The sequence below is a fragment of the Callospermophilus lateralis genome, chromosome 7 (assembly GCF_048772815.1).
Source record: "Callospermophilus lateralis isolate mCalLat2 chromosome 7, mCalLat2.hap1, whole genome shotgun sequence".
Classification (NCBI taxonomy): domain Eukaryota; kingdom Metazoa; phylum Chordata; class Mammalia; order Rodentia; family Sciuridae; genus Callospermophilus; species Callospermophilus lateralis.
This window is the reverse complement of record NC_135311.1, coordinates 80,875,554-80,993,000: the sequence shown is the minus strand read 5'-3', so window position 1 is coordinate 80,993,000 and position 117,447 is coordinate 80,875,554. Positions and strand designations below refer to the sequence as shown.

The 117,447-nt window shown below is 34.4% G+C and overlaps 3 protein-coding genes and 2 non-coding genes across 13 annotated transcripts; 2 read left to right on the top strand and 3 right to left on the bottom strand.

Annotated features, from left to right (window-relative positions):
• Positions 1 to 1,523: 1,523 nt before the first annotated feature.
• On the top strand, positions 1,524 to 45,755 carry Nexn (nexilin F-actin binding protein). Of its 4 annotated transcripts, none has more exons than XM_076863688.2 (15): positions 1,524 to 1,699; positions 16,901 to 16,948; positions 20,198 to 20,273; positions 21,153 to 21,344; positions 21,879 to 21,957; positions 22,049 to 22,197; positions 27,572 to 27,613; positions 28,770 to 28,967; positions 29,051 to 29,227; positions 32,411 to 32,599; positions 36,782 to 36,979; positions 39,705 to 39,926; positions 43,992 to 44,177; positions 44,412 to 44,769; positions 44,855 to 45,755. In XM_076863688.2, exons 3-15 carry the CDS (start codon positions 20,247 to 20,249, stop codon positions 44,866 to 44,868), a joined length of 2,031 nt encoding a protein of 676 aa, XP_076719803.2. In that variant the 5' UTR covers positions 1,524 to 1,699; positions 16,901 to 16,948; positions 20,198 to 20,246; the 3' UTR covers positions 44,869 to 45,755. The 4 variants fall into 4 exon arrangements, with proteins under 4 accessions (XP_076719803.2, XP_076719804.2, XP_076719802.2 ...); XM_076863689.2 differs by lacking the exon at positions 16,901 to 16,948 and adding an exon at positions 5,814 to 5,915; XM_076863687.2 differs by lacking the exon at positions 16,901 to 16,948.
• Positions 4,482 to 4,554, bottom strand: Trnaa-ugc (transfer RNA alanine (anticodon UGC)). Its single transcript has one exon. It is a non-coding gene; the product is annotated as a tRNA-Ala (tRNA).
• LOC143405348 (small nucleolar RNA SNORA42/SNORA80 family) lies at positions 15,825 to 15,957 on the bottom strand. Its single transcript, XR_013092057.1, has one exon. It is a non-coding gene; the product is annotated as a small nucleolar RNA SNORA42/SNORA80 family (small nucleolar RNA).
• A 4,816-nt stretch (positions 45,756 to 50,571) lies between the features above and the next one.
• Positions 50,572 to 77,693, bottom strand: Fubp1 (far upstream element binding protein 1). 4 transcript variants are annotated; one of them, XM_076863679.2, is made up of 21 exons: positions 77,436 to 77,693; positions 72,341 to 72,431; positions 71,512 to 71,574; positions 70,698 to 70,736; positions 70,186 to 70,225; positions 69,607 to 69,659; positions 69,440 to 69,511; positions 69,263 to 69,320; positions 67,245 to 67,407; positions 67,035 to 67,133; positions 66,825 to 66,926; positions 66,473 to 66,575; positions 66,213 to 66,313; positions 65,730 to 65,871; positions 64,716 to 64,876; positions 62,575 to 62,726; positions 62,410 to 62,489; positions 59,225 to 59,353; positions 56,763 to 56,837; positions 51,062 to 51,207; positions 50,572 to 50,657 (listed from the first exon to the last, which is right to left on the bottom strand). In XM_076863679.2, the coding sequence occupies exons 1-21, from the start codon at positions 77,553 to 77,555 to the stop codon at positions 50,649 to 50,651; spliced, it is 1,998 nt and encodes a 665-aa protein (XP_076719794.1). In that variant the 5' UTR covers positions 77,556 to 77,693; the 3' UTR covers positions 50,572 to 50,648. The 4 variants fall into 4 exon arrangements, with proteins under 4 accessions (XP_076719794.1, XP_076719795.1, XP_076719796.1 ...); XM_076863680.2 differs by having other exon boundaries at positions 69,607 to 69,656; XM_076863681.2 differs by lacking the exon at positions 71,512 to 71,574 and having other exon boundaries at positions 77,436 to 77,692.
• Positions 77,694 to 77,705: 12 nt separating this feature from the next.
• Positions 77,706 to 115,940, top strand: Dnajb4 (DnaJ heat shock protein family (Hsp40) member B4). Of its 3 annotated transcripts, none has more exons than XM_076863685.2 (4): positions 77,706 to 77,847; positions 102,098 to 102,339; positions 110,057 to 110,625; positions 111,984 to 115,940. In XM_076863685.2, exons 2-4 carry the CDS (start codon positions 102,129 to 102,131, stop codon positions 112,215 to 112,217), a joined length of 1,014 nt encoding a protein of 337 aa, XP_076719800.1. In that variant the 5' UTR covers positions 77,706 to 77,847; positions 102,098 to 102,128; the 3' UTR covers positions 112,218 to 115,940. The 3 variants fall into 3 exon arrangements, with proteins under 3 accessions (XP_076719800.1, XP_076719801.1, XP_076719799.1); XM_076863686.2 differs by lacking the exon at positions 77,706 to 77,847 and adding an exon at positions 78,241 to 78,254; XM_076863684.2 differs by lacking the exon at positions 77,706 to 77,847 and having other exon boundaries at positions 101,530 to 102,339.
• Positions 115,941 to 117,447: the final 1,507 nt, after the last annotated feature.

Here is a 117,447-nt window from a genome sequence, read left to right as displayed (position 1 = left end):
GAAATGAATTGCATTCTGCCATCATTTATAACAAATTAGAATAAATAAATAATAAAGAAAAAAAAGAAAGAATTTTTATCCTGATAAATAGTGTGGGAATGGGGATGGGAAACAGATATATTTATGAGCAAAAGGTCTTTTGACATCCCTGAAATATGACCTGAGTACTGCTAGGAACCTGAAGTTGCAAGTAGTTACTTTTGTTCTTGGTGTATCTGTCTGGATATCAGTTTGATTTTTTTTTTTTTTAATTTAAAATGCAGTAATCCCCCCCCCACCAAAAAATGCCTCTTCTGGATGTATATTTCACAATCTAATATGATGTTGTCTGATGGATTTAATTCACAGGCTAGTGATCCAAGCTGAAAAAAAATGGGGGATGGCTAATACTTACAGATGCCTTTATGAACGTTTAGGAAAACCAGAGATGATTTGCCTTCAGTTAAGGAAGAGTGAAAATTACTACAAAACACACATACAAAAATTAATTATATTCTTCTTCCTTCTCCAACTTTTTTTAATCAACTTATTGGAGTTAAAAACCAGAGCTCAAGAAAAAGAGAACAATAAACTGATGAAGTGTTCTGGGGTTGTCCAACCAGGCTCTCGGTAACAGAGGAAAAGCTGATCAAAAGTCAATTTTAGGGCTGAGGCTATAGCTCCATTGCTCAGTTGGTGAAGTGCTTGCCTTGCATGCACAAGGCCCTGGGTTCAATCCCCAGCACCACAAATAACAACAACAACAATAATAATAATATAATAGCTTCCCTATTTGATTAGAAATGAAAACAGGTTGCTTAGTGTGGTGCGCATGCCTGTAACCCCAGCGGCTCAGGAGGCTGAAGGATCATGAATTCAAAGCCAGCCTCAGCAACTTGGCCAGACACTTAGCAACTCAGGGAGACCCTGTCTCTAAATAAAATACAAAAAAGGGCTGGGGATGTGATGTGGCTCAGTGGCTAAGAGCCCCTGGGTTCAATCCCTGATACCAAAAAAAAAGTAGGTAGAAAAATGAGAAGTGGGCTGGGGATGTGGCTCAAGCGGTAGCGCGCTCACCTGGCATGCTTGCGGCCTGGGTTCGATCCTCAGCACCACATACAAACAAAGATGTTGTGTCCGCCGAAAACTAAAAAAATAAATAACTATTAAAAAAAAAAAAAAAGAAAAATGAGAAGTGGGTCTCGGGCAAACAGGTTGTAAGGAAGCAGTCTGGGGATGATCATTCTAGCATCATTCCTTTCCCATGGGACAGGCAGCCTCACTTCTCTGGGCCCTGCTGTAGGTGGAGGCAGGCCCAAGGCTGGGGATCAGTTCAGGCACTCATGGCCGGGCAACAGGCAAGTTCTGGCGGAAAGTTGGCAGCCACCGCCCGCTCGCTCGCCTTTCTCCAGGACTCTCCACCCTTCTCTGGGTGATACGGTGGGGGTGGGGGGGTGGGGGAACTGGCCTTGTGTTTTGGAACAGCTGCAGCCGGCGCTGGGCCCGTCTGGAATGCGGGAACAGGCTGCGCACCAGGACTTTTATGGAAACTTGCTGCTGGGGACGGCGGCGGCGGTGGCGGCAGCCAGAGGGCTCCCAGCGACTGGAGCAGCAGTGGCTGCGGTCAGAACTCCCAGACCCCTACCCACACCCAAGCTCCGGACGCGCACAATCTCTCCGCACTCAAAGAGGACCTAAGCTTGTCACCAGTTCCTGAAGGGTAAGAGGGTTTGGGGTAACGTGGAATGGGGGTGGCGAAGACCGAGGTGTCGGGTCCCCTGGCGCTTGTGGAAGCAGCGGCAGCAAAGAGGCGCTCCGGACGCCCAGGCTCCTGGCCGGCTCGGCTGCAGCACTGGAGCGCACCGGGTTCCATCCAGCTGTAAGTAGGCTTCGGTTTCCGGCCAGAAGGCTGCGACCCTCGGGGCTGCGTCCTGTGGGCTCGGGTTGGCCTCACCATCTCGGTGTTCCTGCCTCTGGCTTCTGATTGCGACTCCCTGCTCCCCTCCCTTGCTTCTTCTCTGCCTTGCCTTATCGGTCGTGTTTTGGATGCTTTCCTGTACTACTGCAGGAAAAGAGTGTGTGCCTGTCCCCTTGCTTGTCCCTTTGGGGTCCGAGAGGGTAAAGTTCACTGCGATCCCCCGCCACGCGCCCCAGCGGTCTACGTCTCCACCAGCAGTGCCATTATTTAAGAATCATTCCTGATCGGCCCTATGGAGGCTGGGAATGAAATATGTGATTTAACAGCCTATCATCTCCAAAACTGTTTTTTTGTTGTTGCTGGGGGATGGTGTGTTTTTTTTTTGTTTTGTTTTGTTTTTGTTTTTGTTTTTGTTTTTTTTTTAAAGTCTCCCCGACGTGGGATGCCGGAGATAGAGCAAATAGAGCTCAAAGTTGAAGAGAAGAATGTGGTAACCTCTTGAGAAGTCCCTTGTCTATATATGCATTTGATAACGCCAACTGGTCTTTGTAAACTGGAAACGTTCTATAAATACTAAAGATTTATTATTATTGGCATTTGCAAGAAAAGTAATCAAATTGAGTGTTTAGTTGGTTATTGCAATGACTTCAAGATATTTATTTTATATTTATTAAAGGCTACAACGTGAACAAAGAGTTGGGAGAGAGAGATAACACGGTAAAAATAGCATGAGGATATGTCCTAATAAAATGTCTGTCCTTGAGAAAGAGGCAGGTGGAGAAAAGAAGTAAACCATAGAAAGAAGTTAGTTATCTGACCAAAGCGATGATAACATCATTCATCAGCTAAATTTTGTTAATGAGTTCATATAATACGGGCCCACTGGTCTTCGAGTCATAACATAAGTATGTGGTGGATAGTGTGATTAAATAATTTTGAGTATTTATACCAACTTAGTCACACATTATTGAGTGGACCGCATAATTTGCACCCCTAAAATCCTTTTATGGGTTAAATTGTTGCCATAAGGAAACTTGAAACATAGATATCTGAAGTTCTTTTGAGTTTTAGGAGTATTGCTAAGGGGAAAAAAATGTGTAATCAAATGAAGGAAAGGGTTTTTAGAGGAAGGTATATTTTGTATAAATTAACTTTGATTATTGATATAACTGGTTTAAGCTTCTTCTTCCTCACAGCTATTAGCACCTATTTCTGAAGGTATTTTATATTTTGGTGATGCTTCCATGAATAATTTTTTGAAATAGTGTGCAGTTCTTTATTCTACCTGCCAACAACTCATTTAAAGAGCCCTAAGCAAAAACCACAACAAAATTATTTTAAATCCAGTTTTCCTTTTTATGGTTACTGATGAAATCCAGCTTTAATTGGCAATTTTCACTTTCAAATTCATTTTCAATTAAAATAGTGAGTAGCAATTTTTCCTGCTCACTTTAAAATGAGAATCTGTGCTATTTTTGAAAATTTGACATGTAAGGCAGATCATTGTCAAAATGTATGTCATCTTGAGATGACTATATTTAGCACCAACAAAGGAATGCATTATCTAGGTTTTTGAACAGTATTTTTCCCCTAAAATTTCACTTGAAGTATTTAGGTTAAGGTTTTACTCATGAATAAAATGAAAACTAAATATTTATGTTTGGAAGAGAATTGGGGATTGAGATTGCTTACGACCAAAGTAGCATGGAATAATATACTTTGTTCATTAAAAAAATTAAACTGTTATTTTGAAAAGCCCTAGAATAAAAAAAAAAATATTCAAATATACTTGAGAGGGGCCTAGCATGTGCGAAGCACTGGGTTCGATTCTCAGCACCATACAAATAAATACAATAAAGGTCCATCAACAACTAAAAAAAAAATTTTAATAAAAATAAACATGAGAATTGTATATAGGAGATGGGCAGTTGTCTAAAAGTTTTTGCAGAAAAGAGATCTTTTAGCATATTTTATAATTTTGTACACCACACACAAAAAATCATACACACAAAAAAATCTTGGTAGTTTATAATTCAGAGGGAGAATGACTTACAAACATTTCTTAACAATTTCACGTATTTCTTTTCTTATTTATCCAATCTATAGTTCATATCACCTGTGAAGTTTCTTTCATGCTCTCTCTTCTGATTTTCTAATTGCATAGTTACATATTACACATATTTGAAATTGTTATATTTTATTCTTTTACATAAATATTCAATGTATAGTTTGACTTAATTTATGGTCCTGTATGAGTATGCTGTGGATTGAACCCAGGGCTTGTGCATGCTAAGCAAATGCTCCAACACTTGTAGTATATTTTGTACATTTTAGCTGGTAGGCAGATTTCATATATATATACATATACATATATATACATACATACATATACATATATATACATATATATGTATACATACATATATATACATATATATGTATACATACATATATATACATATATATGTATACATACATATATATACATATATATGTATACATACATATATATACACACACACACACACACATCACACACACACATATATATAAAGTTGTAGATGATCACAATATCTTTATTTTTATGTGGTGCTGGGGATTGAACCCAGGGTCTCACGCATGCAAGGCAGGTGCTCTACCACTGAGCTACAGCCCCAGCCCTAGGGTAGGCAGATTTTAACCCAGAAATTTACCTTAACTCATAGTTATTACTTGTGTTATAAAGGTAATACAACTATATTATACTTATGGTTAAAAATTATGCATAACATGGGGCTGGGATTGTGGCTCAGCGGAAAAGCGCTCACTTAACACGGGCGGGACCTGGGTTCGATTCTCAGCACCACATTAAAAAAATAAAGGCATTGTGTTGTGTTCCTCTACAAAGAAAAAAAAAAGATTAATATTCTCTCTCTCTCTCTCTCTCTCTCTCTCTCCCCTAAAAATAATTATGCAGAACATAAAAAGGTGTTCTCATAATCTGACACTTCTGTTGTTAGTATTTTCTAATCTTTTCTGCTTGCAAAGGATTTTTTTCCGCTTGAATTGTCATATCTCAATGAAAGCATCTTAGAAAGCATCTGATGTAGTAGCTTCCATCTAGTAAGTGCTCAACAGTTCAACAGATTCTTTATTCCTCCTTTTTTTTTTTTCCTCCAGACATCTCTTCCTCTTTGTTCTCAAATTAGAAGATAAGTAAATTGGGTGGGACTCCATAGGTAGGTTTTGAGGTTGGTGAGATTTGCTCCCGCCTTCCTCTCTGTGCTCCTTTCCTATCCTTTCTTCCTCTTTGATTCTGTCTTTCTTTTTCTGATCAAATTGGGTCTCCCCTTTGTCCCTTTCCATTTTCTCACTGTGTTCCATTCATTTAGATAATGGAACCACAAATTGAAAATCAAAAGAAACTTCTAAGCCATAGAAATGCCTAAATATTGGTACTTTTTACATTAAAATATGGATTTACATTCTGTCTTGAAAAACTGGAAAATCTGGGCAAAATTGGGGCAACATTTCTACATAGTAGCAACACTTTGGAACCAAGCAGTGGTTGCCCTAGACAGGGTATACATTCTCCATTTGATGTAGTCTCCATGATCCCCTCTTGTTTTACAACTAATCATACTCATTTATGTTACCTTCAGTTGCATTACATAGCATTTATATTACCTGACCCTAGACACTTGAATATGCAGTTCCCTGATCTGGTATGTATTAAGCAAAGTCTGAAGGAAGGATGATATGATAGAAAGTCTGCTGGGCTTAGAACTGGGTGCTTGTACCTTACATGTTTTTGTGACTCCTAGAGCTTGCCATAAATAGAAGTTAAGTACTTATTTACTATTCTTCTGCCTCCTTACCCCATGATTTGTTTGGAGCCAGAGGTCTAGGTCTTCTAATTCCCAGCTATGTTTTTCAGTGAAAGACCATCTTCCACTTTGTAGAGAGGCTGAAGAGGCCCAGACTCCTCCAGCAGTTATCACCATCATTTGCTTGGAAAGACAACTTCCTGAAGCCCCAGGTTACTGATTGTTTGTCTATGATATTTAGAATAACCCGCCCCCTTTTATCTTCTACTATTATTTAGTTAGCTATCATGAGCCTTCCTTTTGTAGATGTCAATCATATCTTATTTGGGCTGTTTTAGATCCACAGTTTTTCTGTTATTTGTCATTCATCAAATATAAATTGAGCTTGTACTTGATATTGTGTGAAACACTAAGGATATTGAGGGGATTGAGCAATTCTTATCTTTCAGGGCTCATGGTATGGTGAATATACTTTGAAAAGTATCATATATAGTTTTATGAAGGCAAAATATTATATATAATTATTAGAGAAGAATGTCAAAGCAGGTTGAAAGTAAGATTCTTGGTTTTCAGTGAAGAATTGTGTATTGGTAGGAAGGAAAATTCTCACTATTTCAATAGGTAAAATTAGATCTTATTTCATATTTTTAAGTTGTGATGAAGTTTATGATGGGTTTTCTAATTTTTTTTTAGTTGCTGATAGACCTTTATTTTATTTATTTATATGTGGTGCTGAGAATCAAACTCAGCGCCTCACACACGTCACACAAGTGAGCTACCTCTGAGTCACAGCCCCACCCCCTATGATGGATTTTGTAGCTTAATTTTTAAAGAATAAAGTTGTTGGGGATGGGGATGTGGCTCAAGTGGTAGCGCGCTCGCCTGGCATGCGTGCTGCCCGGGTTCGATTCTCAGCACCACGTACAAACAAAGATGTTGTGTCTGCTGATAACTAAAAAATAAATATTAAAAAAAAAAGAATAAAGTTGCAACTTTGTTAATTAGATACAGTGAAGTTATATTTATGTTTCTTGCACAAGTAAAACATGATAAAAAATTAGGATTGCATTTTATGAAGCTATAAACAATTTGTTGTTTATTCCAAAGACTGTAAGAATTAGGTTTTAACATTTACTTGAAGTACATAGTTAAGTGTTTGAATTAAACCTTTCTTAAAAGTTGAGATGAAGAATTTGCTTGAGTTCAATGGAATACAGATTTAATGTGCAAAAGAACTGAACAGACACTTCACAGAAGAAGAAATACGAATGGTCAACAAATATATGAAAAATGTTCAAAAATCACTAGCAATTACAGAAATGCAAATTAAAACTACACTGAGATTTTATCTCTTTCCAGTCAGAATGGCAATTATCAAGAAGACAGATAACAATCAATGTTGGCAAGGATGTGGGGAGAAAGGTACATTCATACATTGCCTGTAGGACTAAAAATTGGTGAAACCACTGGGAAAAGCAGTTTGCGGATTCCTCAGAAAACTTGAAATGGAACCATCATTTGATCCAGTTATCCCACTCCTCAGTTTATACCCAAAGGACTTAAAATCAGCATACTATAGTGCTGCAGCCATATCAATGTTCATAGCAGCTCAATTCACAATAGCTAATCTATGGATCCAACATAGGTGCCCTTTAACAGATAAATGGATAAAGAATATATAAGAATGAAATTGGGCTGTGGTTGTGACTCAGCAGTAGAGTGCTGGCCTAGCACGTGCAAGGGCCTGGGTTCGATCCTCAACACCACATAAAAATAAACAAATAAAGATATTGAGTCCAACTACAACTAAAAAATAATTTTTAAAAAAAGAAGAAGAATGAAATTATGGTATTTGCCAGTAAATGGATGGAACTGGAGGTTATTATGCTAAGTGAAATAAGCCAATCCCCAAAATCAAAGACTGAATGTTCTCTCTGATATGTGGATGGTGACTCAAAATAGGTGAGGAGAGGGGCATTGGAGGTTCACCAGATTGGACAGGGGGGAGTAGGGGGAATGGTGAGGGGATGGGAAGGGGAAAGGCAGTAGAATGAATTGGACATAACTTTCCTATGTTCATATATGAATACATGACCAAAGTAACTACATATCATGTACAATCACAAAAATGGGAAGTTATATTCCATGATATATGGTATGTCAAAATACGTTTTACTGCCAGGCGTGATGATGCATGCCTGTAATCCCAGCTGCTCAGGGAGGCTGAGGCAGGAGGATCACGTGTTCAAAGCCAGCCTCAGCAAAACAAGGCACTAAGCAACTCAGTGAGACCTTGTTTTTAAATAAAATACTAAATAGGGATGGAGATGTGGCTCGGTTCTTGAGTGCCCCTGAGTTCAATTCCCAGTGCCAAAAACAACAATAACAAAAATTCTATTGTCATGTATAACTAAAAAGAACAAATAAAAAATATATTTCAAATTTTTTAAAATGCAGATTTAAAACAGTCACTGTCTTGACAATTCTATTCTCCTTGGAAAAGGAGATAATAATACAGTGAAACAGCTATTTTAAATAATAGAGAGCTATGATTTCAAATTCTTTTGATTCTTGCATTATTTGCTGTTCTTGAAATATTTCAATTGCATATCTAAAAAGTGAAGGGAAATTAATAAAAATTATGAAAATTAGAAGTTAAACATAAATGTAAAGAAATTCTATAACTGAATCATTAACATGCATATTTTAAGAAAAATTTGTTATGGGTGGCAGTGCTCAGTGGTAAAATATGTACTTAGTATGAATGTGGCCTTGGGTTCAATCCCCAGTAGCCTCCCCAAAATATGTTATACTTACTGTTACATTCTACTATTAGACTTATTCTCTCATGGCTTGACTTCATATCTTAATATCTTACCTGGAAATTATTTTATTCTAGAAACATTTTATCAAGCAATTAAGTCATTTTTAAAAACTTCTCAAAGCTTATTTTTCATAAGTACAATGAAAATTGATACCAACATTAATATTGCCATTGAGCATGTTATTTACATATGTGTAATGTTTCATGTACTTAAAATAGGTAATAATGTTGAATGACAGAGTGACTAAGTTAAGAAACCTGGAATCTAGTTCCTTGTTCCACTACTTAGCAGCTTGTAACCTTGGATAAGTCGTTAAATATCTTTCTGCCTCTCATTTCTTTATATGGTAAATGAAGAGGTTGAATTGTTGAACTAGATGATTTGTAAGGTTCTTAGAAAATGAGTTCTAAAATTCCATGATTCTTAATCTATGCACAATCAGACCCAAAATTTAATTTTGCAAGGGAAGGTACTGGAAATTGAATCCAGGGGATCTTTACCACTGAGCTACATTCTGGGCCCATTTTTTATTTTGAGATATGGTTTTACTAAGTTGCTCAGGGCCTCACTAAATTGCTGAGGCTGGTCTTGAACTTGTGATCCTCCTGCCTCAATCTCCCAAGTCTCTGGGATGATAGGTGCAAGCCACCATGTCTGGCCTCAAATATAATTTTGGCAGGCAGTAAACCTGTTCAAAACTGAGTTCATTTTCTGACTTAAACATACTTTTAAATTTAATCTCAGTGGTAACCCATTTGGCTTCAACTAGAAATCTTGTTTTTTTAGGGGGTTTCTTTTGTGGGTTTTTTTTTTTTTTAATTGCTTTTTTGATACTAGAGATTGAATCCAGAGACACACTGGCACTAAGCTACACTCTCAGCGCCCTCCCCCCCCCCATTTTTTTCTAATTTCTTTAATTTTGAGAGAGGGTCTCACTAAGTTGCTAAGGTTTTCTAATTTCTTTAATTTTGAGAGAGGTCTCACTAAGTTGCCTCAGCCTCCCCAGTCACTGGTAGTACAGGTTACAGGTGTATAACCGAATAACAAACCCAGAGGAGTTAAACCACTAAGCCACATCCCAAGCCCCTTCCCCTTCACCTTTTTTTTTTTTTTTTTTTTTTTTTTTTGGATCTTGAACTTGTATCCTTCTGTCTCAGCCTCCCAAGTCCCTGAGATTATAAGCATGCACCATGACACCCATGGTTGAATGACAGAGTGACTAAGTTAAGAAACCTGGAATCTGGGTTCATTCTTTTTTTTTAGTTGCAGATGGATACAATACCTTTATTTTTTTATGGGGTGCTGAGGATCGAATTCAGTGTTTCACAACGTGTGAAGTGAGCACTCTACCACTGATCTATAACCTCAGTCCTTGGGTTCATTCTTGGCAGTAGTTATCTCCTCACTTCTATCCCTTCAAATCAAATTGATCAAAGTTCTTTCTATAGTGTCCCCACTACAACGTAAGTTTCACAAAGGGACTTTGTCTTTTTGTTCACTTTCATATCCCTAGAGCCTAGGATAGTTGCCTGGCATATAGTAGGAGATTAATAAATTTGTTAATATGGGTCACCATGTCCTTTCAATTCCACTCCTAAAATGTCTATTCTGACTTTTCATTCCTAATGCTACTATCATAATTCAGTTCCTCGCCTTCTCTTGCCAAGATCATTGTATTTGCTCTCCTCTTACTAGCCTTTCCCTATTTTACTCCATTCTCTGAGCTGCTAGAACAGTCTTTTATTTTTTACCCTCCTAGAATACATACAGATTAAGTCATGCTCCTGCTTAAAAAATCTTTGTTGCAGGCTGGTCTAGCATGTGTGAGGCACTGGGTTTGATTCTCATCACTGCATATAAATAAATGAATGAAATAAAGGTCAATCAACATCTTAAAAATATTTTTAAGAAATCTTTGCACCCATTGCCTATAGTATCAAGTCTAAAGTTTTTATTATTATGGCATTCAGCAATCTTTCTAGCCAGTGCCCAGCCTATATTTCACATTTAGCTATAGTCATTGGACAATTCATAGCTCCACAAACTTGCAAATTCTCAAGCATTAGTAGTTTTGTTAATATTGGGTCTTCTGTTTATGTGTCTTACTTCTTTTTCTACTTTGTGAAATCCTACTTATTCTTTAACTCATGTCATCATCTCTTTGAAACCTTTTTAACTGAACCCATTCCTTAACCACACTGTACTCTTTTCCGTGTTTCTATAGCTCTGTAATAATATTGCTATTATAGCACCTAAGACTTTGTATTATAACAATCAGTTGTGGTCCACTCTATTTTTCTCACCAAAGATACTTGATTTATAATAAGGGTTTATCTTTTATTCATTTTTATTCATAAGGACATAATGTTTGGCACATGGTAGATTCTTCTCAGAAAGATACTATCTTATAAATAAAGATCTAATCTGTCAAATTTGAAAAAAATTGCAACTCTTTTGATAATCACATACAGCCTATATTAGTATTGCAATATTTCCTATAAACTCTGGTGAATATTTTACCTTCATTTAACATGAATATTTAATATGCTAGACTAGCTTACTAAATCCATTTATCATCCCATCTTTTATCATCCTTAACTGTGACCAAACTCTTATTGATGAAACACATTCAACCTTACCTTTTGGTTAGTGTTTAATTATATTTCTGTCTTTCTTTTATGTGTGTGCAGACATTAATCTTATTATTTTTTTTTCTTTTTTGGAACTCAACTGCTAAGTCACATCCCCAGCCCTATTTTGTATTTTATTAGAGACAGGGTCTCACTGAGCTGCTTAGTGCCTCGCTGTTGCTGAGGCTAGCTTTGAACTCTCGATCCTCCTATCTCAGCTGCTGGGATTACAAAGGTGTGCGCCACCATGATTGGCTTAATTTTATTCTTTTTTAAAATATTTTTTAGTTGTAGATAGACACAATATCTTTATTTATTTTTATGTGGTGCTGAGGATTGAACCCAGTGCCTCATCTGTGCAAGGCGGGCACTCTACCACTGAGCTATAGCCCTAGCCCTGAGCTACAGTCCCAGCCCAATTTTATTCTTGATGACAATTCATCTACTCTGCCTGAGCTTTCATTTAGAAAGTGCAGTGGGACTGAATTGTTATGTTGCTGCTGCCCCTTTAAGGTGGCCAACAACATTGCATGTGCCTACTCAGACAGAAGAAAAATTATTTAACACTAGCTTCAAAAAAAACCTATGAGATTTCAGATATAAAATCTTTTGGCTTCTTATACTGAGTTTAAGAAATTGTTAAACTGATTTTCACTTTGCATTCTAAAATACTGTGAGTAAATATATAGTGTAACCACTTCCTTTCTAGCATGACAAACTTGATCTGATAGGATGTTCTTGTCTGTAATTCAGCAGATCTCAAATGTTCTTTTAGAACTCTTGGGAGTTCACCTGAGTGTGGTAGGGCATGCTTGTAATCCCAGCTACTCAATGACTTGGGAGGCTAAAACAGGAAGACCACAAGTTCAAAGCCAGCCTCAGCAATTTACCAAGACCCTGAGATAGGGCTATGGCTCAATGGTACAGCATTTGCCTAACACACTGAGGCCCTGGATTCAATCCCTAGTACCTCCAAAAATAAATAAAATAATGATGATGATGATGATGATGATGTCATTACTTATCAAAGCCCTAAGCAGCTTAGTGAGACCTTGTCTCAAACCAAAAACATAAAAAGGGCTGAGGATGTAGTTCAGTAGTAAAAATGTTTCTGGGTTCAATCTTCAGAACCAAACAAAACCCTGGGAGTCCCCTGGACCCTTTAAGAATCAATGAAGTCCTTCCTTCTCCAAATATATATCTGTATGATATTATGTTTTCTTTGTAGATTTAATTCAAAACAATATATTGCAATAGTTTGAATGTAGAAGCAGATAAAGCCAGAATTAAAGAGACTTATTAAAATGTAAAACAGTGCCGCTCTCTCTGATTAATTTTTTTTGGAAAATATAGTTGTTTTTCATAAAATCTTTTCATGTTTATAACAATGAGGTTTGCTATTTTTATATTTTTAGGATAAAAGTCTATTATTTTATTTTTATATAATAGCAATGAGCAATCCAAAAATAAAAATTTTAAATGATACTACTATTGTTATTTTAAAGTTTCTAATACATTACATATCTACAAAAATAATTCATATAAGTAAAATTTGTCTAGGATCCTCAGTAATAGGCCCACACCTTAGCCCTGCACCCCCAAAATTTGAAGCCCCCTCTTGTAATTCGTAGCTTTTCTTTAAGAAGGCACATTTTTTTTAACATCACACAGTTTATTTTTCTATGTGTTTATAAACTTTCACATTATCTAATTAAACATTTTATAAACTAAAAGTGTAATAAGTCTTATTATACTTTTGTAATTATATTTTATCTCATCTAGACTTTGACCTCTATGGGAACAGGTATTTTACCCTATTCATCATTATATTATGTAGTACTGTATCTAGAAGACAGAAAGATGGTCAAAATGTATCTTTTGTGGTATCAGGCATTAACAGGGGCACTCTCCACTGAGCTACATCCCCAATCCTTTTTATTTTTTGTCTAAGTTTCCCAGGCCTCAAACTTGCAATCCTTCTACCTCATCTTCCCAAGTAGCAGAAATTACAGGTGTGTGCCACAGTGGCTAGAAATAAATGTTTCTCAAATTAATATTTATCCATTTTAACTAATTTAATCTCTTCTCATTTATTATTTTTTTAATATTTATTTTTCAGTTGTAGTTGGACACAATACCTTCATTTTACTTATTTATTTATTTTTATGTGTTCTGAGGATCCAACCCAGGGCCTCACACTTGTTAGGCGACTGCTCTACCACTGAGCCACAACCTCAGCCCTCATTTATTCTTAATTCTATCATACTTACCTGCTTTAGATTGATGAAATAATAGGCAAACTAACTAGTGTATGTGACATATAGGAGTTCAATGTTAGTTTTCCAACCTTCTCTTTTATACAGTGTAGACAGCAACTCTAGGCATTTTTTTTTTGTACCAGGGATTGAATCCTGGAACACTTCACCACTGAGCCACATCCCTGACTCTTTTTTTGTATTTTATTTAGAGATAGTGTCTTGCTGAGCTGCTTAGAACCTCACCAAGTTGCTGAGGATGCCTTTGAACTTGCAATCCTTCTAATCTTTTAAAAAATGTATTGTAGATCCTTACATTTTACTTATATGTGTAAGTTTTCACTACTTTATTAATGACTTCATCAGATAATAACTTGTCATCTGGGTAAGTATGGAGGGGGTATGGGGATTTCACCTAGCTGCAATTTACTACTGACCTACATCCCCAACCCTTTTTAAAATTTTTTAGACAGAGTCCCACTAAGTTGCTTAGGGTCTTGCTAAGTTCCTGAGTCATACCTATAACTTCACCTCCTATGTCAGTCTCCTGAGCTGCTGAAATTACAGACAAATGCCACTGCACCTGGCTTCAACTTTAAGTAAATGGTTACACTAAAGTCATTTCAAGAGAAAATGGAAGGCACTGGTGGGGACATAATTCTGAATGGATAGGAGGATGTACCTCATATTATAGCCTAGGATGTAGTAGGAACAGCTAGAATATAAAGCATGATTTAAGGCATCTTTAAAAATATATTGCGCTGAAATAAGTTGCATAAAACAAATGAAACATTTTGTATTGCTTAAGACAGTGGAGAAAGCTGATTATTGTTGAAGCTTGGTGATGGATATATGGGTGTTTATTAGAGTAGTCTCTTTAATTTTGCATGTCTGAAAATTTCCATAATAAAAAGGAAAAGAAAGTAGATTTGGCTGATACATCTAAGATGTTGAATATTATAATTTTTTAAAATGTATATACTAGGACTGGGGATTTAGCTCAGTGGTAGAGGCTTGTCTAGCTTGTATAAGGCCTGGGGTTCAATTCCCAGCACCTAAAACACACACACACACACACACACACACACACACACCAGATAAACCTAAAATCCTAAGTACAGATAGAAGTCTTTTAGATACTAAAGAGAGAGTTTGTGAAAATTCATGACAATGATTGAAACTGCATATGCCATTTATTTTGATTTTTTTCATAATATACATTTTACCAATATAATTATGACCATTTACATTGTTTTTTTTTTTTTTTTTTTTTTTGGAGGGGGGATGCTGGAGATTGAACTCAAGGGACTCAACCCCTGAGCCACATCCCCAGTCCTATTTCGTGTTTTATTTAGAGACAGGGTCTCCCTGAGTTGCTTAGTGCATCACTTTTTCTGAGGCTGGCTTGGAACTCAATATTCTCCTGCCTTAGCAGCCTCAGGCACTGGGATTCCAGGCTTGTGTCATCGCACCGAGCAACATTTTTGACATCTATTATGTTCAAGGTACAGTCCCTAGTTGACTGATCTAAGAGAGGGAGACTGTTTTGGGAGAGTTCTGAGTGATAGTGTCTGTCTGGAAGAGAAAGCATTATGAAGTGATATGTAGAAAGACTAGTAGGGGACAGAAAGCCAGGGGAAAAAGATGAACTGTGCTCACAAGTGATATGATTATCTGTGTATGTAGAAAATCTGATGGAATCTACAAAAAAAAATAACACAAATAAGCGAACTACTTTCGTAGGGTTTCAGTATATAATATCACAATACAAAAATTGTAGTTCTATATATTAGCAACAATCACCATTGAAATTTTTTAAAAAGCATTTATTGTAGTACAGTGGTTTCAATGTGGTTTGTCAAAAGAATGTTCTTGTGTTAGAGGCTTGGTCCTCAGTGATGTGGTAGAGGTGATGTATTGGGGCCAATTGGGAGGTCCTTAGGTCATTGGGAGTATGCCCTAAAAAAAAATAAATAAAAAAAAAAAGGATTAGTAGTTCTCATGGGACCCTGAGTTATTTTTGGCAGAGTAGGTTATTTAAAAGCCTAAACCTGATCCTTGAATTGCTCATTGGCTTCCTGTCTTGTGATGTTATCTCTCACTCTTATATGTGCTTCTGCCATGATACCATCTACTATTAGGACCTCACCAGAGTCAGAACCAGTGGGGCCACCAGATCTTAGACTTTCAGCCTCCACAACTATAAGCTAAATAAGTTTCTTTTTTAATACCCAGCTTTAGATATTTTGTCACAGTGATTAAAAATGGACTAATACAAGTAGCATCAACCAATATTAGTTTATGGAGAAATTTGACAGAAAGATGTGGAAGACCTGCACATTGAAAAGTACAAATCTGTCTATAGATTGAATGCAATCTCAATAAAAATCCTAGCAGTTACTTTTTTTCTCCACTGTGCAATACACTTCAGTTCCAGCAGCCTATAGACACAGAGGCCAAGCAATGGTTTGGGGTCACAGTTGGCTCTAGCATAGGACACTATAAGAGGCCCAAGGGGATGGGCCTCCTAGCAAGATATTTTGTGGACATTGACCAACTGATTCTATGGTTTATGTAGAGAGGGGAAAGATCCAAAATAATCAACACAATCTTTTTTTTTTTTTTTTTGTGTGTGTGTGTGTGTGTGATACTGGGATTGAACCCAAGGACACTTTGCCCCTGAGCCACATGTTCTGTCCTTATTTAGATTTTTTTTTTTTTTGAGACAGGATCTCACTAATTTGCTGAGATTGGCCTTGAACTTGCAATCTTCCTGCCTCCACCTCCCAAATCTTCAGATTATAGGCATGTATGACAGCATCCAGCTCTAACATAGTCTTTAAGGAGAACAACAAAGCTATAGGACTGATATCACTGAACTTAAAGATATACAGTAGTCTCTTCTTATCTGCAAGGGATATGCTCCAAGACCCCAGCAGATCTCTGAGACCACAGATAGTACTGAACCTTATACACAGTATGGTTTTTCCTTTACATATGTATCTGTGATATAGCTTAATTTATGTTAGACACTATAAGAGGCTAACAATGATAACAAATAATAAACTGAATGATGATAATAATATACTGTAAAAAAAGTTATGTGAATTGGGTCTCTTTCAAATTCGCTTATTGTTCTCTACTTCCCTTCTTGTGATGATGTGAGATATGATGCCTACATGGTGAGATGAAATGAGGTGAATAATGTAGGCATTGTGATGCAGCATTGGGCTACTACACAAGGGTAACTTGAACACAAGCACTGAGATACTGCAATAGTCGATGTGATAATCCAGACAGCTACTGAGTGACTAACAAATGGTAGTGTAATGTATATATACTGTGGATATGCTGGACAAAAGAATGATTCATATCTTGAGCAGAATGCAGTAGGACAGCTCAAGATTTCATCATGCTACTCAGAATGACATACAATTTAAAACTTATAAGTTATTCATTTCTGGAATTTTCCATTTAATATGTTCAGATGGTGGTTGACTATGGATAACTGAAACTGTGGAAGGTGAAACAGCAGGTAAGGGGGAAATGTTGAATATAAAGCCACAGTAACCAAGACAGTATAGCATTGATGAAACAATATACAAATAGATCTTTGGACAGAATAAAATTTTCAGAAATAGACCCACATAAATATATATGACTTATCTTTGACAAAGGAGAAAAAGCAATACAGTGGAGAAAAGACTGTCTTTTCCATAAATGGTGCTGGAACAACTGGATATCCACATGCAAAAAAAAAAAAAAAAAGAATCTGGCCACAGACCTTGTATCCTTCATAAAACTTAACTCAAAATAGATGTAAAACACAGAACTATAAAACCCCTAGAAGAAGGTGGGTGTGATAGCACATATCTATAATCCCAACGGCTTGGGAGGCTGAGGCAGGAGGATTGCAAGTTCAAAGCCAGCCTCAGCAAAAGTGAGGTGCTAAGCAACTCAGTGAGACCCTGTCTCTAAATAAAACACAAAATAGGACTGGGGATGTGGCCCAGTGGTAAGTGTCACTGAGTTCAATCCTCGGTACCAAAAAAAAAAAAAAAACAGCCCTAGAAGATAATTACATAGGCAAGTCTAGATGACCTCCAGTTTGGTATTGTCTTTTTAGATATAATACCAAAGGTACAATCTGTGAAAGAAAGAACCAATAAGCTGGACTTCTGTAAAATTTAAAATTTCTACTATGTGAAGAATGAATCATCAGAGAGAGAGAAGTAATAGCTTAATATTGCATCATAATGTATACATTATTCACCTCACTTCATCTCATCATGTAACTATTGTATAGACTGGGAGAAAATATTTGCAAAAGATATATCAGAGAAAAGACTGTTATCCAAAGTATACAAAGAACTCTTCAGACTCAACAATAAGAACACAGCCTGACTTTAAAAAAATCAGCCAAAAACCTTACGGAGACCCACTAAAGAAAATACACAAATTGCAAATAAGGATATGAAAAGATGCTTAACACACATGTCATCAGAAAGATGCCAACTAAAATGACAATGAGATACCATTCTGCACTATTAGAATGGTTGAAATCCAGAACACTTAGAACCTGAAGCATGAGTAAGGATGTAGGGCAACATGAATTTTCATTTTATTTATTTTTGCCAAAATTTGGAAGCAACTAAAATGCTGTTCAGTAGAAAGATGGATAAAATGGTACATCCAGACAAGAATATAGAGCACCTGCTTAACACATAAGACATTGCATTTGATCCTCATAAAAATAAATAAATAAAATAAAGTTATTATGTCCATCTACAACTAAAAATAATAAAAAAAGAACTATCAAGTCATGAAAATTGTAGTGGAAACTTAAATGCATATTACTCAGTGATAGAAATCAATATGAGGGCTGGGGTTGTGGCTCAGCAGTAGAGTGCTCACCTCGCACATGCGAGACCCTGGGTTCGATCCTCAGCACCACATAAAAATAAATAAGTGAAATAAAGGTATTGTGTCCAACTACAACTAAAAAACAAATATTAAAAAAAAAGAAATCAATATGAGGGGAGAAGGATGTAGCTCAATGGTAGTGCACTTGCCTAGCATGTGTGAGGCCCTGAGTTAAATCACAGGGCTACAAGGGAAAAAAACGGTTTTGGAATGTGAGACACTGTGGGTTTGACCTCCAGCACCACAATCTCTTCCACCACTCCAAAAAAAGAAGAAAAAGAAAAAGCAGCAGCAGCAGATGTCAAACTGTAAAATACAATAGTTTTAACTATATGATATTCTGGAAAAGGCAAAACTAAAGAGACTGTAAAAACAGCAGAGGTTGCTATGGGGAAGAGGGAGTATGTGTGGGTAGAGCACAGAGGATTATCAGAACAATGAAACTATTTGGTATGCTACTATAAGGGTGGATACATGCCAAACCATAAGATATACACCAGGAGTGAACCATAATATAAACAGTGAACTCTGGTGTCAATATAGTTTAACAAATGGGAGATAGGGAGGCTGTCCATGTGTGGGGATAGGTATATTTGGGGAATATTTGTAATTTGCATTCAATTTTGCTATGAATCTAAGCTGCTCTAAAAAATAAAGCCTATCAAAAAATAAAATAGCCAGATATGGTGGTGAGCATCTGTAGTCCCACCTACTTAGAAAGCTGTGGCCAGTCACTTGAGCCTAGGAGTTTGAGACCAGCCTGGACATCATAGGGAGACCCTGTCTATAAATAAATAAATAAATAAATAAATAAATAAAATCTGCTGGGATTACAAGTGGGCACCATCACACCCAGCAGTTTTATGTCATACATATATTTTATATATATATATATATAATATATGTATATATTATATATATATATATATAAATTAAATATTGCTGGACACACATAAACTATGATTATTATGTTCATTTAAAGTAGAATATACAGAACAAGATAGAGAAACCATGTTGCCTTTTTTTTTTTTGTATCTCTAGTCCTAACATAGACCTAGCACCAAGCAGATTCAAGGAAAGCTTCCTGAACCTAGTATGCAGGCCTCTCTGTAATCCAGTTACTCAGAAGGCTGATGCAGGAGAATCACTTAAGCCCAGGAGTTCGAGATCAGCCTGGACAGCATAGTAAGACCTCATCTCAAAAAAAAAAAAAAAAAAAAAAAGATAACAATTATTTTTAAAGCAAAATCCAAAGTCCAATTAAGAGATAAACTTTACATATAAAAACATAAATAGGTTGAAAGTAAAATAGAAAATTATGCACAATGCAAACTGTAAAGCTGAAAAAGTTGGTGTGGTTATTTTAATATCAGTTAAATTCAACACAAGGAAGAGGGAAATTTGATACTAAAGGATCAATTCTAAAAGAAGATATTGCAATCATAATGGGTACATGTTTCAAAGAACCTGAAATTACATGAAACAAGAATGGTGTAATTAAAAGGAATAATAAAAAATTCTTTATATTGAAGAATATATCTACATGACCAGTCATCTTAATCGATTTAATATTTATAGAATAATACACTAAATAATTATAGACTACAAATTTTTCAAGCGTGCTTGATATGTTCACCAAGCTATTTTAGGACATTAACTTTCTGGGATTTTTTTTAATACCATACACCTTGTATTTTACATACCCTGATTCTTGAGAAAAGATGTTGAAGGTTATCACAACGCAGTACTAGCATGCATTTTTTTGAGGGGAACATTATATGCTATTTCTACTTATAAAAATACATAACACATTAAAAATAAAATTATTAAAATTCTTGTACAATATTCAAATGTTTTACAGGTGCAAAAATATACAAAGCTGTATCAGCGCAAAACCAAACTGAGCAAACATGAATGATATTTCCCAAAAGGCCGAGGTAAGTCTCAAAAATTAAAAAATAAAAAGATGGAAAACAGCAAGAATATGACACATGATTTAAGTTTTAAACTTTAAAGCTTGAACTTCTGCCTTTTTTTTCATTTTCATCTAATTTACTGAAATTAGTCTTGGTAACTTTTAAGCAAGAGATGTCAAATCTGATTTTTTTTTTCTGGTACTGGGGCTTGAACCCAGGGGTACTTACACACTGAACCATATCCCAGCCCCTTTCTTTTTTTCTTTTTTTAAATATTTTTTAGTTGTTTATAGACCTTTATTTTATTTACTTACTTATATGTGGTGCTGAGAATCAAACCCAGTGCCTCACACATCGAGGCAAGCGCTCTGCTGCTGAGCTACAACTCCAGCCCCCTAGCCCTTTTTTTATATTTTATTTAGAGACAGGATCTCACTGAGTTGCTGATGCTGGCTTTGAATCCATGATCCTCCTACCTCAGCCTCCTGAGCACCACCCCGCTGGGCCAATCTGAATTTTTATTAATGGAATAGGATAATAAAATACAGGTTGCTTCTCATTTGGCTTTAGTATTTGATATTTATATTTTACTGACCTTCAGCTTATGTAGATCGGTATGTACAAAATGGAGCTTCTTTACTAAGGCAGTTTATATGGATAGAATTTACATTAATGAATATTTATATTAATAAAATGTATCTCATATTTTCTATAATTTCATTTTTATACATAAGTTGTAGATAGTATCTAATCAGGTTATGATAATGCAAAGAAGGTTTTAAAACTCATTTCTATTTTCTGCTTCAATAAGTATTTTTTATATTGCTTATTCTTATCTTTACCTAATTTCTTCCTATCTTGTTTTTTAAACTTTCTTCTCTTTATTTTCTTCTAACGAAGATTCTGCTTTCTTCGTCTAAACCTGTCCCAAAATCCTATGTGCCAAAACTTGGCAAGGGTGATGTAAAGGATAAGTTTGAAGCCATGCAGAAAGCCAGGGAAGAAAGAAATCAAAGGAGATCTAGAGACGAAAAGCAAAGAAGAAAAGAACAATATATTAGAGAGAGAGAATGGAACAGGAGAAAGCAGGAGGTTACTTTATTTTATTTTATTTTATTCTATGCAAATATTAATTTTCATCTTTTTAATTTACATTTTATTTATTATTCATAGTTACATTTCATATTGATTATAATTAAAATACTTTAATATGTTTGTAAGCTAATTTAAACTCTACATAGACAGTAGTCTCTCCTTATCTGCAGGTTTGCTTTCCACTGTTTCAGTTATCTAAAGTCAACCAGCCTGAAAATATTAAATGGAAAATTCCAGAAAAAATAATTCTTAATTTTTAAATAAATTTTATTAATTATATTGTTAGAATTGTTCAACTTTATAATTACTGTCAATTTCTTACTATTCCTAACTTATAAATTAAACTTTATCATAGGTGTGTAAATACAGTAAAAACCACAGTATGTGTATATATATGGCACTCAGTACTATCTGCAGTTTCAGGAATCCATTGGGAGTCTTAAAAGGTATCTCCTGCAGATGAGGGAGGACTACTATAATATGATTTAGTCTAATTTAAACATGTTTATCTTAATTTATTTTACCATCTAGATTAAAGAGATGCTTGCTTCTGATGATGAGGAAGAGGTAACTTCTAAAGTGGAAAAGGCTTATGTCCCAAAGCTAACAGGTAAGAAACTTGAGGGGTAAATGGTAAAAGAAATTACAAAAGAAAGAAACATAACAAAGTATTAATTTTTTTAAAAAAAATGTATTCTTAGGGACTGTTAAAGGTAAATTTGCTGAAATGGAGAAACAAAGACAAGAGGAACAAAGGAAGAGAATGGAGGAGGAACGAAAACGCAGAATTGAACAGGATATGTTAGAAAAGAGGAAAATACAGCGTGAATTAGCAAAAAGAGCTGAGCAGGTATACACTAAATATTAAGTTGGTATTTTCTTCTGAAACTACTGTATAAAGAAAGACTAATCAGTATGTTGCCTAATTAAAACATTTTAATATAATATAAGCCTAATAATAGCAGCTAACCTAAAAATAATATCTTAAGTAAAATATTGAATATCAGATGCCTAGAAGGATACAGGTAAAATGCGCTTTTCTTTTTCTTTTCTTTTCTTTTTTTTTTTTTTTTTAGTACTAGGGATTTAATTCAGGCTCTCACATATTCCAAACAAGCACTACATCCCCAACCCTAGAATGTGCCATTTTAAGATGAAACATTGAGATGATTTTTGTTGTATGATCTTATGATTCTGTCCATGTTCCTTACATGGTCCACATTTCTAATTTTTCTTGACACACTGGAGGATTTTACAAAGATGTAAGACAATTTCACACATAACCTGTTTACATCGGGTGTGCGCTCACACACACAGATACACACAAATGCTGGATTTTTAATAGCAAAACATTTAAAAAAAAAATTAGGGCTGGAATTGTGGCTCAGCGGTGGAGTGCTCACCTAGCACGTGTGGGGCCCTGGGTTCGATTCTCAGCACCACATAAAAATAAATAAACAAAGATATTGTGTCCAACTACAACTAAAAAATAAATATTAAAAAAATATATTTTTTTAGTTGTCAACGGACCTTTATTTTAGTCATTTATATGTGGTGCTGAGAATCAACCCAGTGCCTCACACATGCTAGGAAAGCGCTCTGCCACTGATCCACAACTCTACCCACCAACAGCAAAAATTTTAAATGCTGGGTTTTAAATTTTTTTAGATGTTTTAATGGACCTTATTTTATTTATTTATATGTGGTGCTGAGAATCGAACCCAGTACCTCATATATGCTAGGCAAGCACTCTACTACCACTGAGCCACAACCTCAGCCCCTAAATGCTGTTTTTTAAAAGCAATTGTTTAAGTACCTTAAATCTATTTGAAATGCTTCCTTCTGTTTCTACTAACTTTCTCAAAAGTATAATGAAAGTAAAACATGCCAAACTTGCATATCAAAGAAATTTATTTACTCTGATTTTGCAAATAACCACTTCTATGGCAAAAATAGCCACAGAATGGTAAATGATGACATATGCTAGGTAAGCTATGAAAAAGAATGGTAGCCAGATATGGTGGCCATGCCTGAAATCCCAGTGATTCAGGAGGCTGAGACAGAAGGATTGAAGTTCAAAGCCAGTCTCAGCAAAAGCAGGGTACCAAGTAACTCAGTGAGACTCTGTCCCTAAATAAAATACAAAAGATGGCTGGAGATGTGGCCCAGTGGCCAAGTGCCCCCTGAGTTTAATCCCCAGTTCAAAAAAAAAAAAAAAAGGGAATTTCCTATATTTTATTACTTTGTACCTCCTTTTCTGAAGAAAGAATGTTATATGCTTTACTACTGCCCCTTCTAGTAAATAAAAATTATCATTCATTTTATAATGAAATGTTATAAGGAAATAAAATTATAACATGAGAATTATTATAAATATATAATATAGATATATAATATTATAAGCATATATAAATATATATCTTTAATATATTAACAGTATCATAAATTATAAAATAAAAGAATAAAAATATAATAAATATATAATTCAAATATATGGTATTTGGCAGAAAGTAGTATGTACATGGGCTCTTCTTTTATATTATTTTACAGCATTGATTGTTTGATTGTTTTATACTCTTTCTGGCTCACTTTCAAGTTCAGGAATGGAATATTTAGACAGTAGTTTTTCAAAAACTGTTTTTTGAAAATACTTTCTTTGAAAACATTACAAATACTTGCTACGTGGATAGGGTGTCAGAGTTTTTTTGTTTGTTTGTTTTTGTTTTTGTTTTTGTTTTTGTTTGTGGTGCTGGGGATTGAACCCAGAGCCTTGTGCATGCAAGGCAAGCACTCTACCAAGTGAACTATATCCCCAGCCCAAGAGAATCTTGGTTAATAAAATTTTGACCTATTAAGTTAAGGACATGTAGGTGGTACAAATTATTAATAGTAAAAATCTTGTAAATATGTAAGTCTAATTTAAAAACCTAAGTACATTTCCACTCAAATCTGATATAATTTAATGTATCTTTCAATATAAGAAGTACAAGATTGTACAGATAATCAAAAAGAGTCTTAATGTTTGTTTACAAAGTCCACTTGTATAAATTCATATGCAAGAATGCTGTAAAAGGAGCCTAGTGTGGTAGTGCACACCTATAATTTCAGCTACTTGGGGAGGCTGAGGCAATAGGATTCTAAGTTGGAAGACAGGATAGGCAATTTAGCAAAACCTTGTCTCAAAGTAAAATTTTAAAAAAGTGTTAGGAATATAACTAACAGGCAGAATGCTCCTGGGTTCAATCCCCAGTAACACCAGAATTGGGATGAGAGATGCTATAAAAGAGATTCCAGAGTTTGGGAGGTGGCTGATTGAGTGACAGCCAAGATAATTTTCTGAGATTCTAGGATATTTTAAAGAATTAAAAATGAATGTGCCTTGCGTATTGTTAGAAATGAAGACTGACAGAATTTGAGGGAAATCTTGATTTGGGATTATCTGGTTTTCTATAATGATACATTGATGGATAAAATTAAAGTCTGTTGATTTAGATAAAGAACAGTTTTGGTTGAAGTAGGGTATCTTCAAAAGAAAGGAGAGAAAAAAGGAAGGTGATTTGAGAAGAAAGGAGTTTGCTTTCAAAGCAAAATAAATAGGAAGCAGCTTTTTAATGGTGGCTTCTGAAAGTCAACACCATAATTGAACATCAGAAAATCTGTTCTCTGTGAATATACCAACAACTTATGGTAATGGTTTGAAATGCACAAATTAAAAGAAATCTCCAAATAATAACCTAAGAAAGATCTGGGAAGATTGTAGAATAGACCAAATTTGGGATTAAGAAATTTAGCATTTCTTGGAACTGGGGCTGTAGCTCTGTGGCAGAGTGCTTGCGTAGCATATGTGAGGCACTGGGTTCGATCCTTAGTACCACATAAAAATAAACAAATAAAATAAAGACATGTTGTCCACTTACAGCTACCAAAAGAAAAAAAAAGAAATTTAGCATTTCTCTTTCCTATAATCTCAATATTTGGCTTCTTACCATATCTTCTGAATCTTTTTATTGAGAGATTAACATGATTTTTTAAATCATGTTGACTAACATGATCAATATTCTTTTGAAGACAAGTTATTTTTAAATTATTTATTATAGATTTATTAAAACTTTTCTTATATTTTTTAGTATATTTCTCTCATATGTGGAAGCTGGAAAGGAAGAAGGAAAAGAAAGATGGGGGTGGACCTCATAAATATCAAAGGGAGATCAGTAGAGGAAAGGGACCAAGGGTTGGGAGATAGGGAAGTAGAGGGACAGTCTTGGGGAGTGATATTAGTCCAATTATATTGTTATATTGTGTGCATGTACAAATATTTAACAATAAATCCCATCAGTATGTAAACTATAATGCACCAGTAAAATATGGAAAAATATTTTTTCTTAATATAACAAACATTCAATAAAATGTTCACTCTTATTTAGGACATCAGTGTAACAAGTAATTCTGTAACAAGCAAATTATTCTGAACAAAATATTTTTGTAGTGTATAAGATTATTCTGAATAACCCATTTCAATTACTAAAGTATAAAAACAGACTTTCAAAAAATGAACCATTTGGGTGCTGGGGATATAGCTCCATTGGTAGAGTGCTTGCCTCACATGCAATAGGCCCTGGGTTCCATCTCCAGCACCAAAAAAAAAAAAAAAAAAAAAAAAAAAAAAAAAAAAAAGAACCATTTGTTCAGAATAATTTAGTAACTTAGTTTTTAAGAAATTGGGTATCCAAATAAAATCTCTTTACTCCTTGATAGAGAATATTGAAAAGGAAAGTCAGGTGAGAGAACAGGTATTTAACGTTTCCACCTGTCCAGTTTCTAATGTAAGCCAGAATATAATAAAAATTCCCTTAAATTGCATGAGGAACAACCACTGTCAAACTTTCATTGTTTTTTTTTTAAATATATTTTTTAAGGTATAGATGGACACAATACCTTTATTTATTTATTTATTTTTTAAGATTTTTTTTCTAGTTGTTGATGAACCTTTATTTCATTTATTTGTATGTGGTGCTAAGAATCGAACCCAGTACCTCATATATGCCAGGAAAGTGCTCTACCACTGAGTTACAACCTCAGCCCCTTATTTATTTTTATGTGGTGCAGAGGATCAAACCCAGCGCTTCACACTTGCTAAGCAAGGGGTTACAACTCTCGACCACTCCCATTGGTTTTACAATAAAATTAAAGCAATAAACAATTTGAATTTTTACTATTGGTTTTGATTTTCCTATTGCTTGTATTTCCTTTTCCTGAGATCTCAAACATTACATTATTTAAATCAACCTTCTCCTTTCAATTTTCAGTTTGCCAAGGTACATTAGTCTGTCCCTCAAACTAATCTAATTATGTTTTTAAAAGAGTAATAATCAATTGAGCTTCCACTCGTGTGTGTGTGTGTGTTTGTGTGTGTGTGTGTGTGTGTATGTGTGTGTTTGTAGTACTAGGAATTGACTCATGGGTGCTTTGCCCCTGAGCTACGTCTTCAGCACTTTTTATTTTTTTGAGACAGGGTTTGCTAAATTGCTGAGGCTAGCGTCAAACTTTCAACCTCCTATCTCAGCCTCTTGAGTTGCTGGGATTATAGGTGTGAACCATCAGGCTCAGCGAGCTCCTACTTTTTAAATGAAGGCATTTCCTACTTAGATCTGGTCAAAATATATAGAAAACTTGATGGCCAGAATTGCTTTCCCTTCTAAACTAGCCTACATGGTTTTACCATACTTTATTGTTGTGACAGTTGTGTTTTTGCCATTTGTTTATGTTGTAAAATATAATCATGACAATTTTTTGATTGCTAATGATAGGTTTTTTTTTTTCCTTTTGCTGGGGCAGGAACAGAGAATGGAGTAGTTTTTCTGTGTATGTCAGTTTAAATTGTTAATTAAATTGATAACTGCTGGTTGTAAACTCAAAGCCAGGTCAAAAGAGTTTGGTCCATTATTCAATTTCCAGATTTACAAAGGTAGGCTTAACTTAATTTTTTCTTAATATGCTGTTCCTTGATATTTATATAAGTTTCAAGATGCAAAAGCCAGTATAAGGTTTAATCTCCATTCGAAAGGACATTTGGCTAATTTGGAGCAATATAAAAAATATTTCAAAAGTTATAAATTTGAAAAATTACCATAAACCACAATTAAATTACTTTTCAGTTTTATATTTAAAGGAAACAAGCAGAAATCCAATGTAATGTAATGATATGAAATTCTCATTCAATATAGATTGAGGACATAAACAATACGGGAACTGAAACAACATCAGAGGTAAACGGACATTTCCTTTAATGAAACATTCAACTTCAATTATCTTATTCACAAATTTTCTTGTAATCTAAGAAAATATGAAAAGGACTTTGTATTTAACTCTTTATTATAAACACAAAAGAAGAATGTTTTATGAAAGCAAGTTCATACTTTTGCACTTTCAAACACTATAGTGTTTTTTAAGAAAGGTATGTTTTTGCTCTCATAGTTAGAAGGACAAGTCTCAGTTTCAGTATTGGATACTCTGCCAAGACTATATATTTCTTGAACTGCTACTAACAGTTGAGATTGTTGAAAGCTAACACTGTAAAAGGTAGTTTTGTTTTAATTATTTGTCTTCTTTCCTCAGAGTTCCTGATAGTTTGTGTTTCAGTTTTCATTTGCGAGTACAGAGTGCAGTGTGTATTACCATGTATCAACAAGCACAAAAATTTTAATAATTCCTTTTTATCTAACAAAGAAAGTTAAAAATCAATCAAACAATCTGATGGTGTGCCTAAAACCACAGCCACATGAATTGGAAAAATTTTACTTTAGGGACATGCGTTATATTTTATAACTCTTCTCTATTTTTCTAAAAAGAGGGAATAATAGATTATATAGTGGAACTAATTAAAATCAATTTCAAAAAAATTTTAATAGGATTAAATACTAAAGTATATTAAAAATACTTAATAAATCACTTGTATATCTTGTAGGGTTTTTTCCCTCATTAAATACTAATTATATTAAGTATTTTAAAAACTTGCATGGTGAGGAAAAATTATATAATTTTGTGTGTGTTTAGACTGAATCTATACACCATCAAATTGATTTAAAGTGCACTCACATGTTCATTATCTTTTTGTGGGATTAGTGCATGGAGAGCTAAATTCAGGCAGTGTCACTACAGTTTTATCTGATTACCTATTTAACTCTATCTTCTAGCAAATAGAATGCTTCTCAACCTTGTCAGCAATGGATTTCAATAAGATTAACTCACAATGCACAGTGAATATTGAGAAACATTTAATAATAACTAGTAAAAATAATTTTTTGTTCTTTATAGTAACACTGATGGCAATGTAATGAAATTCACCAATGATGGAGGTAAAGTCCCCAAAACCCTGAATTTTTATTATGAAGTTTTATGCTAATTATCTATCTTATAAAATAGGAAGGAGACGATTCACTACTTATAACAGTGGTACCTGTCAAATCATACAAAACAGCTGGAAAAATAAAAAAGAATTTTGAGGATCTAGAAAAAGAAGAGGAGGAGGAAGAAAGGATTAAGTGTGAAGAAGATAAAAGAATAAGACATGAAGAACAACGACGATCTCTCAAGGAAGCAAAATGTCTTTCATTCCTCATGGTAATTTTATTATTTTAAGGAACATATCAAAATAGTTAAGTTGGCAGCATCCCATTTTGTAACTAACAGGTGTGTTTTCATAGGATGATGAAATGGAAAGTGAGGCAAAAAAAGAATCACTTTTTCCTGGAAAATTGAAGCTAACTTTTGAAGAATTGGAGCGACAACGACAAGAAACCAGAAAAAAGCAAGCTGAAGAGGAAGCAAGACAACGTTTAGAAGAGGAGAAGCGTGCTTTTGAAGAAGCAAGGCGGCAAATGGTAAATATATATACTTAAACCTTACGTTTAGTATTAGAGAAACTAACTAGCTTTAGATTAGGTTCATTACCACAAATTCAAGATTTTCTATATCAAAGGACATGGCTGGATGCAATGGTACATTCCTGTAATTCCAGCAACTTGGGAAGCTGAGACAGGAGGATCACTAGTTTGAAACCAGCCTCAGCAATTTAGCAAGACCCTGCCTCAAAATAAAAGGAGTTGGGGATATAGCTCAGTGAGAAAACACTCCTGTATTCAATCCCCGAAAAAAGAAAACAGTGCTAGGTCCGGTGGCACATGCCTGTAATCCCAGGGGTTTGGAAGGCTGAGGCAGGATGATCTCAAGTTCAAAGCCAGTCTCAGCAACTGGTAAGGCACTAAGCAACTCAATGAGACCCTGTCTCTAAATATAATACAAATTTATGGAGCTGTGGCTCAGTGATCAAGTGCCCCTGAGTTAAATCCCTGGTACAAAAAAAAAAAAAAAAAAAGAAAGAAAACAGGGTCTGATTTTGAGACTGTATACATATCCTATATATAAAATTCATCTGTATTGTTTTCAAGTTTTCACCTGGTGGCATTTTATCCAATACACATATATAGAAACGTGCAAAATACTCAATGAACCTAATTTCTCTCTATCTCTTGGTTCAGCCTGCAATGTATTAATGGCCTGGTTGCAGGACATTTTCAGGTCTAATTATAAAGGTACATTTGGTTTCAGTCCAGCTTTTCAAATATTTGAACTTATTGAAATAACATTTTACTAAGGAATATGCAGTTTGTAGGGTTTGAGAATGTGTGTATATGATATAGTGATTAAGAGCATGGATTTTGGAGCCAGACTGCCTGGATTTAGATCTCAACTGCTTATAACTCTGTAAACATGGCCATGTTATTAAACTCTCCATGTCTTACCCATATTCATTGGTAAAATGGCAAAAATGATAATGCTTCTTTTTTTTTCTTGGACTAGAGATTGAATAAAGGTGCTTTACCACCAAACAACATTCCCAGTTCTTTTTATTTTGAGACAGGGTTTCACTAAGTTTGTTAAAGTTGGGCTCAAACTTGTGATCCTCCTGCCTCAGCCTCCCAACTCGTGTGGATCACAGGCATGGGTCACTATGCCCAGCTGTGCTTCCTTCTTAAATTATTAAATGAGTAAATATCTAGAAAGCACCTAAAATAGGATTTGGCATATACTAGGTGTTTTTAAAATGTTAACTATTATTATTATGGTATTAGTAGATCTATCAGTAAAAATAAAATTAAAATAAAAAAACACAAATTTCAAATCTAATTTTAAGAATTTGAAAATGGAAGCTGGGTACAGTGGTGCACCTCTGTATTCCCAGCTGCACAGGAGGCTGTGGCAGAAGGATCGCAAGTTCAAAACCAGCCTCAGCAAAAACAAGGCACCAAGCAACTCGGTGAGACCCTGTCTCTAAATAAAATACAAAAGAGGGCTGGGGATGTGGCTCAGTGGTTGAGTGCCCCGGAGTTCAGTCCTCGGTATCCACACTCACCCCCCAAAAAGAATTTTAAAATGGAACATCTATAATTTTTAAAGTGACCACAAACTTTCTTCTTCTTTTTTTTTGACCACATCTTTCTTGATCAGCTTTTATTAACGATATCTAAATATTACATTGCAAAAATTTTTATTTCGTAGACATTTGAAAATGTTTCTACTTTGGGGGCAATTCTAGTTACATAATACTTATATAATTTAGACATCATTGATAGACATCTTAACAAAGAAATAGAAATGGCTAATTAACTGTATAATAAATAACAATATTAAATTAGTAAATTAAAATCATGAAACTTGAATCTTCTTTTTTTCTTTCTTTATTTATTTGGGGTACTTGAGGTTGAGCTCAGGGGCACTTGACCATTGAGCCACATCCCAGCCCTATTTTGTATTTTATTTAGAGACAGGGTCTCACTGAGTTGCTTAGCGTCTCGCTGTGGCTGGGGCTGGCTTTGAACTTGTGATCCTCCTGCCTCAGCCTCCTGAGCCACTGGGATTACAGGTGTGTGCCGCTACACCCGGCATGAAACTTGAATTTTATATAAAATAGTTCCAAATAATAATCTTTAACCTGACAAGTATATGGAAAAGTTCCATAGTTTATAGTAAAAAAAAATCCATAAAAATTACAAAATGTGTACTTTAAACCGGGCTCGGTGGTGCCTGCCTGCAATCCAGCAATTCAGGAGGCAGAAGCAGGAGGATGGCAAGTTCAAAGCCAGCCTCAAAAAATTATTGAGGTTTGGCTGGGGATGTGGTTCAAGTGGTAGTGTGCTCGCCTGGCATACATGAGGCACTGGGCTCGATCCTCAACACCACATAAAAATAAAATGAAGATATTGTGTCCACCTACAACTAAAAATAAATATTAAAAAAATATTGAGGCAATAAAGTAACTTATCCAGACCCTATCTTAAAATAAAATATAAAAGGACTGGGTATGTAGGTCAATGGTTAAGTGCCCCTGAGTTCAATCCCCAGTATAAACAAAACAAAACAAAAAAACTCTGTTAAGTTATATTTGCACCTCAATGTAAGTACATAAACACACATCGTATGCTTGCAATGGGAGAGTTAATATTCAGGGTGACCCTTTCAAACATTTTTAAATATTCCGTTTTATTTATTTAAAAATTTGATTTGAGAGGCTGTAGCTCAGTGGCAGAGCACTTGCCTAGCACATGTGAGGCACTGGCCACTGAGCACCACATAAGAAGAAATAAAATACAGGTATGTCCATCTACAACTACAAAAAAAAAAAAAATTTAAAAGACTTGATTTTTGATTTTTTTTTTTTTTTTTTTTTTTTTTTTTAGTTTTAGGTGGACATACTATCTTTATATTTATGTGGTGGTGAGGCTCAAACCCGTTCCTCACGCATGCTAGGCGGGCACTCTACCACTGAGCCACAACCCCAGCCCCTAAAAAGATTTGATTTGATTGGGAAGTTTTTTTCAACTTGAGTACATCTTTATTTGGAATTTCTCCAAATTGAAGATTTTATCATATAAGACATTAAAAAGTGTATTAAGGGCATAGAAACACTACTGTGCAAAAAAGCTAATTCTGTGCTTTTTGATTGATAATTCATTGCTATTTTTAATGAACCTTAATTCTTAGTAATGAATCGTTTCTTTGCTTAGGTAAATGAAGATGAGGAAAACCAAGACACAGAAAAAAAATTTCAGGTATACCGTCCTGGTAAACTCAAACTCAGTTTTGAAGAAATGGAAAGGCAAAGGAGAGAAGATGAAAAAAGGAAAGCAGAAGAAGAAGCCCGAAGGAGAATAGAGGAAGAAAAGAAGGCATTTGCTGAAGCACGAAGAAGCATGGTAAGACGGAACCTAATTGGAAAATGCCATTAGCATTCAGCTTTTAGAGCATGTTAAACAGAAATCATCAGACTTTGGGGAATATCCTGTTTTTTTCTGGAATTGGTGCCAAGAATAGAAATGGCAAATATGTTTTTTTTTTTTTCTTTAGTTGTCAATGGGCCTTTATTTTACTTATTTATATGTGGTGCTGAAACTCAAACCCACTGCCTCACATGTTAGGCAAGAGCTCTACCACTGAGCTACAACCCCAGTCCTGGCAAATAGGTTTTAGAGTCTTTCATGAAATAATATCAATCAATTGAAGTTATTTACTTGAATTTACTTTTGAGAAGGTTCTGTTTAATTACCATGCCTAGTGTAAGGGACTGAAAAGTACCTTCCTTCTATGGGAAGTTACGTTTTCCAGAGCTGGGTGTCTAAGGAAGAAGCAGGGAGTCTCCTCCCTACCCTTCCTTCTCCTTTCTCTCCATTCCCTCCTCCTGTCTTTTTCCATACTACCTCTATCCCTCCTTCATTCATTTTTTCATTTTAGTTTTCCTCTTATCCAATATATATTAAATGACTGTAATCATTTTAATCAGTTATGTAACTTTTCCAAATTGCTCACCCATCACTTGGGATACTGTGACCTAACTTAACTGTCACAAAATTGGTATTTTTCAATTGTAAAATTATATGGTTATATGACAAATATTTTCAAACAATTTGACACATGACTACACCCCCTTCTTGAAATATTTTAGTTGGCTTTAGTGATGTAATAACTTGGTTTTGTTTCTCCAGTTGAGTTTCAAGCATATTTGTCTAGGTGTCCATTTGGTGTAATCACCCACCCAGATGCTCAAATCAGAAATTGAAAGACTAAAAACATTTTATATCTTTTCATGCCTGAAATCCAGTCAGTCACTAAGTCTCATTTATTCTATCTTCTCAATTACTCTAAAATCTGTTAGCTTTCCCTTTGCAATTACTATAATTTGGGTTATTGTTATTCCTTGCTTAGGACCAATTCCTTATTTACTTTCTTTCTTACCTTTAATCAAATCTTTCCTATAATGCTAGGAGCAGTGTTTTTCTTTTTCTCTTCCCTGTCCTTGTTGTCCTCCTTCTCCTGCTCCCCTTCTTCTTCTTTTGCAGTGCTGGCTGAACGAAGGGTCTTGTGCCTCCTAGGCAAGTCATCTACCACTGAGTTACACCCCTTAATCCATGGAGTGATCTTTTTATTTTTAAAAAATTTTTTAAATTGTTGATAGATCTTTATTTATTTATGTGTAGTGCTGAGAATCGAACCCAGTGCCTCACACATGCCAGGCAAGTGCGCTACTACTGAGCCCCAGCCCCAGGCCCAATGGCATAATCCTTCTGTTAAAAAAAAAAGCCAAACATGCTGGTGCTGATTTGTAATCCCAGTTACTCAGGAGGCTGAAGCAGAAGGATCAAAAGATCACAATTTAGGGAGACCCTGTCACTAAATCAAAAATAAGGGCTATAGTTCATTCAGCAGTAAAATACCCATGGGTTCAATTGCAGTACTTGGGTACTTTTGCTTAAAATTTTTCTACTTCCCAAAGCCAAAATCCCAAAACTTTAAATATGAATTTATTTATAATCTTGTTCTTATATATATTTCTCCAGTTTCATTTCTTAATCTATCTTAATCTTCCATCTTTGATCTAGTTATACTAAATTTAATTCATTTCTTCCAAGTGAGAACCACTAGGCTTTCACAAATACTGTCTGAAACATGTCCCTTTCTCTTTTCCCTATGCTCTGCTATTTCCTATTTATAACCTTCCATTGCCTTTAAGAAGCCTTTCCTGATAATAAACACTTTCTATGTATTCCTATGGCAATTAATACTCCCCTAAAATAGCACTAATACGTATTATTATATATGGCTGTATCTCTCAGTGAGGATGAGACTATCCATCAGACATGTGGCACAGCGCCTAGCATAACAGACTTTCAATAAATGGATTTTTGTTTTGTTTTGGTACTGGGGATTGAACCCAGGGATACTTTGCCACTGAACTGCATTTTGAGACAAGGTCTCACTAAATGGCTTCAGGACTTGCTAAGCTGCTGAGGCTGGCCTTGAATTCACAATCCTCCTGCCTCAACCTCCCAAATTGCTGGGATTATAAGCATGTATTACTGTGCCTGACCCAATAAATGTTTTAAATATCAGTGATATTGAAATGATCTTGTGTGCATCAGATAATCCCTAATTAACAAATGGTTTCTACATAGAGAACACACATGGTAAAAGCACTTAATTTTTGGATAATAAGCAGGTTGAGACGTAGTAGTGAAGTATGAAGATCAGTAGACCTAGTCAAGGAGGTGTGTTTTTTTTAGGCCTAAACTGTCTTTTAACCATGATTTACTAATAGAAAAAGTTCAGGGAAGGAAAAAAGGCATGAAACCAAAACAAAGTTTCCTAGAGACATTTTGAATTGAGAGAGACAAGTTTCTTCATTAGTGTTTCTTATTTAGGATCAAATGTTGTAATTGCATGCTATGATTCAGTTCGTTCATACATTGGATTTTGAAACCATTTAAACATTGTTTGAGAGTTGGATTAGTTCTGTGGTAAAGTTTGGGTTTTATAAAGCCTTGATAAAATTTAGATCAAATAAATGAGCCTCTCTCATTCTCTTATGTCTATTTTTATTAGTGCATTATAATTGTACATAACAGTGGGATTTGTTATAATAAATTCATACAAGCACACAATAAAACAGTATGATTTGATAAATTTCATTTTCCAGTACCTCTCCTTTCCTTCTCTTCCCTCCCCAATTCCCTTCTTCTACTGGTCTCCCTTCTATTTTTTCTTAATTTATTCTAATTAGTTATACATTCTTTGACTATTTCAATCACAGAGACAGAGTTCAGAACAGTGGTGTATGTATATGCCATTAGGTGACAGAAAAACACACTTAGATAATACTTTTTCATGGTAAAATATATTCCAAGTTAACAAAAGCAAACTTTCTATTTGCAATTTAGAATTGCCTTATATAGGGAATGATAATGTAAGAATAAAACTACCATGATGTTAGTTAGATTCACAGCTGTTTCCAAACTTTATTTAGTCCTCATGACACCTATATGAAAGTTGTCACAGATAATGAAACTCAGAGAGGATAGATTCTTGCCCAAGGTCACAGCTAAATGGCAGGTATTTATTTAAACTACTAATTTAATTAATTATCCCGGTAAATTCATGAAATTACAAAAAGGGTAGTGTAAGTTATTTATAATCTTATTAGAAATTTTTTGAAGTTTGAATTCCAGCTTTATCACTTTGTATTTATTATAACTTTGCATAAGTTACTTTTCAGTGCCTCCGTTTCTTCATCTGTAAAATGAAGATATTAATAATAGCTTTTATAAGGTTGCAGTGTTAAATAAATAAGTCATCACATGTAAAGTGCCTAACTGGCAGCTCTAAGTATTAACTATTATTATTTCTTTAAAGTTAACCTGGCAGTAAATAAGTCAATACAATAAAATTATAGCATTAAGAGTTTTCTCCCCTGATTATGAGGAGCTCATGATGGGTTGGTTAACTAATTCACTCAGAGAAGACTATAAATGAAATTTTCTATTTGATTCATTCTAGTACTGGGGACTGAAGCCATGGATGCTTTTCACCTAGCATACATGAGGCAATGGGTTCAAACCTCAGAACCACATAAAAATGAAATAAAGATATTGTGTCCACCTACATATAAAAAATAACTATTTTTAAAAGTGTCATATTACTAATATCAAATCCAAATTTCTCATAGTATAAATAAAGGAAAATTACTGTGTTCACTGGAAGGGAGAATAGAAGGTTATCAGTTTAGTTTCTTCATAACCACAAAATACCTGTCTTTAATTTTCTAAATATTTCTCCCTTGTTTATTGTGTTAAACTTTTTTGAAGAGAATTTATGATCTCCTGTTTTTTTTCCTTCTTGTTGTTATTGTAGATGGACACACTACCTTTATTTTATTTATTTGTGTGTGCTAGGCAAGTGCTACAACCCCAGCCCCAATCTCCTTTTTTTTTTTTTTTCAAGTTCAATGTGAAACCTTTCTATTCAAGTAATCCCAATTTCTATAAGAAATATTCCCTTTTTAGCCTATATAATTCTGGCAAATTTAATAAAGGAATTATTTCAAATAGGTAGTAGATGATGACTCCTCAGAAATATATAAAACATTCTCTCAAGAATCTCTTACACCGGGAAAACTGGAAATAAATTTTGAGGAATTATTAAAACAAAAAATGGAAGAAGAAAAACGGCGAACAGAGGAGGAACGGAAGCATAAACTAGAAATGGAGAAACAGGAATTTGAACAACTGAGACAAGAAATGGGAGAGGTAAGATTTTAAGAAACATCTATATACTATTTATACTTAGGTATATTACTTATATTACCTTATAGGAAGTAACCTTATATTATTCACATAAAGGATACTCAATGTGGTACAGGCTTCAGCAGTTATATGTACTTTTGGTCTGCTGTAACTCCCTCCTTGCTAGTTTAAATGTATATTTATATCTATCTATATGATACAGTGATGAAGAGAAGCACTATAGTTCCTTAAGTAACAAATTTTCCTACATGGCTCAAAATTATCTGGGTACACCATGATTGTGAACTGTTGTTCTAAAATACTATATTTAATATATTATTTTATTTTTCCTGGAAATAAATAGCATACTAATAAATTTAATAGAAAAACTACAGGACCATGGATACTATTAGGGCCATCAGTTTCACTAAGTGTATTTTTATTTTTTGATGCTGGGCATTGAATTGAGGAGCTCATACAAAACATATTCTCTTTGACTGAGATACATCCCCAGCCCTACTGGCAAGTATTTGAATCATTTTGTTTTACTAAATTATTCTAAAATGGAACTGTGATGATGTTAAATATGTTAGTATGGTCTTTCTAGTGTTGAAATTAAATTTTTAGTGAGGTACCAGGGATTGAACGCAGGGGCACTCAACCACTGAGCCACATCCCCAGCCCTATTTTGTATTTTATTCACTGAGTTGCTTAGCACCTCACTGTTGCTGAGGCTGGTTTGAACTCTTGATCCTCCTGCCTCAGCCTCCTGAGCCACTAGGATTACTGCTGTGTACCACAGCTCCTAATTTTAAAAATATATGTATATATTACACACAGGGCCAGTTTTATGGGATGCAACTTGTGTACTCACAGGATCCCATGTTCCAAATACTTCATATGATTCAATGCTCTAAGATTGCCATATTGAAAAATCTTAATTTTTATCTTTGAATTTGTGTTGATTGGATAATGAAATGTGTGCTAGGACATTGGCACTTTGGCTTACCCATGCTTCCTGCTGTCTCCCTATCACACTGGAATGGGCTCTCAGAAGCCTCCTTCCCAAGCTTTGTCTAACCTTCCCCATGCCTGGCTACTGTCATACTCAGTGTGGGTGGGTCAGGTTGCTCAGGTGGCAGAAGGCAAGAGAAGAGAGGGCCCCTGGATGTGTCAGGCCATGTTTGAATAGGGGTAAGGTGAGCATTGACTCTCGCAGTCTTTGATTGGCAATGCCATGGCATGATTGGCAGGTGACTTAGTGGCATCCTCTTATCAACTTCTGATCCAAGAACTGAATCTCTACACAGAGGTTGTAGTCTCCTGGAAGTTGCCTGTTTGTCACAGGATGGGGCAGTAGGTTTTGAGAAGCTTTACTCCTCTGCTTTGGCTGTGGCTCAGCAAATTATATAGCTGGCTCTGAGAATATAAATACCATATAAATAGAAATTATGATTAAAATACCATGAATATGATGTAGGAAATTCTTTCCCTCAGCCTCTCACTTCTCCCAAAACTTAGTAGCAATTATTTAATGAAGAAAGCTGAAAATAGTCTAGGAGAACTTAGTATTTAATGGAGCTATAGTTATTATTAATACATGGAAAATTAATGGTCAGACATTCTAATGCTATCAAATTTACTATACCCTATTATGTCCAGGAGTTTTGTTATTTGTTTTTGCAATGTTGGGAATGGGATTGTCCCAGGATTTGCACAAGCTAGGCAAGTGTTCTACATTCCCAGCCCTTTGTTTTAGACAGGGTCTCACTATAAATTGCTTAGGCTGGCCTCAAATTTGTGATCCTCCTGCCTCATCCTCTGGAGTTACTGGGATTATAGGCATGTGCCACTACGTCTGGCACTCTGGACTTTTAAGAAAATCATGCCCAGTGGGGTAAGCAAGTAGGCAAAAAGCCTAAACCAAATTCATAGCTGATTTCTAGCCCAATGCTGTTTCAGTTCTATTTTTTGCCTTCCCCTAAACAATCTTCTTATAATTCCTAGTAAAAATTAATCTTGCCATGCATATGTTAGTTTTAGCAGGTTAATGTGGAATGTTACAGGCGTTTAGTTATATTCCCTGACAAATATATTTTACATGGAATAAAGTGTCTTCTAAATATATAGTGCCACTTTAAGTAAATTTGGACATTGTGTTGAAGAAACAGCTAATTTAAGTTTTATTTTTGATTTCAAATAAGAAATTATGCAAACTAGAGGTCCCCTATCTTGTCTGAAGTTTTCCTTTCTTTGGCCAGTTATCATCTGAAAACATTAAATTCCAGAAATAAGCAATTCACAAGTTTTAAACTCTGCAACATTCTATATAGTGTAATATAATCTGTCACTGACCCACTCCATCCTGCCTGGAACAGGAATCATCCCATTGTCCAGCAATCCTTGTGATATGATTTGTAGTCTCCTCTAATATCAGATTGACTATCACATGACAGCAGTGCTTGCTTACATAATAATGGGTCCAAAACAAGAGTAGTGATGATGGCAATTTGGATATGCCAGAGAAGCTGTAAATAGCTTCCTTTAAGTGAAAAAGTAAAAGTTTTTGACTTATAAGAAAAAGATTTGTTTGCTGAAATTGCTAATAAGAAAAAACCCATACATATGATTCAGTACTATTTGTGGCTTCAGGTATCTCCTGGGCATCTTGGTACATATCCTTGCAGATACATGGGGGAACAACTATAATTTGCTGGTATTCAACATATAAAATTTATTTTTTCTGAAGGAAGAAGAAGAAAATGAAACCTTTGGAATGAGCAGAGAATATGAAGAATTAATCAAATTAAAAAGAAATGGTTCTATTCAAGCTAAAAACCTAAAAAGCAAGTTTGAAAAAATTGGGCAGTTGTCTGAAAAAGAAATACAGAAAAAAATAGAAGAAGAACGAGCAAGGAGGAGAGCAATTGACCTTGAAATTAAAGAGCGAGAAGCAGAAAACTTCCACGAGGTATGTACTTTTATATTTAACGGTTATGGTACATAATGATAATGAAAATTTAACAGATACAACACTGCTTTTGAAGTAAGTTTTAGTACTTAAAAAAAGGACTTACAACTAACCACTGACATATATAATTGGAAACAAAATAGCAAAAGCACATTAAGATCTAGCATTGTTTCAGAATGGCCTTTCTCAGTATTAAAACCTATAGAGATCAACTTGTTTAATCTAAGCAAAAGTGGTTTAAAAAATATTGGTGTGTTTTAGTTCAATTAGTATAACCCAGTTTATTCAAGTTAAACCCCAGAGATTATTCATATTAACATTCATGTTTTATAGATGAAGCTATAAAGCCATATGATATGATCAAAACCACAGCATAATTCAGTGGAAGAGCCTTAATTAGAATTCTGAGGACATGACATTGAGGTATCTTCATACATAAAATAAGGAGTCAATCACTGACCTGTAATGTCCCTTCCTATTTCAGACTCTTCCATAGTGTGCATTAAAATAGAATCTAGATTTTTTTCCTGCCAGAATTCTGATATTTAAAATATATGCCTAAAAATACATTTTCAAATATTCAAGTAGCAAACAGGTATGGGAAGTTGGGAGGGTCTTTAGAAGAGACTTAAGGATGGAATGAAATTATGTGTTAATTACTGAAACAATTATCAAGGCAAGCATAGAATGAAGACAATGAAGATGCAAGCACAGGTGAGATGAACATGTATTTTTTCTTAACTGGGGATTGAGCCCAGGGGTGCTATACTCTAAACTACATTCTCAACTCTATTATTTTCAGTGTCTTGCCAAAATTGTTGAGTGTGGTCTCAAACTTGTAATCCTTCTGCCTCAGCCTTGGATTGCTGGGATTACAGGTGTGCATCACTGTACCTGGCCCATGTAGATGCCATGTGAGCTGGGCATGATGGCCAAGCAGGAGGTGGCTGAGGCAGGAGGATCCTAAGTTCAAAGCCAGCCTCAACAACTTAGGCAGGACAATTTAGCAAAACTGTCTCAAAGAATAAGGGCTAGGGATGTGATTCAAAACCACCAAAAGGATTTTTAAAACATGGAGTTCTTTTAGCTACATAATGTTGAAATTAAAGGTGGGCTTGGATATAGGCATTAAAAATAAGTGCCCGATGTTTCAGGATCTGCTGTAGACACTGGTACTACCTTAGTGACTAAACTTGTCATTTCATGTATCGCTTAGAGACAGAGGTGAAGATGGCAAACAATTACTGAATGCTGGCAAATAAAAGCTTGAGGTTAATGAAGTAGGGGTAAGGGAAATAAATTTGTAACCACCACTTCTAATGTGGGACCCTGAGTTGTTTTGGGGAAAGTGTGCAAGCCAAATGAGATATGACTGTGCTTTAATAGGTTTTATATTTAGCGTTATGGGATCAAATTGGAAGGATTGATGTCTAGGAGAGGCTTAAGAGCGCTGAGCAAACATTCACACTGAATGTAAAGGTTGCATAAAAGTTGCAGATAAGGACACTCCAGATTGAGGAAACAATGACTCAACAGAGGCTATAAATAAAATTTGGGGAGTGGAAAATAGGGCTATAATACAAGGTTCATAGAATAATGGGACACAGGTTACAAACCTGTAAAAGCAGATTATGGGTAGTGTAAACACCTTTTTAAACTTACATCAACTATTTTCTGGGAAATGTTAATAGACAAATTTTTAGGACAGTAAGAAAGACTGTTTATGAAAGAATTCTGAGATCATGATGGATGAACTGGAAAATATGTACAAAGGCAATAAGTTTGGGCCAGGGGAGAAAAGTAGATCAAACTTGTAACAAAACTATTGCTTCTAGGGAAGGTGGTTGCTGAGGAGCCTAATATTACACTGATTACCAATAAAACCAGACATTGCTAGAGAAATTAGTTCTGATGAGGCAAGATGAATAAATTGTTTTGAATAAGGTAAAGGCAGTCTGAAAAACTGGTCCTAAACTTAGGTAAATGGGAAGGTCTAATGTACTGTTAACTTTGCTGAAGGGAGTAGATTAAAGCCATTTGAAAATAACAGTATGAAGTGAATCTATCACAGAAGATAAAGTCAAATCAACATGTACTTGCTTCCTGAAGTTGCTAGCAATAAAACCTGAGCAATCCTGTCTATCCCTACAAAATATGCAGGCAAAATAAAAATATGTAGGTGACTTCTTGTTTTATTGATATTATTGGATCTTCAATGTGAGATTAGGACAGGATGGAATTCAATACATCAGGATGTTCTGAATGGCGTTTCCTGCAAGACATGGAAGTCCCTCCAATCATACTTTTCTGAATCAAAGACCATTGAGGTAGCCTTTAAAAAATCTACTAGCATAATTTTGGTAGAGTGAAATTAAAAGCGAGGACCCTTGTTATAGCAGTCCCTTTTCCAAACCTGATCATTTGACTAGTTTCTCTCCTTTAGAAAATGTTCAACATCTTTCAAAGTCTCATTCATGTGTACTTCCCCAAAGAATTCCATTCCAGCTCCTGTAGCAAGCACTTCATCTGTATCATGAACTCATTTGGTATTTAAACAAATTGAACACCTACCTTATGCCTTATCTGACTTCATAATTAAAGTATTCCAAGGCAAATGGATTGCTTAACTGTGCTGAAGGTGTCAGTGCCCTATAAATAATGTACCTAGATAAGCATTCATTCCATTCAACAGGATACAGGTTTTTCCCAGAAACCTGAACCTTGCTTTTCAGGGATCCAAGAAAAGATGACATTGTATTTAAGTGAATGTTCATTCACTTTCTCCCAGTTAGCTTATGAGAAATTTTTACTTGTTCAAACTTATAGAAAACCCTGTTGATAACATACTTTTTAACCTAATAATAAAAAACTGCTCAATTTTCTTTTACTTCCTACTCCCCCCATTAGAACAAGGTTGCAACACCTTAAACTGATATAAAACCAAGACTTTCATATATCTGTCTTCACAAACTCTTTAGCTGGCTATGGGTACCCTGAAGCAACTACCTACAGTATTATTAAATGGTTTTCAGATAGACCCACAAATGCCTAGAAATAAAGAGTCAACTACTATAATACTTTAGAAAGTATGGATTAACTGAACCCCACTCTAAGACCACCCTCAAGATACATCACTATCAAATTGGCCCTTTCCTAGACTCATACTGATACTGCTCTTAAATCACTAATTATACCCATTTCTTTCAACACTTAGCCTTACACAGATGAACTACACATTTGACCATAATCCCTTCTTTATGCTACATGTTCTGTAGTTTAACAGTTGTCTTCCCATTTCTACTTGTAACACCTTTCTCTGCCATTTGACCAGGATTTGGATAGAATTCATCTCTAGGATACAGGCCCAAGATGGGTAAAGAAGGAAAAATCAAACAAGAAATAACAAATTATATTCTTTGTTATAGGGTGGGAAAGGAAGTTTTACTAATCGTGAAAGGTGTAGTACTATATTCTGACCTTTTTTGTATTATTCAGTAACATCAAAAACAAGCCAGAGTTGGTTGGGCAAAATAGGCCGGCATTCCAATGATATTGTGTGATCTTTATACTGGGAGAACAGGATCATAATTAAGAATGCCTTGCTGGGCATGGTGGTGAATACCTGTAAACCCAGTGGCTTGGGAGGGTGAGGCATGAGGATAGCAAGTTTGAGGCCAGTCTCAGCAACTTAGTGACACCCAAACTCAAAAAATAAAAAGGAGTGGGGGGAGTATAGCTCAGTGGTAAAGCACCCCTAGGCTCAACCTCCAGTACCAGTTTTTTTTAATTACAGGGCACTAAAACAATCCTGTCTAGGAGAGCACATGCATACTAATGATGTGAATCACTTTGTGCCTATACACAACACAACTATTAACCCTTCAGTTCTTATTTTAAATTTTTGGACTTAGACACAATACTTTTGTTTTGTTTATTCATTTTTATGTGGTGCTAAAGATCCAACCCACTGCCTCACGTGCTAGGCAGGTGCTCTACCACTGAGCCAAAACCCCAGCTTGTTTTTAGAAAACAAGCAATTGTTACTCTTGGCCCATTTTCTTGAAGGAAGAAGATGTTGATATAAAGCCTGCAAAAAAAAGTGAAGCTCCATTCACTCATAAAGTGAATATGAAAGCAAGATTTGAACAAATGGCTAAAGCAAGGGAAGAAGAAGAACAAAGAAGAATTGAAGAACAAAAGTTTCGACGAATGCAGTTTGAACAAAAAGAAATTGATGCAGCACTACAAAAGGTACTAGGCTTACACATTTGTTTAAAAAAAATTTCTAAGGATGCTTTTAAATACCATAATTTTATGAAGAGGAATTTAAAGAATGTTTTAATAGCTTTCAAGTAATTGGAATATTGTGTACTTAATAATAAGTGTACATTATTTACTTTTACCTTCAAAATTCTATTACTATACCGCTGCTTTGAAAATACTGATATTATAAATGCCATCCTGAATGCATTTATTTTAAAACAGAAGAGAGAAGAGGAGGAAGAGGAGGAGGGTAGCATCATGAATGGCTCCACGATTGAAGACGAAGAGCAAACCAGATCAGGAGCTCCGTGGTTCAAGAAGCCTCTGAAAAACACCTCAGTTGTAGATAGTGAGCCAGTCAGATTTACTGTTAAAGTAACAGGAGAACCCAAACCAGAAATCACATGGTGGTTTGAAGGAGAAATACTGCAGGATGGGGAAGACTATCAATATATTGAAAGAGGAGAAACTTACTGCCTTTACTTACCAGAAACTTTCCCAGAGGATGGAGGAGAGTATATGTGTAAAGCAGTCAACAATAAAGGCTCTGCAGCTAGTACCTGTATTCTTACCATTGAAAGTAAGAATTAATCATCTTTTAATCTTTTTATTCTATTAAAAGTTTTTTCCTATTAAAAAATTATTTTTCTTTTTCTCTTTTTTAGCTGATGACTACTAGGGTACCTTCTCAACTTGGAACTTTCTTTATCTACAACTTTCTTTCTTCCTACTTTCTGTGGCAGTGCCAAAAAGGATACCAGAAGTACCACTCTGTTGACTCCTTAATTCCTTTTCATAAGTCTTCAAAACACAAACTCTTATTACAAAATATTGTTTTTCAATTGAATATCAGATTTATCAACATATTCTACAATATGTATTTTAGCAGTCAATAAAATATATTATGAGTGGGAAATTGATTCAATTATTCTATCAGAACCTAATTACAAGGGTGGTAGTGTATTTCCCATATTCATAGCAGTTATGTTTTTAAAAAAGTAAACATTATTTTGCATGAAAGAATTATCTTTTGTGAGCTTTTATACCTAAAATTAGTCTGAAGTAGATTGAGACAACTAATTAGGAATCAATTTGAGTTAGTTTGTTTTCTTAGAGGAACAGAATTCTGAATGTTGTAGTTTTAGAGTCTTTCTGAAATAGAGAGGGAATAAGATCATTCTTTTCATGAAATAGGGAGAACATGCAGAAAAACAAAAGTTAAGTAAGAATTCATGGAAAACAGACACCAGACAAAACCTAATAAGAAACCACTATCTATACATTGTTCTGAGTGTTAGGTATACTTAAATATATTTTTCAAATGCATGTAATATATAACCAAACCACTAAAGCAAATTTTATTATGATCTTGTCTGAACAAATTATGTTTTAATTAGAAAACATTTTCAACATAACTGAAGTTTTCAAGCTTTAAGAGGACTGAGTAGAAAGCCTTTGATCAAAAATACTAGTCTATTTGTAAATAACTAGTTATGTTCTGTCATCAAGTTGTTTTTATATTTTCATTTTCTGGAAGACAGATTTATTTTACAATGTAAACCCATAATAAAGTAACTTGTATTAAAGAAAAAAAGTCTTTCCTTGGTTTAAAAATTCCTACAAGCAGATGTTTACCCTTATCATTAGAATTCTTAACCCACAATAATCCTTTAAAGACAGTCAAGACAAATTCTTTTTCCTGAGTATTAAATGCATAAAAGACACAAAGTACTCTCTTATAATTCAAAGTACATTTATTTATTTTATTGAGGAGACCAAAATGAATACAAAATTACAGCAAGCATACGTCCTTTTACATACAGTGTCATTAAAGCAAACTCTAAACCACAGTTTGTAAAGTATTCAATTTACCTCAAGTCCAAGCTGCATCTCCCTAAGACACTGTTCCCATCACAGTAGCCATTTTAAGCCAATCTTCTTTTTACACACGGGTAGTTTCTGTAGAGAACACTTTTCTCAGGACGAAAATGCATCGAGCATGCATAAGAAAAAATATATATATATATATATTCGCAAATACATTTAAGAGTTTTCTTTAGGGGTATTACTGAAGAAAATAAAACTCTGGGATTTATTTGCTTTTTAAAAGCACCAATTTAAAAATCCCTCAAAAGTTTTATTGTGGTAAGAAAAATCAAGTGACTGTTCAAATAAAACGCAAGGTTATTTTCAGAGTCAAATTATATTTAACTAGGTATTGTTAAAAAGCATTTTTAAATGAGGCAGAATTTGCAGAAAAAAAAGGTAAAACATCCTCATTGATTAGTAAACTCTACTACATTATTCTAGACAACAGATTACTTTTTAGGTAGAAGATTCTACTGGCAGAGCATCCAAACAAATACTGTTACTTAATAATATACTCCTATTTCTTTCTAAGTTACTCTGCTACACCTAACCAAACCTGCCATTGTGAATAAACTACAAAGATATTTGTTTAAGGATACGTTTTACAATGTTAATAAACAACTAGTATCAAATCACTAGTCTTAGTATTAAACCATTTTCATTAGTTAAAAAACTATACTTATTTCTAAACAAAACAAAAAAAAACAAAAAACATCAAACTATAGAATTCTAAGTATCACCACACTAAGATGTTTTAAAAACACATTGTCAAGTTTTTGCTCAAGTGCTAATCAAATCAATCAGTTAAATTTCAATCTAAACATTTTTTTTCCCCTACCACCACTAAAATCCATTATCATTTCAAACCATCTGGCTCACCTTTTCTGCTTTCCCTTTATTTCAAAATTATGGAAAGGTTAGCGCCATTTTTAAAAAATGCTTATTTTATCAAGAAGGCTTATGAATTAAAAAATTCTCATGAGATAGCAACAATGCCACAATATCTATTAGCATTCATCTATATTTTCTTTTATAAAAATGCAAACTACAACTAACCAAAACTTGATAGGCTCTTAAAGTCAAGAGCCCCTTTATATTATCAAATTTTAACATAACTAGCATTGACTATCAAACACACATAAGCATAAATGTGGTGCAGTAACTTAAGAAATTTAACAGTTCATGGAACATTTAAGATCAAGTGAATAGCACTTTAAAATGAAAAGTGATCAAAAGCAGGTACATTACACCCTATACCATATTATGTATGGGAATACATTTCATATTTCTCAATTATGATTTGCCAATTTTACCTTCTACATTGAGCCCTTCTATGGTCCATGCTCATCGGCTCACCAATGGCATACACTCAAAGGATTCCTCTTTATGGGTAACTATCTCAGGACCTGATTTTATGAGCTATGATTTGGTGCTTGCAGCATCTTCAGCACTGTGTGTGAAAATGAAGGCAGTATTTTTGAATATTTTTCTTTGATGTAGAGATAAGCAGGAGTTTTAAAAGGATCAGCACATTTTAGAAATTGAATAAACAAAACTGGTATGATGCTGCTTTAATACAATCATCTTAACTCAAAATTATGTACCAGTTAAAATCATCTATAAGAACACACAAACACTTAAAACTGGCAAAAATAAAATAAATGCAGCGTCAGTTATTAAAATATTATAAGTCAGAAAAATATTGGTTGCTACACAGATTATGAAAGGTTATTTGCTATACAGTTAACATTTCACTGATGCACATGCCTTTTATCAAAACATACTGCCAGTATTTCATATTTTTTTCTTTTCAGCATTTATGTTATGAAAACAGAATTGTCTAAGAAAAAAAATGATAATAAAAACTGTTCCATAATGTTCTTACTGAATTATTATAGTTCAAGAATAAGAAAAAAGAAAATAAAGAAACCATAGCTTTGGAGGGCAAAGAAAATGTCGTGTCAATCATAAACAGACTGTGAAGGCTGTTGAAGTTTCTGACCAACCGATTTCCTAAATTTTGAAAACTATGCAACTGTCCTTTCTTAACTGCAACAATTTTATATTTGGGGGAAAAATGCAAAAGATTTGCATGTAGATCAGTTATAGCAGCAATCTACATTATTTTCGTTTTAATAAAAAATTAAAATGAAAAACATAACCCAGAAATGTACAGTTGCTTGAACAACTTAATAGACTTTCCACTAAAATGGTAGCATAACAAAATACATTTTGGGGTAGCAGCAGCAGATTGCTTTTGAGTACACAACCACAAAAACCTCACAGGGACAACATTAATGTACTGAAATATTTATTTATATATGTCCTTAGGTTGTGCTTACCTGTGCTTTTTGCAGCAGAACCTAAGGTGGAAGGTCTGGGAAGGCACTGTGAAGTATAAATAATTGCACTGTTTGCAATTAATAAAGATTTTAAACCTTAAATGAATCAAAATCAACAGCCTCCAATTTGTGAGTAATGATACTGAATCCAACTGAACTATTTCTTCAGTTTTAATTAATAAATGCACCACTTTCCTAAAAGATCATCTACACAACAGAATCATGCAAAATACTCAAATTTTCATGTCAATACCCTAATCTTAAAAGATAACAGATAACTAACTCCTTAACTATTAAACTTCAAACTAGTACTACACATCCATATCTAAATAAGGGTAAGGGAAATCACTCTAGGTTATATAAAACAATCAAAAACATTTCAAAATATCTAAAATGAACTGTACTGCTATTTTCCCCTACAGGTAATCTCAACATTTTGTTCTTGCACATCTTCCTTTACAGTATATTCAAAGCAACAAATGGTGCTCCCCACCAATGACAGAAAATATATTTATGGTGTTAAAAGTGCTACATTGCTTATTATTTGCAAGCTGAAAACCACTTCTGTCTTACACATTTCAAGTTTTTCATATTTAATATACGATATGCATATATTTTAAACAAAAAACAATATTTTAGGAGCACCAATAATACTGTTCAGTTTTGTTAATGATCAAGTTTTCTTTAGCTATAGCTAAAGCATATCAAAAATACTTACCCATTAAGCTCACTTAGAAAAAAAAAAAAAACAGAACTATGTATTATTCTATGTTAAGCAATTATAGTTTTCCAAGATATTAGCACTGTATTCCAACATAATATTCACACAAAATATAGCATTTGCATTATGTGGAACATTGACAAAAAGATACTGTTGCAGTTCATCAATTTGTCATTCTGATGTACTTACAGTGCAATGCTCCTTGAAGGAACACAATCAAGGATGATACACAGCACAGTCCTCCTCACCCCTACAGAGCTAGTTCTATACTGGCTGGATCAAACCTGCACTTCAACAGACAATGGCAAGACAGACTGTATTTGCATGTAGTCTATAAATATGCAAAGAGCCAACAAATATGCAAAGAGTAAAACAATGGATTTCAACAAAATATCAGAACTTCAGCATGAGTGTTAAAGAGTAATAAAATGATTTCAAGTACATAAAAAAATTAAGTTGATTCAATGATTGGACTTGTGCATTTACAAAACAAAGCTTATCTATACTGCAAAAATAAAAAAAGAGAAAAAAGAAAAAAACTTGAACGTTTCCATACCCCAATTATGTTTCAATGGCAGATGCAATGTAGCTATACTTTTTGCATACTATTCGCTTTTCTACCCTAAATTTAGAAAGAAACACACTAATATTATATACATCCAAAGAGTTACTTTACATGAAAAAAAAAGTCATTATACTACTCAAATTCACTATCTGAAAACTGTTTAAAATTAGTTATGCTGAAACAGTCTTGGAAATCAAGTAAATATCAAATTAAGAACAGAAAGGTTAACTGTTATAGCAGCAGTACAGGTCTGAAACAGTGGTCATGTATAAAAGGAAATTTTACTGTTAATGCAATGGAAGTATGCCAAAAGATCATTGTACACACATGCAGTTTTTAATCAAACAGAAGGGAAAAAAAATGAAGATATCAGGATTACTTGTGCTGAAATAGCCAAATACAATAAATGGAAAAGTCTCCAATCTACCACTATACTGCAACGGGGAAAAAACATGCCAGTGTTTAAAAACTCAATAATCCACGGGGAAAGCTTACATATTTGTGTATATGTATCTTATCATTGCTAAGAAATTACGAATTCTTTAAATACCCACATATCCAACTTACCGACACAGGAGGTTTCATATCATTTATTGTAAAGCACAAAACAGGCATTTTTAAAAGTGAAAGTATACATTGAAAAAGTACATTTATATCACAAAGCATTGACCACATAATAGTTGCAAATACATTTGCTGGAATGTGTACATCTACACTAAACACTAAAAACAAACCAATTTTCATTTCTACACAGAAATATTAACCTCCTATCAGTAGTGATAGATATTTTGTACATTTTCAAAAAAAAAAAAAGAAAAAAAAAAGAAAAAAAAAGGGAAAAAAAAAACTACTTTAAACCAAAAACAAAATTAAGATCTTCATCAAGTCGTCTGCATCCATATATTTAACAAAGGTTTTTTTCCCCCACACAATGAAGCAAATACTGTATTGTCCACTTCTTATTATTGGCCCTGTGCAGAAGAGATACATAAGAAATACACAAAAAGTTAAAGAAAATCCTTTAAATGGAGCTAATTCAGGAGTGAATCCTTTAAGAAAGAAAAATTGGTTAATATAAATGGTGGTGGCTTCTTGCATGATTTGCAAATCCCTGGGGGGAAGAAAATTTATTTTTAAATCAAAGGCATTGTAAAAATATTCAGCACTCAGATGCCAGAAAGCATTATTTAAAATCAAAAACAAGAAACCCCCAAAACAAAACAAAAAACCAAATACACAACATTTCAGTTATAGTCTGCCAGATGAAAATAAAAAAGATAAACAATCCCAAACAGACAAAACAGTAAACATGCAGAAAACATGATTGGAAAGGGGGGGGGGGGGATCAACAAATTAGTATATTTATTTATTATACCTGAGGTGCTGGAGGATGCTGTGGCATTCCCTGGGGACTTGTCTGGGCATAATAAGCTGCTTGTTGTCTATAGTACTCAGCCCAGGCCGCACTATAATCTGGTTGACCACCTGGTGGAGCCCCAGTAGGAGCAGGAACTGCTTGACCTTCAAGAAAACAGAACAACTTTGTTGCTGCAACCATAATTAAAAGCCCAAAACAATCTCATTTCTAATAAAAACAATACCTTGCTTCTTGTAATATTCCTCCCAAGCCTTTGAATAATCTTGTGTCTGCCCTTGTTGACCTAAAAAAAACCCCCTATATTTTAATATAAATTATATCCACTGTAAGTACAGGTTATAATGACAAAGCAGAGGGTCAGAATTCTGCCTGTTTATCTTAAATATTCACTAATGTTGAAACTATCCTGAAAAAAACACACCCCCCCTCGTTTCTTAGTCTTATGTTAATCATGGATTTTTAGAAGGCATCACTATTAATTAAAAACAAATACTTTCCAAAATGCACATAGCCTTAAGTAAAGGTAAAAATTCACGCATAATACTTGAATCAATTCCAGAGTTAAACTGCTACTGTTCTGAATAAGTTTCAAAAGTACTTCAAGTTAAGTAGTCTGTAAACCTTTGGATGGTGCCCTGTAGTGATGGCAAACAGGGTAAAAGAAGAGAGAAAATTCTCTATTTTTTTGGTTGTTTATCTATTTGGATTCATCTGTTATACAACTGGTCTTGAAATTCAAGCCCTCAACAGAGAATTACAAAAAATATTTATAAAGAACACTTAAAGGCCATGACAGACTCAATGTTTAAATTACAACAAAATATTATTAAAAATAACTTGGCAAATAACACAAAAAATTAGATCAACGAAACACAATACTCATGAGGAGCAGATCTTTCTTTAGGCAAGATGACTTTTCTGAATTATAAGATTAAAGAGACACTGAATGGGCTCTGAAAATATAAAATTATAAAAGGTTTTCTGAATAAATATATTGTACATGTTAAGGACACTGCTGAGTATATTTGGAAGAAAAATTATCTGCAACTTACTTTGTAATTGTCCATGTACAAAAAACATTAAATACAAAGGGATATGAATCACTTTTTTAAAATGGTGAAACTGGGTATGTGCTGTACCCCCCCGCAATTTTCAAAACAGAAAATACAGCTGGGCAGTGGTGTGTGCCTGTAATCCCAGCTACTTGGGAGGCTGAGGCAGGAGGATCACAGGAGGTCAGCCTGGGAAACTTAGCAAGGTCCTGTCAGAAAACAAAGGGCTGGGGATATAGCTCAGTAGTGGAAAACCTGCTTAGCATCTAGGCCACACACACACACACACACACACACACACGCACGCACGCACGCACGCACGCACGCAGCAAGGAGACATGTTTTCTTGCAGCTCCTCCACATGAACACTTGGTTCTATTACATAATTACATAGAAAAAATACTGGAGCATTATATAGGAAGCTATTTTTATGTTTGCTGGATGTTTCCAAAAAGGCAACTTTATGTAGTTTAAGAAAGTAGTAGCCACCATTATAAAATTGTAACAGAATTAAAAAGCCACTGAATGAATAAAATTTTAAGTTATAACCATTAACCTTAAAAATGAATAAAAAACCCCTTCCTTTGGGCAACAGAGAAAAATTTACTACAAAAAAATTCTCACATTTCTTTTTCTTCCATAAATAACTTTTTCCAAAAGTGAGTTTAACATTTTGAGGTTTATAAGGAGACAATTCAAACAAGTTTCAATATTTGCAAAACAAATACCAGGTAGTAAAGTAAAGGCAATAAAAACACATCTCTTTCATCCTTGGAAACAAACCTTGTTAAGAGAGCAATAATTCCCACTTACAAGTTTACAAAATGAACAAAACTTCATTGTAAGATATGCTTAGGCTAAAGGATATGTAACAAGAGGCTGGCTTGCTTGTTTATTTATTTATGGTGCTGGGGATTGAACCCAGGGCCTTAGTGCATGTGAGGCAAGCACTTTACCAACTGAGCTATATCCCCAGTTCATAACAAGATGTTAAACAGACATGTGAAGAAAAAACTCATTAGACTCAAATATTCCCTGAAACCTCCCAAACCCAAGTATCTGATGAAAAACTAGAAGTAAGGTGTTAGACTCAAAGAAAAATATTTGTTAAGTTGTCAACATTTTACATTTCAATCTGAAAAATACATTAAAAAAAAAAAAAAAAACTATTTGGGCTGGGGTTGTGGCTCAGTGGTAGAGTACTTGCCTAGCACATGTGAGGCATTGCTTTTGATCCTCAGCACCACGTAAAAAGAAAGAAAATAAAAGGTATTATGTCCATCTACAACTAAAAGGAAAGAAAAACTCATTTCACCTTTCCCGCCCAAAGGCCAAATGTTACTCATTTTGCAAAGTTAAGAAGGACAAAGAACTCTTAAGACTTGGCTCTCTACCTCCAGTACTTCCGTTTCTTTCTATGGGTAACAACTTTCTACAATAGTCTAAGATACACCCTTCCTTGAACAGTGTGTAGCACTCAATTATTTCTCCATGTATCCTCCCACAATTCCTCTTGCTCCTTCTTCAGGCTTATGATACCAGATGGCTAGTGTTCTGAGTCCATCATATCAGTGCTTAACATCAGAAGGGCTTTTCTATTTTTTAAAAAAATATTTATTTAGTTGTAGATGAACACACAGTATATTTATTTTTATTTGGTGCTGAGAATTGAATTTAATGCCTCAAACATACGAGACAAGCACTTTGCCACTGAGCTATAGCCTCAGCCCCAGAAGGGCCTTTCTTAAGTCAAACTTTTCCCAAAATGACTTCACTTACCCTGCTCCAAAACAGAAATTATCTCTCTAGTTTGAAACCTTATTTGTTCTCTTATGGAGTTTTTGCTAATTAGTTAAACCTTTTAACTCGAGTTTCTTTGGGGGAAAAAACTCCAATGTCATAGCCTGCCTAGTTTGGTAAAGAGTACTAGATGGGAAATCAAGGGAACTAGGAAATCTGAAGTCTTGGAAAATCTAGACCAACTGAAGGGTTAACAAGGAAGTGGGTTGTGAGTAAAGATTTTTATCTCCCAATATTATCATTCCTTTTCCTCCTGCCATTTATGATACTTGATGACTGAACTATATTTAAAGTCTTATTTTTGGATACCCTAAAAAGAGCTTGAGGATTATACCTAGAAGAAATCAGAGTAGTTAAGCAAAGGTCATTTACAAAAAAAAACTGTTATAGGAAAAAAATTAATTGACATCCCTATCATATAAGAGAACATGTTCATTAAACGCGACTAAATTATCTAGTCTTAATTTCTTTAAAAAGCACATTAAATGGGCGAAGTGTTACACACAGTGGCTTGGGAGGCTGAGTTTAAGGTTGGCCTGAGCAACTCAGAGAGGCCCTAAGTAACTCAGTGTAACCTTGTCTCTAAATAAGACATATGGCTCAGTGACTTAAGTGCCTGTGGTTCAATCCTGGGTACAAAAAAAAAAAGGTGGGGTGACACACATGAAGGGGCTGGGGGATGTGGCTCAGTATTATAGACCAACCTGGATTCAATCTCTAACACCACCCAAAACAATTACATGAGAGGCAAATGCCCAACCAGTCTATATAATCCAACATAATATCTATAGAACGATGATTTAAAAAAAAGGCTGGCAGGGAAATAGTAGTAAATGAAAAATTACAACAAAGGCAAGTTAAAATGCCTACACTTTTATAGTAATAATCAGAAATCAAGGTACTCACTTTGGGCATGTAAAATATAAAACAACTCAACAGAAAACTTTTTAGTGGTTGTGTTGCCAAGAAGCAGTAGGATATAATAAAGCACAGAAGCCAAACCAAAGAAGCCAGTAGTTACCAAGTCATTAAAAGGTCTTTGTTTTTACCCACTTGGTAACAATATAGGAACATGTCTGGCATGGTGTGAAAAAAGAAGTTTGAACTAATGTACTTTAACCTCAACATGCTTAATTCTTTAAAATGGTAAAGTTATTAAATTAAATTTAAGGTGGATAATAGGTCCACCTGGCAACCACTGTGTTGCCAGGGCATGATTATTCACAGCATGTCCATTCACATAATAAATTATGTGGTCACACTAAGAAGAGTATATTATTTAGGATTAAAGTTAAACAACTTCTTAATGCAGTTGCTATAGATGTGTCTAAGCTAAGCTAGGTCACAAAAACAAAATTAATAAATCTGAGAAATCCTTAGGAATGACACAAAGCATGACACTCTTTTCAAGGTCATTCTAACTGGAAAAATTCATCTTCCTTAAACAGCAATCAGCCAAGCCTGGTGGCCTACATCTTTAATCCCAATGACTTTGGGGCTGAAGCAAACAGAGGACTGTAAATTTGAGGTTAATTGTGAGACCTTGCCTCAAAAACAAAAAAATTTTCAAAAGGGCTGGATAGGTAGCTCAATGGTAGAGGGCTTGCCTAGCCAGCATAAGGGCCTACTTTCAATCCCTAGTACCACAAAACCAAACCAAACAATTAACCAAGAATTAGCTTTGCAGAAATCTTTAGAAAACACTGAAATTTATACTTAAAACCACAAGTAGACTATCTTACAACAAATTCTACCTTTTTCTGTGCCAGTGAAGGATGGGCAAATTTATCTGTTTAGCTTTCATTTGTGACTTTCATTTTTGGTAACTGACTGTGGTAATGCTATGTTACTTTAAAAGAATTATAAGCCACAGCATCTGAAAAACAAGAGTCTAGAAGTATAGTACCAGGTTTTAAATGGTCCCTAAAAACATAAAATTTGTGAAACAGGTTTGGGACTCAAGACCTTGTGAAGTAAAATTCAGATTCTATCTCAATCTGTACAAGTGAACTGTTAGTGAAGAGAAAGCTCTTTTGCTTTGCATGGCAGTTTGAAATGATATATTTGAAAAATCATTTGACTAACAATCGTATCCTTTTAGATCAGGTCTCCTAGCTCCTATGCTCTAAATGCACTCTCAATATGTACCACTATGCTAGGCACATGGCTTTATGTAAGCTATAGTTACTGAAGGAAAAAGCTTTTTTCTAGGTGACTTATTTTCCCTTTTTCATACATACCAATGTTATTTAAGTAATTCCCTTCTCTGTAGGTTACTTCTTCCCTGGTTTACTGTTTATTGGGTGGTGGTGCTAGGATCAAACCTAGGACCTTGTACATGCTAAGCAAGTATTCTTCCCTGAGCTATAGCCTCAGACCTTACTTGCTATCTTGCAGCGAAAATGATAGCACACACAACCAACTTCTGCTTGGTGCTCAGAAACATAACTTCATATCATTTATGCTAGTTATAAAGGTTAACTGGCCTTTGACAAAAGTTCAGCAATATTCAAAGTCATATATGCCAGTGACAAAACTTCTAGTTACAAATAAAACTGATTAACAAATGCATTTTCTTGTTAATAACTACAGATTTTAAGATCTATTTCTATTTTTATTTTTTTTGTGTGGTGCTGGGGATTGAACTCATGATTCTGCATGTTAGGCAAGTGCTCTACCACTATGCTGCAAACCCAGACCAAATTTAAGAATTATTTGTACTGGCTGAAGATCCAGTTATTTTATAATGTAATTTTGGTAATTATTCCCCTCAATATTACAATAATTAACGAATCAAAACTATAAGGACACACACACACACATATATTTAAATATACACAACATACCCATTTTCTTGTAGTACTCTTCCCAAGCCTTGGTATAATCAACCTGTCCAGCTGGAGCTGGATTTTGCTGATCTCCTTGTTAAAGAAAAACAAACAACAACAAAAGAGTAAGATTAAAAGTTTTTAAAGGCTATTTTGAGCCTTTCCTTCTGCTTCTTGGAGTGTAGGAATTGGCAGTGAACTATGATGGAGCAGTGAGGTAGAAGGGAGTTGCTGTGTGGTAGTGGCGTCGTCCCTGCTAATATCAAAGACAGAAGATGATGGGGCTGGGGATATAGCCCAGTTGGTAGGAGTGCTGGCCTTGCGAGGACAAAGCCCTGCATTTTAATCACCACACACACAAGCGCGCAAACACACACATATACAATAGAAGATGATACAAGATTGAAATGTTGGACAGATAACACTGGTTATTATATATATATATATATATGCAAACTGATGTCAAATAAGAAAATACATCAAGGATACCTGATTCTCACCATATAGGAAAAAAAATTTTTTTTTTTTAAAAGTTGTAGATGGACAGCATGCCTTTACTTGTTTAGTTTTTTATGCAGGGTTAAGGATCGAACCCAGTGCCTCACACATGCTGGTATGAGAGCAGGGAGTATCACAGATTCAACTCAGGGGCACTCATAGATTAAATTTAGGTGCTTTGCCACTGAGCTACAGCCCAAGCCCTTTCCATTTTTAAATATGAAAAGGGAAAACACTTTAAAGAACTATTCCTAGTTGTTTTTCTTTCTTTGGGGTGGGAGGGATATTAGGGTTTAAACCCAGGATGTACCACTGAACTGAGCTACACTCCCTAGCCCTAGACAAGGTATTACTGCCTAGGCTGGCCTCCAGCCTCAACTTCCCAAGTAGCTGAGATTATAGGCGTGTACCACCATGCCCAAATATTTCCTAGTTTTGTCTGCCAAAAAAAGCTAGATGTAATGACACCTCAGTAGCAATATGCGTACTCAATTTGGTTTCTAAATGTCATCCTTCATTAAAGGGAAATCATGCCAGGCATGGTGCTGTGTTGCCTATAATCCCAAAGACTCCAGAGGTCAAGGCAGGAGGATTCTAAGCTCCAGGACAGCCTCTTCAATTTTAGTGAAACCCTGTCTCAAAGAATTAAAAAAGAAGGTCTGGGGAGGTGACTGAGTGATAAAGACTGCCCCTGAGCTTAACCTATGATACCCTCTGCCCTCCACCAAAGGAAATCAGGAATCTTTGTAGAAATGGCTAGAGCCTGAAAACATAAAATAAACATCTTATTGTGCCAGAAAATAAGAAAGTGTTTAAAGAATTATAGGCACTTCAAAAGGATACAGAAGCCACCTTGAAGATACTACTGACTGGCCCAATTTAGGACAATCTGATTATTAAAATAACAAAAAATGATTTAAAAAAATACAAAAGGAACCCATATCAATATAAAGAACTAAATAGGATAAAAAGGGAAAGCTCTTTATGGTAAAATACCAACTAATAAATGTACAAGTATAAAATCAAAATTATCATCACCATGCTAGTATTAAAAGCAGACATTATTAATGAAGGCTGTTTGATAGAAGTTTGACAAAGAACAGTATAATCTCAATATAATGCCCCATAAAATACTAATTAATTTTAGAGAAAAATGGTAATATCATGGCCCAAAAACCTAACACACATCAATCAATATGACCAAATGGTCAAGCTTACTGTCACCAGATATGGAAGATTTAAACATTTTGATTCCTGTTCAAAGTGTAAACATTACTGCATCGTTCCTTGAGTTTTCTTGTCAAGTAAGCATTACCTTATGGTCAACAGAAAAGATTGAATAGGCCAGGCATAGTGGTGCAAGAATCCCAGTTACTTGAGAAGCTGAGGCAGGAGGACCGCTGGAGCCCAGGTTTTCAAGACCTGCCTAGGCAATACAGCGAGAATCCAACTCAAAAAAGAAAAGGTCAAAGGGACCTAGATTGGCAATCTTTTAACAAAACACAAATCTGCACTCTATTTTAACAGAGGGAAAAAAAATTTAAAAAGAACAAGGAACAATTTCAGATTGGGGAGAGTATGTTATATTACCAAATGGGATCCTGCATCAGGAGAGAAAGTATTGGGACAATTGGTGAAATCTAAAAAAGGCAGCACATTGGGATAGTAATGATATATTAACGTTGGGAGACTAATTTTCAGGGCTCTATAACGAAATGACGACAATAAACATGGACACATATATGAGAGGGTAATGAAGTAGGTGGGGATAAAACAACAACAACTTGGCTATCTATGTGTTCCTGATTTTGTTCTTATGAAAAGTTTCATATTATTTCAAAGTAACTTATTTAAGAATGCAAAATCTATAGCACTGAAGTTATGTTAGAAACTTAAGGTATTTTATAGTGATACACTTCATATATAATTTTGAATGTTTTGGCTTTTATATACAAAATAAATCGCTTAGTTACCATAGTTACCTTGTCCATTAGTCTGGGTTGTAGTTGGTGCACCTGCAGGAGCTGCAGGTGGTGGCTGTGCTTGCTGTTGGTAATAGTGAGCATAATAAGCAGCCCAAGCTGCTGAATTTGGATCCGTTCCTGCCTTAGCTAGAATAAACACAAGGTTCAAGGTTTATATCCAAAGTCCATCATCTCTTTACTCTCTCACATAGATGCAGCTTTCTGACAAATAAACCCCCCAATAAACAATAAAGAGTAAATGGAAACTTTCAAATTTACTAATATTTTGGTTAGCTTCTATTATAGAAAATTGAGACTCAATGATTGACTTTCAAGGTTACAAAATTACTTGAGCAGCAGAACTGAGACATGAACTTGGATCCAATGCTTCAAACCCAATGCTTTATCTAAAACTATCTTGTGCCCTTGTTCTTCTAAACCAGTTTAGCTCAAATGCAACAGTTCTATGTGGAAAATGATTAAAGGAAAAAACATTTCTAGGGGCAATTTGTATAAGAAGAAAGCAATTATTTTAGAACTATGACTCATGTCTTGCCCTGTTTTCCAGGAGGAAATAAAAATCTTAGAGTAACCACATTTCATTTCACAGGAGGTGTCATAAACTTGAAGTTACTGCCCTAATGGAAATGTATTCATTCTCTAGAATCTTTAGGATGATCAAAGCTTTTAAGTACAGCACAACATTCAACAACATGTTTGATGATACAAATCTAGCTATCTTTCTTATTCTAGCCCCATATCTCTCTTTTGTCAATACCTCTCTAATACCCAAGTTCTAGCCACAAAAAATTGCTTGTACTTTTCTAAAGTCACCATGATTGGGTCTTTTGTCCTAAGTCTCCTCTGTACTTGGCTCATCTTCATTCACACCTCTCATAAATCAACTGATATGTGATGTGAAGTCTGAAACCTTTTGGTCAGCCAACAGAAGTCCTCTTATTGGTTCTGTGCTTTGTAATAAATTAAAAATGTTATATGAATACTTTTTATTATTTTATATCTATAATAATATATTTCCTTAGCCAAAGTCTATATCCATAAGTAATCTGTTCAGCCTTTATTCCAAAGCAGCAGCAATTCTCAATTGTGGAACTTGAGAAAAAAGGGGCAGTATTTCTAGAAAAAGAAAATTATACTGTATTAGTCACCCCCCAAATCTTTCCCAAGTGCTCAATGTACCACTTTGATATGTCAATACTGTAATTATCTGCATGTCTACTAATAAATATAAATATTTTACTTGATACAATATCTGGATAGAGAAATTAAGATAGAACAAACTTTTTTTTTTTCTGAGCTGGGTTCTTGTTCAGTTGCCCAGGTTAGTCTCGAACTCCTGGGTTCCAGGGGTTCAAGTGATCCTCCCACCTCGGCGCCAGGCAGATAAAACAAACTTTAACAAGCAACACTTGTACTTCTTCATGTGTAAACCATAAAAAGAAAACCAGTCTCACAGTTACTGTATCTAATATGTACTGAAAACTAACTATTCATTCAACATAACATCCATTCATTTATCATCATTTTGTAGGTAAGAAAACGGGTTTAGAGGGGTTCAAAAGCTTCTTCAATGTCCCACAATCATTAAGTTTCAGAACTAGTACTGTTCTAGATTTGTTTAATTCTGTAATCCAAGTTCTCGACCACTACACAAATGTTGACAGATCATTTTACAGAATACTGACAGTAAAATATTACAGAACTATAAGTCCAATAAAAGCAACATCTAATCCAGAGACTCATGAACTAATAAACCAATAAACCTAAGGTCAGCCAACTGACTGGCTGTCACCTTTTAGCTAAATGGGTTACTTATGTACCAAAAGAAATGTTGGAAGCCATATTCACTGATTAGGGCTTATAGTATATTTATAGTAGACTTCATTACTACTCCATGTGGGAAACTGAGACAATGATACAAAGATCATTTTTCACTCCTATCATTTTTTTTAAATCATGCTACTCACCCAAAACAGTGCTCATAGGTATAATCCTGAAGCGCAGTGACAAAACATATAAATGTGCCCCTTAATCTGCTCAAACTCTTGACTTGTTCCTTGGTAACCACACCATTCCAAATAGGTTCCAAAGAAAATGCTTTTAATTTTTAAAAGATGGACTACTGACTGTTCTAGAGCAAATAATTTTTTTATGCTACACCTGTATGTACCCTGTAAATCCTCCAATCACAGTGTTGCTTACACTGGGAGTACATTCTTTAGCTTTGGGACATTTATGCAAACTCAACTAGAAGTGAATTTGTTCCTTAAGTGAGGTAGAAACTGTGGTTTTGGTGACTGTCATGTCATCAGATTCCACAGAGCAAACTTCCTATAAAATGAAGGTATTTTATAACATGGGAGCACATTTAAATACAAAAATACTTAACCAAATTTAATTAAAATTTCATTTTAATAAATTGTGTTAATTTTTTCTTTCAATAAATATACATTGTGCATAAAGAAATCCATAATTCAGGATACATTCTCTTAAACTACTCCAGTGGAAAATGTTCAAAAAGTAGGTAGAGCAGTTAAAAAAAAATCATTTATAAATGACATGTGGTTTTGAAGAATGCCTATTTGCCCAATATGAAATGCAAACTATATGGTATGGAAAAATCAAGAGACTAGAATGCATATTAAAAAAAAAAAATCCAGATCTGAATGAGAAAATAAGTATAATTAAAGTTCCAGCATGCAATTATTAAGTATGAACCTGATTTTTACTAATATGTTAAGTTATCCTATCATGAATACTAACACAGACAGCTCATGTAAGCTTATTTGAGAACTGGGAAGTGAAAGCTCAAGTATTTAACACTTTATTAGACCCTTAAATAATCTTATAAACAGGAATTAAAAAAAATTTTTTGTGGACAAATTACAATTAACACACCATAAACATTTGATACACTGGTATCTAAAATCAAAACCACTGTATTTCTTTCTGTGTAGCTTTTGGCTGTTAGCACTCTCATCAATTTAGAATTAGGGAAAGCCCAAAAAGTTTCATGACAGCGGAAATCATTTCAGTCTTATACACTGTGGTAGAAGCAATGCCTAATATTCTGCAAAGAGTGAACACAATGCATGCAAATGTGAAGTCAAACAGAAAACTTAAGAATGTAACAAGGGATAGTAGACAGATACAGATAACACAAAAATAATGTTTTCCTTTACCTGGATCAGGAGGAGCCTGTTGCTGCCAATGTGGATATGCATTTCCCCACCCCTGAGGAGCATATGGGGCTGGAGGACCACTGAAAAGAAAATCAATATAAAAATACAACTTACCAAAACTTAAAATCTTTTATGAAAAAGTCCAAAACCAAATGTAGTACTTACTGAGGAGCTGGGCCAGGTGGTCCAGGATTATAAGGTGCAGGGTTGTACGGTCCCATTGGAGTTCCAGGCCCTGGAGGCCCAGGAGGCCCATGGGGGCCTGGGACACCATGGGGCCCATGGGGTACAGGGGGCCCTAAAGGATTTACTGGGCCCTGCAAAATAAAACCAAGATAACACAAAACATTCAGAAAAAGAGTGATGGTCAAAATAACACAAAGGCCAAATAATCTTACAGTTCTGTCCTCTTATATATATACCAGTAACAAATTTTAGTTTTATTCCTTTCTTCATTCTTATTGCAAAATATTTGTACTTGTCATATCGAGACATAACTCACAAAAATAGCACTAACAAACGAATTCAAGAACTGATATAGTTTCTAATCAATTCTTTTCAGACAGTTCTGTATCTCCATTGCAACTTGATTTACCATATTAATCACAAACACTTCTCAGATAATTATTCCCATTTTTTCTGCATTTACTCTATCTTTACTCCCCTAAATCAACAACCATCTTGATGAGATATATGCCCAAATGTTTAAATTCTATAATGTGAATAAAATTACATATGAAGTTTACTAATTCTCTCTCAAACTAATATCTGCCACATAACCTTTTTATTTCTGTACCTGGAATCCCATTTAGAACAACAATTCAATTCTTTTTTCCTTCTTAAATATCATTTCTAAATAGCAGGAAAATTCCACTTACAATTAATAAATCAGAATTTTTATATCCATATTGTGCCAGATAATAATTAATGTTTAGCCAATTTCTTTCCCTTTAAAAATTTTTTTTTAGATGCTGACGGACCTTTATTTATATGTGGTGCTGAGAATTGAACCCAGTCCCTTACACATGATAGGCAAGCACTCTACTACCGAACCACAATCCAGCCCACTTATTTCTTTTTTTGACAAGTCAACTTGGAAAGACATTTGATTTTAATGCCTAAAACCCTCCTTTCTCAGTTAACCCTAACTCATCATGGGCTGGGGTTGTAGCTCAGTGGTAGAGGGCTTGCCCAGCATGTGTGAGGCCCTGGGTTCGATCCCCAGCACAAAATGAAATAAACAAAATAAAGGTATTATTATCCGGCTACAACTAAAATATAAAAACAAAAAACAAGTCATGAGACATTTGGACATGTATTAATTTAATTTGGTTAACTTTCTCACTAAGAAACAGGGAAACAGTTTCATGACCTTTTAAGCCCCTTATTAACTTGCCTCTAATTTCCATCATCCCTCAAATCAATTAATATTTAACAGAACGAAAAAAGAAAACATTTTACAGGGCAAAGTTCTAGGCATTTTTAAGTGAAACATACATTCTCATTTTTAATCTCTTCATGTCTATGAACTAGGTACTGTTATCTTCATTTTATAGGAGGAAACTGAGGCACAGAATAACTTCTTCAGGCCACACAGTTAATGTGTCACGGGATTTTTAAACCACGTAGTCAGACTCAAGTCATAATCAGTTTTATAACTTAAAAAAAATTTAAAAACTAATTATACAAAAATGGTTCTCTAAGTGTGCATTTCTCCATGAATCCAACAGAAATCTTGACCCATGCTTGCTAGGTTAGTAAAATAAAAAATTATAATGTGCTATTCATTTTCTGCTTTGGCATTAAACCTCTGTTATTACTGAGTCCAGAACTATTTTCTTCATTTTTAGAGCGAATACACTTATCCGTACCATAGAACTTGTTAAAAAATACAAATAGTCTTCATTCTAAAACCTGTATGATTGCAATCCAATCCAAAAGCCAGAATTTATACTCTTGTGTTATGAAGTGGGAGATCCACTGAATTCATCTTTTTTGTCTCACCAGGCATGGGTATATACTTAGGAACTTTATAAACACTGAATTTTCATTACGAACTCCCTTCAGCTATGTTTCACAACTTTTCACCAAAACTAACACTGTGTCTACAGCTAATACATCTCTTAACTGAGTACACTCAACTGTAAGGTGGTTGTAAGCACCTTTAACTGTATATTTTATTAATTATTTCCATTGCCAGACGCCTTCTATTAAGAAACCTATACTTTAGATTAGAAATGGTACACTTTCTTATGATGCATCTGAATTAATGCTTTACATAAATTAGAAATTTAAAGCATACTCACACCAATCTTTTCTTCTATGAGTTGCCGAGCATAGTCTATTTGCTGTGGAGTGCCACGAATTGTAAATAATTTCATATTAGGGTCTGCATTAGGTGGAGGATTTCTCTGAAGTTCTATTCTTGCACCAGACTGTTGGCTTATGCTTTTTATGGTCTCACCTCCTAAAATCAAAAGATATTAATTTTAGGTTCAAAGGATATAAGACATACTATTCAAAACAAAATGGTCACTATTAAATAGCCTTAAAAATTTGGGGGGCACTACCCTGACAATATTCTAGTAGGATTTTCATTTATTCTACATTTCAATTACATGAAGCATTTCATGTTTTAAAACTGTATTAAAGTTCACTTAAAATTACACACTCTTTAATGTATATTATAACTTACCAATGCAAAAAACTAACACATTTCTAAACATAAAACTTTTTAAAAAATTATTATTTATTAGTTATGGGTGAACACAATATCTTTATTTTACATTTACGTGGTGCTGAGGATCAAACCCAGTAGCTCATGCATGTTAGGCTAGAGCTCTATCTCTGAGCCACAATCCCAGCCCCACATAAAACTTTTTAACAATATGTGATTCAGGAAAAAACAAAGTAAACTAAGAAAGAAACCCACCCAAACCACTTTTTTTTTGTGGAAAAAAAAAATTGGGGGGTGGTGGTGCCAGGGATTGAACCTAAGACCTTATGCACGTGAGGCAAGCACTCTACTAAGAGAGTTTGGGCTATATCCCCAAACCACTCTGAGTCAAGTTCCTTACACCAATAAGTTTCTGGTCCCCCTATCTCTAGGAGCCAATTAATATCAAATCCCACTCTTTTTCTGTAAGTATACATAAAATACTTCATTTATTATTACATTAATATAAACACATTTTATTGAAATTTTATTAAAAATTTAGCCAAAGAGAAAAATTATTGCTACCTGTTTACAAAAGCATCAGAAATACTATCCAGAAAAACTAAGTTATGTGTTAAATATTAAAAAAATTTTAATACATTGCCTTTTCCTATTATTAATCCAGTCTTCCCAGTTGGCACAATGAAATTAAATTCCTGTAGTCCACCAGGTGGTCCCATGTTCCAGTTGCCTTGACCTCTACCTCTTCCTCGACCACCAGGCCCAGGTCCACCAGGATTACCAGCCTAAGGAGGGAAAAGACAAGTCAGCATAGAAATGAACATTTTTTTTTCTATGACAAAATTATTTTCCCCAATGCTCTATTATCAAACCAGAAATTTAGAGACAAGTTCAGAAATAATTTGACAAAAATAATAACTTCTATTTTTTTTTTATACTGGGTGAGTAAGGGAGGATACTTATTCTGCTCCAAGAGGTTACTCCCTTAAAGCAGTTTACACTTTTCTAGTAATTACAATAGAGTAATATCAAGTGGACTATAAAACAAATATAAGGGGCACTTTCAGATATAAAGGAAAATACTTCTCCAATGCAAACAAACTGAAATATTAACTTTCTATCAAACCTGAACACTTCGAAGAAGGTCTGTAATAATTTCTGCAGCATGTTGACATCGGTCTGGAGGTCCTGTTATTTGTGCTATTCTATCAGGTGTTGTTCCATCATCTTTGAAACAAATTGAAATTAAACATTAAATGCGTGTCAAAACTAGCTGTTCCTTGCATGCACAAGGCCCTGGGTTCAATCCCCAGCACCACCAAAAAAACCCAAATCCCCCCAAACTAGCTGTTACCAATACTTAAAAGATTAAATATATGTACTCACCTGGCTTAAACTGAATTCGAACACCAGCATCATTCTGTATTTTTTTGATCATTTCTCCATTTCTTCCTATTACAATGCCAACAGCAAATCTTGGAATCGGAACCTTATGCAAAGAAAACAAAGTATATATATATAAAAAGAAATTTCCCCAGAATTAATCTACATCAAATCACAACAGGATATATATCAAATATATATCCAGTACAGTAATAAGATACAGAACACAGTCTGGTAAAGTATAAAGTAAAAAAGGGATAAAATGTTAAAGAAGGCTATCTAACCCCAAACAGGAAAAACACTACTATATTTATAGATTACCATACAACCATTTCTGATTGGTTTCTTTACTTACATCAATCCCTTCATTTCCTCCTATTCTTGACCCGTACTCATTTCGAACTTCTCTGAAACCACCTTGATCACGAATTAATTCTAACACCATTTCCTTGGCTTGCTAAAGTAGAAAAACATAGATGACTTAAAAAGCTGGTCTTAAAACATTTTAATTCTTCATGTGTCTAAACCCATCCAACCCCTTAATAAAGGATAAAGTGAAGTTTACTTGAACTTTGTATGGGTCGCCTGTAATCCTAAGAGGTTTATCAGCACCAGTGTTCTGAGGCCCATCTTGAATCATAACCATTTTAACTCCAGCCCGTTCCTATTAAAATAATAAAAATTCTATGAGTCAATAAAAGGGGAAAGGAAAAGGGAAAAAAAAACTAGCTTCAAAATAGTTTAAAAGCTTTAACATTTTACAATATAATCATACCTGAAGTTGTTTAATAGTTTCTCCTCCCTTTCCAATAACTAATCCTGCCTTGCTAGCTGGAATCATGATTTCTTGAACCGCATTTCCTGGTCCATCACCATGATGAAATCCGGGAGCTGGTCTTCCTTTTTCAACAATCTGATCTAGTAACCGTTTTGCTGATCTGTTAAATTCATATAAAATAATGATGTTTAGCATACCCAAGCTTACCCAAAAAGAGACATCATATATCAAGTAATCCTATTCTAATAGATGCTTCAAGTTACTTACTATACTTTTAATTATAAAATGCCCAAGAGCCAAGATTGAGACTTGGCAATAAAACTTAGATTCTTTGTTTACTTCCTTCACCTGGGTAAGACTATACTACTGAGCTACATCCCTAACTGGCCATTTTGTTTCATTAAGGTACCCAGTCTGGCCTTGAATTTGCAACCAGTGTTTTCTGTCTCAGCATGGCTGGAATTACAGATGGGTCACCACTATGTAATAAATTTCTAGATACATGACTTATTTTTGAGAATAGTCCAAAAGTTTAAGAAGTGCTCAAATTCTAAAGTTATCTCAGAATTTAGCTGATTCCTCAAAAAATTATTTAATTTCCTTTGGTGCTGGGGATTAAACCAATGGCCTAAGGCATATTAAAGCAGAAGCTCTAAACTGAGATACATCCCAGCCCATTTATACTTTAAAATCACAATTCTGCTCACTTAATCTGACTTTACTTCATTAAATCCATAAAAATAGCATATATCAAATAAATAACATCATTTCTTAGGTGCTATAAAGAAAATCAAAGCAGGACAAAGAGAATGTAAGCATGTGTACATGTACATACAAAACAGATAAAGGAGGCCTCAAGAATGAAGACATGTTGGGGTTGGGGCTGTGGCTCTGGCTCAGTGGCAGAGCACTTGCCTAGAATCTGTAAGAATTACACATTCGATTCTCAGCACCACTTATCAATAAATAAAATAAAGGTCCACTGACCAAAAAAAAAAAAAAAAGAATGAAGACATAACTTAGAAAAGGAACTGAAAATGTTGGAAAATATAAAACTCATGGCATATAAACTCATTTATCACATGTAATTTAAAAGACTAAATGAAGTCATCTATTGAGTATGCATTGATATATTTTTTAGGGCATTTCCATGTTTTACAACCTAGAAGACAAAGCAGAACCACTAAGAAAAATCAGATAAGTTGGTGCCTCAAAAATCAAATAAATCTAGTATTTCAAGGAGGTTCACTGTGTCAAATACTGCTGATAGGCTTAAGGATGTGGTGGCACACTGTAATGCTGGAAAAAGAAATTTCAGCAGAATGGTTGGAATGATGAATGAGTTCAAGAGAAAATGAAAATGAGTAAATGATAACCTAAGCATAGCAACTCTTAAGGGACTTTGCTAGTCAGATAAATATAATGTGAAGCTTCAAAGATGTTTTTGTTAAGATGGATAGACTTTCAACCTGTTATTAGAAATTACCTTAAAAAAGGAAAAAACTACTGATGCAGGAGAAAGTCAGTCGAACTATAAGAATAAGCAAGCAAGATCTGTATCTGAGTACTGTGCATATGGAGTAGAAATGAAGACTGTTAAAGTTTTAGTGGCAAAATGAGGTAGAAAACTTCCTAACATTTTGTTTCTATGTTCTTGCTAAATGAACTTTGGTGGGAAAGAAGGGGTTCGATGTTGAAATGGGCAGTGGATCTACTTGAGATGAGCTTGATGGTTATGAGTTTTATGTAACATCAGTCAGTGTGGTTGTATGTATTTTTCTCCAGGCCCCAAAGTAGAGACTGCAGTAGATACAAAATTGGTTTTAGTCATTTTCTGTGTTCCATGGCTCAGAGAGTGAACCCTAATCAAGAAAGACATGAGGTATAAATTTTGAAAGGTTAAACTTTAGGGAAGGGGAGAGGAAGACAATGGTGTTGAAGCAGTTTAAGAGCAAGGACAAAGTTCAGAGTCTTCATGTTATTACTCTAAGTAGACTTAAGATTTTCATACTTACTGGACAGATTCAGGTGTTCCAGTTAACATACAAGACCTTTCTGGAAGGCCACCACTGTCTACAAATAAAATAAAATTTTAGGTCAAGAAAATACTAACAAGTTACATCATTATAACTAGCAGCTTAAAAATAATACACATTTTCTAGCCACTTTGAAAATACCAAGAAAATAATTACCAGGAGCTATCTGTATTTTGCATCCAGATTCCTGCTGTATGCGTGAGATCTGTTCACCTCCTCTCCCAATTACTAGTTAAAAAAAAAAAAAAAAAAAAAAAAAATTATTTGCCGAAAGAATACAAAGTATGCTTTTTGTTTTCAAAACTTAAATATAAGTTACTTACTAAATCCAACCATTCCATCTGGAACTTTGTATTCTTCTGTCATTACAGATCTGCTAAGAAATAAGAGTAACTAAAAATTTCCTTCAAGAAAAGATAATGTTTATATATAAAAGGTAATCTAAATTTTAGTCTAATGCTTCCTAATGGCTTAAACTAAGGTTCCAAGCACATAATTTTGGCAAAATATGGTCTTATTCTTTGTGTAGTATAGTTAAATTAAGAATCTTAAATAAGGTGATACCTATTAAATGAGGAAAAGATGGTGAACTGAATAGTCTAAAGGCATGAATGGCAAAGGAGTTAAGATGAAGTTCAGGAAATGTCATCTTAATCATTTTAATTCACCTTAGCTCTTCTAAAATGTAATCTATTCCACCTGTTTTGCCAAATCTCAAGTGGATCTCTCTCAAAACAACAAACAAAAGACCCCATCCCTTTGTGTCATCTTCCCAATAGAAGGAAATGAACTACATATGCAAAAAAATATATTGACATATATTCACTAAACATTAACTTATGTTTGTACATATAGTTAAATTCACACTTGCAAAGTACTTTAAAAAAAGCTTTTGACTATACCTTTGTTGCTGATGCATTGGTGGTAACTGTGTTCCAAAAGCTATCAAAAAATTAAATAAAAATTCAAAATTTACTTTTACTTATATATTTAACAACAATCAAATCAGACATTCTAAACTTCCCCTGATGCAAGAACATTCTGGAGAGAATACAATTTTATGTAGATGATTTCAATCAACATTGACAATTGATGAGAAAGACAGTGAAAGGGCAAATATATTAACAAAAAGCACAAAACTTTCCTTATCCAAGTGATACAAGCATAGATTAAAAAATAGAACAGTTAAATAACATTTATAATAGCCTAGAAATCAATCTTTATATATGCCTGGCCATAAGGACTGCTAAAAGGAATAAAATATAAATAAAGGAAAGGCATATATTTACAAGGGAATTCAGGGTTCACATTCTAAAAGACCAATCAAATTTCAAAAATACTCACTAAAAATAGAAATAAGCCCTTAATATTAAAATTAATGTACTTTTAAAACCCAGCTTAAATTAATACTTACAGTCATTCTGAGGAGCAACTTTCTTAGCATCTGGTTGATCTGAAAAATTAAGAGTCTTTCAATTTTTGCCAGTAAGGACAAAGCTCCTCCCGCCAAAGAGTAAATAGTTATAAACATTTATTAAAAATCTGGTAGAATGGTTTATTACTTGAACCAAAATTGCCAAACCTCAACTTACTCCCAATAATCTAACAAAAAAACTAGTCTTTCATTATCCTTGCGTTTAAAAAATGCACAGACATTATAAAAAAACCTTTCATTATATCAAATCATTGACCTTAATGTGTTAAGACACTTTAGAATGATATATAAGACAAAGTATCTTGATTACTAGCAAAATATCACATGCTATTGGCTAATGATGCTTCCACTGTAGGTACTGAAAACCAGGTGGGGGGAGGGTGGGCTAATGTAAAAATCTGATATATCCAAAGTTGAGTGTATTTGACAGTGACCACAAAACTAGATTCAAAAAGGAAAAGAAAAAAAATCACATTACAAGGCAATCTCAATCTAAACTGTTCTATTATCTGTAAACATTTCACTGTGTAAAACTTCAGAATTCAAAGCAACTACATGACTATCTTTAAATGAATTACAGATGAATACAATGCATACCTTACAACAAACAACCTACAGCTGATTGAATTATCTTCTCCGCCCCCTTCAAATTTAAATGATTAAACATAAAATAAAGATTGTTGTGAAGCAAAAATTCAGACACAATCCAAAAGAAAGTTTGTGTCCATTTAAGAATCCACTGGTTTATTTCACGTTTACATACTAAACACAGGTAATAAATAAAAATTCCTGCCTTTAAAAGGAGAGGGCATTCCCTCCCAGTGTGTTGTACTGCTCGGACTTGTCCAAGAGCCATCTACACATAAAATAAAAAGAATACATTACATACAACATCTGAAGCATCATTAGCTCATTTTTTTTAAATATTAAAAACCTCACTACAAATATGAAAGACACTTCAATAAGAGGAAACCAAGTACTTCTGATCAAAGCTACAAATACATTCTATAGGCTCGTTCAGAATCCTCCTTTAAAAAAAAGGGCCAAAGAAAGTGTACCAAAATTTATAATCAAACCTAAAACAAAAAATGCACAGATTTCTAAGTTCAGAAAACTTCAACTATTATTTTTTTTAAATAGAAAACTATAAATCCACTGATTTAATCCACATTTAAAATTAAACCTGAAACACAAAATAACATAAAAGTGTTATAACCTACAACAAGCACACCAGGGTAGCAAACTACAGAAACCTTAATCTGTAAAATGAAATCTGAAATAGTAAAATGATGAAAATACAGCATATAAAAATTCATTCACATAAGAAAAAACAGTAAAGTGTTTCCTAAACTATTTATAGTTTTGTTTCCAGTATTAATGAGAAGTCTGTGCAAACTGTCAATCTGGCACAATGCTAAGAGGGAAAAATCAACTTGTTTTCTACTAAGACAAAACTTTCTAGTTGAATCAAATTTTACCTACCTTGTCTAGGTCTCCCTTTCCCCACTTTACTTTTGAGGCTAATATAAACCTTACAATTTTAGGAATCATAACAAATATTGAAAATAATTTCAACTAAATGCTTTCTGAAACAATTAAAATTACTTATGGCTATAACTTACCTCCATCTTCTAAAGGTCTTTTTTGTCCCCCATAACCATAGTCATTTGAATTTAATGATGTACCAGCATCACCCCCAATTTTTGCTGCAATCTTAAAAAACAAAAACACACCATTACCAAGGATAGCAACACAAACTACTATAAATTATTCAGCGCACAAAAGCAAAGTCACTTGATACAATGGCAAACTAAAACCATAGTTCAAATTTATCAATATTATTAATACTTCACAGAGTTAACAACCAATCATGGTCTGAAATGAAGCTTCCAATACATCCATATAAGAATTAACAAAGTAGCTGAAATCAGCCATCGTTAAGGAAAAAGACTAGTTTTGAAGAAAATCTGGATCCTAATGCTATCTTTCCATAGTTTTTCCCCATGGCTTTTAAAGATGTTTGTGATCACAGAGCATGTGACCACTTCTAGGACTGTAGTACTATGGTGCTTAATTAAATGGTTAGGAGACACATGTGGTTACTGAGTACTTAAATTGTGGTCAGTCCAAACCGGCATGCTCTGTAAGTGTAAAATATGCACTTGGATACTGAAAAACTGCAATTAATGGAAGAACATAAAACATTTGAAAAGTTTATATTAAACACACATTGAAAGGGTAATATTTTGTGTATGTTGGGTCAAACAAAATACAGAGCTTGCATTATATTTCCACCAGACAATGTTATTCTAAGAATAAATGCTGGAGCCTAGGGAGCTCTAGTCTAAGAAAATCTTAGCTAGAAAATGATAATTCTGTTTAAAAGGCTTTCCTCATGATGGTGCACTCCCAGTGGCCCAGGAGGCTAAGGCAGAAGGATCCCAGGTTCAAAGCCAGCCCCAGCAACTTAGACCTTAAGCAACTTAGCCAGACCTTGTCTCAAAATAAAAAATGGCTCAGGGCGTGCCTTAGTTGTTAAGTACCCCTGGGCTCAATCTCTCAAAAAAGCCATTCTCTTAAATAAGTGTTAATTTTAAGAGTGGGGCAACCAGTCCGATGTGTGCCTGTAATCCCAGCTACTTGAGAGGCTGAGGTAGGAGAATCTCAATTCAAGGCATCTTAATGAGATCCTGTCTCAAAATAAAAGGGCTGGGGTACAGTGCATGTCCAGCATGTACAAGGCCTTAGGTTTAATCCCCAGTATCCTCTGCCACCCACAAAGAGTGGGAAAGTCAGTGCATTCCTGTAATTGCTGTTACTCAGAAGGCCGAGGCAGGAGGATTACAAATCTGGGGCCAGTCTAGGCAATTTAGCAAGATCCTATCTTAACAACAACAAAACAGCTGGGAATTTGGCTCAGTGGTAGAACAGTAAGTGGTGTGGAGCACACAATTTTATTTGACTAAACCAACTCCATATAAGAAATACCAGCTTGAAGTCACAAACAGGGCACAGCCAATGGGCATTTATTGCATTCTTCTACGAAAAGAAAAATGGAACTATTATTACTGGCAAAGGTCAAACTCCACAATACTCTGTATTATACTCATCATTAAAGATGTGTGATGGACTTATGAGGGTTTATTATACCATTTTAACTTTTTGTCTGAAATCATCCATGTTTAAAAAAAAAAAAAAAAAACTGTTAGTGACTGAAATTCCCAAGAGATCCTGATGTGGGATTAAAAGAACTAATCCAACTGCTTCTACATTTATGTATAATCAGGACACTGGAGAGGCTGAGTATATTCAAGGATATTGGTGTCTTAAATCAAATATGAATCACTTAAAGCCAGTATGTGTCGTATTCCACATAATAACTATTTCCCAGGTTTCCTAGATTTACCTTTTCCTTATCCATAAATGCAAATACCTACAACACAGGGCATATTATTAAAATGCATGATATAAAAGGCACATAATTTGATTTCCCTGATTCTAAAGCTTTGATGAATGCAAACTTCCTTATCCATTTTTCATTTTTTGCCCCTAAGAACCCTACTTTCATCTTTGGGCATACAATTTAATCTTATTTCCTTCCTCAAAGTTTCCCTAATCATACTTGAACTCCTTCAGTCTCAAAACATTTAGCACTTTGAGAATTTAAACAGTAAATGGCATTTACAAAGCTCTGAATTTGCAAAGCAACACGCCTTGAACTTTAAGGAACTTCCACAGAAAGAATACTTACTTGTACATAATTTACTAAACATTTCTAATCATGGAATGGTTCTACAACTATGCATATGAAAATGAAAGATGATACTTAGTTCGCTTAAAGAACCAGTAATATCTCAAAAACAGAGTAAATACAAAGACATTAAAGATTTTAGTATAAATATTAAGAGATTTGATCAAATATATTTTCAAAGTTATTACAAAGAGGGCTAATTTAAAAGATAGAATCCCTAAAAACCAACTAACTTCCTGATATACTCAATTCTATACATTAAGTGTGGGAACTTCTTACTTTGAAAATATACAAAAATAATCCAAGCATACAATAAGCAGTAGTGTAAAGGGGAACAGTGAGAGGAAGGAGGGTAGGGAAAGTGGAAACATAGGGATTGAAATGCAACAAATTATATTCCATGCATAGGTGAATATCAAAATGAACTCCACTATCATATATAGCTATAATGCATTAATAATAACATTGAATAATCCAAACTTTCTATTTGGACCCTACTCTACTCTGCTTTCATACATATATGTATGTTTTAAGCATTTCCACCTTCTTCACTGGCCATCGCTAAAATCCAAGAATTTTGAAGTCGATAGGAAACTCAATAGATTAGTATTTAGTTTTTTTTAAATTGTTGACAGACCTTTATTCTGTTTATGTGGTGCTGAGGATCAAACCGAGTGCCTCACACTTGCTAGGCAAGTGCTCTACCACTGAGCCCCAATTTTAGTTTTTTAAAAAAGCCAATTCTCAGAAGATAACTATCTAAATGCCAACTTTCAGTCCACTACATGCCTCTTATGTTTTTGGGTGGAGACATGGAACTGATCTTATTTCTTTCTAAAACTGTCATTTACCACATTTGCATATAATGAAATGGTAAGTCTCTACACCTACCTTGTGGCAAGATGGCAAAAATCAAATTAATCAACAAGATATGTTTAGCTCTGAGTTTAGTATGTAGCATAGCCTCAACAAATTGCTAGTTATCATGACAAATCAGCATACATATGATTCAAATTTAAGGCAGGGTCCACAAATATTTGATTTAAAAAATGCATTTGGGTCAAATATAGTTGCATTCTACTTGTGAAAAATGTGCCTGGAGACCAACAAGATATGCACCTTCTGTAGACCTAGGATCTGATATAGCTAATAACATGCATTTTTAAAGAATATATTATTGTCAAAACAAAATTTGATCACAACACTTTTAATTCATTGATTTAATTCAGAAAGTATTGAGTACCAACTATTGGCAAGGTCTTATGGGAGTTCATGGTCATAAACCTGAAATGTCAGATATGATGGACACCTGCAGTATTATACCACCATTTGCTTATTACCACAATCAACCTTGTTAGTAACCCAAAGTCTATCATATCTGATCCATCTGTATTTTTCTCACCTCTTTCCATCTTCCTTGCTCCACTCAATACTATGTTCCAATAACTTCACTCTTGGGTTCTGGCCATTCCCAAAATCCTTATACCTTTGCACAATGATGCTTTTTCTTTAATGGCCAAATTCATTCTCCAATGCCTTGAACAACCCCTTATCCTGTATTCCTTTACAGTTCCTGACTCACAGCAGAAATGCTTTATGAGAACAAGCTGATGAATTAAGTGTCCATATTTTGTCTGCAGGCGTATAAACGAAAATATTAAATGCAGAAATTCTGTTACTTGCCTTTGGTTCTCTGACTATATCACAGATTCTAAAAAGTGAGAGAATCCAATTCATACCTTAAAATAATTTCCAGTCTCTGGCTGAGGATATAGCTCAGTGGTAGGGACTTTGCCCAGGCATGTGAGGTTCCATCCCCAGCACCAAGTGCAAAAAAACAAAAACAAAAAACCCCTACGTCTATGAATAGTGTGGCACAAAATACTAGTTTTAATAAAGACTGCTAAGTCTTCCAACCCAATCTTATTTAAAACTTGCTTTCAGTGTTTCTGTTTGGTACATAAATGTTTCAACTGCTTTTTAAAAAAATACTCTGTAGTTTAAAAAGTTAACGAAGTGAACTCCTAACCATCAAAACTGGTTTCCACTTACCGTTCGCCTGACACTGGTCTAAAATGCCTAGCACCCAGTACATATTCCGACCTTAGTTTAGAGACTACACCGCACCAATATCACATATTTTAAAGCATAAGCGCATCAGGGGACATCTAAAAAGAACATTCAAGTTAAGTAATCTTCCAGGTTCCGGGAGCACATAAACCATTTTTTAAAATGGCTTTAGCCTGGGAAAGAAGTGCCTTCAGGGCAAATGTACGCACCTACGTAATACAAAGAGGTCTGGTCAATTTACGACTCTGAACAGAGAGGCAGATTCAAATTGAAACCGCGGGTATAAAGGGCCTGAGGCCATTTTGAGAAAGGAGGAAGGACTTACACACAAATCCCGCCCAAAGGAAGGGTGCTTGGTGCTTTCTAGAATCGCTTCCTTGTAGAAATGAAGGTGAACGTTACCGAAAGCTGCTTTAATTGGGAGGGAGAGCTCAAAAGAGCTGGAAGCTGAAAAGACTGCTTTAATGACAAATCCCTTCCCTTACTACCTGAGACTCCTGTAGACGGACCCTAGCCCTATTCCAAACTAATTACCAGAACCTTCCATCCTATTGTGTAAAATTACACGCGCTTCATACCATGAAAAAAGGCATTCTTTCTAAGGAAGAGCGAGGGGAGGCTGAGCTAACTTGTTGGAAGTGCTAGTACTGCAGAACTGGGCGAGACTTAATGCCATCTCTGAGTACCATGCGTTGGAGTTCCAACGCTAAGAATACAAAACTTGAGTTCTGGTCTCCTGTCGCTATTATCAACGTAGAACAACGTGAATCTTCTCAAATTTCAGCCCGGAAGAGCACCTCTTTCCTCTTCCTCACGCTGGAAGAGATAGCGGCCTACACAGTCAGCGGGCCAATTACCGTGGGCTTTCGGGAACTCGCCGCGCGATCCAGACTTACCTGTCGGGCTCTCTGCAGCGCATCTTTGAAAGCATCGTTAACTCCTCCTCCACCACCGCCGCCACCACCACCACCAGCTGACCCAGAGGAGGGTGGAGGCACTGTTGAATAGTCTGCCATGGCTACACTACGAGAGCCGCTGCCGCTTCTTCACAGAGACCTCCTCTCAGCTAACTGCTAAGAAAGAAAGAAAATGGCGACCGTCGAGCTTCTATCACATTCTTGCGCGACCATCGTGCCGTAAAGGGGCGGAGACTGAAAGATGGAAATCCCGCGATGTTTCTGAGGCGACGTGCTGCCGTGGGGGGTGGGGCTGAGAAAGAAGGAGCAGCAGAGAGCGTCGCGAGAACTGGGTTTAAAGTTTCGCGAGAATATGGTTTATCTTGGCGCCTCCTTTCCGCGCGTTGTTGGGGTGAGGCTGGCTAATTGTTCCTTCGGGTTGGTGGGTAGAACTGGCGCGGAGGCCGCCGTTGGGTTTGGGTTGCAGAAAACTTGAAGGAAAAAGAGTAATTGTTGCTTCCCAGCCGCTGCCTCTGGAAGGTAGTGCGGAAAAATTTCCGCCAGGGGTTATTCTGTGTATCGGCGAGGAAGGGCTTGACGCCGAGGGGCGTGACGACAACGCAACAGTGTCTCGAGAGCACCGCGGCCCGGAGAGCGCGTGAGAGAAGCGCGCCCTGGACGCCGGGCGGCTATGCTTCTGAAAACGCCTGCCTGGCTTAGTGGAAACCCAGCATGATTTTCAGGGTAGTAAAGCGTCCCTGTATTTACCTCTAGGCTGTCAAGATTTTGGAGTTTTATCACAACTGGGGATGAACTGAGGTTGGAAGTCTATTAATTATCGAACTGATTTCCATGTTTTTTAAGTTAGTGAATGAGCAGGCTGACAATGACTATCTGTTGAAAACGCGATTACTTATAAAAATCAGTGTTAATCAGAATTGATAATATAGGTTGTGGGTCCCTGACCATTTTTATTGAGGTCCTTATAATTAACATCCGTTTCTTGCCCAGAATTGATTTTGTGGCTTCTGAGACTGTTTTTCCCATTCATCTGTGTGTACTCAATTGTAAGGTCATGTTCGGATTGTCATCCCTGGACTAACTGATTTTGGGGGGGACGGGGGCAATTTCTATTAATATATTTACCAAATAATTTCAGATTTTTTCTTTTTAGAACTTAGGGAGCATATTTTATATATTAATAGTAGCAGTAGTTCCAGAGACAAGTTAGGGTATTTTACAAGTCATTCTGTTCGTACTTGAATATTCCACAATGGTTTCTTATTCTGTTTCCCAAACTTCCTTCTAGTTAACAAAATGAAGTAAAAATGAACTTCTTCAACTTTGTGGTACTTTGGTCTTCCGTGAATTAATCTAAAAAAATAGAAAGGTATAGGAATGTAACCCAGTGGCAAAAAGCCTGTGGTTCAACCCCTAGTACCAAAAAAAAAAAGGGGGGGGGGGTTTGTATTTTTTTAAGTGGAAATTGTATTTGGGAAAGCAGTTAATGTATTAGACTACCGTATATCAACAAACTATAAAAGCAGTGTTGGGTGTATTGCTAAACAGAAACTTTATATTTTTAGTTGTCTGACCAACAAATATTATTAATGAGTAATTGTTTTTTTCATGTTTTAGTAATTAGATACCAGTTAGGCCTTCTGGTCATCATAATTTACCAGAGTCATATAATTTACCCCCCCCCAAACAACCTTTATTTCATGTATATTTTAGTTTTATTTAGATATTGAAAGTAAGAACCTCTCTATACACACGTATACATATATATGTACATATATATTTTAATATATATTTTTTATATATATATATATATATATATATTTTTTTTTTTTTTTCTGATAGAGGTATGGATATGCTAGAATGGGAAGAAGTTGGAATCAGTCTAGACCAGGATTTCTCACCTTCAGCACTACTGACATTTTAGACCAGAAAAATCTTTGTTTTGCTGTACTGTTCTGCTATTCTAGTATGTTTGGCAGCTTCCTTGTCTTCTCCCTACAGATGCCAGCGCCTCCCTTTGGCCTATCACCAGTTGTGACAACCCGAAATAGATACAGACATTTCATGTATGCCTTGGGCAAAATTACCCCTTATTGATAAGTACTGGTCATCCTTGGTTTGTTTCTGCCTCTTCTCTACATCCAGAAAGACCCAATTGACTGTAATGCCAATGCATATTCTAAATTTCATTACTTTTGCCCCTACTGCTCCCACCCTAACACAAGTTACCATCACTTCATTTCTGGATGGTTAAGCAGCATTTTAGTTGATTTCTCTGCTTCTGCTCTTACATCTCTTAAATTTGCTTTTTAAGAAATTATGAAATTTGGTACAGAAATTTATGGAATACATATGGTTTCAAAAGTAACAAGCACCCATGTATCCATTCTGTAGGAATATTATCCAAGATATAAACCATTATGGGTATTTTTGAAGCTTGAGAGGTACCTCTTCCTGATGATTTTACAATTCATTCCTCATACAGAAGGTTAATATTTTTTTTTAAGAAAACAAATCAGGTCTCACCTATATATTTCCAATTGCATTTTAAATCCTCTTCTTAGAATGGCCTTGGGGGTTCCATGTAATTGGGCCACCGTGTCTAAAACTAACTCCACTCCAAATATTTGTCTGCTTTGCTATTCAAGAACTTCCTGCCTGTGGAACCTTGTACTTGTTTTTTCCTTTGCCAATATGCTCTTCAGGTGCTACTCCTTAGACCATTCTGATCTTGCCATTCTGTACTTACTGTCTGATACCATGTTCTCTTTATGGCATTTATCTGAAATAATTTTTTGTTTTATGTGTAAACTTTTTTATGCCTCTCTTTCATTAAAACATAAATTTCTAGAGAGCAGGGATTTTTGTCTCTACCTAGCTTAAATTTTTGGCACTCTGTATTTGTTGAATGAATGCATGCTGAAAAAAACTCAGCTTTTCCATTTTAGGTGTTTTTTTTTTTTTTCACCCTTAGTACTAGAGATTGAATCCAGGGATGTTCAACCACTGAGCCACCTAGCCCTTTTAATTTTTTAATTTTGAGACACAGTCTGGCTAAGTTGCTTAGGACCTCACTAAATTGCTGAGACTGGCAATCCTCCTGCATGGGCCTCCCAAGTTGCTGGGATTACAGGCATGTGCCACTGCACCTGGCTTAGTTGATTTTTTGATGTTGGGTAGGTGGCTTAATATGTGTTTGTGATTTTACACCTACATAGTGATCATAATCTACGTTATCATCCTTGAATGAGCTATATCTGTAAGCTCTTCAGAAATCATAAAGTGCTATGCAAATGGGAGTTAAAATATGCAATTTGCATATTTTAAATATGGCTCAAATATAAATTGTGGCTCAACGGTAGAGTACTTGTCTAGCACATGTGAGGCGCTGGGTTCAATCTTCAGCACCACATAAAAATAAATAAATAAAGGCATTGTGTCCAGCTACAACTAAAAAAAAATATTTTTAAAAATGCAGTTTATTTTTTGGTATTGCATGATCAGGAAAAAATAAGCATATAGTCCACTTAGTATATACAAGTATATTTAAATACTTTTGGTAAAACAAAATTCTGCAAAGTCAACCAAATTGTGGGAAAACTATGAATTTTTTTTTTTTTTTATACTGGGGTTTAAGCCCAGGGGCACTTTACGACATCTCCAGTCCTTTTTATTTTTTATTTTGAGACAAGATCTTGTTAAGTTTCTGAGGCTGGCCATGAATTTATGATTCTCTTGCTTCAGCTTCCCAAGTCACTTGGATTATGGGCATGAGCCAGTGTACCAGTTTGCTAGTGATTTACCTAAGCTGAATATGTGTTAGTTTTGAGTTCATACACTCTTCTCAAAGCTGTTTATACTCTTCTTTGTTCTAGCTTAATTTTATTGAAACTGATAAAATCATCTTGAGTGCTTATTCCCCTTTCCAGTGTAAATCCTCTTAAAAATGGGAATATGAAAAATAAAAAAGAAAAATTAAAAACCAACAAGAAAAAAAACGAACCTATCATGGGCATATCACAATAATCTAAAATTGGTTTATCGGGCTTTGAGAGATTAGCTGAATGTCCAGCTGAAGTATGTTTGATGATCACACTTTTATCAAGGAAATTTTAAAATCAATTTTTAAAACTCTGGCATTAGTCTGAAAAAATAATTCTTTTAATATTAAAAAATTAACTTCTAATAAGTATTCCATATTTTCTCCTCAGGATGAAGGAAAAATCATAGTTCTGAACTTATAAAAGTCTAATAGCAGGCTGGGACTGTGGCTCAGCAGTAGCGCACTTGCCTGGCATGTGTGAGACACTAGGTTCGATTCTCAGCACCACATGTAAATAAATCAAGATCTATCAACAACTAAAGAAACAAAATTTTTAAGAAAAGTCTAATATCATACAAATTGCCAAATAATAGAATAAAAGGATAAATAAAAGTTGGATTATTAAATATACTAGAAAGTTTCTTCCTTTTACTTTCTAATATTGCTTACCAAATTGATTCATTCTTAGTACAGCTTTTCACTGTAGGATTTTTTTAAGACTGTGTGGAATATTGATAGATTGTTATTTATACCTAATGGTGAAAAGTAACCCATTATGGTTTTTGAACAGGCATCTTAGAATGGCAAAATTGTCTCTCTTTCCTGCCTCGTTTTATATCCATATACATTCTAATAGGTTTTAGCCAGAAGGCTCTCTTATAACCTTATACTCTTATGTTATAGTCTGTTATTGAAACCAATTCTGTTTTTCCTGTCTACAGTCCCAATAGATGCAGACAGGAAAATGTGAGAATTGCAGCCACTTTAAAGTGATGGTCCAGGATGTTATTCAGATATTTGATTATTAGGTGGGTGATTAATCTTTGTGACTTTGATCTCCATGCTGTTTGAGTTTCTAGGATTTTATTTTAGACTATGGTGTGAATGGAAGCAGGAGATATTTTGTATTTTAAAGGACAAAGTTGTTAACACAAATTGTAACTAACTTTGGAACATTGTAGGGAATAGCAGTTTGATCAGTGTCTGAAACTGGAGGCGGCCCAATATTGTGGAAAAGACTCTGGCTTTGGTCCCAGAGGATCTAGAATCAAGTGTGTTGCCCTTTGGTAGGTTACAAGTTCTTTCTTTCACTGGCATAACATTAAGAGAGGGTAAAATTTTAATCTGTTTCTTAAAGTAGCTAACAGTAAAATAATAAAATTTTTGCCTTTGAGAAATTTCTTAGCCAGACTATGTGGTACATGCCTGTAATCTCAGCAATTTGGGAAGCTGACTGAGGAGGATCAAAAGATGGAGACCCCAGCCTCAGCAACTTAGAGCAGGACCCTGTCTCAAAGTAAAAATTTAAAAAAGGGCTAGAGATGTATGTGTGTCTAAGTCTTACTTTACCACTGAAAAAGAAAAAGAAATTGTTGTAGTATCATCTCACCTGAGTTCCCAGAAATTTCTTTTCTGATTTGGATGCCAAATTTGAGTGTCCTAATTGAAGAGCTATTAGAGGTCTGAAGAGTACTATGATGTTGCTAATGACCATTGATTTACTCTAAATCCATCTGTTTACTGTTAATCATTCCACATATTCCTAACTGTGGAGCCCTTGAGCTATTGTATATTTTCTCTGTAAGAAACTGACCTTTGACTTCTATTTTACTGTTGTATGGTAATTCCCTATTTTTTCCAAAAAGCTTGTCTGAAACTCTAAATTAGGGATTTCTATTCATTCTCCTGTGCGTATCTTGGTAGTTTACCATTGTATCATTTGCTGTTTATTTGGAATTCCCACTTGGTTATAATGTTCAAAACACTGATAGTAATAGTGTATACCATGTAATGGTCATTGTTCTGAGTTTTTTAAGTGGACTAGTTTATTCTCATAAGAGGCTTTATGAGATAGAGGCTATTAATCTCTCTCATTTTGCTGAGGTATAGGTATGTTAACTTGCCCAGGGTAACATATTAGTGTTAGAGCTGCAAACTGCAATTTGAATGTGGGCAGCCTGACTTGGAAGAAAGGAATTGTCTGTAAAAAGATGGGTAAGAAAATGAATGTCTTTGTAATTTCTAGGATATGGTTCATGAATTAGCATTTTTATTTGAATCTTTAAAATATTTGCCTTCATTTTTAATTAAGACCTAGACCAAAATTCTTCATGAGAAGGCAGCTCTTTATATAAGGAAAAAATAATGGACTTAATTTGCAAAATTTAATGAACTCATGTCACATGATATAATCCTGTTTTCTATTGTTACATTGGATGGGTTATTAAAGTATATAACACTTTATATGGTATGTTTCTATATATGCCTACATATGCAGTCTGTCCTCTGTGGATTTTGCATTTGTGGATTCAACCAACCATGGATCAGAAATAATCAGAAAAAAAATTCTGTCTTTATAGAACATACACAGACTTTTTTCCTTGTCATTATTTCTGAACAATGCAATATTGCAACTATTTACATAGCATTTACAATTAGGTATTATTAATAATCCAGAGATGACTTGAAAAAAAATATATATATATGAAGGGACTGGATATATAGCTCAGTGTTAGAGCACATACACAAATCTATATCTATATACAGGGGGATATGTATATAGGTTATATGCAAATACTAAATACCATTTTATATGAATGTTCTTGAATTTTAGTATCTGAGGGGGATCTTGTAACCAATCCTCAAGATACTGAGGGATGTCTATATATATTAGTGTTATTTTTCAGATACGTTACTTAGGGGTTGATAATGTTTGTAGTCTATTATAAAATAGTCTTTTCAAGGCAAGGATCAGATTGATTACTTTTTTCCCATGTTACCACACAGCACCAATAATGCTGTGTGGTAACATGGGAAAACAGTATCTGTACTGTTTTTCTGCATATCAGATATCTTTAGAAAATATTCCAACTTCCAGAGATCAGACTCTTGAGAAATCTGAGTAAAATTCTTTATAGTTTATCTTTTAGAACTGTTAATGCTTGAAACAAAGGTCCTTTGTGAAAACATGACACACTTTTTTCTGCTTCTTGGGACCTTTCTATGAAGGTAAAAGGAATATCTAGTGGGTAGCCAAAATGTCATTTCCAGCTGTACAGTGTTCTTCACGTCTAATGAGAGAAAGAACTTCTTTCTATATCATACAAAAGTGCTTCTTTGAATATATGTATGTTTTGTTTGGTTAGCTGCATATAGCTGTTGATAGGATCTGTCCTTTAACCAAGATCAAAGAAGCTACAACACAGCATCATTATTTAGGAAATTGAAAAGTTCAGAGCTTTCTGCCCTTACTGGTATGGTAGGACATAACACTCACAACTTCCCATTACTTAGGGTTATAATGCTAGGTTGAAAATTTCAGGCCCTTCAGAGCATCTGTCTCAAAAAACTGGCCTTAACACCCATTTCTTGAGTAATTGTAGCTAAATTGTATGCCAGGCCCTCCTGATATATATATATATATATATATATATATATATATATATATATATATACACATACATACTTTTAATTTACTTTAAATGGGTCCTGTATTAACCCCAGTGTGTTTCCAAACCTGTGTCTGCTTAGCTATCTATAAGACTTTTATTTTGCACGTTTTTTTAAAAACAAAATGTCTAAAACAGGCAGGCATGGTGGCACATGCCTGCAATCTTAGTGACTCCGGAGGTTGAGGCAGGAGGATCACAAGTTTGAGGCCAGCCTCAGCAACTCAGTGAGACCCTATTTTAAAATAAAAAATAAAAAGGGTTAGGGATGTGGCTTGGTAGTTAAGACCCCTGGGTTAAATCCTCAGTACCAAAAACAAACAAAAACCTTTTCTCTCTTCATTTTGTGGTCAAAACATTTTTTCCCTTTCCTTATTGGATATTAATATACCAGTTCCTTTTATTTCTTCTATTACATTTTTTAAAACTTTGGCTAAAAAAAAAATCCAGATTAAAATTATCATTTGGAGGGGGAGTGGTAGGACAGTGGTAGAACACTTGTTTAAGCATGCACAGCCCCTGGATTCAAATCCCAGCACAGGGTGGACACACACATATACACATCTTTTTCCCTTTCTCCTCTTCTCCCCTCCCCCACTCCCTCTTTTTTTTTTCATGAAACCTAACCTGACTAACCTATTTTGGTGATATTTTAGTTAGTATTGTCTGCAGTTGCAAGAGAGAGCTTTTTTTAAGAATTTGAGGGTATGGGCTGAGATTGTGGCTCAGTGGTAGAGGAGTTGCTTAGCACATGTGAGGCACTGGGTTTGGTCCTCAGCACCACATAAAAATAAATAAATGAAATAAAGGTATTGTGTTCATCTGCAACCACATAAATAAATAAATAAATACATGAAGATAGGGGTTATAGGAGGAGGAGGAGGTAAAGCATTTAAGTTGTGTAAAGCATTTGGCCTAACATGCATAAGGCCCTGGGTTTGATTCCCAGCACTCCAAGACAAAAATCAAAACAACACCCCCGCCACACACAAAAATAAATAAATAAAATAAGGAAGAGTTAGTTCCAATCCATACTCCCAGACACTGATTTAATTGGTCTGTATTTAAATCTTTAAAAGTTTCTGAAATTAATCCTGTTAAATGCAGGCCAAGAAACTCTGAAGTTTTAAGTTCTCTAATAACTAAATGGCTCCAGTACCCTGGGTTCCCACATAAACAAACTGAAACCTAACTGTAGTCTTAACCAGACAGAAACTGTTAACTAACCTCTAACTAGGGACTTCCCACTGGCATAAGCCAAATAAGGCTTCTGCTCCATCTTAGCCAATCATATATTTTCTTTGCCTTGTATCATGTACTTATCTTAGAAAAGCTGTTCCCTGTGGCCTTCATTTTGATGCTGCCTGCTTTTTTCGATGATTCTTAAAAATTTAAGGTGCCAAAATTTACATTTTGAGAGTCCTATCAACTTTTTGTAATGTAGGTTAGGGTAGTGTTTCTTAACCAAAAACTACCAGTGTCATCTTTTGAAGTGCAGACAACAGCCCTACTGAATCATGTTTTGAGGAATCTGCATTTCTTATTTTTTAGAAAGGGAGCATTATTCATATGCTCATGAAAATCTGAAAACTTCCCTTTTGCATAAAAAGTACTTAATAAATGTTTGGATAGTTAAACTGAGTTAAATTTTGTTCCCCCAGATAAATTATAGTAAATGTTCTGAATACAAGGATCTTGTCCTTATTCCTTTCTCTTTAAAAGAGGATTGCTCAAAGACTGGGTCTTACTCTTTGGTATGCCCAGTAGAGCTTAGTGCTTTTATCTTGGCAAAATCTTAATAACTATTAAGTTGAATTCCTTATTATCTCCTACTTATCATTTTCTTACAAATTTAAAGCTCAGCAAATTTTAGAATATATGGTTATGAATATTGAGGGCATTTGAGGCAAGATGGCACTGGAGGGTGACTTCACTCAAATTTTTCTTAAAATATGAGTTTTGGAAAATCCATTTCTTTTGTTTTATGGTGGAGGAAACAGTGACCCAGATTGCTTGAGTGTCTTGTATAAAAAAGTGACAAAATTACTTACAGAGCCAATGCTAGATTCCTATTCAATGCTCTTTATTTCATGAGTTGTCTTCTATATGAAGCAGCAGTTTTGGGGTGAAGAAGAAGAAGAATCTGTGCAGAACCAGAAGCATCTTGTTTTTTGTAATCAGGACATCTGTCTTTTACTTACAGCATTTCCTTTTGGAAATAGATTATTGAAATGCTGAAGATCTTTACCAAGTGAAATAAAATCCTTAACTGAGTGGGTATAAGATTTAAGATTCACTTGAGATAACAGTTGTGTTGTTTTTAGTAGAACTTTGCTTCTGTGCTGACATTTCCATGTCTATTTATAGCAGTGATCTCTTTGGAATTTGCCTTCTGATTTTGTTTGCTATTTTATGTTACTTCACATTAACTGATGGCCTCACTTCATTTTAAAAAATCTATTTGAAGGAATATGAACTTGAGAGAAAAAAGGAATTAAATGTTTTAGAAGCATCTGAAATTAGAGTTTTCCTGTAGTTTATCATCATCATTTATGCTACATTATCTAATTGTAGCAACTAAGGATACAATACTAATTTTTCAAGATAAAATTTATTAAAAATAAATTTTTAGAAGTATATGAAGCTTAAAATAAACGTTTTTCCCAGACAGCTATTAGTTTTTCATTTCTTCTAAACTCTGATCCTTAAGTATGTGCTTAGAAAAAGATCAAGAGATTTAAATTGGAGCTGAACTCTGAAGGGCAAGAGGATTCTTATTCAACTGAGAATTAACATAAAGCTTGCTTATTAGTGTATTAATTTATTCAATCCAATAAAAATACTGGTGATCCAGAAGTGAACACAATAAGCAAGTATTCTATCTTTCTGGCACACATTCTAATTGAGTGAATATTGAATGAAATCATGAATCACTTTGTAGATTATTTATTTGCTTTTAGGCATTTATTAAGCAATGGATTGAAAAGTTGAAGTAGGGAAAGTTTAATGACCAGGTGGATCATTCATTAAACATTTATTCCCTAATGTAAGTTAAATTATTTGAAAAAATATCTCATGAATGCTAATCAATGTCATTCTTATTGTCATTTTGATGTTTGTTTGTAACCCTGAGAAAAGGCCTCAGATTGCTTTCTATGTCACATCTGGGTACCTTCATCTTAGGTCAGTGCTACTAAGTTCCACTGACAGTACTGGCCTTAATCTTCTTGCACACTAAAGTTCTAGTTTTTGTTTATTGTCCTTCACTCTGGAGTGGAAACTCTAGTGTACCTTGTGTATTTTAGTCACTACTATATCAGAAAATCAAGTAAGCCATATGGTAAATGTTAGTAAAAGGTACATTAATCTTTGACCACTCAAAATACTCTTTATTCCCTATTCATGGCTACCTGCATCTAACCTTCATCCAGACTTTTCAAACAATAAAAATCTGATATTCTCAGGAAGACCTGTCAGTTTAGCTTGTCTACTAATGTACTCCATTTGTTTCTCTACTCCTTTTTCAGCATCTTACTTCCTGGCCTTAACTTTTTATCATTCACTTTGCTAATTCTCAATTCGTACTCACCTCTCTTAATTATGTCCACTCTTAATTTGCGGCCATTAAACAGTTCAGATAGACTTGGAGTCAGATAAACTTCAGTTCACCATTTGTTACTTAAGTGACCTTGCAAAGGTATTAACCTTTTTTTTTTTTTTTAGTCTGTTTGCTTTTCTGTTATCTGAGCATTGTTATTAAATGAAATGGTTACATCCAGATATTTTTGACTCCAAGTAATGAAAACTCTTAAGTTGCTTAAGTAATAATAGAAAGTACAGGAGTGACCCTAAAGCTGATTGAGTTAGCAACTCAACAGTTTTATGATGTATCCATATTTTTTTTTCATCTTTGTCTTCTGCCATCCTCAGCTTACTTCTTAGCTTTCCTAATGTCTACTGAAGCATTGCCATAGTTCCAGGTATTATACGGTCATAACTGTTAAATGGAAGAAAAAAGTTTCTTCTACCAGTATACATTCCCCTTATCCTAGCCCTGACTACCAGCCAGATTATCCCTGTCTTGACTAGAACTGAGTCACAGGTTTCATGCTTGCGAGTGTCATACTGACTTTTGAATAATTTAGAACTGAGTCACACAGGTTTGTGTTTACAAGGATCATACTTGCTTTTGAATAATTAAGACCTCCTGGGATGAATGAGAAACCTCACTTTGCTAGTAATATTTATTATTACTACTACATTTATGAGTCCTTGGATCCAATCCTTGAACTTCTAAACAAAACAAAACAACCCTTCATTCATTCTAGTACTTTCTTTAAGTGTCATGGTTTTAGTTTTACCTCTATTCCTCTTATTTTTTTCCTTCTGTCTGGACTATTTCTTGATTACCAGACTCTTCCAATTGCATTCTAGACATTTTCATGCATTTTGAACTTAGTGTTTCCTGTACTGAACTCCCCAACTTCCCCGCGTTCTCTAATTCAGTAAATAGCTGAAGCTGAAAAACCTTGGTGTCATTATTGATTTCTCACACATCCCATATCTGATTCATCAGGAAATCCTATTGACTATCTTTAAAGTATATGCAGAAGTTGACCACTTCTCACCACATCCTCCGCTATATCATGTTCCAAACCATCTGAATTATTACAGTGCATTCTTTTTTTTAATATTCATTTTTTTTAGATATAGATGGACATAATAATGCCTTTATTTCATTTACTTATTTTTATGTGGTGTTGAGGATCAAACCCAGGACCTCGCCTGCACTAGGTGAGCGCTCTACCCCTGAGCTACAACCCCAGCCCCTACAGTGCATTCTTATGGTCTTCTGCTCTTCCTACTAACCATTCCCATTCTTTTTTTGTTTTTTGTTTTAACCTTTATTTAATTTATTTTTATTTAGTGCTGAGGATCGAACCCAGGGCCCCACACATGCTAGGCAAGCTCTCTACCGCTAAGCCACAACCTCAGCCCATCTTTCCCATTCTGTTTTTTTTTTTTTAATATTTATTTTTTAGTTGTAGCTGGATACAGTATCTTTATTTTATTTTTATGTGGTGCTGAGGATCGAACCCAGGGCCTCGCATGTGCTAGGTGAATGCTCTACCACTGAGCCACAATCCCAACTCCACCCATTCTGTTCTTAACAGACTCCAAAGTGATCCTGTCATTCCCGCTGTCCCCCAACCCAGTATCAGAAATTGAGCCCAGGAATGCTTATCCACTGAGTCATATCCCCAGCCCTTTTTGGTGTTTGTGTGTTTGTTTGAGACAGAGTCTAACTAAATTGCTTAGGGCCTCATTAATTTTCTAATGCTGTCTTTGAACTTGTGACCCTGCTGCCTAGCTTTAGCCTCTGGAGTCACTGGATTACAGGTATGTACTGCCATGCCTCACAAACCATCATTATTATTATCAAGCATTCTACTTTATTCTCAACTTCTTAGAAATAGATGCCTTTTTAAAAAAATTTGTTTTGTAGAGGGTCACAATACCTTTATTTATTTTTATGTGGTGCTGAGTATTGAGGCAGGCACTCTACCACTGAGATACAGCCACAGCCCCAGAAATAGAAGCCTTTTTAAAACATTTTTAAGAGAAAATTTATAGCATTTATGAACTTGGTCTTTCTAATCCTTTTGCCTTCAAACTTACAAATTTGTCTATTTCCTTTTGCTCTCAGAGCCAACTTATAATTTTGTGCAGATCTCACCTACTCATACTTAACAAGTCTTCTCTGAGATATTACCTGATTACTTATTTTCCTAATGTATCTAAAATATTTTTATAAATCATCTTTTTTTAATCATTTACTTCCTCTCTTGACCATCTTAAAACCTCTTTTATCCCTTGTTATTATAATTCTTTATTCTTTCCTTAAGACAACTTTTTTGAAATACTAAATTTATTATCTCATTTTCTTCGTACTGTTCAATTCACTGCTATCTCACTTTTTCTTTTATTGCTTACAATTCCATCTACCTTAAAATTATTGTAAAAGAGTAAATGAATTTATATGTGTATTTTTAGAATACTTTTAGGATAATTTTTGCGTAGTTGTATGATTAGCTACTACTACTGAAACCAAAATCATTCTAACCCCCAAGAATAACTTTCATATCACCCTCGACTTCCCTATGTTCTTCAAAAAAATGCTTTCCTCCCTTTGGTTTTTGGGAAACTAGTAGTATCAGGGTGTTTTCAATTGCAAGTAATAGAATCTTTTAACAGAAAGTCCAGTGATAGGCAGCTCATTTAGAGATGCAACAACACTATCAGAGAACCTAACTTTTTGCTGTATATTCTGCCATCTTACTGTGTCACAGATGTCTACTTTCAGGGTTATAAGATAGCAAGCATTGTATTTTCATCATTCAAAACCTGGAAGGCAATGCTGGGGTTTCTGCTAGGATTTTTCTTTCAGGGAGGAAAATCTCCCCCACAGTTCCCCAGATCATTTCTCTTACATCTTACTGGGCACCAGTTACTGGCAAAAGAAAATGTGATTACTATGATTGACTTCAACCAACATGAACCAATTCCCAGAGACTGGAGAAAACTTCTACCTTCCTTGAGTCACTTACTTTATTCCTGGAAGAAATTAGATAGCTGTTAGCCGGAAAGAAGACATGAATGGCTGATTCACCTGGTTAATCTCTAATGATTCCTTAGTTTTTTCATGTTTTCGCTTTACTGATGTGATCTATACATACTGGTCATCTCATTCTGTCTTTGATTCTTTCCAAAAGTCATTTCTTTTTCACACTTAAAAATATCACACGTGATGATTCTTTCTAATTTTTTTTTTTTTTATCTCTAGCTATTTCTTTCTAAGCTTCAGTTCAGAAAATCTGTTTTGTGGACACCTTCATCCACATTTAATTTAAGTGAATATTTACTAAGTTTTGGGGAGTGAAAAATAAATCTTGCACTGTACAGGTAGGCATTTTTGTTGGAGGAATTAGCTAGAGAAACAGGTTATTACAACACAGTAGTACTTAGAAAGGCAATCAAACAATAAAACTTTCCAAATAGAAGTAGCATAGATGAAGGGGCTGTTAATAGAGCCATAGGCCTGTTTATAATGGAACTTGTCTTTCCCTTCAAACATTGTCCTGTATTCTGCATATTCGTGAAAACATAGCTGTGCACAACTTTATTCACTCCAGAAACTGGTAATCTGAAATCCTTATCTATATATCCAGCCAATTGGCAAATTGTATAGATTCTACTTCTTATTTTAAATTTTTTGGTCTTTATATCATGTTCATTGTACTTTAGGTCTCAATTACTAATCTCTGATTTATTCACTCAGTGAAAGTTCATTGAGCAGCAGTATATTGTAAAGGTTTTATTCTGTTGGTTCTAGGAGGAAAAAGAGAGAGAAAGAATAAAACAAGATCTCTCAGGGAGGTTTCAACCCAGTGGATAACCAGCATGGTGGCACAGTCCTATCATTCCAACAACTCAAAAGGAGGATTGCAGAGACCAGCCTCAGCAATTTAACAAGAGTGTCTCAAAATAAAATAAAAAGGGTTGGAGGTATAGCTTGGTAATAGAGCAGAACACTTCTGGGTTCAATCCTCAATACTGCAAAACAAAACAAAATTAAAAAAAAAACCATAGTGAGTAAGGCATCAGTAAACCATTATTTAGAGGGTTTTTTTTGTAGTGATAGAATTGAGCTATAGGGTAAAAGTGAATCAGGGGAACTGAACCCAAGCAGTACAACTAGAGTAACAAAGCAGAAATAAACTAGGTGAAGAGTGTCTGGAGTGGGGAAGAGGGGATACATCTACATACACACAACCTGTTTGCTTTATCTATAACAAATGTCACTTCAAAGGCACAGCCCTTGGTGCCTGTGTACTTAATGTTGCTCAGAAATAATTTTTAAAAACTTATAGTTAATTTAGAAGATTCTTAATTATGGCACATCATTATATAGTTGATCATCATTTCTTGCCAATTCTGTATTTACAAATTTACCTAATAAGCAAAATTTATTTTATCCCCAAATCAATACTGAAGGTGGTCTGAGGTCATTTCCAGATTTTTGGGTACAAGAGTAGCAATTTGAGTCTTATGAATCAGCTGAGGTTGAATAAGTTAGCACTGTGCATTCTTGTTTCAGCTCTTGTACTGTAAATGAGTCTCTTTTTCTGTAGTCTTATTTAGTGAAATCTTTTTTTTTTTTTTTTTTTTTTTACATCTTTCTGCTTTTTTGGTGATATCGCTATTTAAAATGGCTCCCAACCACAGTGTTGAGGTGCTGTCTAATATTCCTAAGTGCAAGAAGCCTATGTTTTGTGAATCCAGATGTTGTGGCCCAGAATTGTAATCTCAACAAGTCAGGAGGCCGAGGCAGAATTGCAAGTTTGAGGTCAGCCTGAACAAGTTAGTGAGATCCTGTCTCAAAATAACAAAAAAGCCTGGAGTTGTAGCTCTGTGGTGGAAAGCTTGCCTACCCTGTGCAGGGACCTGGGTTCGGTCCCCAGTACTACCTCCTATAGTCTGATGTGCCTTATGGATATTTATGTTAAATAAGCTTGTTTAGGCTCATGACTTACAGTGCTGTTGGCTATGAGTTAATGTCAATAAATTAACAATATATATTGAATAAGGTATTTTAAAATAGTATTACTGGTTGGTAGAAGAAAATGTGATCAATCTGTCAGGAATCTAACTGTATTTCCTGAGGGATAATGATTCAGAATTTGCTAATTCAGCATCCCCTGCAATTTTAGCAAATATAAGTATGGCAGATAATGTGAATCGACTGCTTTCAGGGTAAATGTGACTTTTGGGAAATGGCCAAAGTCATTTATGGCCAGGACTGAGGAGTTTGAAGGGAATGGTTAAATTAAGCAAAACAGTATGATTATTAAGTAGTCTTTCTCAGAGTTTTGTTTTCTACCAAGGATTGAACACAGGGGTGTGTAACCACTCAGCTACATCCCCAGTTCTTTTTATTTATTATTTGGAGTGTCACTAAGTTACTTAGATCCTTGCTAAATTGCTAAGGCTGGCCTTGAATTTTCAGTCCACCTGCCTTACCCTCCCAAGTCTCTGGGATTACAGACATGTGCCATAGCCACATAGCCAGCTTTCTCAGTTTTTTTTTTTTTTTTTTTGTAACGTATGTACTGTCTTTTGATAAACATCTTATCTGATACCTCAAATATTCTAATATAGTCTCCTTAGCAGACATGTCTAGGTTAAGAATTAGGGTGCTGGGGTTGTGGCTCAGTGGTAGAGTGCTCATCTAGCACATATGAGGCACTGGGTTCCATCCTCACCACTACATGGAATAAATATGACTAAAAGTATTGTGTCCATCTACAACTTAAAAAAAAAAAATTAGTCTACAAATTTTATATCATCATTGACCTAGCAAGAAGACTTTGACCTTTCATTTTCTGAATTCTTACAGTGAAAACCAGAATTTTAGAAAAATTTGCCAGATTCAATAACATTTTATTGTATTTAATACTTTTTTTAGACTACCCTCTTCTTCCATTAAGAATAATTTATATAAAGCAGGAGTCAGCAAACATGACCTGTTAAGGGCCAGACAGTATGTGTTTTAGGCTTTGTAGGCCATACAGTCTCTGCTTCAACTATTGTAACACTACCACTATAGTTGATAAATATTATAGAACATGTTGACTTATTTTTATAAATGTTCTAATAGTTATTTTTGGTAATTGTCAATAAAGTCTTTGAATCGTTAAGGGTCATAGTAGGAGTGGTTTCATTAAGTCTTCAGGATTTAACATAAAGATAATTCACAGTTAAAATTCAATACTAATTTAAGTTAAAGAAATCATTTTACAGTTGTGAACGATTGAAGACTTAAACTTGTTAGATAATCGGTTTGTTTCTATCTTAGCTAAGAGCTTAACAGTTCAGTGAAATAGCAGCATATTTTCTTCCCCTGCCTCACCTCTTGTGCTACAGACATTTTTCTCCCTTTTTCTCTGTACTATTTATCTTAGGAGCTGCTGGTTTCACTTTGACCACATACTACTTTCTTCTGACCATCCAGTTAAGATGCCTTCTCTATCCATGTATGACAAATTCAAAAAAGGAAAGTGAAAATCACATAAAGTTCTAGTGTTGCTTTAATTGGAACATTATGAAAGTATTTGTCAACTGAACCTATATAAATAGAACCATTCCTATTAGTTTACTTTAAATGTAAATCTTCATTTTTTGTGTAAAAGGAAAAATAAAATACTATAAGTAAAAATGCAAGTGAGAATTATATAAATGAGATAAATTCATAAGCTAAGATTTCTGAAAAATTGGTTCATTAGCAATGGTGATTAGAAAAAAATCTGTATATCTATACTTTGTATACAGTAGCCATTAGTCACATGAGGTTGTGAAGCTTCTTAAATGTACTATTCAAATTGAGATGTTGTATAAATGTAAAACAACCCTCTGGATTCAAAGATTTAGTCCCCAAAGAGGCATGTAAAATTGTCTCACTGAAAATTTGTATATTACATGTTCTTGGATTTACTGGGTTAAATAAAATATATCATGAAAATTAATGTCACAATTTTTTTTTTTACTTTTAATCTAGTGAAGCTATAATTTCTTTTGACTTCTAATTCACTGTTAAAAATTTGTGTAAAGAAAACATTTTAAGTGTCTTCCAAAATGGTAGGAAACTTTATTAGCTGACCTGTATTTACTGGCTCTCTTATAAACTTGTCTGTGACTTATTAGGATACACTTAAATGTATTTAATAATAATTTTAATGTCACAGAATAAATCAGTGCTATACTCCAAAAAAGGAAATATATATTTTTAAGTATAAAATATTTCTGACCCCGGAGTATCTACAGATAACTAGTAGTTTTAATAAAATTCTTAAAGCAATATTACTTTTACCTTAGTTTTTAAAAGCATATACTTTTTAAAAAAATATGTTTATTTGTTTATGTATCTTTAGTTTTAGGTGGACACATTATTATGTTTTTATGTGGTGCTGAGGACCGAACCCAGGGCTTCATTGCATGCTAGGCAAGCACTCTCCCACTGAGCCACAACCCCAGCCCAAAACGCATATACTTTTAAATTTTTAAATTTTCATTTTAGTTATTTGTTTTTGAAGACCATTAAATCAGTAATATGTATATTAAGTGTGTATATTATAATGCTTTGTGTAGGGAAAGTATTATAAAATAAACAATAAGACAGTATCAAAGTTGGAAAACTGGGCTGGTAATGTAGCACTTCAGTGTAGAACACTTGCCTAGCACATGCAAAGCTTGAATTCAATCCCCAATACTGAAAAAGAAAAGAAAATTAAAGTACTGAAAAATTTAGGTTAGTTTGACATCTTTTATTCATGCTTTTAGAAAACTTACAAATATTAATGAAATTTTAAGATCCTTTCACCTTACTAAGAAAACCAAAGAAGTAATTTCACTGGATTAAAAATAGATTGTGGTTTTAGTTTTTAAAGACCAAACCATTGAATTAGCACTTTTCTATTTTTATTTTATTTTTTGCAGTACTAGGAATGGAACCCAGGGCCTCTTGCATGGTAGGTAGGCAAGTACTCTACAGCTATGTCCCCAGTTCTTGAAGTAACAAGAGCTACTTTTTTTTTTTTTTTTTTTAAGAATATGAACAAGCAGTCATCAAACAAAATGACTTTCAAAACTTTCAACATTTGGCCATAACTTTTTCTGTCAACTTCCTAAGGCAAGCCTCCCTAAACTTCTTTTAACCGGACTAGTTTTTTTGCTATATGGAATACATTTTATGATTTTTTACCTGTGGACTTTTGTGTTCTTGGTACAAATTGCAAACTCCCTCCTGCTTCCTTTCTTTTAAAATCTAGCAATCTTTCAAGATCTTCCTCATCTTTTTTGTGCTATGGCTGCTTGAACCCAGGGCCTTATACATGCTAAGCATATGTTCTATCACTAAGCTACACCTGCAGCCCTTACATTTTTCTTTTCTGAAACTTTTCACATCTTCACCATTCCAGCCAAGATGAGCATGATAATCAACATTTGTACAGTATTTCACTTTTTCATAAAGCCCTGTCATAATATTTTCTCAGTCTTTATGCCAGTCCAGTGAGGTAGATGGTGTTAGCTATTTTTTTTTTTTTTTGAGAGAGAACTTTAATATTTTATTTTTTAGTTATCGGCGGACACAACATCTTTGTTTGTATGTGGTGCTGAGGATCGAACCTGGGCCGCACACATGCCAGGCAATCGCGCTACTGCTTGAGCCACATCCCCAGCCCGGTGTTAGCTATTTATAGAGGAGAGAATTGAGACTCAGAGAAATACATGACTTCTATAACTCATATGGGTAACTACATACCAAAGCTAAGCGTACTGAACCAAATCCTCTTATTCCAAGTTATGCTTTTTCCTCTATGCTGTGATTGTCTCCCAACTCCCATGATAGTTAAATAGCATTTATTTGTTCACTTTATTGAATTTTATTGTTAGCTATAAGCTTGAAAAAATGTTTAGATCTTTTTTAAAAAATATTTTTAGTTGTAGGTGGACATAATATCTTTATTTAATTTTTATGTTGTGCTGAGGTTTGAACCCAGTGCCTCATGTGTGCTAGGCAAGCACGCTACCACTGAGCTACAACCCCAGTCCCTGATGTTTAGATCTTTTGATGCCTATAGAGAATAAATGGAAAAGGAGAGCTGAATACATTTCTTCTTGATACAGTCATACATTGTTTAGTGATGGAGATATCTTCTGAGAAATTATATTTCGGTGATTTTCATCATTGTGTGAATGTCATTGAATGTATTTCCATAAACTAAGATGGCTGTGATATAACTAAATGATTTATAATCTTAAGGGATTACTGTCATATATGCGGTTCAGTCCATTGTTGACTGAATTATCTTTTTTTTTTTTTTGTATCCAGGAACTCAGGGGTACTCAACTACTGAGCCACATCCTCAGCCCTATTTTATATTTTATTTAGAGATGTGGTCTCACTGAGTTGCTTAGCACCTTGCATTTCTGAGGCTGGCTTTGAACTTGTGATCCTCCTGTCTCAGCCTCCCAAGCCTCTGGGATTGCAAGTATGTACCACCACACCCTGCTGAAGTATCATTTTTGTTTGGTTTGGTACTGGGGATTGAATTTCTCTATCCGCCCCCCTGCCAAGTTTGTGATTACAACCAGGGCAAATTTTATAGTTATTTTAATTATTGTGCTCAAAATCTGAAGCTTTTCCATAGGAATGAGAATTAGAGTCCAAATTCCAAACTTACATCAAGTATTTGCTCTATAGAAATCCTTGACAGTGATGCCTCTTTGTGCTTAAAGTCTCTTAAGGAAAGTATAACTTGTAGAAGACAGTAATTATTAGATGGACTGTAATTTTATTTTAGGTAATTATTTAGATATCTGAAAAGCAAGCCATAGATTTGAATAAATGCAACCTCATACTCCTTAATCTTGAGGGAATATTAGAACAATGTCTATTATTGAGGTATTATTAGAACAATGGAAGTGTTTTATAAACTATGAAGTATTATATAAATGGTATCATGGGGAAGGCTAGAATTTCTTTTTTTGACACTGTGAGACTAAAATTCTGAAATAAAGGTCTGAAAAAGGCACTGGACAGTGAAATGAACTTTCAGGATGTCTGAGTACTTTGAGGGTGAATCTCTGGTATTCACTTTAATGCTTTATGGCAAGCTAAACTTCCTGAGTGAAAGGAGACTATTTTTGGTACTGGGGATTGAATCCAGGGGTGCTTAACCACTGTGCTACAATCTGTAGCCCCTTTCATTTTTTATTTTGAGACAGGGTCTTGCCAAGTTGCTTAGGGCTTCACTAAGTTGATGAGGCTGCCTTTGAACTTGCATTCTTCCTGCCTCGGCTCCCCAAACTGCTACCACTACCTTATTTTTACTTTTTAAATTCTTTTTTTTTTTTTTTTGTAGTTGTAGATGGACAGAATGCCTTTATTTTATTTATTTTTATGTGGTACTAAGGATCGAACCCTTAACACATTTATTGAATAAACTTTGATCTTATCTCTTCTCCATTTTCCCTAAGGGCTGTTACTTCTGTTTCCTTTGTAGACTCTTCCTATTTCTGTCATGATAATTATTTTCAAAGATAACTATTCCTTCCCTATAAAAAATTCCCACATTTATCTCATAAATACTTGAATGGCCAAAATTTAATCTAACAGGAATATGTAATGGTTTTTCAACACAGTGGTAGACAAAATAGTTTAGTCTGAAAAAGTGAGTGCAAGAATAGATGTCTCCAATGTACTATTTAATAATCACATTGATCCACTACCCCCATTTTATCTATTTTCAGTAACTATATTTATATATATATATATATATATATATATATATATATATATATATTTTATCTTTTAACTATTTTACATGGATATATAATTATTTTTGTCTTTGAACTTTTTTATCTGGATACATAATTATTTTTATCTTTGAATTGTTTTCCTATGGATAAAATTCCAGGTGTGATGTTTATGGAGCATCTAAATATCATATTTAATGGCTTCTTAATGACTGTTGCCAAATGTTTAAAAGAATTATTTATAAAAATTTACAAAGCTGTGAGTATGCAGGTACCTGCTCATTTTACCAAAACCTAACCAGACTGTTTTATTTTATTTTGTGGTCTTAAAACATGATTATATCTGCTTCCTTGTTAACTTGAAATACCCAAATGACTGAATCAGATAAGTATTTTTCTTAATCCCATCATTATCTAATAGAACAATTTCGTGTTTTTTATAGACAATAATGTCAGTGCTCCTTTGGTAATGAATATTTAAAGAAATTTCATTGGAAATTTTTATTATTTTTTTATCAGCTTTAGATACTGAACCATGTACTGAATTCCAACTTGAAAGTATGCTTTTTAAAAATAGAAGTCTTTCAGTGACTTTCAATATTAGTATTTTTCCCTAAATGTTCTGGATTTAAAAGGTATCTTTTGCCATTAATTATTCCTTGATAAGAATAAAAACCTTGCCAACTACCTGACAGATCTTTGTAACCTGTACTGTTAAATAAATGTTAAAAATTTCTAATGCCACAGTGTTTTTAGAGAGTTTTGAGAAATGAGAAATCATAGTTGTTACAATGTACAAAGGTGAGCCATTCAGAAAGAAGTGCTGAGTCATCATTGTTGGCCTATACTGTGTGTGTGTGTGTGTGTGTATAAAATTACCATTTCTTTAAAGATTAACACATGGTTATCTCCTTTTTGTTGTTGTTGTTGTTATTTTTGTTGGTGGTACTGGGGATTGAACCCAGGGGCATTCTGAGACAGGTCTGGCTGGTCTGGAAGTTGTGAACCTCCTACCTCAGCCTCCCAAGTAGCTAGGATTATAGGTGTGTGTGCCACCATACCTGACCTTTTCATTATATTCTAAACATATATGTCAATTTTCTAGTAAAGTGGTTTTTTGTTTTGTTTTGTTTTGTTTTGTGTGTGTGTTACTAGGATTGAACCTAGGAACTGGCTCATGCTAGGACAGCACTCTGAGGTATACCTCAGACCTCATAGTTTTTTCCCCCATGTTTATAGACACTGACTATGAACTGGATACAATTCTTTTGAAATTTTCTTATTAATCTATTTTTTTCAATATTCTATTAGAAATGGAGGATCAGTTATAGAGTACTTGCCTAACATGTGAAGCCTAGGGTTTGATCCCCAAGCACCACAGAAACCAAACCAAACCACCCACCAGTGCTCCCACCAAAAAAAGAAAAAAGAAATGGGAACATTTTTTAAAAGATGAGAAAACCATACAGATAAAAGATGTTATATACATGAAAATGTCTCAAAATATTAAAAAATATGAGAAAACAGGCATCAGAGGATATATAAATATGAATGCTGTTATTTAAACTTTGTTAATAAAAATAAAAATTTTTTTAGAAAATAACCATCAATATTCATAGAAGAAAGGAATAGGAGATAGACTAACATTTAACAGAATTACCTAAACTGGTATGATGGAGAGATTTTTTTTTTCTGTGTTTTCCAAAATCTTTGTCAGTGAATATGTATTTCTAATTAGGGGAAATGTATTTGAAAAGGAAAACATATTTCCATATTACTGCCCTTTTAAATAGCATATCTAGATTTTAGTTTGATCTTAGTAAGGAATATGAGTATGTATTATCTGTAACCTGATACTTTTTTCCTAACTTTCCTGCATTACAAAAATTCTTTAGTGACCCCAGGAGTGGGGATGTGGGGGGTGAGTCTCATGCTGTTTTAATTTAAATTAATAGTAAATTCAGGTATTAGGTTTTTACAAAAAAACACTGGTTTCCTAGAGCTGTTAACTCTTGTATACTACAAAAAATCAAAAAGCTAGTTCAGATCATTTAAGTCTTCATTTTAAAATACTGCTTTTTAACTTTATGATAGTCTTTTTACAATGTAAAATTGATATAATTTGAGTTTCTGATTGATAACCCCAGGAATTTTTTTAAATGAAGCAAATTATTTGAAATTTTTAAAAAACCTATATTTTAATATTGTATGTTTTACAATGAAATGACTTAAAATTAAAATACCTAAAATAAGTTCAAGGCACTTGTATAGTAACTTGATAACATGGAATGCTTAATGGGTGTAATTATTTTTGTGGCTTTTTCACCTAGAATGGAGTAAATAAATATGTGGTTATAACATTCCATGTTGAAAAACTGGGTTTGTTAAATCTACTTAGCCTCTTAAATAGAAAATAAAAATGATAAAGCCAGAAGGAAAATGAATAGTTAATCACGGAGGAGGAGAAAACATAGCTCAGTACTTTGACTAGAGGCAGCTGGGAAAGTGACGTCCTGTAGCATTTGCTGTTCTAGAAAGTACAGAGACACGTAGTGAAAATGGGAGGATCCAGAAGGAGGCCGTCTCTTGTGTAGTGTATATTTATCTGTAAGTGAGCTGTTGGGAAGGAATTAAACACGGAGACGCTGTCTGCTTGCTGCCTTAAGACAGCTAGCTAAATTGCTGATTTGCTTTAACTTTTAAAATACCCAGCTTGGTTTATTTTTCTTAGAATCATATTGCTAAGACTGGGGACGCTGTTTTCTTTCACAAAGGGAAATCTAAGTTCATTTCAAGGCATTCGAAATGGGGAAAGACTATTATTGCATTTTGGGAATTGAAAAAGGAGCTTCCGATGAAGATATTAAAAAGGCTTACCGAAAACAAGCCCTCAAATTTCATCCAGACAAGAACAAATCTCCTCAAGCAGAGGAAAAATTTAAAGAGGTCGCAGAAGCTTATGAAGTGTTGAGTGATCCTAAAAAGAGAGAAATATATGATCAGTTTGGGGAAGAAGGTAAGTATTTTGTGTGTATCTTTTTGTTTCTTCATCTCTCTTTCCTTTCTTAGACTTGTGGTTATCATTAAATTAGATCCTCAGACATGTCAAAAATAAACAAGTTATAGATAAAAACAAGATTTCATCCCTGATTATATGAATGAGTATTGCATAGCTATGAATGAAATGTCCTTGTTTGCCTTTTATGGGGGATTTTAGCATTTTGTATTATACATACTCTACCATTAGACTTTTGTTGTTAACATTGTATATTTAAATAGAAACCTTAAATTCCCATACCCATCATTAAATTTTGTCAAAAGTCTTATGCAACCTGTTTTGTTTTCTGATGTATTTTCTGCCAGAATCAATAATGATTTAAAAAATTTTTAAGATTACATGTTCAAATTCTGGGTACTTTATCTTTTATTCACACAAACAAAAAGAAGATTTTTTTTTTTTTTTTGCCTTTCTTAAAGCAAGGCTAGTTTAGACTGAACAAGACAAAGTCGTCTGTCTTAGAAGCAGAAGGCGCAGGCATTTAGCTTCTAGTTGTTTTTGGCATTTTGCCTGGAGGGGAAAGAATTTTCCTGATGTCATAAAATACCAGAACAAGTTTTTAGCTTAATTGTAAACAGTAATTGTGTGCCAAGAAAAATGAGATCCCAGAAATACAGTTTTTGACCTAAAATGGCCACCTAGTTAGAACAATTACTGATTTTCTTTTAGGTAACAATTCCTTCTGAAATTTTACTATTTAGGTGTAGAGGAAAGCATGACAACTTCCCTTTTCTCTCCATGCCATACTTTTGTTTCTTACATTGTGTGATCAGAAATTAGTGAACACCATAAATAGGGATAATTTATGATTCTCCTTTTATCCTTCTGGGTTTTAAATCAGGTTTATCATCTCTCTCTCTCTCTCTCTCTCATATATATATATATATATATATATATATATATATATAAACAATAAAGTAAAACTATTTTAAATTGCTAATTAACAACAACAACAAAAACCTTTTAATTCCTACAATTCCTGGCATATTTTCAAAATTTAAAATCGATATTTTATTATTAGTTTTTCTCTCAGAATGTTTTTTAAATTATTGTAGCTATGAAAACTTTTTGTTATCCCTTTCCTTTCTTTATTGCATTTTAACATCAGATTTTGCTAATTAGAAATATATTCTTAAAATAGAGCCAAGCAGAGACTTATCATTTTGAATTAAACAAATTAAATGGAGACAAGCAGGGTGATTGTGTTTAAAGGGTTTTTACCTCTTGTCTTGTTTTTCATTTTCATCTGTAAGTTGCCAAAATTGAAGTTTATGCTGCTTGTTTTGGTGTGGTGAGGATCTGCAATGTGAGGTCTTGTAAATATAAAGGGACAAAATAGTGCATATTCCCTATGGCCATACTACTCAAAATACCATGATTTGGTTCATTTCAAAAGCTAAGCAGGATTTTGAGATACTATCAATAATCTACTACTCTTTTTGAAGGAGTTATTTATAATTTTGTAAAGAAATTTGTGAACATGGAGTGGCACTGTAAATTCACATGAAAGAGTAGATATCCACTGCTTTAAATCTAAGGTATTTGGCTGCGTCTATCTCATTGATTGCTCAAGTTTATCTGTGACAAAGCCATAGGGATTCAGGTTTATTAAGGATATTTGTCTTCAGAATTTTCAAGTCACCAAATGGTACAGTTTTCGTAGCTATATTACTACTTCTTTTTTAAAATATTGTTTTTTAGTTGTAGATGAACATAATACCTTTATTTTATTTATTTATATATTATTTATTTATTTTTATATAGTGCCAAGGCTTACCTAGTGCCTCACACATACCAGGCAAGCACTGTACCACTGAGCCACAACCCCAGCCCTTGTATTACTTCTTAATAGTGCTTTTCTTGAGTAATTTGTTTTTTCCAATTTCGTTTTTTATTGGTCATCATCAGTGAGTAAATTTTTAAAAACAAAATGAGGATCATCTATATGCCTTGAATCTTTTTGTTGTTGTTGTTTCTAATTGAGATAATTGGTGTAAGCTATAGAAAGAAAGAGTGGGGAGAGGATATGTTTTTTTTATAAACATTGAACTATTCACAAATGTTCCATAGTTATAGATTACTTGAAAATACAGTTGAATTATTTTTTAGAATTATTCTTCCTTCAAAGAGAAGTATCATATTTATTATTTGACCTTACTCAGAATATCTCATTAATTTAGGGGATGGGAATGTAGCTCAATGATGGATAGGTGCTGGGTTTGATCCTGAGCATTTCATCCCCTTTAGATACACCGTGAAAGTGTGGGAAAACATTTTTTTCTTGGCTTTTTAGTACTCTGTCTGGCCTGCAGGCCTGGTTTCATAGATTTCTTTAGTAGTAACAAAATACTGAATTTTAGCACTGTGGAGACACTATCAGTTTACTGGATATTCTTTTCCCCCACTTTTAATTATTATATTCTTGGAGCTGGTATAGTAGAAATAAAGAATCATGAAATTTAGTTGTTACTAAATATATGTATTTAGGAATTAAGAGAATCATTGTGTTCTGAAAAATCTCTAATCTGTAATTTAAAATGCTTTAATTTAAAAAGAAAATGGACAGAGATAAAGATGTTTTAGCTAGGCAGGATGGCACAGGCCTGTAATCCTCCCAGTGACTTGAGAGGTTGGGGCAAGAGGATTGCAAGGTGAGGCCAGCCTTAGCAACTTGGTAAGACCCTGTCTCAAAACAAAAAAGGGCCTGGGATATAGCTCAGTGGTAAGGTTCCCCTGGTTTCAACCCTCAGTATCCCCCCAAAAAAAGATATTTTAAACTTAACCTATTTATGACTCAACAATTCTACTCTTAGGAATCTTAATCTATAAAGGAGAAACAAAAACATATTACACAAGACGTACCTGAAAGTCCATAGCACCATTATTTGTAACAGCGCCAAATAGAAAACATCAAAAGTAGCATCAATTAGTTAGTGAATAAAGAAAATGTTTGACCCAGCTATTCGTCTTCTGGGACTATACCCAAAGGACCTAAAAACAGCATATTACAGAGACATAGCCACATCAATCTTTATAGCAGCACAATTCACAATAGCTAAACTGTGGAGCCAACCTAGATGTCCTTCAGTGGATGAATGGATAAAAAAAAAAAATGTGGCATTTATACAAAATGGAATATTACTCAGCAATAAAAAATAATAAGATCATGGCATTTGCAGGGAAATGGATAATGGATGGCATTAGAGCAGATTATGCTAAGTGAAGTTAGCCAATCCCAAAAAAACAAATGCAGAATATCTTCTCTGATATAAGGGGGGTGACTCAAAATGGGGTTGGGCGGGAAAACAAGGGAGAAAGATCACCTCTAGATAGGGAATGGGGGTGGGAGGGAAAGGATGTGAATTTGGTGTCAACATACCTTATATGTAATCAGAGATATGACAAATGATTGTATTATAATGGTGTATTAAGAACTATAATGCAAAATAAATAAATTTAAAAAATAAAAAAAGTAAATAAAAAAAGAAAATGTATATGCATCTACTATTTAGTAGTTAAAAGGACCATTTTACTGAAACATGCTACAATATGAATGAACTTAAAAAGTGCCAGCTGAAAGAAGCCATTATGAAAGATTACATATTATATGATTCCATTTGTATGAAATATTTGGAAAAGGCAAATTCATAGAGAAAAAAGCAGATCTTCTTGCCTAGGGCTGAAGGTAGGAATAGGGATTAGCTACAAATAGGAACTGGAGAACTCTTTGGAATTATGGAAATGTTCCATAAGTGGTTTGTTGATGGCACAAACATATTTACAAAGAGTGAATTTTAGGGTATGTAATCAACTTTTAAAAAATAAATTTTCTCCGTAGTTAAATCCTTTGAAAGCAAAAAACAGAACCACAGAAATTTAGGATTGGAATTTGAACCACTCTCTCCCAAAAGTTTTAGGTGTAGTTCTGAATAGTCCAGTGAATGTTAACAGAGGTTTGCATTAAAAGATTAAAAAAAAAAAAAAAAGATTTCTAATAACATCATTCTAGTGCTCTAGCATGTTTCTAATAACATCATTCTAATGCTCTAGCATGTCTTTTTCTTTATGCCTTCCATATTTTGTTTATTGCTTACAGTTTATTCAATTTCCTTCAAGTACTAAAAAGTGGTGTTTATATGATTAAATTTACATTTAGTTTATTAATCTTTATGCTAGCTTCTTCTCTTTAACTTATATGTTTAATCAATTGAATCTCTTTGGTGTTTATCATTACATATTCTAAAAATATGTAAGTCAATTGGATTTTTGTGAATTAAACTTTAAAAAGGATCTCATTATTCTATAACTCTAAAGTCTTGTTGTAAGTCCGGATTTTTACATATTAGATCTCCTTAATGTAAGAGTTATTTAAATAGTATCATTTTTTCCTTGAAATTATAATTCTTTTCCAGTATTTCTTCTTTTGATAATCTTTTAATCAGGTTAACTAACTAGTGAAGTCATTGCTATGGACAGTATTCCCAATAAATATTTGTTTTTAGATAGCAAATTTTTTGGTTGGTTTTAAAAATAATAGCAGACCTACTAATAGGCAAATGTTTTAGAATGCATTCCTTGATCACACAAAGAGATGATGGTATCTAGAAAATATTTTGGATGGAAGAAGAAATCCAGTTGAATATTAAAGTTTTCCATTAACAGTTAAACTGCACATGATTAACTATAGTTGATGACATGCTTGTTATAATTCAAGTGCTATATTGCAAATGATACTTACATAATAATTCATGTTGTATAATGGTGGCATGAATTTTGATAGAATTTTCTCAGCTTTGTAGTAGCTTTGTTCTTTATCTGAGCCACATAATTGACCATTTAATATCTAGGAAAACATCAAAGCTGCATTGGAGGCTTTTTGTCAGTTTTTATAAATAATACTTCAGACTATGTATGAATCTTTTTAGGGATTCAGTAATCCTGACAGAGTTACCATTTTTGGCAGAGTGGGGAGAGGTTTTAGGGAAAGCCAAACCCATGATGTAATAACTTAAAATGTTGTTCTTTCCATGAATTCATTATGGCTCCAAAGCATTTACACTTTTTGGCTTGTAGAAAGTTAGATTAAAAAGCTAATTTAACCAATTTTCTTAACTTTTTTCAAATTTTTTCCCTTGTACTAGTTGGGATTGAACCTAGGACCTTAGACATGACAGGCAAGCACTGTACCACTGATCTACATCTCCAGCCCCTAATTTACTTTACTCTCCAATAAATAATTATACTCTATGAATCTGTGTGATGAAGGATAAAATTATTGAAATAATTCATTTTAGTTACTTGGTTATAACTTTGAGTTATATATGCATTCTTTCATTTAAAGAAATATATCATTAGCTTTTAACATGGGGAATATAATTGTACTAGTAAAATTTATAAAAGGGAAGTTGGGCACAGTGGCACATGTCTTTAATATTAGCAACTTGGATTATTTTATTTTTAGAACTAGGTGTCAAACCCAGGATCTCTAACATGCTATGCATAGTACCCTATCTCTGAGCTACACCCCACCTATTCCCAGCTACTTGGGAGGCAGAGTCACAAAAATCTCAAGTTCAAAGGCCAGCCTGGACAACTTACTCTGAGACCTTGTCCCAAAATAAAAAGGGCTGGATATGTTGCTTAGTGGTAGATTGACACTGCACTGGGTTCAATCCCCAGTACTGCCCCCCCCCCAAAAAAAAAAAGCCAAGCACAGTGATACACGACTGTAATCCCAGCAGCTCAGAAGGATTTTAAGTTTGTGGTTAGCCTGGTCCATTCAGTGAAACCCTGTCTCAGAATAAAAAGGGCAGTAGATGTAGCTCAATGGTAAAAGTGCCCTTGGCATCAGTTCCCAGTCCAAAAATAAATAAATAAATACACAAATACACACACACACACACACACACACACACACGTGAGTTTTGGATGAACTGCATATTAAGTTATTATCCAGCATATTCTTGTCATTGAGTTTCTACAAGGAATTTCTCTAACTGCTATTTGGTTATATCCTTCAATTTTTTTTTTTTTTTTTTTTTTGAGAGAGAGAGATAGAGAGAGAAAGAGAATTTTTTAATATTTATTTTTTAGTTTTCGGCAGACACAACATCTTTGTATGTATGTGGTGCTGAGAATCAAACCCGGGCCGCATGCATGCCAGGCAAGCGCGATACCGCTTGAGCCACATCCCCAGCCCTATCCTTCAATTTTGACATTTTCAGAGTATTAGATCTCTTGAGATTTCTATTCATGGATAAAGGTAAAAATTTAGACATGAGTTGAGGCTGTTTGATGATGTAGAATACATATATACCTTTTAATGGACGAAGCCAGTATGGAATAAGAAATATGCTCTCCCTTTGAGAGCATGCAGACTATTTCCAGTGGAACTTTAAATTATTTTGTGCATTTATCAGTTTTATAATCTTATTTTCCTCCTGGTTCCCTTGGTTAGGAATTCCTATAAGGTTGCCTCAGAGACTTTGCTGATTTTAATCTCAGTATCGACCCCTTAAAAGATCACTATGCTGTTGTTTTATTGGTTTTAGTAGAATCTTTCTTTAGCATATAGTAGAAAATGCTTTTTCAAATATATGTAATCTTTTGTAAGCTAATCTTACTTAGTTGAGCCTCTGAGCAAAATGTCACTATACTGCAGTCTGAAGTGGGTTGTCCATAATAGACAGAAGTAACCAGTTAAAATCCATTTACATGGGAGGAATATTTACAGCTCTTGATTTTAGTCTTGTTTTTAGAATAAAATTATGATGATATATGCCTAAATAAACAAATTTTGGTATTTAGGTGTAAGAACCTTAGGCTGGGTGTGGTGGCACATACCTGTAATCCCAGCTACTCTGGAGGTTGAAGCAGTTTAATCTCAAATTCAAGTCTAGCCTGGGCAGTTTAGCCAGACCTTATCTCAGATTACAAAGTGAAAAGGAGTAGGATTTAGCCCAGGGGTAGAACACCCCTGGGTTCAGTCCACAGTACTACAAAAATAATTTAAATGTGTCAAAAAACCATTTGTCATAGTGTGTCCTCATTGTTGGAATTTTTTTCCTCTCTGCCACAAAATTTCTTTCTTAGTTCTTAAACAGTAAAAGATGGCCTGAAATAAAGTTAGTATGTATATGGGACTATATATTATTAATTGTATTTATTGATTATAATGGTACTTAAACTTCAGATTTTGCATTGATTACTAAACACCTTTCAACTGAAAAATTTTAAAAACTTATATTTGTATACTTCAGTATGCCAAACCAGTAGTTTATGAGATAAGGGATTCTTAAATTTTTTCTTACTCATTATAAAACAAATACTCAGGAATAAATTATTATATTTGTATGTATGTGTAGTATTGAGGGAGGATTAAACTAAAGCCTCAAACATGGTAGGCAAACTTTCAATCACTGTGCTACATCCCCAGCCCAGGAATAAAGTATTAAAGCTAAAAATTTGGAGGAAGAATTTGAAAGTTAGAAATTTAACTTGGGATGGAATTTTTAGAAGTTATTTAGTTATTTATATTTAGATATAATTATATTTATGACCATTATTAATAAATTGCAACCCAATTTGGCCAAAGTTTCTGAGCATTATAGTTTTTGAAAATTTAACTGTCAAAGAGTTGCAAACATTTTATAATCATGTTTATCTCTTCCCATAGGGTTGAAAGGGGGAGCAGGAGGTACTGATGGACAAGGAGGTACCTTCCGGTACACCTTTCATGGTGATCCTCATGCCACATTTGCGGCATTTTTTGGAGGTTCCAACCCCTTTGAAATCTTCTTTGGAAGACGGATGGGTGGTGGTAGAGATTCGGAAGAAATGGAAATAGATGGAGATCCTTTTAGTGCCTTTGGATTCAGCATGAATGGATATCCAAGAGACAGGAATTCTGTGGGGCCATCCCGTCTCAAACAAGATCCTCCAGTTATTCATGAACTTAGAGTATCACTTGAAGAAATATACAATGGTTGCACCAAACGGATGAAGATTTCTAGGAAAAGGTTAAACCCTGATGGAAGGAGTTATAGAACTGAGGACAAAATTCTCACCATTGAGATTAAAAAAGGGTGGAAAGAAGGCACCAAAATTACTTTTCCAAGGGAAGGAGATGAAACACCAAATAGTATTCCAGCAGACATTGTTTTTATTATTAAAGACAAAGATCACCCCAAATTTAAAAGAGATGGATCAAATATAATTTATAATGCTAAAATTAGTTTACGGGAGGTAAGTTAATAGGACCTAGGATTCTGAAACCAAACATATTTATGCAGCTGATTGATCTTAGGGAGTAATCTAAGGGACAGCTAACATTTATTTTGTACTTATTGTATCTTTTTTATGGTAATCCTTATAACAACTCTCTGAGCTAGTACTACCTTTAATCTCTTTTATGAAATTATATTTTCTAAGTTGAATTATGTATGATGAGACCTTAATACTGGATTAACTCTATTCTGTTTTTATAATTGTTGTTTATAAGATTTGCCCTGAAATCTCATCACCTTAATCCATTTATAAGATGTGTTCTAAAATTATTAATTTGGAGTAATAATGGTATAACAAAGTATTAAAATCATAATGTATATTTTATAGTAATTATTACATAGAAAATAATTACATAATAGTTGTACTTCAGTATAGTTCTTGAGTTCTTATTTGCACTATTTCTCAAAGTAGATTATAACCCATGAAATATGGCCATGACAATTTTAGGTCCTGCCTAAAATTCTCAAGTGGCTCTACATAATTTCTACATTAAAGTCTAAACTTGACTTAAAAATAAAAGGTCATTTTAAAATTTGACTTCTACCTAAAGATGTTATCCCTGAGTTTGCTCTGTTGTTATTATTTTGTATAATTCTTATCATAGTCTCACCTCTACTCTATGCAGCACTATTGTTCTTCAACTTTTCTCAGTACCTACACCTAGTCCAAGGCTTAGCTCCAGCTTTCTAGGGTGATAATGTGAATGCCCTTTTTCTCACAAAAGACCTCTGTGCTCAGGCTATAATTACTAATTTGCTTGTAAGTTTCTGTGAGCGACTTGTGCTTTCCTGAGGTGGTGTCTTTGTTCATGGTCTCTCTGTGGTTCAATAGGAATTGTGTAGCATGTAGTAGATAGTAAATATTTGTTGACTAAAACAAGTGTACTCTTCTTATCCTGTGGTTTTATAGAGAAATAGGTATTGGTCCCATCTTGGTCTTTCCAGTTCTAAGTCTTCTCCCTTTCTTGCATTCCAATTTCTGCGTCTTGATTGTTGTAATAGAAACTTCAGTTTATCCATTTCATACCAAAGCATTGTGAAAGGCATCCTTTACTTCTCCTTTCTCTTTTTCTTAACTTTTCCCATCGTTTGTAACATCTCTGATTATAAATATCTTGAAGATTTTTTTCTTTTCTTTCTTTTTTTTTTTCCTGAAGGATTTTTCTAATGGGAAAAAAGTTTTGTAACTATTACTATTCTTTAGGAAGTTAAAATTTTACCTTAATAATATTTTTTTTTTTACTACTTGGTAATATGTTTACTTAAATTTTTAAAAAGTTTTAGGTTTTGTTAACTATTTTATTTTGTGCATTTTAGGCATTGTGTGGCTGTTCAATTAATGTGCCAACAATGGATGGAAGAAACATACCTATGTCAATAAATGATATTGTGAAACCTGGCATGAGAAGAAGAATTATTGGATATGGGCTGCCATTTCCAAAAAATCCTGACCAACGTGGTGACCTTCTAATAGAATTTGAGGTGTCCTTCCCAGATACTATATCTTCATCATCCAAAGAAGTTCTTAGAAAACATCTTCCTGCCTCATAGAATGAAGAACTTTGTTACCCATATTTTGATAAGGCACTGAAAATATAAAAGGACTGGCAGTTTACTGATGTAGATGTGAATTCTGTATAAAAATGTGTAAATTCTTCTGAGGGCTCATTAAATTGCATGAATAGAGAGAGACGGGTCAAATAAATAGGCAAAAGGGATTTTTACAGTTAGAGATGAAGAGAAAACTACTCACTGTATTTTATTTCTCCCAAATCAGAAATTTTAGTATTTTGCTTATATATAAAAGTTGGTTTTGTGAAGTCATCAGATATATTTCTAATAAAGTTCTAGACAATCCAAGTACTTTATTTCTTAAATCTTTAGATAATCAGTATTATTAGGTTCTCATAAATATATAAGACTTATAAATAAGTCACCCTGAAATGCTTGAGGGCTAAATGTTTGAGGGCTAATACCAACCAGTAAAAGAACATATTGGTGAATATGTTTCACCATTTTGATTTTTGAAGTATGTGGTAACATTTCTTAACATGGTTGTAAGGTTCTTAAAAGCAGACCTTTTCTTCATAAAATAAAATGAATGGCAATTTATCTCCTCTGGAAATCCCAATTGCCTAAATTACTGATATTTTAGAAATAGACTTTTTAAATGCCATATGTAATTTTATGCAAGTTAGCTATATATCTTGGGCTTACTAAATTATCGGCTCATTTTGTTGTCCACTAGTTTAAAATAATTTGTTTAATAAGAAATGTGTTTTTAGAGGAAACACTGTTACTTGGAATTAATTTCCAATTACACAGTCTTCTATAACTTACTTATATATGCTATATATACCTTATATAATTTCCCTAAAAAAGAATAAACTACCACTATGGTGTTAAACCAAAGTATAGGAAACATAAACACTAACTGCTGCTTATGGTCAGTATTGCTACTACTTGTTATGCACATAAATATTTTACTTTTTCATATGTATAGATTGCATTTCTTAGGTGTTTTAATTTTTTAAATATATTTGCGTTTAAAAATTATTTTGTCTTCTGTTTTATTAAGAATAATGTTTTGAGAAGTTTTTGGTTAAAAAAAAAAACCTTCCCAGCCAGTTATGATGGCACATGCCTGTAATGCTGTGACTCAGGAAGCTGAGGCAGGAGGGTTGCAAGGCCAGCCTCAGCAATTTAGTGAGGACATAAGCAACTTAGTGAGACCTGTCTCAAAATAAAAAAGACTGGGGATATGGCTCAATGGTAAAGTGCCCCTGGGTTCAATCCCTAATACAAAACAAAAACAAACTAATAAAAACAAAACCACTTTCCATAATGATCACACACACACACACACACACTACACACACACACAATTGGATTCTCTTACCTTTTAGTAGAATTGAAATCTTTTATTGTAAATAGGTTATAATAAGTACATACCTTATAACTTTATTGAGAGAATTTATATACCATAATACAGTTTACTTTTTTATGTATATGTGGTGAGGAATGGACCCAGGACCTCTCGTGCGATATAAGCACACATTCTACCACTAAGCTATACCACTGACCTGTCAGTTTACTCCTCTTCCCCTGCTTTGTGTGTGAGAGTGGCACTGAAACTAGGCAAGTGCTCTCCATTAAGTATATTCCCAGCCCATATTTGCCCTTTTAAAGTGCACAGTTCAGTATTTTTAGTATGATCATATAGTTGTGCCATCTTCATTAATTCCACAATATGTCCATCACCCCCCCAGGGAAACCCTATGTCCTTGGCAGTCATTCCCCATTCTTTCCTTCTTCTAACACAAACATTAATCTACTAATCTGATGGATTTGTCTATCTGGATATTTCATATAAATGGAATAAAATAATGTGTGGCTTTCTTTTGTCTGATTAATTTAGCTCAACATTAAGATCCATATGTGTTGTGTCATCTATTGGTATTTTTTTCCCAATATGTGGCAAATAACATTTCATTATATGTATATGTCACATTTTGTTTGTGCATGTGTGCACTACTGGGGATGAACCCAGGAGCTCTTCACCCCTGAGTTACTTTCTCAGTACTTTGATTTTTTTGTTTTGAGATCTGGAATCATTAAGTTGCCAAGGCTGACCTTGAACTTGTGATTTTACTACCTCAGCCTCCCACATAACTGGGATTATTGTTTTGTGCCATCATGCCTAGTATATTTTGTTTATCTGTTAAGGTGGGTGTTTGAGGGCATTTGTTTTATTTCCGCTTACTGGTTTTTCTGAATGATGCTGCTATTGACATTTGTGTGCAAATTTCTGTGTGGACATAACTTTTCAATTATCTTGGGCATATACCTTAAAGTAGAATTGTTGGAAATAACCATATAATTTGGTTGCAAAAGGAAGATACTTGAAAAAATGCAAAGATTTGAGCTAATCATACTTGCTCTATTTAATTCATAAATTCTTTATAACTTTCTTTCTCTAAATAACAGTTAAAATGCTCTTGGGTTCAATCCCTGCACTGCAGTGAGTGAAATGCCCTAGGGAAGTGTGAACACCTTGGGAATTTTCTTATAGTCTAAAAAGCTGGAAGTGAAAAGCATTGTTGTTGTGGGTGTGATTTCTATTTTAAACCCACACTTAACTGCAATTTTTAACTAAGTATTTTTTTTAAGTAGAGAATTATCCTAAGTAGTAAAATAATAAATCTACATTGTTATACAGTGTACTTATCTCTCTCTTGTCTTAAGGAGATACTAATAATGCCTTATCATATAGTAAGTGCCCAATTTTTACTTATAAAACATTGATTTAATAGCAGTAATATAAGTAAAGTTTAATTTTTATTATTTTTTTAAATTATGAGAGTATTTTGATTTTAAAATATTCTCTTGAATCAATTTTGAATAGCTGGAATAGTTATGAGGTACTGTAGATCCCAGTAAGCTAAGTGATAAAGATGCTTATCTTTCCTACAAGAAAAACCACATTACTTATGGTTAAAAGAACAACCATAGACCAAGGTCATTGATGGCTTGCCAAAAAAAAAAAAAAAACATTTTGTTTGGCCAGCTCAATAGTTTAAAAAACATTTTTTAATTAGGCTGTTTCTAGGCAAGGCATACACTTCTGCCACTGACCTACCATTCTCTATTGTGTTACATAAAGCTGTCATGCATGTTCAGTTCATTTGTCTCTGACATCTGAAAGCATCTGAGTTTGTGACCCCTACTTTAGCTCATCACTTCTGCCTATTACTACCTTCTCTTGGAAGCAAGGAATTGAAAATGCTCCTGCTTCTTTATTTTTAGTAAACTGTCATTCGAATAGTTATGATGGGTATAATTATAATTCATGTATATGTTCATCATAACATATATACGATTGAACTCAGTAAATGGCTTAGAAATGATATATTCTCATATTTCAAGAGCTATGTACTTAACCTCCCAGAGTTAAGAATAAATAGACATCATCCTTAATTTAAAAACAATTTTTTGGACTGGGGTTTAGCTCAGCAGTAGAGTGCTCACTTCGCATGTGGAAGGCACTGGGCTTGATCCTTAGCACCACATAAAAATAAAATAAAGGTATTGTGTCCATCTACAACCAAAAAATATTAACATTTTTTTCTCAATAATGTATAATGTAGTATACCGCCTATATGTCATGGGGGTGTGTATGTGTGTGTGTTTGTGCTTTCTCCTTTATGGAAACACAAAAATGTTGCTTGTTATTGTTTGATAATAGCTTCATTAAAATTTGGATGAGTAGATGAATGTTATAGATTAAATATCTCAATATTTTTAACATTTCCTCTTTTTTCCCCCTGTGATTTTAGTTCATAAAATTCATAAAACTTTTGGAGTGGGAAAGAATTTTAGAAATCACATTTTCTATATGAAGAAGTAAAAACCAGGAAAGCTAAGTGACTTGTCTGCAGTTAAAGACCAAGTTGTAAAGGAACTCAGAATTTGTCTCTTTCTCAGTGCCATGTTTTTCCCCAGTGTGCCATTAATGTCTCGTGTTGTTAAATTTCCAAGAACAGAGAAAATGTTTTAAAGTTTGTTTGCTATTTATTTGTATAGTCTGTAATTTAGTATATATATTTGAAATATTTTGAATAATTTATGAAGACAGAATATAAAGTTACAACTTATGAGACACTAATTACAGAATGGGTTATTTTTATTTGTGTGTGTCGTACTGGGATATCAAACTTAGGACCTCACACATGCTAGGTATAGGGTTCTGCCACTGATCTTCAGCCCTCTTTAAATTTTTATTTTGAGACACAGTCTTGCTAAATTGTCCAGGCTGGCCTTGAATTTGCAATCCTCATAAATCTGAAAAGTTAGGATTGTAGGCATGAACTATCATGTAGGTTCAAAAACATTTTTAAAGGAAACTAATAGCAACAGTATTAGGAGGGACCCTTGATTAATTTTTAAAAACTGTACTCAAAATTATTTCTAAAGTGCTATAAGGCCATATTTGAAGTTTCATATAAGCCATATAAGATTTTTAAAAGAAAGATAGTATCTATGTGAAATTATATCAGTGTACACAAAAGAGGGAGGAGGAAAGGAAGAAAAAAGCTTGCAGAGTTTATCAGAAAAGTTTATAATGAATAATAATCTATAGAACCTTTATATTCATTTGCAAATAGAGTAATCTCTCTCAATCTAAAAATTTGTTGGTACACCTCCATTAAAATATTGGTTTATGTGACTACAGTTCTTAAGCTATTCTTGAGATCATTTTGAAAAGAGAAAACTGGAGTTTGAACAAAGAAAATGATAGTAAATGGTAGAAGCAAATGAAAAAATTCAGATGCAGCCTTAAATGTTATGAAGTCAGAGACAAAGAACTTTCTTAGTGTTTCTGTTAAAGGGATGGCACTAAAATGAATACCAGGTCCCTCCTTTTCCTTTTTCCTCTCTCAGAATCTTGAAGTGTCAGGTGTGATGAATTTATTTGTTTCTCAACTTTTTTTTTTTATTATTGGGGGGGGGGTACCAGGGATTGAACTCAGGGGTACTTGACTCCTGAGCCATATCCCCAGCTCTATTTTGTATTTTATTAGAGACCGGGTCTCAAAGAGTTGCTTAGCGCCTGCTAAATTGCTGAGGCTGGCTTTGAATTTGGCGATCCTCCTTAAGTCAGCCTCTGAGCCGCTGGGATTATAGGCGTGTTCCACCGCGCCTGGCCTTTTTTTTTTTTCTTCTTTTTTTAAATCATTTTTTTACATGACAGTATATTTTGAAATATTATACATACACATAA

What these genes read in the sequence shown, in the direction of transcription:
- Dnajb4 (XM_076863685.2), top strand. Translation starts at nt 102,129, where the DNA reads ATGGGGAAAGACTATTATTGCATTTTGGGAATTGAAAAAGGAGCTTCC. An exon ending in TGATCAGTTTGGGGAAGAAG is followed by an intron (nt 102,340 to 110,056) that starts GTAAGTATTTTG and finishes CTCTTCCCATAG; the next exon opens with GGTTGAAAGGGGGAGCAGGA. An exon ending in CTAAAATTAGTTTACGGGAG is followed by an intron (nt 110,626 to 111,983) that starts GTAAGTTAATAG and finishes TGTGCATTTTAG; the next exon opens with GCATTGTGTGGCTGTTCAAT.
- Nexn (XM_076863687.2), top strand. Translation starts at nt 20,247, where the DNA reads ATGAATGATATTTCCCAAAAGGCCGAG. An exon ending in GAACTGAAACAACATCAGAG is followed by an intron (nt 27,614 to 28,769) that starts GTAAACGGACAT and finishes CTTATAAAATAG; the next exon opens with GAAGGAGACGATTCACTACT. An exon ending in AATGTCTTTCATTCCTCATG is followed by an intron (nt 28,968 to 29,050) that starts GTAATTTTATTA and finishes GTGTTTTCATAG; the next exon opens with GATGATGAAATGGAAAGTGA.
- Fubp1 (XM_076863679.2), bottom strand. Translation starts at nt 77,555, where the DNA reads ATGGCAGACTATTCAACAGTGCCTCCACCCTCCTCTGGGTCAGCTGGT. An exon ending in AGTTGCTCCTCAGAATGACT is followed by an intron (nt 70,226 to 70,697) that starts GTAAGTATTAAT and finishes ATTTTTTGATAG; the next exon opens with CTTTTGGAACACAGTTACCA. An exon ending in ACAGGCTCCTCCTGATCCAG is followed by an intron (nt 59,354 to 62,409) that starts GTAAAGGAAAAC and finishes TGTTTATTCTAG; the next exon opens with CTAAGGCAGGAACGGATCCA.